Source organism: Salvia miltiorrhiza, chromosome 5 (assembly GCF_028751815.1).
Source record: "Salvia miltiorrhiza cultivar Shanhuang (shh) chromosome 5, IMPLAD_Smil_shh, whole genome shotgun sequence".
Taxonomy (NCBI): Eukaryota; Viridiplantae; Streptophyta; class Magnoliopsida; order Lamiales; family Lamiaceae; genus Salvia; species Salvia miltiorrhiza.
In genome coordinates, this window is record NC_080391.1 from 10,153,510 (window position 1) to 10,296,912 (window position 143,403).

The 143,403-nt window shown below is 36.8% G+C and overlaps 13 protein-coding genes and 3 long non-coding RNA genes across 24 annotated transcripts; 8 read left to right on the forward strand and 8 right to left on the reverse strand.

Annotated features, from left to right (window-relative positions):
* Positions 1-13,315: 13,315 nt before the first annotated feature.
* Positions 13,316-16,107, reverse strand: LOC130985905 (uncharacterized). 3 transcript variants are annotated; one of them, XM_057909079.1, is made up of 3 exons: positions 16,031-16,107; positions 14,563-14,718; positions 13,316-14,433 (listed from the first exon to the last, which is right to left on the reverse strand). In XM_057909079.1, exon 3 carries the CDS (start codon positions 14,010-14,012, stop codon positions 13,545-13,547), a length of 468 nt encoding a protein of 155 aa, XP_057765062.1. In that variant the 5' UTR covers positions 14,013-14,433; positions 14,563-14,718; positions 16,031-16,107; the 3' UTR covers positions 13,316-13,544. The 3 variants fall into 3 exon arrangements, with proteins under 3 accessions (XP_057765062.1, XP_057765064.1, XP_057765061.1); XM_057909081.1 differs by having other exon boundaries at positions 13,316-13,964; positions 14,052-14,718; XM_057909078.1 differs by having other exon boundaries at positions 13,316-14,718.
* A 3,435-nt stretch (positions 16,108-19,542) lies between these two features.
* Positions 19,543-25,115, forward strand: LOC130985906 (protein NAR1). 2 transcript variants are annotated; one of them, XM_057909082.1, is made up of 12 exons: positions 19,543-19,679; positions 20,207-20,321; positions 21,259-21,341; positions 21,522-21,675; positions 21,795-21,981; positions 22,605-22,731; positions 23,177-23,333; positions 23,425-23,474; positions 23,554-23,725; positions 23,955-24,081; positions 24,184-24,275; positions 24,589-25,115. In XM_057909082.1, the coding sequence occupies exons 2-12, from the start codon at positions 20,235-20,237 to the stop codon at positions 24,739-24,741; spliced, it is 1,389 nt and encodes a 462-aa protein (XP_057765065.1). In that variant the 5' UTR covers positions 19,543-19,679; positions 20,207-20,234; the 3' UTR covers positions 24,742-25,115. The 2 variants fall into 2 exon arrangements, with proteins under 2 accessions (XP_057765065.1, XP_057765066.1); XM_057909083.1 differs by lacking the exon at positions 19,543-19,679 and having other exon boundaries at positions 20,306-20,321; positions 21,453-21,675.
* Positions 25,116-26,210: 1,095 nt separating this feature from the next.
* On the forward strand, positions 26,211-27,162 carry LOC130985907 (uncharacterized). The gene is made up of 3 exons (XR_009089115.1): positions 26,211-26,358; positions 26,757-26,904; positions 26,984-27,162. It is a non-coding gene; the product is annotated as an uncharacterized LOC130985907 (long non-coding RNA).
* A 1,673-nt stretch (positions 27,163-28,835) lies between these two features.
* On the reverse strand, positions 28,836-32,230 carry LOC130985908 (uncharacterized). The gene is made up of 5 exons (XM_057909084.1): positions 31,529-32,230; positions 30,210-30,428; positions 29,815-29,913; positions 29,341-29,454; positions 28,836-29,259 (listed from the first exon to the last, which is right to left on the reverse strand). Exons 1-5 carry the CDS (start codon positions 32,024-32,026, stop codon positions 29,059-29,061), a joined length of 1,131 nt encoding a protein of 376 aa, XP_057765067.1. The 5' UTR covers positions 32,027-32,230; the 3' UTR covers positions 28,836-29,058.
* Positions 32,231-35,541: 3,311 nt separating this feature from the next.
* Positions 35,542-48,664, forward strand: LOC130985909 (F-box/kelch-repeat protein At3g06240-like). Of its 3 annotated transcripts, none has more exons than XM_057909086.1 (2): positions 35,542-35,792; positions 47,179-48,664. In XM_057909086.1, exon 2 carries the CDS (start codon positions 47,568-47,570, stop codon positions 48,438-48,440), a length of 873 nt encoding a protein of 290 aa, XP_057765069.1. In that variant the 5' UTR covers positions 35,542-35,792; positions 47,179-47,567; the 3' UTR covers positions 48,441-48,664. The 3 variants fall into 3 exon arrangements, with proteins under 3 accessions (XP_057765069.1, XP_057765068.1, XP_057765070.1); XM_057909085.1 differs by having other exon boundaries at positions 47,217-48,664; XM_057909087.1 differs by having other exon boundaries at positions 47,240-48,664.
* LOC130985911 (uncharacterized) lies at positions 43,889-44,884 on the reverse strand. Its single transcript, XR_009089116.1, has 3 exons — positions 44,378-44,884; positions 44,212-44,305; positions 43,889-44,109 (listed from the first exon to the last, which is right to left on the reverse strand). It is a non-coding gene; the product is annotated as an uncharacterized LOC130985911 (long non-coding RNA).
* A 1,245-nt stretch (positions 48,665-49,909) lies between the features above and the next one.
* Positions 49,910-51,171, reverse strand: LOC130985912 (serine acetyltransferase 1, chloroplastic-like). The gene has a single exon (XM_057909088.1). The coding sequence runs from the start codon at positions 50,960-50,962 to the stop codon at positions 50,099-50,101; it is 864 nt and encodes a 287-aa protein (XP_057765071.1). The 5' UTR covers positions 50,963-51,171; the 3' UTR covers positions 49,910-50,098.
* Positions 51,172-54,440: 3,269 nt separating this feature from the next.
* LOC130985913 (uncharacterized) lies at positions 54,441-59,906 on the reverse strand. 2 transcript variants are annotated; one of them, XM_057909089.1, is made up of 7 exons: positions 58,991-59,906; positions 58,052-58,114; positions 56,515-56,606; positions 56,295-56,405; positions 55,400-56,215; positions 54,997-55,213; positions 54,441-54,850 (listed from the first exon to the last, which is right to left on the reverse strand). In XM_057909089.1, exons 1-7 carry the CDS (start codon positions 59,244-59,246, stop codon positions 54,633-54,635), a joined length of 1,773 nt encoding a protein of 590 aa, XP_057765072.1. In that variant the 5' UTR covers positions 59,247-59,906; the 3' UTR covers positions 54,441-54,632. The 2 variants fall into 2 exon arrangements, with proteins under 2 accessions (XP_057765072.1, XP_057765073.1); XM_057909090.1 differs by lacking the exon at positions 58,991-59,906 and having other exon boundaries at positions 57,990-58,109.
* Positions 59,907-62,365: 2,459 nt separating this feature from the next.
* Positions 62,366-62,818, forward strand: LOC131025504 (uncharacterized). The gene has a single exon (XM_057955298.1). The coding sequence runs from the start codon at positions 62,366-62,368 to the stop codon at positions 62,816-62,818; it is 453 nt and encodes a 150-aa protein (XP_057811281.1).
* A 347-nt stretch (positions 62,819-63,165) lies between these two features.
* On the reverse strand, positions 63,166-65,414 carry LOC130985914 (uncharacterized). Its single transcript, XR_009089117.1, has 3 exons — positions 63,820-65,414; positions 63,457-63,540; positions 63,166-63,362 (listed from the first exon to the last, which is right to left on the reverse strand). It is a non-coding gene; the product is annotated as an uncharacterized LOC130985914 (long non-coding RNA).
* A 2,579-nt stretch (positions 65,415-67,993) lies between these two features.
* LOC130985915 (uncharacterized) lies at positions 67,994-68,805 on the forward strand. Its single transcript, XM_057909092.1, has one exon. The coding sequence runs from the start codon at positions 68,139-68,141 to the stop codon at positions 68,667-68,669; it is 531 nt and encodes a 176-aa protein (XP_057765075.1). The 5' UTR covers positions 67,994-68,138; the 3' UTR covers positions 68,670-68,805.
* Positions 68,806-68,866: 61 nt separating this feature from the next.
* LOC130985916 (TPD1 protein homolog 1-like) lies at positions 68,867-70,246 on the reverse strand. Its single transcript, XM_057909093.1, has 4 exons — positions 70,097-70,246; positions 69,901-69,971; positions 69,415-69,543; positions 68,867-69,329 (listed from the first exon to the last, which is right to left on the reverse strand). Exons 2-4 carry the CDS (start codon positions 69,959-69,961, stop codon positions 68,977-68,979), a joined length of 543 nt encoding a protein of 180 aa, XP_057765076.1. The 5' UTR covers positions 69,962-69,971; positions 70,097-70,246; the 3' UTR covers positions 68,867-68,976.
* Positions 70,247-82,566: 12,320 nt separating this feature from the next.
* LOC130985917 (two-pore potassium channel 1) lies at positions 82,567-84,544 on the forward strand. 2 transcript variants are annotated; one of them, XM_057909095.1, is made up of 3 exons: positions 82,567-82,776; positions 83,194-84,121; positions 84,199-84,544. In XM_057909095.1, the coding sequence occupies exons 2-3, from the start codon at positions 83,253-83,255 to the stop codon at positions 84,341-84,343; spliced, it is 1,014 nt and encodes a 337-aa protein (XP_057765078.1). In that variant the 5' UTR covers positions 82,567-82,776; positions 83,194-83,252; the 3' UTR covers positions 84,344-84,544. The 2 variants fall into 2 exon arrangements, with proteins under 2 accessions (XP_057765078.1, XP_057765077.1); XM_057909094.1 differs by having other exon boundaries at positions 82,568-82,776; positions 83,189-84,121.
* An 11,119-nt stretch (positions 84,545-95,663) lies between these two features.
* On the forward strand, positions 95,664-101,114 carry LOC130985918 (microtubule-associated protein 70-5). Of its 2 annotated transcripts, XM_057909097.1 has the most exons (12): positions 95,664-96,581; positions 96,689-96,814; positions 98,118-98,203; positions 98,518-98,583; positions 98,706-98,876; positions 99,018-99,188; positions 99,262-99,417; positions 99,501-99,647; positions 99,826-99,897; positions 99,990-100,553; positions 100,661-100,803; positions 100,898-101,114. In XM_057909097.1, the coding sequence occupies exons 2-12, from the start codon at positions 96,715-96,717 to the stop codon at positions 100,914-100,916; spliced, it is 1,695 nt and encodes a 564-aa protein (XP_057765080.1). In that variant the 5' UTR covers positions 95,664-96,581; positions 96,689-96,714; the 3' UTR covers positions 100,917-101,114. The 2 variants fall into 2 exon arrangements, with proteins under 2 accessions (XP_057765080.1, XP_057765079.1); XM_057909096.1 differs by having other exon boundaries at positions 95,723-96,814.
* A 2,102-nt stretch (positions 101,115-103,216) lies between these two features.
* LOC130985920 (protein PYRICULARIA ORYZAE RESISTANCE 21-like) lies at positions 103,217-105,047 on the reverse strand. The gene is made up of 3 exons (XM_057909098.1): positions 104,625-105,047; positions 104,362-104,443; positions 103,217-103,940 (listed from the first exon to the last, which is right to left on the reverse strand). The coding sequence occupies exons 1-3, from the start codon at positions 104,634-104,636 to the stop codon at positions 103,420-103,422; spliced, it is 615 nt and encodes a 204-aa protein (XP_057765081.1). The 5' UTR covers positions 104,637-105,047; the 3' UTR covers positions 103,217-103,419.
* A 796-nt stretch (positions 105,048-105,843) lies between these two features.
* Positions 105,844-109,385, forward strand: LOC130985921 (BTB/POZ domain-containing protein At3g19850-like). Its single transcript, XM_057909099.1, has 5 exons — positions 105,844-106,009; positions 106,257-106,624; positions 108,897-108,935; positions 109,017-109,073; positions 109,151-109,385. The coding sequence occupies exons 2-5, from the start codon at positions 106,328-106,330 to the stop codon at positions 109,244-109,246; spliced, it is 489 nt and encodes a 162-aa protein (XP_057765082.1). The 5' UTR covers positions 105,844-106,009; positions 106,257-106,327; the 3' UTR covers positions 109,247-109,385.
* Positions 109,386-143,403: the final 34,018 nt, after the last annotated feature.

Below are 143,403 nucleotides of genomic sequence, written 5' to 3' on the forward strand. Positions count from 1 at the left end.
TGGATAAAGGGTCCCACCACTTTATGAGATGTGTGGTTGAGATTGAATTTGAGGTGTGTTTTTTGTAAATAAAGAGTGTTAGTAAGGATAAAATATTAAAGAGGATGGTGGGACCATTGCCTTAAAAGGAAAGTGACATAATCTTGGCGGACGCCCAATATAATAATTTTTACATAATCTTGGCGGACAGAGGGAGTATTAAATACTACTCTCCGCGTCCCTAAAAAATTTGCCCCAATTTCCTTTTTGTGGTGTCCCCCCAAAAGTTTGTCTCAATCTCTTTATTTTCTATTTTTGTACATGACCCCGCCATCAACTTTACAATTACAATCCTTTAAATATTATTTTTGTACATGATCACACCATCAAACAACTTTTTACCAGCTTTTATTAGAATTCATGTTGTTCTCTTTGGGACAAACTTTTGAGGGACGAAGGGAATAATTTACTAATTATTTTAAAGATCTAACAAACTCAACCAAACACCCTCATAATTAGTTCTAGATCTTTCTTTCCAATGACCTAGTACAGATGTTGATTGGGTCCAGCTAACCTATTGTCCAAGCTCCACCCATTAATACTAGAATACTAATAAGTAGCCCGTTAAAATTCGACGTAAATTATTATTATATAAAATTGTGGAATTATTTAATGCAATTTTTTATTTATGAATTTCATTTCATTAAAAAAAGGGTTAATGGCATGTAAATTACCAAACAATTTCCAAATTCTGGTTTAAATAGCGTAATTCAATGTGTATCATGGAAATTCCTACACTATTAATTTCATCTGATTTAGCTACTTCTCAAATTTTCCGGCAAAAAATTGATGACTTGGACAACGGAAAATCCTATGTGGATTCGCCGGACCTAATCCTAAACACAGTCGTTTTGTTACCTTCAATAAATTCATACATCACTCTTGTTTGACCACACTCTCTCTCCTCTTTACCTCCATTACTCTATCTCTCTCTTCCTTCAACACTCACGCACACCTCTTAGATGCCTCCTTCCTCAACCAATCGCCGCCGCCCCTCAATCTCCGACGAGGTCAGACGGCGTCGGCTCCCCTCCATGTTGCCTCTCTACTATCTCTCTCTCTCTCATTCACACCGCCCACACTTGTCCCTCTCTTCCTTCTCAGCTCCCTTCTCCGGGGACAGCAGCAGCGGCGAACCGCCGACACCAACTCACTTCCCGACTCAACCCCAAGCGTGGGACCCTCATATGAACAGAGTCCGCTCGAATCTCTCCCTCTCTACAGAGTCGCACCCAACACCTGCCAGTCACCACCGCCCGGATATATTGCTGTCGAAAAAACAAAAGGTGTGTAAGTATGTAAATTGGTGGAAAAATTGAGGGTGGGTTTTGATAGGTAGGGATGTTAAGGGCTTGATTTTCGAGGGCTGTATTAGTTTGGAGGTTTGGGATGTTTTGAAGGTTTGGGAGGTTTTGTGTTCGTCTTTGGTTTTGGAGGGTTGTATTAGTTTGGAGGAGGGCTGTATATTGGCAGAAGGTTTGGAATGTTTTGTGTTCGTCTTTGCTTTTGCATTCTGAGTTCCATGAACTAAGATCCTTAGAAAAAGTCGCCCTCATGAAGCAGCGGCGCCGCCTGAACACCCTCTGTCTTGCAACTCTCCGATCTGGGCGAAAGCGCTGCCCCACAAAGTGCCGCCTCTTTTCTCGGCGACGGTGAAGACGCCGCCGCCTCCCTCTACTCACGACACCCCTGATACCCCTATTTCTCTCTGATCTCCAACGACAATGGCTCACCGCCGCCACTGGTCTTTCTCCCCCTCTTTTCCCCAAGTTCTCTCTGTACTCCAGCGAAAGACGACGAGGTCTCCGCCGATAGCAACAATCGCCGTCCGTCGCCCTCAACTTTTCAGAGCCAACACATTCAACATCCCAACACCCACTTCCTGACTCACTTCTCAGACTCGAAGTAAAACAAAAAACAAAAACAAGATCAAGACTCTAGTTTTCTTTCCTTCTTCTTTTTAAACAATCATGCTTTGACTGTTTCTTTGTAGACGGGCGGCGGGGATTTGCTGCTGCCGTTGATCAGCGTGGAGTTGGGAGTTTTGGGCGGTGACGCAGCAGAGTTTGTGCCGAGGCAGCTGCCTATGGTGGGGAGTGGGGTGGAATTAGAGAGACAAAAAGTTGGGTGTTGGGCTGAAATAAACACATGGACGTCATGTGTAACTTTGATCCAGTTGGATGACACATAGACGCCAACATGGTTCCAGCGCAACTTTAAATAGACACGTGTATAGAATACCCAAAATACCCTTGCCGGAAATTGGCCGGAGTAACTAAATCAGACCAAATTAATAGTATAGTAATTTCCATGTTACACATTAAAGTACGATATTTAAACCAGAATTTGGAAATTGTTTGGTAATTTACATGCCATTAACCCTTAAAAAAATAGTACTAAATGAAATAGTTTTAAAATAAAAAACTGTAATATTTATTTGAAATTAACCTAAATTGAATGTCTTATGAAATGTATTTGTAAGCAGAGTACTGACCCACAAAATTTTAAAAAAGAGAAACTACAATATTTATTTAACATTTACCTAAATTAGATGTTTGTAACTACAACCAATCACTGGAAAAAAATAAATTAAATAATACTCACTTCGTCTCAGATGACTCACTTCTTTTCGGCACAGAGATTAAGAAGAATGTGTAAATTGGATAAAAGTGATAAGACATACACCTTTTCAAAATGTAGATATTGTATTTTATAGAAATGAGTCATCTTTAGTTGACCAACCTAAAATGGAAACCGAGCCATCTTTAATGGGACAGAGAGAGTATCAATAATGACTTCAACTTATAAAGTATAAATAAATTATTATTAAATTTGTAATTACCTCATAATCCATCAAAAAGTTCATCATATATCACGTAAGTTGTTGTGTAATGCTTATCACCACTCTAAAATCTTTAGATCTTTTTTTCCAATGACTCTTGAGATTGCCACATAAAGTTATCCATGACTAAACACAGATTTCAGTAGATATAATCCTACATTTGAAAAAGACTATCTCTCACTCTTGTTTATTGTCATAGCAAACCAAATACTCATAGGGAACTGCCTTATTTGGAACCGAACATAAAATTTAGTGACATTCGATAGACTCATAATCATTCAGGCAATGGGAAACTTCTTGCTTGCACTTTTTCCTGAAATGAGTTTGCCTTAAATTACGCGTTCCCCAAGTTTAATTACTATCTGCCTAGTGTCATTGCAAAATTCATTAGATTGATCAATATTTCTGAGAAGCGTGATTATGCATTTCTCTTTCAATTTAATTTCATGACTCGATAATCCTAAACACTTTATCGTGTTGAGATATTCAATTAAGAATACTTCTTCATTAAGGTCAATTTGTCCATCTTCTTTGCAAATGATGTCTGAAATTAGGTAAATCTTTTCTTTGATATACATTAGAGACATGATGTAATCATTAATCGTATCTACCATCTCATTGGTAGGGACCAAGATAACTATATCCTTAATTTTTTTGGATATGCTATTCATCACGTCGCAGGGTATGTTTTTTTTCCACTATAGTTACAATAGAATTTGTTGCATCTCGTATAAGAATATCTTCTAATAATGTCACATCAGATTCTCCATCACTAAGACTTTCATCGGCATTACTATCACCTACTTTAAGTATATATTTTGCAAATTCTTTGGTTTCTTCTCCATTTGAATCAGAACCATTTATCTGATTATTTATGAAAAAGTTAATTATATGTAATATGTATTTTCGAAACCAAAATGTACATTTATCAAATGATTAAATAATTACTTTTATTTAAATATAACATTAAATACAACAATTTTTGTAGTTAACTCTATCAAATTCATCCTACTATTTTCATGGATATAATAATTTCAAAATTCATAAATAAAATAAAATAATAACTCTTAATCCCTACTTATTGCTAAAATTATATTCAGTTAATTGGGTTAAAAATAATACGAATAAATTATGTATGCTAATATAATTTATTAAATTATATATTGAGATTACGAGTAAAATACCTGTAATCTTATGTTCTTAGTTAACTTGAGAACTTGGCACGTATTCCAAAGTTGAGAATTTGAGATGAATTTATGAAGGCATGCACGATGTCATGCCAACTTCCCTTAGGGATCATTAGAAGTATCTTCCGAAAGTCGCCTCCTAAAACAACCACCAAACCTCCAAAAGATTTTTTAGCTCCATCAGAAGATCTCATAACATCTCTAAGGCTTCTATCGAGTGGTTCAAAGCAGTATCTGTGTGTCATTGGTGCCTCATCCCAAATAATAAGCTTTGTCTTCTCGAGAAGTCCAGCTAAATCTTATTTGGGTTGATCTTGCTGCATGTGGAGTTTTCGTGGTTGTCCAATGGTATACCAAATCTATAGTGTGTAATCCTGCCCCTAAGCAGCAATAGCGAAGCAATACCACTTGAGGCTATCAGGAGCACTATGTCTTTCTTATACCATTGTATCCATATAGAAAGAAAAATCATCCCTCGCCACTATCAACAATCATCATTATTTTTTCATAAATCGCCATTTGCTAATATGTCAAATGTGGATGTAGCTAAGCATGCTCTTCTATCATTTCTTCTTTGTTGTAAGACATCTTTTCTAATATCAGTAGATTTTCTGAATCAAATATGACAGTTTCGTTTGGTAACGACATGCCATGATCAATAAGTATTGTTATACTGTAATACTGAGAATGTTGATGACGATGTTGGTGACATCAATGAGAAAGAAATGATGAAAATGTTAACCGGAGGTAAGATGTCTAAGCGGACATCTAAGTTTACTGCATCTACTCTAACATGGAAGTTTGTTGTGTTGTATAAGATTGCGGTGTTCAACTGGATGCCGAGTAAAAACACTACCGTCCTCACCCATGAATAGGCTGAAACACTATTCAAAATTGGTAAGCCATTTTCTTTCAATTTTTGTGAGCTTGTGCTATCAAAGATCTTCCACACAACTTTCAAGTCAGCAAGGTCGATCATATTCCCCTATCCAAACCTCATATACTATGTGTTGGTTCAACAAGGTCTTCAAGAGTGTGCCAATGTCGTGTTAGTTGAATAACACAATGTTCTTGAGTTTTCTAAAATTCTTCTAACACCATATCATATAAAAGACCTTCCATATAGCCTGCTTAAAATTAGCAAAGATGCTCAACTTTCACTTAAAGATGAAAATGACTCTTTTATTGCAACCTCTAAGAGCAAAAGTATTGTTTCCGATGTTACTAACATTCCTCATGTCAAGGCACAGATTGCTAGATCCTCCACTTCCAAGAAGGGAAAAGAGGCTGCTGTTGAAGCTAATATTAGACAACTAGTTAGAATATCGGTTCATGCTTAAATATTAATTTGACTGGTTTTAAGCTATTTAGTGATTTGTCTAAAATATTGTAATGGCCAAAATTCGTATAAGCCTAATAAACAATAACCATGCGGCCCAACGGGCTAGTCCGATAAAACGGTCCATACGACACTCATAGCACAAAGCCCAAAGTCAAGCCTATATGCGGGAGATACATAAATTCACCCAAGAAAACCCTAAACGGGGCAGTTACTTGACGACTAAGTCAGACGAGAGTCGCGGGAGAACGTTTCCTAAAAAGTCGGAACTGCTAGGGTTGTAACGGGTATTCTAGCAAAACCCTAACCCTAGCCGCCTCCCTGCACGTCCGCAACATATATATCTACCAACTCACTAATGAAAAGGGGCATCGACAATCACTCAGATCCACTCTGGCACTCGCACACGATCTCTCACTCTGGTTATCTCTCGCTCTCCCCGCTCTTTCGTTCCGCCTCCACGCTCACAACATTCTAGGGTTCCGATCGCCCCGCTAGCCCCGCTAGCCCGGACGTCCGTCGCCCCTCATTCCACGTCGCTCACTAGCTATAATTCAACCTCCTGAACACCCCGGTCTTCCGGATACATCGCTTACTACTATCTTCTCTTTATCATTTATTTATTTCAGTTACGTTATTTACGTTTATTACTTATATCCGTTCACTGACTTGAGCGTCGGAGGCCCTTCCATCAACACCCCCACCGGTGCTCTTCGGAGGGCTCTAACGTTACTTGTGGTCTCAGGTTGCTAGTGCCCGTCGATCCTGACGTGACTGACGTCACTTCCGTAATTGTCGGATTCACCCCCTACAATTTGGCGCCCACCGTGGGGCCCTATCAATCAAGGAATTCCGATAAGCTGTGCCCAAGTCACACCATGAGTACTTCGAATGATGCTCATGACCTGAACAATGCCTCAAACCAATCGGGTTCAACCCAGTCGGAACTACTTGCCCAAGTGGAGGTGAACGCCCGGATCTCCGCCTTGGCTGACCAAATTGCGCAAGAACGGGAGAGTAGGCTCTTGTTGGAAAAGCAAAATGCGGAGCTACTCGCCCGGTTGAATGCATTTAACCAGATCCAGACGCCTCCTCAAATCCAAACACTCCGTGCTAACCGGTTCCGAGTCCCCGTCAACTCCATGGTGGACATAGAGGATGTCCCGCTCACACCCCATGGAACTGAGATCGACCCGGATGACCCTTCATCATCGGTAAGGAACAATAGATCGGAGACTATCCATCTTAATCTGGGCACCCTTCTTGTGAATGCAGGTGAAACGCGTACCCCAGATCAGACGCCCGGAGCAACCGGGGCAAACGTCACAGGTACCCTCCCCCAGGCCAACCTGACGACCGGGGGAATGGGTCAACCAACCCTGACGGGCCGGACCGATGTCGCCCATGAAGATGACTCCGTGCGTGACGCCCCAACGGGTCAACCAGATGGGCCAAGGCGAGCAGTCCCAACGGGCCAGAATGGCGGAACTTACGATCAACCACCTCCGAGCAATCAGGGCCGACACGGTGTGATTAGCGTCCAACAGAATATGGACCCCGTCTTGGCCAGGAGATTAGCGGACATGGAGGCCATCATCCAACGAATCCCTGGAGTCCCGGCCCCGATCAAGAAGAGTGCAGAGAGTTGCTACGCTGACTCTCCGTTCGTGGATGAGATAGCCTTGGTGGAAATGCCCAGAAAGTTTAGCTTTCCACATATGAAGATGTTTGACGGTGCATCCGATCCAGACGACCATATAGCTCAATACCGCCAGAGAATGTTTACCGTGGCTATCCCTCGTGACATGAGGGAGGCATGCATGTGTAAGGGGTTCGGTTCTAGCCTAATAGGACCGGCCCTCCAGTGGTATACGAACCTTCCTAATAATTCAATTAGATCTTTTGCTCAACTAACGGATGTTTTTGTTCAACAGTATGCAAGCAGCAGGAAACTAGAGAAAATCTCAGAAGACCTGTACGCTATTGTCCAAAGGCATGGTGAACCTCTTCGGGACTACATCAGACGCTTCAACAAAGAGAAAGTGTCAATCACCAACTGCAGCGAACAAACCGCTGTCACGGCCTTCCGTAAGGGCCTTCTACCAGGGTCAGACTTGTACAAGACACTTACCAAGTATCCGTGCAAGACAATGGAAGACGTGCTGATACAGGCTTGGGCTCAAATCAAATGGGAAGAGGACCAGTACAACATGCAAAGAGTCTTCCCGCTAGAGAGACCCGAAAGAGACTACAGGGTTGATAGGAGATCCGGTCGTGACAATCGCGACAGACGAAGTGAGCCTTACACGCCATCTCACAGAGGAAACAAAGGGAGAGGAGACTATGATCGAGCACCAAGTACGCGCCCGCGTGAAAGAGCAAAACTCCCAGAATACCTCCTATCCATTTCACCCGTAGAGGCGGTAACAGCTCTGATGAACCTTGGCGATAAAGTTAGTTGGCCGGAGAAAATGAGAGCCCCACCCGACCAAAGAGATAGGTCAAAGTGGTGTGACTTCCATAGTGACCACGGTCACCGCACGGACGAATGCATCGCGCTCAGACTGGAAGTAGCGAACTTGTTGAAAAAAGGGCACCTCACCAATTACTTGACTGACAAAGGCAAGCAGACCCTGCAGCAGGCGAGGGATAGACAAGAGAAACACAGAGACGACAGCCCGCCAGACCCGCCGCATCATGAGAGAACTGTAAACGTGATATCCGGAGGTTTCGAGGTCAGCGGAGTCACTCACTCAGCCGCAAAGAGGCATACCAGACAGGCTAGATCAAGCAAATCCGGGGTTCCGCCTTCAGGAAAAGCGGGAACAACAGACCCTACTCAACTGATCAGCTTTGCAACATCCGAATCAGACAAGCTTCTACACCCTCATCATGATGCTTTAGTTATTTCCATTTATATTGCTAACTGCTTGACAAAGCGTGTACTAATAGACAATGGTAGCTCTGCCAATATTCTGTTTTACAGTGCGTACAGGGAGATGGGTTTGGACGAATCCAAACTAATCAAGAAGGCCGCCGTACTCGTCGGCTTCAGTGGTGAGAGTACGACTACTGTAGGGGAGATCGATCTTCCTGTCTACGCAGAAGGAGTCAACCTACCCACTAAGTTTCTCGTGGTAGACGCCCCGTCTGCATACAACGTCATCCTGGGCCGTCCATGGATCCACGGAATGGAAGCAGTACCATCCACCTATCATCAAGTCATACGGTTCCCAACCAAGTGGGGAGTCAAGGAGATCAAGGGAGAGCAGAAGGACTCCAGGGCGTGCTACCAAACAACTATGAAAGCGAAAAGCCCGTCCTTATAGCAATTACAGCAAGAAGCTCCGTCCCATTCGAAGGCAAATGATACTCTGCAGTGCACTCAAGACATGAATCAACAGGCGGAGCACTATAATCGAGCTGCACGAACGAAGAGACCACGTAGCCTGATCGAGGAGGAGATGGTGGAGATAGATGAAGTTCAAATTAATGCAAACTTTCCAGACCACAAAGTCCGGATTGGAGCACAACTCGAACCAGAGCTCAGAGAGAAGCTTATCAACTTCCTATCTGATTATTACGATTGTTTCGCTTGGTCCCATGAGGACATGACGGGGATTGACCCTAAGATTATTGTTCACAGGTTGCAGGTTGCCCCAGATTACCCACCGAGGAAGCAGAAACGGAGAAAGTTTGCGCCAGAAAGGAATCAAGTAGTGAATGATGAAGTCACGAAGCTCCTTAAGAATGGACTGATCCGGGAAGTCCACTATCCTGAATGGCTCGCAAATGTGGTGGTAGTCAAGAAAAAGAATAACAAGTGGCGGGTATGCATTGATTTCACTGACCTCAACAAGGCGTGCCCAAAAGACTCGTTCCCACTGCCACACATCGACATGCTAGTGGATGCGATAGCAGGCCATGAACTGATGAGTTTCATGGACGCATATTCGGGATACCATCAGATACGGATGCACCCTGACGACGAGGAGAAGACGGCCTTCATGACCAACGTAGCATTATATTGCTACAAGTATATGCCATTCGGGTTGAAGAACGCGGGAGCAACCTATCAGCGCCTGGTCAATCGGATGTTTGCAAGTTTGTTGGGGCAAACAATGGAAGTCTACATTGACGACATGTTGGTCAAGTCCATCCACGCGAAGGACCACATTGATCACTTGAGGGAGACGTTTGAAATTCTTAGAAAATACAATATGAAGCTAAATCCTACTAAATGCTCTTTTGGTGTCAATGCAGGGAAATTCTTAGGTTACATGGTTACTCAGCGGGGAATAGAGGCAAACCCGGCTCAGATTGAGTCAATCCAGGGAATCCCTTCCCCCACTTGCGTGAAGGACGTTCAGAAATTGACAGGACAGATAGCCGCATTAAGCCGCTTTATCTCAAGATCATCCGAAAAATGCCACCTCTTCTTCAACACCTTGAGGAAGTCAAGAACGTTTGAGTGGACAGAAGAATGTGAGGAAGCGCTAAAGCAGCTCAAGCAATACTTGACTAGCCCACCTTTACTCGCAAAACCGAAAGACCACGAGACCTTGTTGGTCTATCTAGCCGTCTCCGATACAGCCGTCAGTGCCGTGCTGGTCAGAGAGGAAGATGGGAAACAATCACCAATCTACTATGTGAGCAAATCACTACTTGATGCAGAGACCCGATACAGCCAGCTAGAGAAATTGGCCCTCGCATTGGTCCACGCAGCAAGAAAGTTACGTCCGTACTTCCAGTGTCATCCGATCATAGTTGTCACCACGTATCCCTTAAAGGCCATACTACATAAGCCGGAACTATCCGGTCGATTGACAAAGTGGGCGGTGGAGTTGAGTGAATACGACATTACATACAAACCACGGACCGCACTTAAATCTCAGGTATTAGCCGATTTTGTTGTTGACTTTGCACCTAACCTTACTATACAGGCCGACAAAGAGTTATGTTGTCTGACGGAAGAACCCAACCAAGCTGGAACTTGGAAACTATATGTTGATGGATCCAGCAACGTACGAGGGAGTGGACTTGGAGTCGTCCTTTCATCACCACGAGGTGACAACATCGAGAGATCAATTCGATGTGATTTCAAAACAACCAACAATGAAGCTGAGTACGAAGCCATGCTATCCGGACTCGGACTAGCCAAGGAAATTGGGGTAAAATGTATTAACGTATTTAGTGATTCTCAGCTTGTAGTTAACCAAATGCAGGGAACTTTTCAAGCCAAAGATACTAAGATGACGGCTTATCTGGGCAAGACGAAAGAGCTCCAATCTTGCTTTGAGGAGTTCACCATCAACCAAGTGCCGAGGGGGGAGAATGGTCATGCTGATGCTTTGGCCAACCTGGGGTCAGCAATTCAAACCACACAACCTAAAACTATAACGATCACTTGCCTTCGATATCCAGCAATCCAAAAGGATGAGGCCGAAGAACAGGTGACCGAAGTATCAGTCGAACGAACATGGATGACCCCCATAATGGAATATCTTGAGAAAGATATACTCCCGGATGATCGGAATGAAGCACGACGGCTTAAGGCTCAAGCAGCACGGTTCTGCATCATCCGAGGTAAACTGTATAAACGTTCATTTACTGGTCCCTACTTGAAATGCATTAACCCTGCAGAAGCAAGATACGTCTTGTCCGAGTTACACGAAGGGGAATGTGGCAACCACTCAGGAGGAAGAAGCCTCGCGCACCGCGCAATAACCAATGGTTACTACTGGCCCACCATGAAAGCAGACGCGGCTGATTACGCCAGAAAATGCGACAAGTGTCAACGGTTTGCCCAAATATCACATCTGCCCCCAGAGCCGATGACTGCTATCACTTCACCATGGCCATTCATGAAATGGGGAATGGACATTGTAGGCAAACTGCCTACTGCACCCGGTCAGAAGGTATATATGTTAGCGGTGACTGACTATTTTAGCAAATGGATAGAAGCAGACTCCTTTCACCAAGTTCGTGACAAAGAAGTCAAGGGATTCATATGGAAGAACGTGATCTGCCGATATGGAGTGCCCAAAGAGATTGTCACGGATAACGGATCACAATTCATCAGCGCGGACTTCCAGGACTTTTGTAAGTTCTGGAATATAAAGCTGAGCTTCTCAACACCAAGATATCCTCAGGCAAACGGACAAGCGGAGTCTTCCAACAAAACCATCATGAACACCCTGAAGAAACGGCTAGAAAAGGCCAAAGGTAAATGGGCAGATGAGCTACCAGGCGTATTATGGTCCTACCGAACAACTACAAGAACATCGACAGGGGAAACACCGTTTTCCCTTGCCTATGGGATGGAGGCAGTAATCCCAACAGAAAGCGAAGTACCCACCGCCAGATATGAGCTCACGACAGACAACGAGAATCAAGAAGCTATGTGCCACGAGTTAGATCTCCTCGATGAGAAACGGAACACAGCCAATATCCGATTAGCATCGTATCAACAAAGTATCGCCAGGCACTACAATAAGCATATCCGTACCCGCACGTTCAAGCCGGGTGACTGGGTGTTACGAAAGGTGTTCCAGAACACCAAGGAAATAGGTGCGGGCAAATTAGCCCCAAATTGGGAAGGACCATATCTGATCACCAAAGTGGTTGGACATGGAGCATACAAGTTGCAATCGACAGACGGACGTGACATCAACAACAGTTGGAACGCCATCCATCTCAAACAGTATCACGCTTGATCCCTACACTTCTACTTTATTTCAAAAAGTCTTCCGAGACCAACTCAATTTACTACACGATTACTGACCTTTGCATGCAGGTCAGAACTACATTCGGGCTTGATCCCTTAAATGGGTATGTAGGCAGCTCTAAGGAGCGCAGCCCCCCCACCCCCTCCTCACCCGGGGGGAAAAATTTTCAGGTCAAAGGCGCACACCCGTCTTACCCTGAACGTCCCGAATTTAGCCTTAAGTTTAAATAACTAAGTCTAAATGGGGGAGAAAAATTTTCAGGTCAACGGCGCACACCCGTCTTACCCTGAACGTCCCGAATTTAGCCCTAAGTTTAAATAACTAAAGTCTAAATGGGGGGACAAAATTTTCATGAACAAGACGAACGCCCGTCTCACCCGAACATCCTTAATTTAGCCTTAAGTTTAAACAACTAAAGTCTAAATGGGGGGACAAAATTTTCATGAACAAGACGAACGCCCGTCTCACCCGAACATCCTTAATTTAGCCTTAAGTTTAAGCAACTAAAGTCTAAATGGGGGGACAAAATTTTCATGAACAAGACGAACGCCCGTCTCACCCCGAACATCCTTAATTTAGCCTTAAGTTTAAACAACTAAAGTCTAAATGGGGGGACAAAATTTTCATAAACAAGACGAACACCCGTCTTACCCCGAACGTCCCAAATTTAGCCTTAAGTTTAAATAACTAAGTCTAAATGGGGGAGAAAAATTTTCAGGTCAAAGGCGCACACCCGTCTTACCCTGAACGTCCCGAATTTAGCCTTAAGTTGAAATAATTAAGTCTAAATGGGGGAGAAAAATTTTCAGGTCAACAGCGCACACCCGTCTTACCCTGAACGTCCCGAATTTAGCCCTAAGTTTAAATAACTAAGTCTAAACGGGGGAGAAAAAATTTCAGGACAAAGGCGCACACCCGTCTTACCCTGAACGCCCTGAATTTAGCCTTAAGTTTAAATAACTAAGTCTAAATGGGGGAAACATAGGGGAAAAATATTCTTGTCCGGCTCGGCCCTACCCGACAGTGCTCGATTGCCCAACGAAGCCCTGCTCGGAAAGCGTTCAACTGCGCAGCCTTGAGACTCGTATCACATCTACTTGTCTTGGTTCAACAGTTAAGTCCGAATAGGTAAAGAAAAATATACAAACACTCGAATATAAAACAGTCATATATAGCCGATCCAGGGGGCAAACCCCCCGGCGATCCGGACACTCCGGAAAAATCATTCTCGTGAATACAAGAAAAAATTTAAGTCCAGCCCAATGGCGTAGACTTAAACTAGTAAGAATCCAAGGATGCATACACCCTATGCAAAATTAACAAAGTCTGAAGGCACGAATGCCTAAATTACACATAAGATATTAGAGGCACATACGCCCAACCAAAACAGAGTTAAGGAAACGACAACATCACTCGTCGCCACCGACGTCGCCTGAAGTGGCCACCCCGAAAAGCTTGTCTTGATACACCTTCCACTGTCGAATGTTCCCAGCATTGTCCCAAGTCTTGTAAGACCCATCCAAGACCTCCTGACTCATATCAGCCCGGGACTTGAGTACAGCCTCATGGCAAGCATCGAAAAGCTCTAGCTCCCGATTTTTCTCCATATCCGCCAGTTCAGCCTTCAGACGACTGATTTCCTCATCTTTCGAAGCCAATTGAGCCTGAAGAGACGCTTCCAAGGACTCCAGGTCCGCCTGGCCTTGCTTGACCAACTTCTGAGCTTCCACAAGCTCGTTCTCTATCCTAGCCTTAGCAGCACGAACATCCTGTAGTTGTCGTTTGTGCTCAAGCCTAGCCTGCTTCATAAAGATAGCATGCTGATAGTGCTGCAAGAAGATATCAAAATACCACAAGTTAGTCAATAAAAATAACATGTCAAAGGAAAAATGAAAACAAGAGACAAGTTTTATCACCGTGAAGGCCGAAGAGGCGAACACGTCATAGGCTTCATCCTCCCCATAGTTGTTCAAAACAGCTCGGTCCTCTTCAAGTAAGAGCTTTCGAGCTGACCTGACAGCGCGTTGTACTCGGTATGAGCCGAAGCACCAACAGGTAGAACTACGTGAACAGAACCATCGGATAAGCAACCATCATCAGGTGCGGGAGTCCGTTTCCGTGAAGAGCGACCGGAAAGGACGTCAGATCGCGGTGCATCAGTCGCAATAGGCGGCTCTGTTGGCACACTCGAGCTTGATGCCTGCTTCTTCTTCTTCCTCTTCAGTTGTCTCGCCACGAAGGCGTCAGTGTCGACCTCATTCGGATTATAGTGAAACTTCAAATCAGCCATCCAACCGTCTGCATATACTCGTTGCTCCGGGGTCAGTTCAGCCAAATTTTTATAAGCCTGTTTCACCCGCAAAATTTCCAAAGAGCGGAGACCTACCACGACACTAGTTTCAGCAAGAGTTTTAGGGATGAATGTACCTTCCGGAGGAGCAGGGACTTGAGCCCAAATCGACGACTGCTTAATGTTCAAATCGTGAAGAATAACCCTCCAACTCCGATATGGGGGAGGGTATTGAAGAAACCGATTGTTCCGTTCAACCAAATCCAACACTACAGGGATAGTTTTCGAACAACCTGCACACAAAGATAATCAAAGTGTTAGAAAGAATAACATAAAGAGGAGGATGAGAAGCATGAAAGACTCCACCAATTCTAACACTCACTAGGATTAGACCAAACAGAAGGAACTCTCTTCCCTTCCGGAATACACAAAGCACCGTATTCAACGAAAAAATATTTACTCTTCCAAGCCCTTTCACCATCATCCATGTCCGTAATCAAAGGCTCACAACCTTTCTTCCTACATAACTTGTAACGACCTTTGTCCTTTGGAACATTCAGAAGATCATAAGTGCTCTTTACATCGGCGATGGAGATGTCGAAACCATGTAATTCACTGAATACCTGTAAACTCAATAACAACCGCCAAGAGTTTGGCGCAAGTTGCCCGGGCGAGAGGCAATGATAATGGCAAAAATCAATAACCAAGCGGGGTAGAGGAAGCCGCATTCCCTGTTCGAACGGTGCTTGATACAAACACACCCATCCTGGAGCATGGAAATTTGCTCGCATTTGCCTACCCGGAGCATGAAGAGCGACATGATTCGGAATACTGTAGGACTTCCGAAGGACGTGTAGTTGCCGCGTGTCCTTGAAGAATGACTCGGGATTACCGTTAATGAGGAACGACATTACTGGCACCGCCCCTGGAATAAGCCCTTCACTGTGAACTCCAAAACCACTACCACCATCATAACTACCGTGATCACCCTGCCAAACTTCAATCTCTCGATCCGGGATGTCCGCGCTCTCGTCAGCACAATAGTCTATATCATCAGACGGGAGTTGCATCCTACTCGATGAACCAACCGAACCTCCCCGATTACCCAACATAGCACGCAGATATCCTAGAACATGATAAATTCTAAAAGTTCAAGTAAACGTATTACCCCGATCACCCGACGACATAGTTGCAAAAAATAAATAATATGAAGTTCGATAGACCGGTTCGCCCGATCGCAAGCTACCCGCTTAGCTACGTGCGTACTTGAGCAATTTATGTAAAGGATCGGCACCCATAACACCACATACGAAGGAATTGCATAAATATTCAAAGGAACGTCATCTACACATTAAGTGTTCAATCGTATCAACCCGAAGCACCCGCACTAGCGAGCTCTACACTATCAACTATACTTAGAGAAACTTTCTACACGATGCTACAAACATCAAAAAACACGTAAAAAATTGCTCGCATGGATCAAACGCTATTTCTACAAACGCATAATCAAAATCATTCAAAAGCACAATACGACAAAAATGATAGGTATTCATGCTTAGAATATTTGAAGAACATTCGAAGAAAGTAGAGAGAAAAAAAACCAACCTCCAAAGCTCTCCCAAAAATCTTCTCTCTACTCCTCCTTTCTCCAAAACTCCAACTTTCAAATGCTCCAATTTTTTAACTCCTTTGTGTAGGAAATGAGGAGACAAGCTCCCCACTATATAGGCAAGAAAAAAGAAGTACGAACGGACTCCAAATAAATTCAAGCTCAGTTAATAAAAATTTAGGATGAAGCACAACTGTTCAACACTTGACATGCATATTGCATTTGACACTTTTAAATATCTCGAAAAATGCTTCCAGTACACATTTACCTTAAAAGCAAAAGCTTATTTCCATCAACCCTTGTCAGACTACCTATTTTTCCACATGCTAGCTATACAACTTTCCTAAGTCAAACTCTAGCTAGACTATCCACTCTCACTTTTCTCTCTCTATAGCAAAGAGAATAAAACAAGCACGATGCTTCTAACATCCACAACAATGGAAGCCATCTCCATCCTCCTCCTTATCTCTCTCGTCTCCGCCGCAGACGTCGCCACAGGCGCGATAGGCGTCAACTACGGTCGCATGGCTAACAACCTCCCATCCGCGACTCGTGTTGTCCGCTGTCCTCAAAGCCCTCTCCGTCTTCGGCATCAAGCTCATCGTCACCTCCCTGATAACTCGAACTTCATCTTCGAGGAACACGCTCATGTAGTAGTTCCCCCTGAACTGACGAGGTGCGACTCCTTCACTATGCGCAGATAGCATACCATCAACGAAAACTAATAAGAGACGTATCTTCCGAAAGTAAAAACAAAAAAAGAGAAAGAGAGAAAGAACGATGACCCTGTTGTCCCGTATCAGGCGGAAGAAAAGTAAAATATGTAAAACACGGAGAGAAAAAGAAGACCCTGCAGTCCCGTATCGCCCACATTTTCTCTTTCTGAAAATTAATAACAACACACGGCACTCCCGTGTTGCCCGTATCTTCTCTCTCTTTGGAAAATCAACGCCCCACACACTATATTCTCGTATGGGCTTCTCAGTAATTAAAACTTAAATGGCTATTGCGGTCCCACCAATTTCAAACCAAATGCAAGAAGTAAATACATGCATATACGTGTACATGCATAATACATGCATTTATATGCATGACCGCCACGTGTCCTCAAAAAGCTTATATCATTTTGATGCCCACCAAATGAACTTACCCCAATAATCTCGAAAAATCAGGAACTCCAGCATGTGGGGGTGCATTCTTTATAATATATATATATATATATATATATATATATATATATATATTAAAAAAAAAAAAAAATCGAACAGCCTAAAAACCTCTAACACGGAGGAATTTTCACCTCTGGATAAACACATCACAGCAAAGCTGTGATATTTTTTCATCTCATCGAGACGTTTCCGAAAAGATGCTTTAATAGCAAATCTGAGTTCCGAGTCAAAAGTTACGTGCGATTTAAGTTCTACCGACACAAGCACAACACACAAGCCGCATTCGGCTTCGTTCTCCACGACAAGCAATAATTACCTAATTTGAATTATCAAATGTGAGTATTAGACGGTAAGCACACACATACGGTGCGCCGTCATCAAATTAAATTGCACTCTCTAATAGGAAAAACTCCAATTAGAGAGTGGGGGACAAACTGTAATGGCCAAAATTCGTATAAGCCTAATAAACAATAACCATGCGGCCCAACGGGCTAGTTCGATAAAACGGTCCATACGACACTCATAGCACAAAGCCCAAAGTCAAGCCTATATGCGGGAGATACATAAATTCACCCAAGAAAACCCTAAACGGGGCAGTTACTTGACGACTAAGTCAGACGAGAGTCGCGGGAGAACGTTTCCTAAAAAGTCGGAACTGCTAGGGTTGTAACGGGTATTCTAGCAAAACCCTAACCCTAGCCGCCTCCCTGCACGTCCGCAACATATATATCTACCAACTCACTAATGAAAAGGGGCATCGACAATCACTCAGATCCACTCTGGCACTCGCACACGATCTCTCACTCTGGTTATCTCTCGCTCTCCCCGCTCTTTCGTTCCGCCTCCACGCTCACAACATTCTAGGGTTCCGATCGCCTCGCTAGCCCCGCTAGCCCGGACGTCCGTCGCCCCTCATTCCACGTCGCTCACTAGCTATAATTCAACCTCCTGAACACCCCGGTCTTCCGGATACATCGCTTACTACTATCTTCTCTTTATCATTTATTTATTTCAGTTACGTTATTTACGTTTATTACTTATATCCGTTCACTGACTTGAGCGTCGGAGGCCCTTCCATCGACACCCCCACCGGTGCTCTTCGGAGGGCTCTAACGTTACTTGTGGTCTCAGGTTGCTAGTGCCCGTCGATCCTGACGTGACTGACGTCACTTCCGTAATTGTCGGATTCACCCCCTACAAATATCATTTTCAAAATTGAGCCAACCGTCTTTGTAGTTATTTTGGAAGTTATATTTTCGAAATTTTAGCTATTTAGTTTATTTTTTTGTTTCCAAAATTATATTATTGATTTGATTCCACTAATTTAGAGATTTCCTAAAAATAATACTAGATTTGTTTCCACATATTTTATTTGTTTCCAAAATTATATTATTGATTTGTTTCCAGTAATTTAGATATTCTTCTAATATAATCACAGATTTGTTTCCATTAATTTAGATATTCTAACAAAGGAGTTAGCCACGCTCCCCTGTGTTACCGTTCGTCATGTCAAGCGTGATCTTAATGCTATCGCTCATTCTTTAGCGAAAGTGGCGAGGGATATTAGTAGGGGTGTAATCGAACCGAATAGTGGTGTGCTCAAGTTTAGTTTGTTTAGTATCGAATCGAATCCCGAACTTTACTTACCGAATACTTTGAGGCTCGCGAGCGGCTCATGAGCCTATACAAACTTTCTAAATTTATATTTATATTTAAAATATTGATTATTTTATTTTAAAAATAAATTATTTTATTCAAAATAATAAATATATTAATTATTTTCTTATAACAAACAAAATCAATTAGTGATTTAATACAATTATTATTAATTTTAATGGATAAATGTAAGTTGTGTCTACTAATAATTTATATTTTTCAAACTGAATCACTTGACGAACATGTTCACTAGCTAACGAGCCGAATACTACTAAGCTCAAGTTTGGTTTGTTTATTTTACGAGCTTTTCTAAACGAACTTGAACGAGCTTTTTTCGAGCCGAGCTTCGAATAGTTTGCAAGCGGCTTGGTTTGTTTACAGCCCTAGATATTAATACACAACATGTTTGGGATGAATCTCCGGCCTTTGTGGTGGGTCATCTTCATTTACCATGCACTTGTGATTAATAATATTATCCTCTCGTTCCCTCAAAAAAAAAAAAAACAAATTCGTAAGGCTATTTTCCAGAGTAACTTGGCATTACTTTTTTCAAATTCTAGGAAATAAAATATTCTTTAAAAATCCTTAAAACATAAATAACTAAATAGCTTAAAACCGTCTAATTAATATTTAAGCATGAAATCCAAAAATCTTTACCGAAAAAAAAAAAACTTCAACCCATAAGAATACTAATTCTCCTACCTGCTCTGCCGCCACACCCACCCACCTCCAGGCTCCATCCACACGCCCCGCCCCACAGTCCCACACAGCTTCGGCCTCCCCTCCTCGCCGCGACGCCGCCCCTATTGCTGACTGCTGAGTAGTTCGCTTACTCATCAAGCTTTTTCTGATTTTTGTATATACGGTGAATCTGCTTATGAATCTATTAATTTGCGTATGCATCTACGGTATACAGCAGAGCATATTCGTGTAACTCTCAATTATCTACTGAGTTAATTTTTTTGGGAAAAGAAAAAAGATCGGTCGGTTCGGCAAACCGATCCTTTTTTGCCGATTCGGTTTATGTCGGTTTTTCAGTTCGACTCGGTCGGTTCGATTCTTGTTTCTAGCTCATCAGTTTCGGTTTTTTTTTTTAATTGGTGTCGATCGGTTCGGTTTTGAACCGATGCTTAGTCAGCAGGCAAGGCAGAAGTGATTGGAGCGCGTTGTGCACCCGAAACTCAGTTGAATATTAAACCCTCTTCGACCGCCTTCTAATACTCTTTTTTAGAAATCTTTAAATACCTAATTTTCTCGAGTCTCCACTTTTCTCTGTAGTTTGGGAATCACAACTGGAACACAAGATTCAATTTTTGCATCATAAACTATACATCTTTCGATTTTCAGGCAATCGTACACTACACAAACTACGATAATGTCGGAGAGATTTTCTGCTACGCTCAGAATTGGTGACTTGAACGATTACATAGCTCCATCACAAGGTTGCGTCATTAAAACTGAGGTAACTGGTTCTTTTAATCAATAATCATCAGCTAGGTTTATGAAAATTGTGATTGGAATTTCACACTTTTTTGCTCTCTTTTTTTGTTAAAATTGTTGAACAGTTTGAGGTTCTGTTAAAGTTTGGTAAAATATTTCCACCTAGCTTATTTTGACACAATTGGTGAAGTTCAGTGCTTAGTTAAGTTGTTCTCGTTTGAAGTATAATACTCATGTTTGAGACGACTCTTGGAATCATTGGTGTATGATCCCATGTGAAAGTGCATACTCGTTTAGTATGTTTTGTTGAAATAATACAGAGGACAACACTTGCTTTGAATTACAAAATGAAACTGAACAAGAAAACAGAAAAATGAACCTACAAAGTAACTTAAAAATAAAATGAATAAGACAAACATTTATGTCGACTTGAGGTAGCCCTCTATCCGCTAGATGAAATATGCCCCAGCTAGTGTTCATGGAAATAACGTATTGTCCTCAAAGATAAAGCAACTTGTGTCTGTTCGAAATTAGCACCAAAAATCAAGCAACATTGGTGAACTTGATAGAGCTCGTGAATTGAGCATTATGCTCCTACGAATGCATCTAAGATGATGATATGAGATGAAAAGGAGAAGAGAGAAGAGAAGCTTATGCTTGGTGTGTTTTTCTCCCTCAATAAATGAGGCCTTAGATAACCACAACATGGCTAGCCATTAAGCTTTGGCGGCTACAGCAGCTGAAAGGCCAAAGGTCTTGGTAGTTACAACAACTGAAAGGTCTCACGTGTAGTACACAATTTTAACATGACATCATTTCCCTCTCCAAAAAATGATTTCCACAAATTAGTTTAAGTGTAATACATATACAAACCAATTTCCAACATGTTCTTGTGTGTTGCAATTCTTTTCTTTATATGCCATCTTTTCATAGTTATACTATTTGCTTCTCGTGAACAGAATTCTGGTAAATCAAGGATGGTTCCTAAAGCAGCTCAGACGGAGCCTGTGAAGATCTCACTCAAGGACTGCTTAGCATGCAGGTAACTACAACTATGGTTCTAGGTTTTAGGATTTGTTATTTTTTTTTTATCACCGCTGGTAGATATAATCACTTAGGGCCTCTGCACTTGTGTGTGTGTGCATGAGTGCAGGGGAAGAACAGAGGGAGAGGAGAAATCGAAAAGAATAATGGAACACTAATGTTCATGATTCTCATGCAGTGGGTGCATAACTTCCGCAGAAACAGTTATGCTTGAGAAGCAGAGTTTAGATGAGTTTCTTTTGAACCTCAACAAAGGAAAAGCTGTAATTTTCTCCCTTTCTCCCCAGTCTAGGGCTTCTCTTGCTGTTCATTTTGGCCTTTCTCCCCTTCAGGTAAGATTGTATATATAGAAGTCCATGTTGTATATTATTTATTTTTGCTGGACAAATAATTGTTGGGTTGTCTATTTTGGGTATGTGCTCCTGGCACTACTGTTTTTTAATGATTTCAGGTATTTCAGAAACTTACAACATTGTTGAAGTCTTTGGGAGTGAAAGCCATTTTTGATACTAGCAGCAGTCGAGATTTAACACTTATCGAGTCTTGTAATGAATTCATAGCTCGCTATAGAGAAAGCAATTCAGCTAGTGAAGAGAAGTCAAAATCAGCCCTTCCTATGATTTCATCTGCATGTCCAGGTACTAAAATATGACCCACTCTTCGTATGTACTAGGTGGAATTATTTCTTCTCTTCAACCTAAAAAATGATGTCCACGACTAGTTATCTGTGTGCGGGTGTGTGTGGGGTAGGGAATGTTTGGGTGGTAGACTTCGCATATTAGACTTTTAATTTAGGGTTATTAGCCTATAAATACACAAACTTTTTACATTTTCTGAAATTTAACATGTCTTTTATTTTCTGCCTACAAATACATAAACTTAGCATTTTTTCTGATTTTTGACACGGACATGAAAAAAATTCTATTTATTGTTGACATGGAGGTCAGAATACATGACGTGGACTACTAAATATGCACTTGAGTAGAGTAGTTTTATTCATTATTTTGATTGGAGAGTAAATGACATGGTATTCCGACCTTCACGTTAATAGAAAATTAGAGTTTTTTCTTGTCGGTGTCAAAAATCAGAAAAAATGCTAAGTTCATGTATTTGTGGGCAGAAAATAAAAGTCATACTATTAAATTTCAGAAAATATAAAAAGTTTGTGTATTCACAGGCTAATAACCCTTTAATTTATAATGATTGAAATGTCTTCTTGTTTGTAATTTGTAACTGACTTTTCCTTGATATGCAATGTCAGGTTGGATATGCTATGCTGAAAAAACTCTTGGATCGTATATTCTTCCACATATTTCTTCAGTGAAAAGTCCCCAACAAACAATTGGTGCTGCCATTAAGAACCACATATGCCAAGAATTATGTATCAGGTGATTAGCTTTCTAATCATTGTTATGGACACTTTTGGTTCCACATATTTCATTTGCTTTGTTATAATCTGTGAATGGTTATGCATTTGGCCCGATACCTTTGGAAGCACCGGTGCCGTGATACATGGGATCCATGAGTAGTTGCTTGATTGTCCGGTTGTTTTATGAAATTTATTTGCTATTAGTCAGTCTTCATTCATAAATGATTTTTCAAAATATAGGATAAGCCAATTAGAAATCACTTGTGAGGTTCTTATGCCTCCCAAGTAATTTTCAATTGTAGAGAAATGGTTTCTGATATTGGTCAGTTTTCAATCAGAAATGATTTTTCAAATTATAGGTTAAGCCAATTAGAAATCACTTGTGAGGTTCTTATGCCTCCAAGTATTTTTGAATTGTAGAGAAATGGTTTCTGATATTGGGGATACACTGTACATGCAAGCAGGCCAGAGGACATATATCATGTCACCGTGATGCCTTGTTATGACAAAAAGCTTGAAGCTGCTCGAGATGACTTTATGTTCCAGTCGGATTCTGATGCTGAAAGAATTACAGAGGTCGACTCAGTGTTAACAACTGGAGAGGTTTTAGATTTAATTAAGGTATACTTTCGGTGATAGCAGTCTGATCATCAAGTATTTATTGTTTTATTTCCCGTTTCTCTAAAAAGTAAATGACGTACTATTGTTGCAGATGAAATCAATTGATTTTACAACCTTGGAGGATTCTCCTGTGGATAAATTGTAAGGGGTTTCTATTTATAGGCTACCTCAGGCAGGCTATGATGGCCTGGGACTGATCAAGTGATATTTTCATCCGCAGATTGTCCAATGTAGATGAAGGAGGCAATCTCTATGGTGTTAGTGGGAGCTCTGGAGGTTATGCTGACACAATTTTTCGTTATGCTGCAAAGATGCTTTTCAGGAAGGAAATTGAAGGTCCTCTAGAGTATAAGACTGTAAGGAATGCGGATTTTCGTGAACTTACTTTGGAAGTAAGTTTCATCTCCCTTTTACCTTGATATTTCGTATTCCTTGTTCAATGATGCTTCATACTTTGCCCGTGATATCCATTTTAATTATTTCATCTTCCTCTGCGGCAAACATGCAAGAATTCGGATATGTATCTTAGTTGCTCATCATTATAGACATTCATCTCTTTTAAGATAAAGGGTTACCTTGTTCACTTTTTTTTCCTAAGAGAAATCTATCTTTCTAATGCAGGTAGAGGGTAAAGTTGTGTTGCGATTTGCACTGTGTTATGGATTCAGGAACTTGCGGAATATTGTTACAAAAATCAAATCTGGAAAGTGTGAATACCATTTTTTGGAGATTATGGCGTGTCCATCTGGTATTTTGGCTTTTCTACCTTCAAGTGTTAATTTATGAGTGTCAACTGATATATATTCCACTGAAACTATTTTTTTTTTTTTAATGTTTGCACCCATAACAGGATGCCTGAATGGTGGAGGTCAAATCAAACCCAAACCTGGTCAATCTGCAAAAGATTTGATTCAATTGTTGGAAGCAACATATTCTGAAAATGTAAGTCTGATATATGTTGCTGCCCGTCTTGGATTGAGGTTCTATTCTGTCTGCCAGTTATATAAAAAAGAGTGTCTGATAACCTTATAGCTTGTGGGGGACATTGTTGAAAAATGAGGACGGAGTTGGTGGGTTTGGATTTCCTGAATCCTGAACTTCCAGCTTCAGGAAAAGGAAGGAAAATCTCAGTGCCTTGACAACCAAATAATATGTTGACAGCCTTCTGCAGTTCGATAACTTAGCTGCTGGGACAATTTTTCTTAATGAATGTTCTGAATTGTGTGATGGATGCTAATTGCTTAGGCTTTTTCAGGTATTGGTGGCTGATCCTTTTGAAAATCCTGGAATCAAAAGGCTATATAGTGAGTGGCTCGGGCAACCCGGTTCAGAGAAGGCGAAGAGACATCTTCACACTGAATACCACCCTGTTGTGAAAAGCATTTCCTCTCAGTTGCAAAACTGGTAGAAAGAGGGACTTGTTTTGGCTGATAACTTCAATTAATCATACGGTAATAAGGCTGGTTCTCTACCCTCTCAAATCTTCTTGTAGCATTTGTGTGTATGATATGCTTTTCAACTTGTTTTATTTTTGGTAGTCAGGCATAGATGAAAGGCGATCGAGTTTTGCTAGGTTGTTTTAGCATATAGGTAATTCGTTTAGATGGCGTAAATATATTGTCTATGTTGATGTAAAAGCTTCAAGACCCCCCAAGTCCAAGGTCTCAAAACTGTCTTCTTTAAGGGGTTTTGTATTGTGTTGTAGTATTAATTGATGGGAACGTTGGAGTTCTTTACACAGTCTCAATACCTAATAATATTTGGATACGCCACATTTTATCATGAGCTACCAATTTCTTTGTATAATGTGTTGCGTTTCATTTTAACTTGAGAAATGTTGATTTTTTTATTTTGATTAATTATTTTTATAAGCTCCCAGGTTACGTTATACTTTCTCATGTTGCATACCATATCTTGTCTTGTTCTAAAGTTTCCTTTTGATACTGGGGAATTCATATACAATTTTGTATGAATTTGTAGACTAATATAATGGCGATTGGCGACAACACGCCCAAACTTTCAACTTCTGAAAATGGCTATTGCCTTTGTTGCCAACACTATAACCGAATGCATAGTCCCTATCCCAAATTAAAGGAATTAAAATGACACTTCAGTTTTCTGGTGAATATTGATGTAACGAAATATATAGAAAGAAACGGAGAATTTTTCACTACATATTTGACAAAAAGAAATATACGAGTTCTTGATATGTTACTAAAGTTATGCTACCACCAATTGGTTCTCCAACAACGAGATAAGGTACTTCTTTTGGTTCCGAATAAATATCTTAATTGATTAGTTCTTACCTCTTTTGTTTATGAATAAATGTTCTAATTTTTAGAAAAAGTAGTCACCGAGTATTTATATTTCAGAATGAGTGCGACTTTAAAAATATTTAAATTGAAATAAAATAAATAAAAACTATCCACTAATATAAAACAATAACTACACTTATTATTTTAGGAGTACTTACAAAGGGGAAGGAATGCAACTGATCACTTAGAATGCTCCTATTACAATTTATATTCTTCAAAAGTATAATTACGATGATATTGCATGGTAGCTTGGATATTGATTACAATTTCCATGACCATTAAAGTGATATGACACGTTAAAAATCTATTCTTGGAAAGTAAATTCAGAAATGGTTAATTTAACAAAGCGATCCCTTTACTTGACAAGAAAATCTTGAGTATTTTCTGTAACAAAATCACAACGTATCTTCAAAACTTGAAAATATTGTGTAGCCATTAACTTTTATATATTGGCATATATATTTTTTATATTAAGGTTATATGTCAGCATATATTTGTCTCTAAATCTTGTCACATTAATTTCCACTAAGTACAAAAGAACTTTTCATTGATAATTAAAAATAATAATTCTACATAACTGACTGGGGCCCATCTTTGGGTAGAAATAAGTTTTGTACTGAAATCCTAGGTTTTATGTGTGAGAGTCCTAAAGCTATTCTGACAAGGAAAAGGTCTGCTTTGAACATCTCTTACTCAAATTTTGGAACATGGTAATCCTCAATCCCAATTCCATCTGCAATTCTGCGTGTGCGCGTGTGTGTGTGTGTGAAAATCATTGGTTGCAAATTTTCATGGAATTGAAATGATGTTCTTGTGAGTTGTGAGTTGATATCTGATATTCCTGCTTGTTCACAGAAGTTCTTCTCAGACTAAAAAAAAATCTAAATTTTTCTGCAAAAGGAAATACGAAGTTGCCTCTTGTTTTGTAGTTTAGACTTCAAAATCAGCGATCTTCTTCTTCTTCTTCTTCTTCTCTCGAGAATCGGAAGGCTTTTTAGTTTGTGAATGCAGGCGTTGTCTTTTTTTGTTTACAAGAAATGGTGCGTTGGCGAAAGAATAAAGTAGGGTTAGAAATAGAAATGTAGAGATTTGATGATTTGGTGTGCAGACGGTGTCGAAGCGGGTGGCGGAGAAGAAGGTGGCCAAGTTTGAGAAGAATATCAGCAGAAGAGGAGTGGGTCCCATCTCTTCCAACAAGGCCTTGGAGCCTGCTCACATTCTTCTTATTCTCTTCGCCGTCTTGGTCGTCGCCTCCTGTATTATTTACCTTTTCTTTTTCTTCTTATAATTAATTTTTATTATCACAACTCCTAATTACATTTTATTTGTTGGTAGTTCTCTTCCAGGTGGTGAGGATGGCCATGAATGGTGGTATTCCGGAATGAACCCTCTTCTTCTTCTTTCAGCTCCTTAGAATTACAAATTATGCCAATAAAATGCTTCAAATTTTAACAAACCATTTATCCTTGTTGAATTAATTACCAGTTAGCGCTGCTTATTTTCTCAAGGAAGAATTCTTACTTGTACGTTTTCCCAATTAGCTAGGCCATTATAATTCTACTTAAAATCTGTTTCCTTTACTGTTGTTTTGATTACTTAACATCAAGACATTCCATTATCGTTAGCTAGAGACTGATGTTGATGCACAGTTAGATGAAAGAGATCTTGCCAACTTGTTTCAAAAACTCAACATCAGCTTTTCTTAATCCTACTCTCATTTTTCTTTTGATTGGATACTACTCTCACTTAATTCTGCATTCATTTTTTTCAATTTGGTTAAAATCAACATATATAATTTAATTATAGCAAAAATGTGCGAGTACAAAGATCCAAAATCGCGCGCATTATTATACCTTTTTCAATCACTTGCTTTGTTCACTTCATTCTTAGAGGGTTTAGATCCGCTATAAAGCTCATTTTAAGAAGCTGAAAAAGTTATTGCTTTTGTTAAAAAAATTGTAGAGCTTATTACAAGTGTTCACATGATTAGACTTATAAGTTATAACATGGAGTATTTAATAAAGAGAAATTAATTTTGTAATTACGTACAATGACTAGGACCAGCTTGCTTTTCCATTGCAAGATCTTTTATATATTAATTTTGTAATTACAATGATTCTTATTTTATATCTTAAGAATTATACTTATTTTAGCCCTCCCCTATATATATGTGTGTAATCTTTTAATAGAGGGAATTATAAACCATAAAATCTAATATTATGCTACTGTAAGATGAATTTCTTTTAAGGGCTGGTCTTGGGTGCGACCGTCGCACAGTGTGCGACGGGTCCGCCCCGACCCGCGCCCGACCCGGCCCGCATTCCAGACCCGAAATCCTAAATTCTAAATTATTACATTTGTTTATAATAATTATTACTTTTAGTAAGCATGAAATATACATTTGTGCGAACAAATGTATACTTATATAAATATAGGTATTTTCCTTCATTTAATATACAGTATTATATTTTCTAAACCCTAAATTCTATAAACTAAACCCTAAACCCTGTAAACTAAACCCTAAGCGTGAACACTAAACCCTAATAGGTGAAAACTAAACCCTAAGCCTGAACACTAAACCCTAATAGGAAAAAAAAAAAAAAAAAAAAAAAAAAAGATATACATTTGATCGCACAAATGTATACTTATATTAATATAAATATTTACCTTCATTCAATATAAAACATTATACATATCAATATACATTTATATGAACAAATGTATATATTATGTTATTAAAAGTAACAATTGTTATAAACAAATGTACTAATTAGGAGTATGGGTCAAACCCATGCGGGTCAGGGTTCCGAGTCAGGAGGGCGGGTTTGAATCCGGGTCGACCCGTCGCACACCTGTGCGACGGTCGCACCCAAGAATTAGCGTTCTTTTAAATCGTAGCCCATCAATTTGAAAAAAATAACAAACTCTAGAATATTCTATTAGACTTTTTATAGACTCAGCAATACACCCTCTTAATGGAAGTGAGCAATCAATTTAGGCTACGGAACCTCTTTGTTTTGCACCAAATTGGTATAGACAAGCATCCATAACTCAGTTATATAAGGCCTACTTCCAATATCGTATATGTACTATGTATCATTAATTACTAGCACCAATAAATAAAATTATCATACTTTTAAGCATCTTCAACAAACAAGCCAACACAAAACATAGAAGCTGAGCATAATTAGCAGAACTTCAAAAATGCATTAAAAAGCTCGACCAAAATTGGGTTCTTTTTTATGGCTTAGATGAAGAAGCTTGAATATGGACAAATGATACATGAGGCTAGATATATCATAGTGCCTGATATCACATACAAAATGTTCCAACACACTGAGGGTTTCAAGAAACTGTAACAGCAGGTGATATATATAAGAGGTGGAGAGAAATCTCCCAGAGTTGGAAAATCAGAATAGTCTGTGATGCATTTGATTTCCATGTGTGCATCTGGTGTTACCGGAGCAGCTAGCAGCGCCCCCGACCAAACCCTTCCGCCCCTTGGAGGATTGGGAACACTCACAACTTCTCGACAGCTTCGTTCCACATGAGTTATAAACTATTTCAGGAGATGGTCCACCATCAGTGGGGGAACCATAAACATTGAAATCCTACAACAAACATCATGTTATCCATGTTTTGGGTTGACGAGGGAAGTAGTTACAAAGTTAGTTAATTAAACACACAAGTACCTTGGACTTTGTCCTGGAATAGCAAGGTGTGAGGCAGGGATTCAAATCTTTCAGGAACATGTCATCTGGACTCTCCGGGGTCGTGTAATCCCCAGAGCTATATTCCTGATCGAACTATTCAATAAAGTAAATAAGATAGTGTTGCTAACAAGATCTGATATAGAACTATATTGATTAATGTGTTTTGCACACAACATTACAAATCTTAGACTGGATGTTAGAAATAAAGAATTTTGGTTTGTAGGTGAATCCAACTTAATAGTATAATTGAAGAGCCACCACAAATTTCACATTATATGAAACTGGAAGTACCATAATGCATAGCTGAGAGATGATTTAAAATGCATTTCAGATTCACCTTAGTCAATTTCAGTTTTAAAGGCAACAGGGATAAAAACTGAATATAGGTGACTTTTATGAAAACTGCAGTTTTCTTTTTGTATTTTAAAATCCCTTTCAATTTAGCAGCTTTACCAGAAAATTTGATGCATCTTCTTGATCATATGAAGGTGTTCTTGGGGAATTGAAATGGTTGTCACAGAATCCTCTTCCAGAATATTTGTCTGCCTTCACCTGTGACCAAAAGAGACACGAGATTGAGTCACCCACTAGGATGATATGCATGTATAATTACAGGAGTGGGGATGAAGTTGCACACGTGTGGTTGATTGATTAACAGTGATGGCAGTATCAATCCAAAGCAACAAATGCCAACTTTATTGGCAAGTTTTTGACAAGCCAAAATACTGTGTTACTTTATTGGTTAATAGAAAGAAATGCACACAAATATGTCAAGATCAAGCCTACTTTGCAGCTGTGCACATGTGGAAGAGAAAACAAAATTTTCATGCAAAGAGTTTAAATTCTACCTCCGCAAGATCTTCAGCAAGAGATTGTAGTTGTCCGGTAAGAGAAGTAACCTGTCTTTGAAGATTTGGTATGAGTTGCTTAGCCTGTTTTAGCTCTGATCCCTGCTTCTCTAAAAGGTTCTGAACTTGTGAATTCATCACATCCGGGAAGAGAACAGCACTTTTAAGAGACTTTATCTCTTCCCTTTGTTTTAAGCACAAATCTTTTAATTTTTCAACCTAAAAATTGCACAATGATTAGTAACATTCAAGAATAACCTCATCTTAGAACATGTACAGCAGTAACCGATAAGTACTACTCAAAAGACTAAAAGGTTTAGCTGGATCAGATGTGAAATATCATTCCTACAAACTAAAAGGACCCCAGGGAAACCTCTCCTTGTAAAGTAAGAAAAATCAACTGAAATGCTTCACATTACAATCGAACTCTGTAATTATTTTGAGCATTCAGTTTTACAGAACAAATTTCCATCCTGACACATTTTGCAGAAGCTTGTTTAGTTAGCAAGATCACGGGATCAAAGGTAGTGACCCAGGCCGGGGCATAGCACTGTTAATACAAAATAATTTCAGAATAAATTGGGGCTTGATAAAAAATTTGTAAGATGTTTATCCCTCTGAATTACATGACAGAATCAGGCATATCAAATATATTGCAGTACTGGGAAAAAAAAAAGGTCAAGATCAAAACAAAGTTACTAAACCAGTCAAGCAGCAAAAGCTACTATGTACTAATTGGCAATAGAGAACTAGAGCCTATAGTGTAGTAACATTTCAAGGCTCCAATCACTCATCTTCACAAAAGTGAAGATCTAATTTTTGTTTTCCTAAGAAAAAAAGAAATGAACTACTGTCTTAACACATTCAACTCATAGTGTACTAACACTAACACTCCCAGTTCCCAATTACTCATCTCCAAAAGAGCTAATCCAAAATCTGATTTATTTATTTTTTTCTAATAAAATAAGAAAAGATTGTGGCATTCACTGTTTTAAAATGTTTGACCAGGCAATGCCACATTTTTTTTTTCTGGAAACATCAAAACAACATTTGAATCAAATTCAAGTTTTGATACTTCGTTCTCTATAATCAACACAAATTAGCAACCCCTGGTTTTCTAAGTTGCTTTCAAGATTTCTAATGTTTTAGTCACACCCTTTGAAAGATAAAAACATTCACATTCTCTAAATCCTCCTTTTTTTATCAGCGTAGTTAAAGATTAACGCAATCTTCGGTTTCTTTTTATTTTCCAACCAATAACTAAAAACAAAAAATGGATCAAAATCCAATAAAAATGAGTAAACAAAGATTGTGTTTACCTCTGTGTTTTTGTCGTCGAGCAAAGACTTGAGGTGAGCAATCTGGTGGTCCTGCTCCTTATTCAAACTCAAGAGCTCCCGCTCACTCCTCAACACCATCGCCAGCGTCCTCGTGTTAGTCTTAACCTCCGTGAGCGCCTTCTTGGAGCTCTCATCTCCTTTTTTCTCTGACCCTTTAAACAGCTTCTTGTGAAGCCCGCTCAATCCAGCGCTCTTCTTGGCGCCTTTCTTCAAATCCTCCGCCAAGAGATCAGAGGCAATCACAAATGCCTTGGGGCCCTTATCCAGATTTTTGACCTTCTTATTATTCTCCACCAGCTTCTTCACCATGGAGCTGAAATTAATGTGGTTGGCATCGGTTTTCTTGGGAACGAGGGCGCGTGAACTGCAACCACGCGAGGAGGAGTATTCAGCGGAGGAGGAGGGGTCGGATTTTGTGGAGCTGTTTAGGCTGTTGGGTTTGTTGTAGCGAGTTGCAGGCCTGATTGAAGAAGCCATTAATGATTCTTGAGATTTAATTTCGAGGGAGTGATTAAGGTTTGAAATAGGGAATTTAAGGATGGGTGAGGATTTGTAGGGTTGTGTTGGTGCTTGAAAAAGAAGAAGATCCGGGTGTTGTCTGAGTGTGAGTGAGGAATAGGATGATTCAATTCAAATTTTTGGTATGCGACGGCGACGCGAGGCAAATAATTCTCACTGTCAAGACCAAAATGACCTGCCTAAGGGCGGGGTTTTGACATTTTAAATGTTTTGAATTTTTTTTAAAATAAATAAATTTAACAATTAGATTAAGAAACAGTTAACATCCCTTAAATTATTAAATCTTTTTTTTTCCGTCACTCATCAACAATCATTTGTGACTTGTGAGTGAGTGACGTGACAAAAAAAAATCATATTTATGTATGTATATTAATATTTGGGTATACAAATGTGTGAAAGTCAAATTTATGTTCAAGATTGAATAACATGGGATTTTTTTTTTCTGATTTTGCAAGATTCAGTAAATAGTCGTAACTTTGTCATATATCAAAGATAAATCAAGATTTTTTTTTGTTGAAAGTAAAGATAAATCAAGATTGATAGTAGTATATGATTCAATAATCACGGGGCTTAGCTCACCTGGCCACCGGGTCCTCACTTAAATGATGAGATCCGGGTTCGATCTCCTTTGGGAGCGAATTTGGTGATTGGAGTGATAAGGTGGGCTTGGTGAATTCTTGGAGTGTTTGGGGAACTAATTGTTAACATCTAACATAACTAGGGATGGCAATCGGGTACTACGGGTACGGATAGTGACTATCCATACCCATACCCACGAACTAAATGGATAGTGGTTTTTAACCACGAAACTATCCATGGATATCAAATGGTATCCAAACCCGCTACCCGCGGATACCCACTATCCGTCGGGTATCCATGAACCCACTATCCGGCGGGTATCCGTCACCCGCTATTCGACGGATACCCACTATCCGCCGGATACCCGCCACCTACTATCCGCCGGATACTCACGAAACAAAATTTAAATATAAATTTACAACAAATTTAATAGAAAAAAAATCAACACAATTCAAATCCATATGTTGAAATCCACAAAGAACAATGTTTAAATTCAAATTCATCAACTAAAATATAAAATCCAACAAAATTCTATAATTGCTCAACAAAATTCAAATTTGGATTAGACTATTAGAATTTGGGAATTAGTTCAGTTTCTGTTTGGGCCTATTTTAAGATATAATATGCTAGCCCATAATCTCAAAATATATATTCAAAGCCCATATTTTATAGAATTTTTTGTGAATATTGACGGGTAATTGGCGGGTATTTTTCGCGGGTAAACGGGTTTCGTGGGTATGGATAGTAAGTATCCAAACCCATACCCACAAACTAAATGGATAGTGAATTGCAACCACGAAATTATCCGTGGATATCAAATGGTATCCAAACCCACCCTAATAGGTTCGGGTTTTCGCGGATATCCGTTACCCGCGGGTAGATTGTCATCCCTAAACATAACTTTATCCGATAAAAAAAAAAAAAAAACGTTCCGATCAAAAAAAAAACGTGACTGGAATATGAAAAATTCATCGCCATCATTAAAGACTTTTAAAAGTCTATGAAAATTAAAAATTCATCGCCATCATTAAAGACTTTTAAAAGTCTATGAAAATCTGGGTGTAATCGTTCAAGCTTTTAAAACTCTAGGATTTTAACATTGAACTGATTTCCATTGATTTCATTCAAAAAAATCTATTGATTTTGCAAGATTCAGTCAATAGTCGTAACTTTGTCATATATCAAAGATAAATCAAGATTTTTTTTTTGTTGAAAGTAAAGATAAATCAAGATTGATAGTAGTATATGATTCAATGAGTATTTAAAATGCCCCAATTCTTCTTCTTTTTTACCTAAAAAAAGTGACTGGAATATGGAAAATTCATCGCCATCAACTGGGGAGATTACGATTTTAGATAGACTATTTTTATTTTAGATAAATTACACAAATAAATAAAAAAATTTAAAGACCGCGCAAGAATGGACTTGAACCCAAAATCTCAGACATTGGATATTAACCACCTACCGCTAGACCAACACAAACACACAACACACCTCAGACCTTGATAGATTAATTTAGGTAGACTACATTTACTTTGTAGGATTAACCTTGATGGATTGAAACTTTGGATATCCAAAGACTCTTGGCCACTTAATTCTATCATTTAAACTAATTTTACTTGATTTATACTATCACATTGTAAGGGTGGAATTGGAGAAATCTATTCTTGAGGATAAAAATACATGATCATGCATCTTATCAATTAGGCAAAGTAATAAACATCTCTAAAGAGAATAATTATACTTTTAACATGAAATAGTTTTTAGAGTGGAGAATAAACATTTCTCAGAACAAAAATAAAATAAGTTATAAACTTCGCAGCATGGGGTAGAGTTAACAGAAAAACTCTTGTTAAAACTAAAACTAAGAAGTCATATACATGGTTGATTACTTGAAAACAAACGGCCAAGATCTAATCGCACAATTTATGTGGATTAAACGAAATCTGCCATATCTCTGGAGCAAGGATAAAACAAACAATTCTCCATATGCTGTACAATTACCGCAAGCCATTCTACAGTTTCCACTCATTCACGTAAGAAAAACTGAATTCTCATTTGACAAAAGGTTGTGCAACTAAGGTTTTATCATGTTCGTGCATCTAAGCATCTTCTTCCTTGAATTAACAGACGACGAAAATAAGGTAATAAGAGCATTTGAGACCTATTTCTGCAATCGACAACGACAATAAGGGTATAAGACGTCTATTCATTTGAACAGGACATGTGATTCTTTATTGCACATAACATGTATTGGAAAAATGCATAGGACATCTATTCATTTGAACAGAACATGAGATTTTTTATTGCATGACATGTGTTGGAAGTGTACAAAATCATATGTGGATTGATGACTGATGATATATATTTATAACAACTAGCACATAACAATAATACAAACTGCATTGTAGTACAAAGGTACATGCATAGTCTCTGATTCTTTGGTATCCATCCATAGTCCACATGAAATTAATAGTGTCTCATTATAAGTAACAACTTGCAAAATGGATAATGTATATTCTATTCTAGTTCAAATATAAATGCATATAATCTATTGTTATAGGCCATACGAAATTTCAAAAATATAATAATAATACGTAAATATAGATTATTAGAACTAAAAAAAATTAGATGAAATAAGTGGACAAAAAAGAACTAAAAAGAATAATGGAAAAAATTGATACCCAATCACATAATAATCGAACACTATCATATATATAGAAGTAAGAAATATTTGTTATTCTCTTAAGTGCTAAAAAGAAAAAAAAATGGCAAATCACTTATCACTTATAATAATAAATCTTAACCGAATATTAAATAAATGGAAGGACGAGGTTAGTTCTCATTTCTTACAGTAATTTCGATTTTTATTATAATTCCGTGATGTATCAAAATTGTTTTTTAGGAACGAAAAGAACATACAATCGATTCTCAAGCTTTTAAGGGAGGGACACTATAAAATCGGTTTTGGAAAAAGGGAAAGACAATCCCTTCCTCTCACCCACTCCGCCAGCTACCCACATCAGAACTCCTCTCCTTTAAATTTTCAAAATTCGCAACTTCAACTCTCCAACGCCGACGATTGTCGACTGCTTCCGCGGGCTCGCCACCGCCAAGAAGCTGCTGCCTTCACTCGGACCTTTAGGTAAGGTTCTCAGTCAGCTTTGCAATTTTTTACTCTCCCGTCCCACTTATCTCGGCACTTTTACTTTGGGCACGAAAATTAAGAATAAGGAGTTAAAAGAGTAAAGTTAGTGTAGATCACTTGTTTATTTAATACTAGCAGGAAGAACGTGCGATGCACGTTGAACACATTTGATTTATACTATGTACATAAAAAAGGAACGAATGCAACTATTAATGATTAAATTTAAAAGTAATAAAGTAATATTCATACTTCTAAATAAAAATGCAAAAAAATCTATGAAAAACATCCTAAATTATCTAAGTAAGGAGTAAGACGAATTTTAAATCTTTTCTTGTTTGATTTTGATGATTGGGGATCTCTTCTTGTTATTTTTGGTTTGCAACAGAATGCTGTTCCGTCCGGTTATTTGTTCAAGGTCATGTCCTTCATTTTTCGCCATATCTTCCCATAAAGATATCTCTACAAGTTCAGATCTACGAGAAATATTGAGTAAATTCAAATATAGTTATTTTCTAAGGTTATGAACAAATTATAGCATATGCATGAAACATTAAATAAAAATAACATATGCCTATATATATATATGCATTGGAAATTGAAAGATGGATGCAAATAATCTGAAAAGGATATCCTTCATTTTCAGCTGGCGAAAGAGGAATTCTTGGAATGAAGACATGTTTTCCCATATGTTGGCCAAGCATTATCTCTGCGTTTATGACGTTGCCCTTAAAGTCTCTGCACACCATTCTCGTGCCATTACACAGACCATTTGATGGATCTAAATTCCTTAAAAGAATTATTGGACAATTTTTCTTCAAGACCAACTTATGTGGAGGTAATCCATTTGGAGTCAAAGAGTTCAAAAAATCGACGTCATAGTTTATGTTTGTCTGGTCAATAGCTTCATCAAAACTGTTGAAAATTTGTTCTTCTCCAGGAAACATGGATATCAACTTATCATTCAGCTTATCCACATGCTCATTTTTTGGCGTTAATATTGCTCGATTCGTCATGTACTCCGCCGAATATGCATTCCTTGCTAAACTCGGAAAAATGGCTGCGATAAGTCTTTTCAAAGAATTTTCTTCATTGTCATACTCAATTACCATATCATCTGGAATTTTGATATTACCTTCATCATCCATCGGTTCTTCACCATTTCCAACACTTAGTAAGAATTTGCTGAATTGTGGATCATTCTTGGATCTCATATTTATGGACAAAGTGATCTTTTTCATTCTGCCCCATAAATAAGAATTAACCAAACTTGCTAATATAGTCTGGTAGACTGTAGCTTTAGGAACAACCGGCAATACTTGTCTGAAATGTCCTCCAAAAACGATGACTTTTCCACCAAAATCTTTATCATTCCCCATGACATCTTTTAACAACTTATCTACATTTTCAATTGCCCATTTTTTTGCCATCGGTGCTTCATCCCATATAATCAGTTGTGCTCTCCGCAATAACTCGGCAGCTGCACTTTGTTTTGAAATTGAACATTCACTTGTTTCATCAGAATTTATAGGAATTTTAAAGCGTGAATGTGCTGTTCTTCCTCCTGGCATGATCCCTGCAGCAACTCCAGATGTAGCAGTTGCAAGAGCTATGTGTTTTCTTAATCTAAGATGAGCTAATAGTGCACGATATAAGAAAGTCTTTCCAGTTCCACTGGGTCCATCTATGAAAAAAATCCCACCTTCTGCTTTCTGTATGGAACTCAAAATCATAGAAAATGCTTTCCGTTGGTCATCATTCAACTTTAACTCTGCATCTTGATCTTCCTCAGGAATTTGTATCGACATCTCATCTTGTATCTCTCTGGAACAATTATTTTCTATATTAGCATCATAAGAAAGAATTGTGGGAAGATCATATGAATTTATATATTTTCCCATGCTCTCTAACAAAACTCTTAAGCTCAGCAATGTCTTAGAAACACGTTGTCGGATTGAAGTATTGGCATCCCTTTTAAAATCTTCAGACATTGCATCAAAGTAAGTATCCCATAAAACTCTTACATCTGTCGGTGCACAATGTACCAAGATTATTGCAAACAACCTGCATTGTTCATTTGGCATTTGAAATGTTATTGCCTCATTCATGCAATCGAAAATGCTATGATCAGCTTCTAATAAACCCCTTTTTTGTGCCGCTTCTTTGAATGTTGAGCATTCTATACCATTAACCGTCAATAAATGTCGGAAAGAGGTTGGTCCCCTAACATGATTCAACAATAATTTTTCATAGTACCTTTCTCCTTCAATCGGACTAACTGCACTTATACGTCCAATAACGCCAATTTTCTGCCTTTCTGTCCAAATTTTGTCCCTCTTATTCCATACGTAATGCTCTGGAAATTCTCTGTAGAGAAACTGCCTTGCCTTTTCACTTGTAGCACACATAGTAAAATATTCATTTAGCATTTTTTTTGAAACATGATCCCACAATAAAAGCTTCTGCAGATTTTGGGATGCGTGATAGGATACAAACTGTTTGTTAGGAAGGTGAAGCTGTAAGTTGATAACTGCTGGAGAAATATCATTCAGACCAAATTCACAAATTCTCCACATTGCTTCTTGTGCAGATACCCATCGCGCATCTTGAAATTGTTTGATTTCATCAACTTGACGCGGCTCATCATCTTGGGTTATATGAACGGCCACCCTATCATGTCCCTTATAGATATATTTGTACAAATACTTAACAGCTGTGATACCAGAGCATACCTCGACATTAATATGGCAGTTGTATCTGGACAATAGATGTGCATTATATGGCACAACCCATTGGTTGTCTAAGTCTGCATTCCGAACACGTACAATTGATCCATTTTTTCTTCTTCAGTAAATTGGATATCCATCTTTACCTTGTTGTGTGCTTTCACAATATGGTCGTGGATAATGGCATTTGCATTTTTCTTTTACCATACAAGAATTATTTAGATTTTTCTCTCCGCAAGGTCCATGCGTCATATGTTTTTTCACCAATTCAAACAATTCGGAATTGTTTTCTTCATCAGGAAGTTCGGCACTTACAAACTTATCTATTTCACTTGTCGTATTCAACTTATGCCCAGACTTGAAAATTATCAGCATGTGGACATGTGGTAACCCTCTTTTTTGAAATTCAACTACATCAACATGTGCAGCTACATGTCCAAAAATTTTCCTCTTGAATAATTGATATTTCAAGTCTTGCAGTTTTGCTCGAAATACTTGTGTAGTTAAGTCTGGACGTTCTTGAGCTGTTTGACCATCATATAATGCTTGTTGTATTTCTTTCCACTCTGGATTGCAAGTCATTGTAATGAATAGATCTGGTTTTCCAAATCTTTGAACTAATGTCAATGCATCAAGATATCTACGACGCATATATCTTGGTCCTCCTATAAATGTTGCTGGTAGAACAATTCTTTTGCCAACTTCATTTCCTCTTAATTCTCCATTAAAGACACTATCCACAATTCCTTGATACAATTATGCTCTCATACTTGATTGGTTTTGACGATAATAACCAATCTTGTTGTCTCCAATTTTATGTACATATCCACTATATATTGCTGTAATAATCTTCCAGCTAATAAGAGTATGGATTGTCTTGGATTTCTAATCTGTATCTTATAGCAAATATATTCTCGACATGATACATTCTTAACGTTTTCTCTTCTAACACCTAAAAACATAGAAAAATACAATATAAAAATAAAAAAAGTTATATTAAGTGATTAGTAAAATAAAATAAACATAACAATATACAAAATACATATATATGCCAACAATTGCTTAAAATATATTCATTATCACCTAAACACTTTAAATACAAATCAACACTTTATCGATTCAGCTCATTCATAGATAGGATTTATAGATTATGATTAAGTAGGGATTTCATTAAGACATATGCATAATGAGAAAAGTAAATAGCCTTAAGCTAAGGTGGGGCATAAATATTTGCAATTTGTAATTGTAAAATTCTGAAAATACATTTATATTATTGTTTATATGATTAGTATGCTACAGTTAATGGGTGGGAATGAAAAGAATGTTCTCTACTCATAGCGAATTATAATCTGATGATTGAAATAATATAACTTTAGAAGAATAAAATTATCCAAAAGTTTAATACTAAAATTTATCAAATTAGTAAAATCAATTATAAACATTATAAAAATATAAAATATGATACTTAACTAATTTAATCATCAATCAATTTATAAAAACTTAATAGAGATACCTTGTTCTTCATTGGAGATAATATCGCCTGCAGTTATGGTTCTTGCTAATGAAGTAGAAGTAGAAACAGAATTTGTGTTACGAACCAAAGATGCTGGATCAATCTTTCTAATGTTTTGATGCCAACCTGTTTCGCCCATTGGAAAAAGAAGTGGATATTGCAATGGATCATAACATCCATAATAATGCTTTATTCTATGTCTGTCGCCGGAATGAGCATGAACTATAATATCCCGCTCCAATGGAATATTTTCATTATTTCCCTCAACCCATATAGCTGCAACTTGATCTGCATGTGGAGAATTATATACTCGTTGATCTAAGTTGACATCTTTAGAAATATGAAGCTGAACATTGTCCATTGAAGGATAATCTTTCAATCTTCGAAAGAATTTTGCATACGGGTTGATCTCTAAAATTTTCATGAGCATCTGTACAACTGCTTCTGACAAAACTTGATTTTGCATTATGTTAATTTTGTTCTCAAACTCACTTTGTGTGTCATAAAAGTATAGCTGAAAAATTTTTGGAGACGCATATTGTGGGATCAATCCAGGAAGATCATGATAAACCATGCCTTGTGCTCGAAAAGAATAAACTCCCCGTCTTGCAGATGCCAATTCTTTGTCCAATTTTACACCAAACGAAGTAAATGAGAATATACTATTATAAGCACGAATATTCCTTCTGAAATTAATAGCTTCTTCTGACTGGGCTGTAAACAATTCATCCAACTCCGGAGGAACTTCAGAAAATACAAGTTTAACTTTTCCATTATCACAACAAAAAGTAGGAGGTTCATATTCAAATCTTCTTGCACCACAATGAATGCAATCAGGCACATTTTTCAATTCATGTAGCAATGAACCTAAATAGATAAACAATATAATTAAAAAAACATTAATAATTTATCATAATGTATTGAACGTATTTTTATCTTAAAAGAATGTAATACTTACAATTCAAATCACTTGCATTTCGTTTACGTTTCTTTTGTCTTTGTAGATTTTTTCTTTGTCTATATACCTCATTAACTGCAATATATAAATATAAATATATTAATTAAAAAAAGAATTTGATTTGTGCTCATGTTGTGTGATATGTGGTGATTATAACATAGACAATTAATATATATATATATATATATATATATATATATATATCCCTTAATATAAATACTTAGAAGTTTGTGCGCTCATGCTATAGAAAATACCTGAAGATGAGCTTATTTTGCGCAATGTAACTTCCATGTTCATAGTTAGTGTATATAAATTTTAAAATCCTGCAAAAAAATATTTATTCTGTAACACAAAAATAATAAATAATAATAAACAAATAATAACAAAAAGGAATGTTAATAATAATTATAAGTATAACTCTAATCAAATAAATATAAACATATTGATATGGCAGCAAAACAATTACTATATCATTATATTTTATCAAAGCCTAACTTTCACAATTAAATAAAGGTCATTCTACAAACCCATACAAGTTTAACTTTTCCATTATCACAACAAAAAGTAGGAGGTTCATATTCAAATCTTCTTGCACCACAATGAATGCAATCAGGCACATTTTTCAATTCATGTAGCAATGAACCTAAATAGATAAACAATATAATTAAAAAAACATTAATAATTTATCATAATGTATTGAACGTATTTTTATCTTAAAAGAATGTAATACTTACAATTCAAATCACTTGCATTTCGTTTACGTTTCTTTTGTCTTTGTAGATTTTTTCTTTGTCTATATACCTCATTAACTGCAATATATAAATATAAATATATTAATTAAAAAAAGAATTTGATTTGTGCTCATGTTGTATGATATGTGGTGATTATAACATAGACAATTAATATATATATATATATATATATATATATATATATATATATATATATATAGATAGATAGATAGATAGATAGATAGATATATCCCTTAATATAAATACTTAGAAGCTTGTGCGCTCATGCTATAGAAAATACCTGAAGATGAGCTTATTTTGTGCAATGTAACTTCCATGTTCATAGTTAGTATATATAAATTTTAAAATCCTGCAAAAAAATATTTATTCTGTAACACAAAAATAATAAATAATAATAAACAAATAACAACAAAAAGGAATGTTAATAATAATTATAAGTATAACTCTAATCAAATAAATATAAACATATTGATATGGCAGCAAAACAATTACTATATCATTATATTTTATCAAAGCCTAACTTTCACAATTAAATAAAGGTCATTCTACAAACCCAAAAATTTGCATAACTTTTAAATCAGCCTAAATGACCAAAACAAAAATTTGAGGACATAACTGAACATTCAGAACCTTTGGATACATGTGTCCAGCAAATATGGTATAATAAAGTTTATTTTTTTTGGTTTTCTATCATGAAAATGAAATATTTTCTACTTCTTGTCAAATGTAATAACAAATTAGCAATCTATACTAAAAATGTATATTAAAATCAACAAATATTTTAAAAATTAAAAATGCATATTGCTATTTCTAAAAACAACAAAGAGAATTAAAATTATGAAATTTATCAGAGGTGAAATATACTACATGAGATCAATTTTCTTCTACTAATAGAAATTCTTGGTATGAATCTCATTTTTTGATTCCTCATCAAAGCCTAAATCCACCCCACAACCATATACAATAATAGGCACACCAAATTTCATAAATATATAATGCTCGATCATTTGAATGTGTCATATATGTAAGTGTTGATAAAAATGAAATGCAACTGCGATTACAAAACTCAATCATATATATATATATATATATATATATATATATATATGTGTGTGCGTGTGTGCAGTATGAAATAAACAATATATATGCCTCTTGTAATATATATGCCAGTGCTAAGAAATTAGAAAACTCCAAACATGATGATAGGAGGTCTCTTAGGAGCTCAAAGGGGTTAAGCAAAAATGATAAATTAAACCCATAATTAAGTAGATAACAAAAAAAAGACCCCCAAAAAAAACAGCAAAAAAACTAAATGGGCAAGAATTTGAAGTAAACTCTTTCTTCCATCAGCGGCAAAATGAGATGGAAGAATATCAGCAGCCTTCTCGTAACATGACACAAAGACATATATATAAAATAAATATATATACATATATTTATAGAAGCAAATAGAACTATTTCTTAAGTTTCTACTTCTTAGAGCTCGAATTATAGTACTTATTGTTTCATGCAACCTATCAGGTAAAGGTAAAGTGTAAAACCGACTCTTTTGTTCTCTCTTCGTATCAAGACTATACATCAAGAATATGGTAGGTATCCGACGATTACAGAAAAAGGATAGTGATGAATTATACACTAAACAAAAAAATATATATATACCATTGAAATCAACATCCAAAATTATCATCTCAATTGTCTTCCTCAAACTGACAAAGGCCATTCAATATTGCTACTCTCTAGAAAATTGTAACCCAAAATCGTGAGATGTGCTCCTGCCCCTCACATGAATTTTCACCTCTCAACTTTTTATGTTTTCTCGAATATAATTGGAGCACAAAATTTTGAATTAAATTATGCCTTTTTTTCTCTCAAAAAATAAATTAAAATATAACTACGCCTTACTAATTTTATTTTGATAAATTACACAATTAAGCCAAATTCAATAATACGTACTATGTTCTAGCTGCTAGTAAATTTATAAATATATAATTTACTATCGATTTATATTTAGATATCGACCCGTAAAACATCTCATGCATGCATATTTTTTACTTACAAGGTGATAGGACATCCAATTTGGAAACAAATAAATGTTTAAAATTCATGCTGCAAAGTTTATGTTCTTGAGAGAAGTTATGGAGATGTAATTTTGAGAGAGTCTGAATCTATATCTTAGTTTATTATTGGGATTGATAATCTTAGATATTGAGCAATGAGAAATACAAACCATCAAATACCATAAAATCGCAAACTATTTTGTAGCATATTCATACTGAAAACAAAATATAATCTCCTGAAATTTGAATATAATATCATAGGCGTACCCATGTGCGGAGGAAATTATGAAATTCCAGTCGACGGCGGTGACCTGCGGAGCAAATTGGCAAACAAAATATTGCTTCTTTAATCCATAATAATGTCAATCTTATTTGCATATATCCTTCCATGACCAAACCATGGATATCCTTACCTTGATAGATCACCTTCAAGCTTCTCTGCCCGACTAATTAAGCGAGAAATCGAACGGAATGGTTCTCTTCGAAGTGTTTAACTTGTCGGGTGACCTGGACATATTATAACCACAAAAGTATTCAGATAGCAAGTTTATTACAGACGAAGCGAGAATCAAAACTAACCTCAACCGGCCTTCGAAGAGGGGAGGCGGCGACCGGAGAAAAGACTAAGAGCAACGGTGAAGCGCGGCGGACCGGAGGCTCACAGCGGCGGCGAGGTTGTATGCGATGGTGCGGAAGGATGGCTTTGATTAGTTGCGAGGAGATAATTGATTGAGTTGGAGAAGAATTAGAACTTTAATTAATTTTTATTTATATTTAGAGTTTAGTTTAGTTAGTACATAAGATAAAGATTTTGATATATATAAATATATACCGAATTAGAGTGAACTTCTTCCATAGGTAATTATATTATATCCCTTAATTAAGATAATTATGAAGTCAATGGATTGAAAAATCGTGAGTCATTCTCTTTAAAAAGGCAAAAAAGAAAGGAGTCAAAATTAATTGAAAAATCGTGATGTTGATAATTATTAATCTATACTAACAAATTTATATTTTAGGGGTAAAATAGGCAATCCACAAGTTGTCCCTTAAATTGTCATTCGCTCTTTTTCTATTAGTATAGATGGGTACAGAAAATAGGGACCATATGCTATTTTTGGAAAGCATCATTATAAATGAAACAAATTAAAAAGAAAAGTGTGACAAGATAAGTGAGACGGAAATAGGGAAGTCAATCGAGCCAATTCACCGGATTTCGGACTAGCCCCTATCGAGTTACGGGTTATTCGGGTTGAAAAAAATTCGAGTTAAAAACTTTCAACTCTAACCTAAATGTTCGGGTTTCGGGTTAGCTCATTGGGTTAGTTTATTTTTAAAAAAATTAACTAATATATTTCTCTTAACAATATTATATTTGTAATAAATAAATACATGCATCAATAAGTAACATTTTAACATCGACTTACATAATAAAAATATAAAGATGCGACATTTTGGGCAGTGTTTTTGTATGAAATATTAGTTGATCTGATTTATTTACTGGGAGGTCTACCTAACCCTTCACCCTTGGGTGTTTTTTTATTTAGGGTTAATTGCATCAAAATACATTTTTCCAAAATTTGATTTTTTGACAATCTTTTTAATTGTTGCCAAAATTTCCACGAGCTTTCAATTTGTTGCAATGTCCGTCCGGTGTAATTTTTCGGCCAAATTAAATCTTAGTTGGCAGCCGAAATGCCAACATGGGATCTGAAATGTCAAATCACACCCACCTTTCCCCTCCCACGTCACTCTTCCCTCCCACGTCACCCTCTCTCTCTCTCTCTCTCTCTCTCTCTCTCTCTCTCTCTCTCTCTCTCTTCCTCCATCCCCCTTTCCCCGTCGTCTCTCTCTTTCTCTCTTTCCCTAGAAAACGTCGATCCTCTTCCCCCTGCGCAGACCCCTCCCCCTCCTCCACCCTGGCGCCGCCGCATCTTCTCCGACCGGCGAACCCTCCCCCTCCTCCAGCCCTTCGAAGCCGCTGGTGTTGGCTCTAGAAGATGCCACTGGGGCGACATGCAACGGCCAGATATGGTGGAGCTCGCTCGCCGCCTCTGAGCCCTAATTCTTTTCTCAGATCGACTGCCACTCTCTCTCTCTTATCTCTAACTCCGTTGCGGCCTCCCCTTCCCAGCGGCTCAGCGAACACAATAGTATACCAAACGACACTCTAACTCCCACTTTCTCTCCCCATCGGCTCTCCCCCTCTCTCTCACTTCATCCACCGCCGCCACAACCGCCCAGATCTGCCCAGATTCTCGGGTCTCCCCAAATCACCATCTCCGACTCCCCATTTTCCACAGCCTAAATTCTCGGGTCCGCCGACTTGAGGGCCGACGTTTTCTCAAGTCGAAGAGCGGCGAGCGAGCGAATTAGTGCTCACCCCTTTTTCTCAGGCGGCGGCTCTGGTTTTCATTTGGGAGCCACTACCTGTTTCGTTCTCGGAAGAACGAAGACTGATGATTTGAGAAAATAAGGGAGCGGGAGAGACGATGGGAGAATTGTTGTCGCCGAAATTTGGTATTTGAAATTTGGACTACCGGTGTGGGGGGAATTGGGAGGGCAGCGGAAATAGGGAGGGTTGGTGAAGGAGAAACAAGGTGGAGGAAGAGAGAGAGAGAGAGAGAGAGAGAGAGAGAGTGGCGCTGGAGGGGGATGGTGGGTGTGATTTGGCATTTTTGATGCCACGTTGGCATTCCGGCTGCCAACTCAGATTTAATTTGGCCGGAATATTACTCCGGACGGACATTGCAACAAATTGAAAGCTCGTTGAAAATTTTGCAACAATTAAAAAGATTGTCAAAAAATCAAATTTTGGAAAAAGGTCAAGTATTTTGATGCAACTAACCCTTTTATTTAATATATATATATAATAAATATCATTTTTTAATTTTTGTATCTAAATATTTTATGTTAAATATTGTATTAAAAATACAGAGAAGTGAAATGAGGAGACTTTATAATATTTTATTATTTATTAATTTTTATATCAAAATATTTTATGTTAAGTATACGGTTTCGAGCTAGCCCATCGAGTTAATCGGGCCGACCTTATCGGGTGCCGAGCTATTCGAATTGTAATTTTTATTAGGTTGAAAATTTTCAACCCTAATCTTTTCGAATCGGCGGGTTAATCGGGTCAGCCCACAGGTTTTGGGCTGGATTGACATCCCTAAGCGGAGGGAGTAGTATTTTCTTTTCCAAATTGAGCTTCTCTCCACATTTGTAACTTTGTTGAGTCTATTGCATGCAAACACCAGATTTCGGTAATTATCAAACTTGGAAAATTTCTACAGACTTGTCAATTGTATATTAATTTACTCGCAACTACAGATTTCCCCGTATAATAAGTCATATATTAATAGCATTATCTGATTCAGTCATTCTGTTGGAATTTTATGAGCAACTACTATTATAGATGCTACCTCCATTTCGCCTCAGCAACAGCAAAGGAGAGCAAGAAGCAGCCACAAAATCCCCACTGAAATAATTGAGGAAATACTGTTGAATCTTCCTGTAGAATCACTGGTTCGGTTCTCCTCGCCCCTCGGTATCAAAGTGGTGGTATTCCTCGATTTTTGATGCGAGATTCATCAGAAAACATAAAAATCGCACGGCCTTCCTCAGCCGGTGTAGGATAGTCATCAACCCTGATTATGACAACACTAGTTCCTTTATTGCTATCCCTCCCATATCATCACACAAGCCAATTGGGTTAGTCATCCAACCACAGCATGCCGGCAATGCTGCCTTCTGTTCTATCTCTTGTATGTTCCGTCACCAAACTGCTATTGATGCAACGGATTTCGTCCGCCAATTTCAGGGGACACCATGTCTCTATGCCTTGTGCCATGAACTGTTGTGTGTTGAAGTTGACAACTCGTTGTTTCTGTGGAATCCTTCGATGAGGATTTACAGGAAGCTCCCCAATCCATTGTTTCAAGCACGGGATGGAATTGGGATTGATTGGTACGACGGGTATGATTTTGAAGTTGGGATTGGACAGTACAACAGGTATGAGTTTGTTTATGGATTGGGGTATGACTCTGCTGCTGATGACTACAAAATCTTGAAAATCCCGCGCATGAACTCCCGTTGCAGAGAGACTGAGTTGTATTCTCTGAAAAGAAATTGTTGGAGAAAGATTGATTCTTTCTCAGCTAAACCATCATTCTCACAGGAAAGATGTGAATTTGTTGATGGAACATTTCACTGGCTTACTATCTCTGCTACGTACTCACAAGCAATCATTGTTTCTTTCTGTTTATCAACTGAGGAATATGGAGAGGTGGTGCAGCCAGAGTATTTTCCGGTGCCTAACTTGTTCGGGGATGATGTGTTGGAGGTGGTTGCTGTGAGGGGAATGCTGTGTGTGTGTGTGAACTACTGCAGGGAAACTAGGTTTGTGTTGTGGGTGATGGAGGAGTACGGCGTCGAGAGATGTTGGACTAAAAAGTTTGATATTCAATACCGCAGCAGCCGTCCATACTTCCCGTTCCCGACTAGTGCAGAATCACTCTTCACATTGAAACCTTTGTATTTCTATGACAACGGCGACATCCTAATTAAAGTATCTACTGATAAATGTCATCTGGAGATATTCATGTATAAAAACGATATAGCAATACCAAAGGATTGTTAGTTGTGGCATTTGCAATAATACCTCCGATGCTTTCCTCTTCGTCGAAAGCCTCGTTTCTCCGGCTGCCTACGCACCTGTAGTCCGATCCGATGATTGAGTTGGTAAACTTATCTAAGCATATGCTTAGTGCAGTTTGGGACTTCAGCAGTTCTCTTTTGTATGTTTCTTTTAGTATCAGGTTTGACCTGTGCAGTTTTCTTCAAATGAATTGAAATGGTTTGACACAGGGACGGAGCCAGGGGGGGCTAGAGCCCCCCAAATTTTAATTTTTATATTTTTTTTAATTATATATATATATATATATGTATATATATATATAAAACGAAAACTAAAAACGGGGCAGCGTCACAGACTCACAAACCCTGGCCGCGAGAACCCACCCAGCCTGAACCCACCTTGCGCCGCCACCACCTGCCGCTCGCGCCACCGCCGTCGCACCACCGATTCACCACGGCACCACCACTGTGCTGAATCTGCTGATTCCACCACCTTCCATTTTAGAGAGCATTGGTTTTACCTGTAGCTACTGCTTTTGTTGAGAGAGCATTTTCTGCAATGAAGCTTGTCAAAAGTGATTTGCGAAATCGTATGCAAGACGAGTGGATGAATGACAGTTTGATCGTGTACATTAAAAATGATATTTTCTCAACAATTGATAATGAGAAGATATTGCAACGTTTTCAGTTGATGAGTACACGTCGCAATCAATTGTCATCACTTTCTCAAACAGAAACAACTAGTTCACCAAGTATTTATTCTTAGGTTATTTGTAATGTATTGAACTTTTATAGCTATGTTATTTCAAATGTATTAGAACTATATTATCTATGAAAATGTTGTTTATTATTACTGTATTATTATTATTATAAAAATGTCTAAAATGTACTGAATGTCCCCAAAAAATTTTTCGGGGGCGCCCCCGTAAAAGTTCAGCCCCCCCCAAAAAATATCCTGGTTCCGTCCCTGGTTTGACATGTGCAGTTAGTTCTCTTCAAATGAATGGTAATCGTGGTGACTGATTTCTAATTAAGATGTCTAGGTGTTTGGTTATTGATTCTTTCGATTACTTCTTTCGAAAGTCTTGTCTATTCCTCTGTTTCTCTAGTTGGATTTCCTATTGCATCATTGTGCAATATTTTGGTTGCACCTATGGATGATTTTGACATATTAGATGAATTTGATCAAATTTTGTTTCTGGGAATTCACAAATACGGATGAATTTGAATGGATAGGAAAAAGATTAAGAATTTTCATACGTGAAATTTGGCAAATTATATTTTTTTCCAGTACGTAGCAATAATTTGGAAGTGTAATAGGAGATGTTAGGACTAGGGTGCACATATGCAATTGAGGATTCAGCTTCCTCGTTTCTTTGTATTTTTAACACATTTTATGGACTATTGTATTTGTGGGTAGTTGAGGAATACGGGTTCTGTTAAAAAAATTAATTAAACTAAAAAAATATCTAATTGTTGTAATTAAGATTTATTCATCCGTGTGGTACACGACAGAAAAGAGTTTTGGAACCCAAAATTCTCGAGTTTAGGAATTACATACAAAAGTTGACCGTAACAGAACATAACTATACAGTCTGTGTAACTACAAAGGAAAAATGAAAAAACAGGAACGACGGCCTAAACCTAATTAAGCCCTCGAATTCACCTCGATCCAACTATTCTGGCCGGATTTCCGACCGCCGTCGCACCTTCGGGAACTTCCTTCAAAACGACGGCTCCGGCGCCGATCCTGGCATTTCGTCGGACCACAATATTCCCAAGAACTTTAGCTCCAGCACCTATGAGAACTCCATCTCCGATCTTGGGATGGCGGTCGCCCCCAGCCTTCCCCGTCCCTCCCAACGTCACATTATGCAAAATCGTCACGCCGTCTCCGATCACCGCCGTCTCTCCGACGACAACTCCTGTAGCGTGATCAATCACCAGTCCACTCCCTATCTCCGCCCCTGGATGGATGTCCACCGCAAAAACCTCCGAAACCCTACTCTGAATGAGCAGCGCCGCCGCGGTTCTGCCATCGATCCAGAACTTGTGCGCCAGCCTGTAGGCCTGGCACGCTAGAAACCCCTTGAAATTTAGAAAACAGTGAACGTAGCTCAAGCAGGCCGGATCGCGCTCCCGCACCGCCGCCAGATCTTCTCTGACGGCGCGCCCGATCTCGGCGTCTTCCAACAAGGCCTTGTGGAAAGCGGCGGCGAGGGCGTCGCTGGATACGTAGTCGGTGCGGAGCTTGAGAGCGAGGTAATTGGAGAGAGCGCCCTCCAGAGAAGAATGGGAGAGGATTGCGCAGCGATACAGATCTGATAATAATGGATCCTGCTTCATATCGGATTCCGCCTCCTGCCTTATTTGCGACCATATCTCATCTTGAGGGCAGATTTTGGAACAATTCTTGACGTTTTTGGTGTATGGAGTGGATGATCTGCAGCATCTAATGAATTTGCTAAAAGAAGAGGAAAGATGAGGTCCTGAATTATCGGTACATGCTGCTGCCATTGTTAACATATGTAGGAGAAGTTAAAGTGATTAATGGGATGAGTTGTTGTGTTGTGGATTGCGCGAGTGTTGTTGGAGTTATATACGAGTGAGAGTGATGGTCCACTGCAAGTCTGCGGAAATTGCTGCTTCCTCAAATTTCAACTATTTACTTGTACTAATAATTTAGTGTTCTTGGTGAAAGGGACATCAATATATTTACATTGACTGCCGTCCGCCGCCACGACTCGCCTCCAACTTTCAATTAAATCGTACTCCATTTCTTTTCTTTTGGTCGCCAAAATTAAGAAAATACTCCATCCGTTCATTAAAAAAAAAATTACTGTACTTTTCTTTTTGGAATGTTCATAAAAAAAGATTTCTACTTATTTTTGAATTATACTTCACCAATTTCAATTCTAATTAAAATAATTTTTCACCATTCTCAATAAATTCAACAATTTTTTTTTCTTAAAACTCGTGCCAATAGTGTCACTCCCTGCTAATTTTTTTTTTTCATGGATGAAGAGAGTAGTACTGTTTTGTGTGTATGTAAAAAAGTGAAAATGTGAATAAAGAATAAAACTTTTAACAAATAAAAAAGTATCTCAAAATAGGTGGAACACCCAAAACAGAAAGTGTCTCACGATAGGTGGGACAGAAGAAGTGCATAAATAAATAAAAAATTTAAAGACCACACTATGATAAACACGAACACAAAACCTCAAGTCTTGAATATTAATCACCAACCCCTATACCAATATACACACAATCATACCTTATATATATATATATATATATATATATATATATATATATAGGGGCGCGCTCCAGTGAGACCCTCTATTTTTCGTGTAACATGAGTACAATGAATAAGACATATAATACTAATGAACAAAACGTATATCTAACGAACAAGATGTATATACTGATGAAAAATAAAATTTAAAAAATTCGTAATGAATAAGACATATATACTGATGAACAGGGCCGTATATACTGATGAACAATACAGTATATACTGATGAATAACAAAATTTAAAATATTCTGCTCCCTCTAAGATTCGAACCCTGCGAAAAAAAATCACCCTCCAGATACAATATCAGCCATAGGATTGATAAAATAAACGCACAAGATCGTGCCCTATATCTCACTAAAATTAGGGGGTCTCATTGGAGCGGCCCCCTATATATATATATATATATATATATATATATATATATATATATATATATTACATATGCATTAATCTCCTATCACTAGGCCAACGTGTCCCTTTCTTTATAACAAGAAATCTGGTCTTTATGTTATTTTGATCAATCAATGTTACCGTGATAATTTTATTTTAATACATATATTTTTATATTTTCAATTCTATCGACACTTCATATTTATACAAATTTATTTTTCAAATTATTTATTAATCATATAACAAATCAATATTATTTTCTCCCACTTTATGTACATTTTCAGACTATTTATTAAAATTGATAACCTTCAATCCACGCCACACTTTCAAGGTCGCATTACGTAACTCGGACTGTATGGTCAATTAATTAAGTAACTAATTTATTATGTGAAATTAAGTGTGAAGCGATTGGATAAGTTTTCCCAACACAAAATTATTCGAACCCTTAGCTCAAAAAAGGAATAGGACTAGATTTTATTCAAATTGTAGTACTCCATATGTCCCACCATTTTAGTCCCTTATTCCATTTTGAGACGTCTTAAAATGATAGTCCACTTTTCTAATTAATACTATATAAAAATATTATTTTTACTAAATTGACCTTATTTAATGTTTCACTTAAATGTGAAAAGGATGTGTGAAAATAATAAATAAGGGTATAAAAGATAAAAATATAAAAATTAAATGCATTTTCTTAACATGTGTGAAAAGTGGGAGGGGACTAAAATGGTGGGACGGAAGGAGTAATATATAGTACTATGATTTATTTTCTCGTACCTTTAAGCGAAATTATTACTCTCTCCCACCGGACTAATTTGATGCTTTTTTTAAACACAAAATTTAAGGAGTTGGTGTTTAATATTTTGAGTGTGTTGATAATAAAGTGGATAAGTACTAATTCCTCCGTCTAATGAATCTTGACACGTTTCTATTTTGGGTGATAATATTACATTCTCTCTTCCACTTTATCACTTTTATTACTCTCTCTCTCTTACTTTATCACTTTTATTACATTATGTCTCTTACTTTATCACTTTTATATTTTATTAACTACACACTTAAAACACTAATCTACAATTCCTTAATTCCCATGTCGAATCCAAATATTCTTAAAATTTGAGTGCGGATCAATCCGATTATACTTTACGCTCAGTTGTACCCAAATTTTTGTGTGGAAAGAAAGGGAAAAGATACAAGGTCAAAGAAGTTAAATATAGAATGACGTAAGGTGTGACGGTTTTGTTTTGGCATAATGAGGATGATTGTGGGGGCCCCACAATTCAAAGTCAAATGAAAACAAGCTACCTCACTGCTGACATAATTGTAGGTTGTTTCTTGAGTATTACTCTGGGTCGTCCGAGCTTGGAATTTTTATGTACAAATTCTTATAGTAGTTTCCCGCAAATGTTCAGATTATATGGGTTGTCTGCCTCCAGCAACACAGATGAAATTGTACAAACAAAATCCCAACAGATTATAAGAGTGGTATGGGTTGGGTAAGGTTTTTGGAAAAGAGAGAGAGAGAGGTAAGGGTAACTTTGTACGGATTAATCAAATAATTTTAATTCAAAGTATTCAATTCGTTATTTGATATTCAACATAACATAGAACCGGTATTGTATTATATAATTAGATGGAAACGACGTCGTTTCAGGTACAAAATTTGACCGAAAAATATATTATTAAACATATATGGTCGAGTGTTTATTTGGTAAATGTATTGTTAGTGAGCTTCATATTATTTAAAATATCGATTTAAATTATTTTTTTTCTTCAAAATTGTGAATTGAATATATTTGAACCGGATCGACTATTAGGAAATTGTGTGTTTTTTTTTATTAAGAAATTGAATTGAAGAGTAGGAAATTTGGAATCCAATATTTAATTTGTATTGTTTTGAATACAGTTAAAAAAATATAAACGAATATCCGTGTGCAAATCAAATATAAAAAGCAAATAAGATTAGAAAGATATTCAAATGTGTAAATATTTTATGAATGTGAATAGAATACAATAATATTCGCTTCAATTTAATTCATTTACATAAATTTTATGAATGCGAATAAAATACAATAATATTTGCTTCAATTTAATTCAATATATGTTATTTTATGAATGCGAATAAACTACAATGATATTCGCTTCAATTTAATTCATTTACATGAATTGGTAATGGCCCTAAATTTATTTCAAAGAGAAAATGAAAAATGAAAAAGCTACATTAACTTATGACGCCCGACACTTAGCTAGATCGCTATATACTGTCATATGTGTGTGCAGATTTGGGTGTTATATTTTACATAAACGGACTATCAGGATTTGGACATAAACGGTTTCACAATAACAATGAAAGAAATGGAAGAAGAGTAAGTTTCCATAACAATATAGCAAAATTGAAGAGAAAAGATAAGGGAGTTGCAATTTACAAATACAACAACATGTAATGTTATGTACCACTATGTACAACCGCAGCAGCAGCAGTTGTACTGCTTCTGACTAGGCATTTGGCATCATCTTTGAGTCTCAACAATTTCTGTAAGCGCAGCTCTTCCATGGCTTTCTTGCTTGCCGGAACTCTTGGGAAGCGACACTTTTGGCATGGGATTCAGCCATGATGTTAACACTGCAAGTATATCATGCTTTGCCATTATATCCACCCATTTTTTGTCCATCCAATCCTTTGAAGCTCTCACATTCCTCCTCTCCACACTCATGAATTTGTTCTCACCTGCAATATATAATTATAGGTACTGTTTTTGTCATGATCTAATTGGTTCTTGCAGCACTTGAAAATAGGAAAACGATTATTTTGTAGTATTTGATTTTCAGATGCATTAAGTTGATAGAGATCTAATGGATGGAAGTTGATAGTACCTGGGAAGTAAACTTGAAGGCTACTTTTATCAGATGCGCCGAAACCAATCACAACACCTTCCCACCAGCCACGGCACCACCATGCATCTACTGCTGCCCCTACTTCAAACCTTGCATCTGATGAATCCCAGCTAGGCCATGGCCTCACTGTAAGGCGCCCCGCACACCTCACACCCAATCTATCATTAGCTGCTTCTCTGCCTGCCGCCACCCATTCCTACAAATCCCACTCAAATTAGCAAGAGCTTCCTAAAAATAACTTCTTTATGAACAACCAGTAAAATGTATGTCGTATGCTACATTTTGAATCCATGTATTGCAATTTATTCCTTGAAAATGATATAAGGAAAGGAATATCATGCCTATGCATTTACACATATAATATATATATATATATATATACCTCCAGTTTTCCAGGTCCACCACAATCTGTCACATCATAATATTGAACTTTCAGAAGCTTTGTTGATGAGCGTAATATCTTGCACCTTAACCAGCAGCCTCGCATACCACTATCCTGACAAAGAAGCTCAATATTTTCATTAACATTAGGCAACATTTGATTCTGTGGCTGAGTCACAGGCTTATTTTTTACAGGCCCCAAGTTTGCCAATTTGATTTTTGAGCACTGATGAGCAGGTCCACATTTTGCAGATTGATTATCCTTAGCTAAATCGTTCAAACCATCATCACCTCCTGAGACAGTTTGATCCACACTGAGGATCTTAATTCTCTTACAAGTTTTGGTTGCTTCGCTCTGAGGACCACATTCATCTACTTCTTCAGTCGAATTTTCTCTACCATCACTTGGCCCGGGGATGTAATATTTCAGAGAGGTGAGTACAGGTTGCGCAGAGTAGCCACAAAATTCAGTGAAGTTGAATGCGCTGACACTTTTCTTTTTAAATTCTCTATGGCACATAAAATTTTTAAACGACAAACTAAGGGGAAGAACTTCATCACACTTCTTAAAATGACTAGGTGCCAAAACCGAAGCTAGACCATCAATATCTTTTGCACTAAGATGCTCCTCAGTTGAAGTGATGAAAACTTCTCTAGACTCGGAACATAGCTCAGGTATCAGATGCTTGATGTCCTCATGGAAAAGAAATCTTCGCACTCGTACCATTTTTTCCCCCTGAAGGGTCTCATACATGTCTTCTACATAACCAAGGTAGTCTTTTTCCCTTCCACCCAAGATCCATACTACTGAATGTACCTGGACATGCAAGAATAGTGAAAAAGGGTTATGAAGGCCAGTTAAACAATGAAATGAATTCTAACTCCTTGAGACTAACAGGTATCTTAGTTTCATTCCTGCAAAAAGCTGGATAATGCTTCAGCTGCTTGCTGCATATCCAAGCTTCGCCTAACCACAAAATTTCTGATTCTTTTGCCACCAGTTGTATCTGAAAATTAAATCTTCTGTTAATAATCAATTGTTGAGAACTTAAAACTTCTATCTTAGCTTAGCTTAGGCATCACACAATATAAGGACCAGCATAAATAATAAACAACCTCCTCACCCACGGGGCCACTACGCTGGGAGAAACGAGTCATCAGGTATAAAAGATGTTTCAGATGCTGTGTTGTTTCCATTCTCTGCTGATCTGCAGAAAGTTAGGAGAATGAAAAGTCAAAAGTTGTTGATATGTTCACTTTAGAATATAATCCAGAAAAGCTTCTTTATTACACCAATTTTTCTGTTACATATGCATAATCTCATTCCTACTTTACTATTAATTTTCAAAAGTTGGATATGAACTAGCAAGCAATTCAATACAATTATAAACACAGTTCAGGGCATCGATGATTTAGGGGCAGAGCACAATGAAACCTGTTTAAAGTTCCTAGAGAAATTACTGAAAGAAGTTATAATTAATATTTGGGAAAGAGAAAAGGAATCCCTGGTCCCATAACAAGTAAAACTTGAAGAGCTACGTCAAAAGTACAAATGAACCATTTGATCAACAAGAGTTAGAATCATAAGCTGTGAGATAATTTAACATGTAATTCAAAGACCAACCCTACATGCAAATGTCAAGTGTTGGCGTCTTAATAGATGCTTCTATCAAAGATTTGACAAACCATACTATCCCAAACAAAAGTGCAAAGAATGAGACAATAGAGATCTCGATTCTTCTGTAACCTCAAGGGGGAAGAAACTTAAAAGCAATTTGGCTTCAGCAGGATTTTTATGTTAGCTGACGCATTCAACGCATAAGAATAGGCTTTCTCACATAGAAAACAATTGCTATTATATGAAATAAACGGAGGAAGTGAATGCATATTAGTAAAACAAATTAGTTACTCTCCAACATCACCTATAAAATTATATTTGTGAGATTCAACATCAGCACAACCTACCTTAAATGGAAGATTTTTCCTTCATTTAGTATTTATTATAGTATAGGCAGACTTAATTTCAGCAAACCATCAAGGGTGAACACATCACGCATGAGTATGCTCAAATAGTGGCAAGTCTTCCAACAAAGTAGTGATTTAAGGCTTGTTGAGTCACTTATGAATCTCCTAGGGGAAACATTAAGATGATGAAATGAAAGTTCAAGGAATTACAGGTTTTCAAGTTCATTATACCACAACAATATCTGCCTCCATTTTCACCACTAAAGGAGTCTGGGTATGTCATTTCGTAGTAATGGAAATTAAACTAAAAAATCTGCATAACCTTAAGTGATAGTTTTACTAGAGTGACATGATAACAAATTGTTTCAATAGAAACAGCTCTTACAGTAAAAATTCCCTAATTTATCTACATTGTTACCTTGAGCTCAATACAGAATGAGGCGATAACTCCAAAGCTCAAAAGAAGAGGAATTGTTTCAAAAGTGCAGAAGATAAATAAAACCATGTATAGCCACAGAATACCAAATGCATTCTACCTAATGTTGACGTTATGACCTACACGTGCCTGATTTTGATATTTCTCAAAATAATCCTCTCTGCGAAGTTTTAATTTTTTTCCAACTTACAGATTCCCGTAATAAATGTCGCAAGCAAAAACACATTCATAGCTGTCCATCAACAACCTAACCTTTACCCAAGCCAAGCTCACTGAGTAAGCCGACGGAAAACAGGTAGATTTGCAGAATCCAATCTGTCACCACAAAATCAGGTATCAAACTTAAGTAGATCTGAAATATCTATAGCAGCTATATGCACGTTGTTGAAGATTTTTCAATATCTATAGTAATCATATGCATGTCATTGTATGTGAATGCAATTACTTCCTTTTATTTGTGGCACAGCTTGCAATTACCTGAAACATTTTAAGCAATAAGTACATAATCTGGCATAGAGCATCCTCTACCATAAGTAAATCTCATGGCCTTATTCACCTCATATCTTTCTGTTTACATAGTTGATGCTTTTGTAGACATCCATTCAGTGGGTATGGCATTTTATATTTTCCATGTGACCAACTCATCTTTATCATTCTAGAAGCAATGAAGTTTATTGCTAGACCTTATCAGGTACTTCAAGCGAAATACATTCTTGTAAGCAGGAAAATTAATTGGCTGTTGGACCAATATTTTTTTACTAATCAGTTCAATGACCCCTTCCTCCAAAACAAACTGAAAACTCAAAAAGGAAATTAAAACTAGTCATTGCAGCAAAATTGTGTCTAGTCTTCCTACTAACTGTCCTAGAAAGGATACAGTAGCATTCGAGAGGAGCTGAAATTACAGTTGTTTGACCAGAATTTTGAACAAAAGAAAAATGGTGTGATTTTAATGAAGAATGATAGAAAAAAAAAGTTACTCCTACTAATTATCTTTAGCTCTCATGAACAGATGCTGCAGAGTTTCACTTAGAGATGATTATCTAAGGGATGGTTTCTTGGATGTTATGGTCCAAAAACCATGAAAACTGCATATGATATCTCTTGATATTGACATAAGATCCAACAGAACAGCTGAAGTTCTACATTCACCCTACTAAATCACTAATGCGCTAAGGAGCAAGTGCATACTTGAATCTGCAAAGATTGAGCTGCTTCCTGAGGTCACTGATGTGAGAAACTTGATGACACTTTTTCTTGATTTCCACCTTGTTCCAGGCTCGTGGACCCAAAGGCTCGTAAGTAGTCCCCAGTCGGCAAATAGATTATACAATTTGCATTCCTCTCTACCCCGACCACAACAAGGAGGTAACTCCCAGTAGAGTCCCTTAAGGTAAAGTGAACAATGCGGCTGCCCTTTCTCTGAGAAATCACACGCTCTTCCCATCCTCTCACCACATCAAGGAGGCAGTGTAGGAAGCAAAACATTATTTCAACACAAAATCCCAATCAAGAATAACGCAAAGAACAAGAGATCATTTAATAAAGGACATGAATTTCAGTAGTGGTGAAATATGCTTGACCGTTCAGAAATTTAGCTTAATCAGTAGGATGATATTGGTTGAAAAATCCCATAAAACACTAAGAAATTCCTGATTAATAAAATGCAGAGCCAAAAGTAAAAGTAATTAGATAATAAAGCCCACGGCGTCTAAGAAAGGAGCAGCCTTCAATTTTTCTGAACTAACTAAAAAGATGGAGTGTTTGATTAATACCAACAATGGACTTGGCCGTTTATTCCACGAGATGACGAATGAAAACTCAGCGTACCTGAAAGGCGATTGTGCAAAATTCGGGAATAGATGAAGCAAAGAGAAGCTTGACTCAGAATGCAGAATAACACACATAAGATAAGAGTGATCCGGCCTCAAGCTCGGAACAAGAAGAAGACAAAAATAACTAGGATGTTCGGCGGTTAAAATGACACCGGAGAGCGAAGAAGAAGAAGAAAAGAAAAGGTGGCGGGTGGTGTTGGCGGCTTTAATTTTTTGTTATTTCGTCGCTTGCTGGCTTCGTCTTCTTCAGTTTGAAGAATGTTCAGGAGCATAATTTACACAATAAGTAATTATTATATGCTCTCTTTTATTATTGAAAAATAAGAGATGAGAAAAGATGTTTATGTTAAATCGCATCTTAGGAGTAATTTTTTAGGTGAAAAAAAGTTTATCACATCAATTATATACTCACCGCAAAGGATAATTATAAATAAATATAACTTCCTTCATTCATGAAGAAAAATTTTATTCATTTAACCGATTCGATTATTATGTGACGAACATCAATTTTAAAAATAAAACTCACAAAAATTGTTACTTGGAGGATTTGAAGATGAGTCTCCAACATATACAATGCACTATTTATCCTCGACATCGAGACTTTTTCTTGTTCTTTGAATATAATACTCCCTCGATCCATCTCCCAAATAATTATGTAAAAGGATTAGAGACGACACAAGTTTTAAGGAAAAAATATTAATTAAGGGTTCATTTGGTGCTAGGGAATACACCTTATTAGCTAATTTAATCTAGATTGGTGCATGGTTTGGTATTCAATACATGCATCGTGGACGGTCCTGCGATATGTGAAGGCCCTGAACTAAAAATTCGAATTATGCAGGATAATTAATACCGCCTCCCCCCTCGGATTACGCAGGATAATTAATACGGCCCTACAATTGTGTCCATTTTTAAGCTTATCTAACATAGAAATATGGATACCAAACGAAAATCATGATTAATTAACCATAATAGCCAACAACCAACCAATATTAGTAACACATATTTATCCACGCTAATAATCTAGTTTACTAACTATACTGATTAATCCCTTACTGAGCACCAAACGAGCCCTAAGTGTATTAATTAATAGTAGAGAAAATGTGTTATAATTAGTATTGAAAGTGATGAAAAAACCTTACAATTAGTTTCGAGAATGATGAAAAGTTAAAAAGTAAAAATAAATAAAATATTATTACTGGTTGGGTAACGTCCCAAAAATTGGGTATGAAATTATTTGGAAGACGTCCCAAAAAAAAATATGAGAAATTATTTGGGGGACGGAGGGAGTATAATTTTATTTTAACTAACTATCGATTTTTTAAAAAAATAATACTTTTGAGTTTTGATGATGTCAATAAAAACCCGGAAATACCATTGGAGATTTGGAGTCTAGAGATGGTCCAAAGTTTTTCAAGTCTAGCGGCAAAATATCACTCAAGTTGCCCAACAACAACATCAACAAATCAATAGATTATTTTTTTTAATGGGTTGAGTAAAGGATTTGCATGCCCAGTACACGGAAAGAGAGAAGGGCATATATGATGTCTCTCGCATAGGGACGAGCAGAGGGGCGGAGTTAGACTTTCGATTCAGGGGGTTCATTTTTTTTATTTTTTTTTTAAACGTGATTTTGGAAGTGTGGCGAAGTAAATTACTTATTTTTTTTTTAATTTTTGCAATTCCGTCCTTCCAATTTTTTTCGATCGTCGAATTGTTAACTCGAAGTTTGTGTAAATTATTTCTCCATGTAAGAGCATGAGTAACGCTATCCTCGATAGCTTACTCGAACTCGAGTATTGCACTCGAGTAGCCGTTGCAAGTGAGTGCTACTCGAGTTATCGAGTATGCTCGAGTGCAATTTTTTTTTTTTTAATTCTCTTCTCCTCTTTAAAAATTTCTCTCTCCTCTTTAAAAACTAAAAAAATCAAGTAGGCTATCAAGGAACCCCAATGCAGCACTACCTACTCAATAACACAAGTAGGCTATCAAGGAACCCCATTGCGGATGCTCTAATATTCATATTATGATGTATTTTGCAATAAAATTACTATATATTGAAAATTGTGGTTCAAATACAGGATACAATATCTTTCTAATTTAGAATTTTTTTAATTTAAATTGTACAAAACGACGTTGTTTAGGCCTCACAAAAACGACGTCGTCTTTATTAATCCACGTAAGCTGCAATTAACACTCTGACGATCGAAAAAAAAAATAGGGGACCTAATTGAAAAAATTGAAAAAATAGTGATTCAATTCGCCATACTCAAAAGTCACGTTAAAATTACAAATTCGAAATAGTTTGTGATTTTATTTGTCAAAATCCCATAAAACTTTGTAAGGCAAAGTAACTTTCAATATCAAATTAAAAAAAATAAATCTCTAAAATACTCCAATATAAGCATGATATGTATAAATTAATTATGTGTTCACTTCTTCAAAACGCCTTAACTCTAAATATTGCATATCAATTGCAGTATAAAATAGCTCAACATGATAATAATGTAGATAAAATTATATATATATTTTTATTTTTATTTTTATTATAAAATTACAAAAATACCCCTACTATTTTTGAAATTTTTAGGGGGGCCAATGACCCCCCTGCCCCACCCCTAGCTCCACCCCCTGGGGATGAGTATTCGAATTTCAGAACGATTTTTTGCCTAATCCGATCTAAAATTTAAATCACCCCAAGCTAAACTTGTAATACCGTAATTTTCTTTTTATGAAAAGGTGTTGGGAAATCATCAAGGAAGACCTGCTCAAAGTCTTAAAGGAGTTTCACGCTAATGGAAAGCTTACAAGAGGTTGTAACACCGCCTTTGTGGTCTTAATACCGAAGAAAACTGCAGCGTCGGAGCTAAAAGACTACATGCCCATTTCACTTATTAACAGCCTTTACAAGGTGTTGGCTAAAGTTCTTGCTCTTAGAATGAAAAAGGTGATGAATCTCATTATTTCAGAAAGACAGAGCGCTTTTGTTGAAGGCAGATGCATTCTTGATGGAGTTGTCACTTTAAACGAAATTGTTGAGGAGGCCAAGAGGAAGAAGAAAGGTACTATACTTTTCAAAGATGATTTTGCTAAAGCTTATGACACGGTAGATTGGCATTTCCTCGACAAAATGCTTGAAAAGATGAATTTTAGAGAAAAATCACTACAAGAAAAACGCCAATAGACAACGGACAAAAACCGTTGTCTATTAGAAAATCGACTGTTGTAAATGAGAGTATTGTCTATTGGAGGGCGGTCATAGACAACGGTTTTCTGACCGTTGTCTATTCTCTAATAGACAACGGACGGAAACCCGTTGTCTATTCTGTAATAGACAACGGACGGAAACCCGTTGTCTATTCTCTGATAGACAACGGCCGGAAACCGTTGTCTATTCTCTGATAGACAACGTTCAAAAAACCGTTGTCTATTCTAATATAGACAATGGTTTTTAAAATATTTTTTTTTGTAATTTATTTATATTTTCTGATTTTTTAAATATATATTTACCAATACTAAAAACTCATAATAGAAAACTAAAAATACATATATTAATACTAACAATCCATACATTCATTCAAACATTATTAATCCAATATTACATCCAACATCACAAATTTCATCCAACATTTGAATCTTGATACTTTTACTTTTGGGCTGAGATTTGTATTCTGGGAGTCTGGGTCGGGTTCGGCGATGGCGGCAGCGGAACCACGGTGATTTCCGATCTGCCAAAGAGGGAAATGAGAAGAGAATTTCAGTTTTTAAACAAAAAGGGGAACGAAATGAAAGGAATTAGAAACTCCAACTCTTCTCGCCTACCCTTTTCTTCTCTGCTTTTTAGCACCAACTCCACTCTATCCTTACTTCATCAATTTCCTTTTTGGAGTAGCATTCTCCTGCAAACTATAGGGACTCAATTACATCATCTTATTGCACATTAGCATGCTTTAGCTTGAAATTTAACTCATGTTTAACTCATCAACACAAAGCAAGCAAGTTATAACACAATTAATCACCACAACTTCTCCAATCAATACTAAAAGTAGTTCTTCCCTTATTCATAAATCAAAATTGGCTCAACACATAGTAACATACCCAATATCTTCCAATTTCTATCATATATTCACATTCCACGCTCCTAAGTGTTCAATTATATAAGCATCAAACATTTAGCTATTTTACCTCAAGCGTCACACAGGAGTTGCATCCTCTAATCTGAGTATTCTACTTTTATGGACTTAACTAACTGCAAAACAAACAATAACATCATATTTCTTGGGATATCTCAAGTTGAAATCATATTAAAGTCACTTCAAATATGTAATCATATATGAATCTCAACTTTGAAATATCATATAAAATCAACCCCTTCAAAGAAAAATACAAGCTTTATCTTTTTAGAAAGATATTAAAGTCTATATTTATCAGGAATTTACAAAAATACAATGTCTCAAGTGTATAAGAAGTTATATCACCAAAGGCAGAAACTGCCACTGACCTACGCTTCTTCGTGCAGTACATTTCAGAAATTCGTTTGACATATCTAACGGTGTTGGATTTAGCTGAAATTTTGCAGACACGTACCACTCATGCCGAAGTTATTACAGTAAAAATTTCAAGTTATTTAGACTACGATAACACCATCAGAAGCACCTCGAAACATACTGCCCTGTCAAGCCGAAAACTGACAGCAAAGTCCCTTTGTTTCAACTTAACATATAATTCATACTTTTGTCAAATACAACCATAGGGACTCAATTACATCATCTTATTACACATTAGCATGCTTTAGCTTGAAATTTAACTCATGTTTAACTCATCAACACAAAGCAAGCAAGTTATAACACAATTAATTTAACTCATGTTTAACTCATCAACACAAAGCAAGCAAGTTATAACACAATTAATCACCACAACTTCTCCAATCAATACTAAAAGTAGTTCTTCCCTTATTCATAAATCAAAATTGGCTCAACACATAGTAACATACCCAATATCTCCCAATTTCTATCATATATTCACATTCCACGCTCCTAAGTGTTCAATTATATAAGCATCAAACATTTAGCTATTTTACCTCAAGCGTCACACAGGAGTTGCATCCTCTAATCTGAGTATTCTACTTTTATGGACTTAACTATCTGCAAAACAAACAATAACATCATATTTCTTGGGATATCTCAAGTTGAAATCATATTAAAGTCACTTCAAATATGTAATCATATATGAATCTCAACTTTGAAATATCATATAAAATCAACCCCTTCAAAGAAAAATACAAGCTTTATCTTTTTAGAAAGATATTAAAGTCTATATTTATCAGGAATTTACAAAAATACAATGTCTCAAGTGTATAAGAAGTTATATCACCAAAGGCAGAAACTGCCACTGACCTACGCTTCTTCGTGCAGTACATTTCAGAAATTCGTTTGACATATCTAACGGTGTTGGATTTAGCTGAAATTTTGCAGACACGTACCACTCATGCCGAAGTTATTACAGTAAAAATTTCAAGTTATTTAGACTACGATAACACCATCAGAAGCACCTCGAAACATACTGCCCTGTCAAGCCGAAAACTGACAGCAAAGTCCCTTTGTTTCAACTTAACATATAATTCATACTTTTGTCAAATACAACCATAGGGACTCAATTACATCATCTTATTACACATTAGCATGCTTTAGCTTGAAATTTAACTCATGTTTAACTCATCAACACAAAGCAAGCAAGTTATAACACAATTAATCACCACAACTTCTCCAATCAATACTAAAAGTAGTGCGGATCTGGGTGTGTGCGTTGGGTGAGAAGAGAGAAAGTGATAGAAAGAAAAGGGAGAGGAGGGAGAAGATGGCGGTTGGCCGCGATGTTCATAAAAAAAATTAAAGAAAAAAATAGTAAAAAAAATTAGTGAAAGAAGAGAGAGAAAAAAAATTAGGTATTTTCAAAACCGTTGTCTATAGTTATAATAGACAACGGTTTTCAGACTCGTTGTTTATTACCGCCCTAAATAGACAACGTTTTTTCCAAAATCGTTGTCTATAGTTATAATAGACAACGGTTTTCAGACCCGTTGTCTATGACCGCCCTAAATAGACAACAGTTTTTCCAAATACGTTGTCTATAGTTATCATAGACAACGGTTTTCAGACTCGTTGTCTATGACCGCCCTAAATAGACAACGGTTTTTCAAAACCGTTGTCTATAGTTATCATAGACAACAAGTTTAGAAGCTTGTTGTCTATATTATGTTGTCTATGAGCTGAATTCTTGTAGTGAATGGAGAAATTGGATTGACGGATGTCTCAATTCAGCAACAACCAATGTTTTGGTTAATGGAAGTCCCTCGGGCGAGTTCAAGTTGGAAAGAGGCCTCAGACAAGGGGATCCCCTATCTCCGCTTTTGTTTCTTATCGTGGCAGAAGGGCTGAACCTCTTAGTGGAACGAGCAGTCGACAAAGGACTTTTGGAGCCAATCAAAATTGGGAGGGAAGGGATTGAGGTGTCCCACTTACAATATGCGGATGACACTATGTTTGTTTCCTATGGGAAGAAGGAAAACGTGTGGGCAATCAAATGCATACTCAGATTGTTTGAACTCCTATCAGGATTGAAAGTTAATTTCGATAAAAGTTGTTTGGTGGGAGTTGGTCTAGAGGACTCCAAGTGCGAAGAGCTGGCTGCATTGCTCGGCTGCCAAGTGGATGAGCTCCCTGTTAAATATTTGGGAGTCAAGATAGGAGCAAGCTTGAGCAGAACACGAGATTGGCAAGAGTTGGGAAACAAGATCACAAAGAAGATTATTGGGTGGAACCACAGGAAAATTTCCTTCGCAGGAAGGGTAACTTTACTTCGCTCGGTCCTTCTCTCTTTACCAATTTATCAACTGTCATTTGCCAAAGCCCCTAAGGGGGTACTGTCTGAAATTCGTTCCATCTGCTGCAAGTTTCTTTGGGGGGGAGGGACTGAGGTTAGGAAAATCCACTGGGTTAAGTGGGAGGAGTTGTGTAGAGATTTGAGCTCAGGAGGATTGGGAATAAAAAATCTTGAATGGTTTAACAATGCTCTCATTGCTAAATGGATTTGGCGGTTTCTTAATGAAAAAGACCTTCTGTGGGCTAGGGTGATCAGGGCAAGACAGGGGGAGATCGATTGGGATGGCGAGGGGTTTAGAGTTGCAGGGGATAGGGGTACGAGAACGGGATGGTGGAAAAAGGTGTTGAGTTTAAGTAGGGGGGAGAGTGGGCGGTGGTTGAGGGAGAATCTCATGGTGAATGTCGGGGAGGGTGAATCGCTACTGTTTTGGCACCATTGTTGGGCAGGAGAGAAGAGATTGGTGGATAAGTTTCCAAGACTCTTTCATCTTAGTACCAAATAGGAAGGGTTCATTAAAGATTTGGGAGATTGGGTGGATAATGAATGGGTGTGGAAGCTCACCTGGAATCGAGAGCTGTCAGGAAGAGAGTTAGATCAGCTCAATAACCTTTTTTCTTCTATAAAAAATGTTCGTGTGGCTGCAGGCAAAAGAGATGGATGGAGTTGGAAAGCCGCAGACAATGGGATCTTCACCGTTAAATCGGCCTACAAAGCGATGAGCTCAGAAGCTAGATCAGATCAGCCCAGCAAAGAAAAGAATGAGTGGCAGCTCATTTGGAAAGCTCCAGCTCCCTTCAATGCTATCACGACCGCTTGGAAGGTCTTAAAAGGGAGGCTAGCAACATGTGACAATCTCCAAAAAAGACAAGTGGCGATACCAAGTACGGAGGCGATTTGTACCCTTTGTAAGTCGACAGCTGAATCTATCGACCACTTATTTTTTGAATGTGCCAAAACTGAGGAAATTTGGAAGGCGATTTTGTCATGGATTGGACAGCAGGCAGCGCTTCACCACAAGGCTAAGGAACACCTTATAGCTTTTTCCAACCTTGGAAATAAGAAGGATAAAACCTTCCTGTTGGGAGTGTGGATCTGTTGTATTTGGTGTGTGTGGAAAACAAGGAACGAATGCAAATTTAGCCAAGGAATGTGGTGTAGAGAGAAAATGTTAACCGAGATCAAATCCAGATTGTGGGGGTGGAGAATGGCATTCAAGCTGCCGACTGCGGTTAGTGAGTTTCGAAGTTGGATTGCCGTGGCGAGACTTAATGCTTAGGATGCTTCGCTTTTGATCTGCTTCTGAGGATGTGAGCTTTCTGCTCTTTTGTTGTCTTGCTTTCTCTTTGGTTTTGAATTCTCTACTCTTTTGTTGTTCTTTTCTTTAATTGGTTTTCCTTTGTTCCGTACGGTACCTCTAGTACCTTGATTTTATAATGGAATTTTTTCTTTGCCTGATCAAAAAAAAATAAATAAAGGCCCGTCTCAGAGTTAGATAAGGTCGTAAAAAGGCCCATTTTAGATTTAGATAAGGCAAAACATATCCAAGCGCTCCCACCACCACCACCACCCATCTAATTTCAAAAACAATCCTTTGCCGATTCAATCTCAAATTCCCAGAAAAAATGAACACAATCAGAATCGAGGTGCTGCACTTGAATCCCACAAATCTGAGAAACCGTAGCCCAACTAAACCCAGATTCAATCTCATAAACCCCTCTTCAATATCCTGCATTAATTTTGCGAGCAGAAGGCGCGGTGACATCAGCCTAAAAGTATCAGCATGTGAGGAAGGCGAGATACATTCAAGCGGGGGCGGCGCGAAAGAGAATTCTAGAATGGTGATGTTAGCGGCCGTATCTGTGGGAGTGGCGCTGTTTGTGATGGGGTTTGACGATGAGAGGGCGTTGGCGTTGGGGCCGGAGGGGCCGTTGATGGAGGAGTTTTGGGACAACATGAGGAGATATGCACTGTATGCTTTGACGGTGAGCACCGGCGCTCTTTGGGTGCTTTTGGAGCCCATCGTCGAGTTGTTGAAGAACCCCATCTCCGCGCTTCTCCTTGTCATCATTTTTGGAGGTGGCTTTTACATTCTGTCGCAAGTTGTAACGGCTATGATTGGCTTGTCTGATTTTTCCTACGATTATAGCAACTAGCAACACCTACACACTTTTTTTTATAATTCTCTTTGCTCATCTTTGTGTTTTTAATATCTTTCCCATTTCGCTCCTCAATATTATCAATACGTTTTCTGTAATGATTTTAGCAATAATTGCATATCAATTTTCTTTTTACATTGATGCAGCAGCAGTATTAGATTAAAGGGGAAAAAATGTCTCCAAACTCCCACGAATACATACAAACAAATTTATTACTTAATTACCAGTGGTGTTGAGTATAGCATACATGAAATAGTAAATCATGGAGAAAATTATTGAAAGTGGTAGTGAAGTGAAAAGATGATCAGCAAGAAACGGAGGAGACGGAGAGCGGATAGGGGAAGGTGTTAGCATACTGAAAAGAAATGGATTCACCGGGGTTGAGGGGCTGGCCGTCGTTGACAAGGCAATCATCGTAGTTAAGGCGGCGGAAAATAGTGGGGTTGATGGTGCGGGCGGAGCTGAACCAGCCGCAGCTGAGGTGGATGTCGGAGATGCTGCAGCTCTCCGAGAGGCACACATTCTCCACGTTGACGGAGTAGGTCGGAATCCCGCTGGGGAGCGGCGAGGTTGCGCCTTGAAACACCAGGATGCTGTCCTTGGAACACCCCATCTCGCCGCCCATACCGATCCGCTCCGGCCCCACCTCCTGTATTTCTAAATAATACATATATAGTATGTCAGAATTTCTGAAATTTTTATACATATAGAATGAGGGTTTGTTAAAGTATATATGTATTACCAGTAGTAGTAGTAGTGTTGGGAGAGATGAACAAGTTTCTGGGATAATTTTCCTTCTCCTTGGGAAATACTACTACTTCTTCACTGCCGCTTCCATGAACGGGTTTCGATGCACCATCAATACCAACAACTGCACCATGCATCCACCAAATTCCTTAATTAATTACTTTGCTCTTCAAACTTCCAACCGAATTAATTAATTAATTACAACTTAAGCAAAAAATACTTTTCGCGCATATCAGTAAAATGTAACATGCGAATGTATTACAACACAACAGCTTTGTGGTAATTAGGGTTATTATTCTAGTAATACTTATGCATTCGTGTTGAGAGTATATATATGTAGGTGAAATGTAATCTCATTTACAGATCAAATTATAGAGATTGAGAAAGCTGTAAATGATGAAGAATTAATTAAGCAGATTAATTTAGTTGTAGTAGGGAGATTTCCGTGTGCACAAGCAGAGATGGGGCCGGGGTAATATACCGGCGAGAAGGGCCGTAACAAGAAGAGCAAAACCGCAAAGCATTTCACCTCTGCTTCTCATCAGGAAAGTACTGCACATCAAAAGGAGATATATTTAGTGCAAAAATGCAATATTTTTGTTGTCGAAGATATGAAGCAGAGTAAATAGTTAATACAAACCAACTTCAAAAAAAAAAAAAAAAAGGTTAATACAAACCTGAAGAAAAGAAAAAAAATCGTGGTCGCGCGTCTGTGAATCTTATCGGAAGGGTCTGTCCAATTTATAGCAACGGGGAAGCATTACTTATTGCAGTCTGCACGCTTCAATCTTCCTGTCACTATAAATTAATTACATACAATATTATCAAGTTCCTGTGTGTGTTGATTTTGAATGTCGTAATTTATGGGGCAGTATAAAAAAGAAGTAATTGGTTTTTCTTTCTCTTTTTTGGGAGTCAATTAATTGCCATTATTTAGCAATTGTCTTAGTTTAAAAATAAAAAATCAAATAAAGATATACATAATTAAATTTTAAAAAATCTAAATATGTTAATTTAGATTATATATATTGGTTTAATGTTTCTTAATAACTTGTAATGTGCTCTATTACAAAATGAGAGAGTGAAAAAAATTAAAACTTAAAAATTAGTGGTGGTTAGTTGATTTTAAATTTTGCATAAATTATAATATTGATTTCTCCTTAATTTACAAAATTGTTATTGACATTGATTTGAAATCCTTTTAAATATTGTATAGGGTTAATCATGTTTTGTATCTTTAACTTTTAATATATATTTTTTCGTGTGCGTGTATTGGTCAAGCGGTAAATGGTTAATGCTTAAGACGAAAGGTTTTGAGTTCGAATTCACCGTCACACACAGTGACAGATGTACCTTATCCAGTGTGCACATGCCCCCATAATTATTTATTTTTACTAATTATATATATATATATATATATATATATATATATATATATATAATATTAATTTGAAAGGGTATTTTCTGCAATGAATATCGTAAAGAGTCGTCTATGCGATCAAATGATAGATAAACAGATGAATAATAGTTTGATTGTATATATTGAGAAAGAGATTTTTAATAATCGGTGATGCATGCAAATGTTTCATTCAATGAAAACTCCTAATTCGTAAATTTTAATTTTTATATACTTGAATTATTATGTTATACTCCCTCTGTCCCACGAATCTTGAACCATTTTTTCTTTTTTGGCCGTTCCAAGAATCTTGAGTCATTTCCTTATATGCAAAAAAATTCTCCTTTATTCACCTACCACACTTAACACACTAAATACTATTTTCTTAATTCTCGTGCCGAAAAGAATTGACTCAAGATTCGCGGGACGGAGGGAGTATTTTTTTTAAAACGGGAGTAATATATAGTTTGTGCCCGCATAATAAAAAAAATTCTGGATTCGTCCCTGCAGGTCACACAGTCTTTAAATTCATTTATTTAATACTATTAATAGAATGATGAGTCACTTTATTGGATTTCTAAGTGAAATAACGTCGTTTTATTGGGTGAGGTGGAAAAGAAGTTCCACCTAAAAATCCAACAATTAAATGATGTTTTCGTAAAAACACGGAAAATTAAGGGTTTTTGAATAGAAAGGAAAGTTTGAGGATATTTTTTAGAAAATATTAAAAGTTGTGGGTACCAAACATGATTTACCATATAAGTTGTTAAATATTATATACTACTATTTTCTTTACATAAGGAAGGGGAGTTGTAGATTTTGAACTCGAGATTTTGCTGATAACAAACTAAAGTTTGCATTACTTGAATGTTTAATTAGGACACAACGAATATCATCAACAATAAGGACGTTATTTTTCCCAAAGAAAAGAGACATGAACTTTTGCGTATTTTTCTTGAAAGAACGCATATATAGTAGAGATACTAGTGAAGCTCCTTAATTTCAATAATCCAATATGATTAACAATATGGACGTTATTTTCCCCAAAGAAAAGAAACATGAATGTTTACGTATTTTTCTTGAAAGAACTCATATTAGCAGCGGATACTAGTGAATTGAAGCTCCTTAATTTCAATAACAAATATGATTGCGATTTGTAATGCATATTTTAAGGTTGGTGGCTGCTTGTTTTTTATTTTTATTTTTTTTGGACTTGGGAGAGCCAGGGAAGTGGTGGAGTTTGAACCCTAGATCTCACTGTTCGCAGACAGGAGTTCACGCCGCATGCAAGTAATTAAAACCCAAAATAAATTATGTATGTTATTCATTATTGTGGAACTTAGTACGAGACACAATATTAATTAGCATTAGTCCCTGAAGCGTCGCGATCGCGAAATATAAAGACGATCAGAAATTTTTATCACTGCATTTACTCATTATCGAAGGATTCATTCACCCTAGCTAGCTAGGTTTTCCCTGCAGATTTTCATTTATGTTTCTGCTTTCTAAGTCTAGTGTGGAAACACAAGTATTATTTCTATATATAATAATATTTCAAATGCTATATACTGACTGCGGATTTAATTAATGAAAACACACACACACACACACACTACAATAATGCTATTTTTAATAATTCTTTTTAAGTATAAAAATTATAAGAATTAAAAAAAATTACAATGTGGAGACAAAAATAAAACTAACTAAATAGTTTTTAAATTTGAACCAAATTTTTTTAATAAATTGATTTTTAAAAATATACATTTAATTCTTTTTTTATCCAACATATTTTTATCTAAATAGCACTATTCATATATATAAGGATATATCTAAAGGATTGAGTTAATATAGAAATCCTCCTTAAGATAGGAACTAAGAATCAATATCATCCCTTTATTTCTTTAAAATTAACGGCTGTACGTGATTCTTGTATTTATATTGTAAAATTAAAGGTGGTAAATGCATAAATACCTTATGCAATATGCATTTTTAAATTCCATTTAATTTGTGGATTTTTTTTTGGTATGGATTTATGGTTGCTGAAGTGATAGTTGCATACATTGATGCATATTATCTGTTATGCATCTTATTTACGTTTGATGGCTCAAAAAAAAAATTATTGTGTAAAAACTTGTAACAAATTTGTGTTTGCTTACGAGTGTCTGCATATATTGTTGTAGCATAAATAAATTGTATTAGTTGCACAAAAAAAAAAATATGAACAAAATTTAAATTTTGTTCGATTAATTGCATTTATAATTGTTACATTATATAACATACGTAGTTACACGCAAAGAAATTGTAAAATCTTGATATCTATTGTTGCACAGTTTGATTTTTGTTGCTACACAAATACTGTTTGATGCATCCATAATATGCATAGTAATTTTATAACACACAAATGTTAAAGATTAGTTCTCATTCCTCATATTAAATAAGATTTTCATTAGAACTTTCCAATGTCTAGAATGAATACGCGGAGTAGCCAAGAATAGATAACATCTAAATGTTCCGTTTCGAACATTGTGAGCGGATGTGGTAAAATAGAATAAATTAAGGTTGCTAGCTAGGAACTGATCAGGTAAGTGGTTGGAAGAGTTATTAATTACATCATATTTATATCTAACGAAACTAAGCACTTGGGGTGGTGTTTTTTTTTTTTTTTTTTTTTTTTTTTTTTTTTTTTTTTTTTTTTATCGAACAAAGTAATGTTAGAATAACATTTAGTACCCCCAAACACTCCAAGAAATCACCAAGCCCACCTTATCTCTCCAAACACCAAATTCGCTCCCAATGGGGATCGAACCCGAGTCTCATCACTTGGGGTGGTGTTTATGTGTATAGAAATAGGGTAAATATCATATTTTCTCCGTCCTATTTATAGACTTGTTTTTCTTTTACAAATATTCCAAGTATATAGACTTAATTTTATAAAAAAATAATATTTTTTTACTTTTTTATTATTAAATCCTTATTTAAATTTTGAGTAATTGGTGTACAATTAAATATACATGAACTTTTTTTTAGTATTTAACATGAACTTTAAATTATAGTTATATGAGCAAGTTTTTTGGTATTTAATATGAATTTTAAAACTTAGTTATAAATACATAAACTTTAAACTTATTCCATTTCTGACTCATTTTCATTTTTTTCCAAATTAAAGTTGACATGAAATGCCTGAAGATTGACATGGACAATTGAATGCTCTTAAAGAATAAGAGCTTATAAGCTTCCCCCCAAATAAGTTCCTCTACCTGATCAACTTATTTTTTTATGATCTTATATGCAACAATTGTTTTACAAATATTTTTCAACTATAATTTATTATTTTCATTATATATCATTCAAGTTTATTTTTCTTCGATTTTCTCTCTCTAAAAAAATATTTTCTCTTTCTGGCAAAAAAATTCTCTCTCTAATTTATAAGCTCAATTATCCAAACACTTTGACAACTTGCAAGCTCTTAAAAACTACACCTTATAATTAAGTTGTTGGAACTTAGAGCACCCACAGTGGGTGAGTCACCCACTGTATCAGGTCCCCCACTGCAACGCGACACGACTCGAGGTTTCCCCGATTTATCGGGTGAGGCCTGATCTCCTTCAATCAACACGCGACACACACGCGCCTAATTAAAAAAAATCGAATTTTGAATCAAAGGCTTCCAACGGCTTTTTCACCCTTTTTTTTATTTTATTTTTCTCTCAACGGCTTCATAGCCGTTTCTTCAACTTTTTATTATTATTATTATTATTATTATTATTATTATTATTATTATTATTATTATTATTATTATTATTATTATTTATATATTTTCCTTTCTATAAATATCTCTCCCTCATTTCTTCATTCACACATTCAAATAATTTTCTCTTTCAATCTTCCTCTCTTTTCCTTCAAAAAATGGAATGGTTTGATGATACTTTGTCGTCTTCGTCTGACGAGGTAGCGCAGGTGATCATCGATGAGATCCAAGAGCAGAAACAATTGATTGCTCAAATGTACTCGCAACCGGAGCCGGAACGTATTGTTCATCATCGACAATACGTCTACCGTGATCGTGAGGCTGCCTATTTACGTCTTATGCAAGACTACTTCAACGACAATCCGACGTACGGGCTTATATTTTTCCGACGTCGTTTTCGAATGTAGAAGAAGTTGTTCTTGCGCATCGTCGATGCTGTGCAAGGTAAAGATATTTACTTCTAGATGAGCCATGATGCACAAGGTTGCGACTCTCTCATGCTTTTGCAGAAATGACGGTAGCTATCCGCCAATTACCCATCAGCGTCAGTGCGGATACTTTCGACGAGTATCTCAAGGTCGCCGACATGACAGGGCGTCTATGCCTCAAGAAATTCTGCAAGGTTGTCATCCGAGCTTACGGAGCCGAGTATCTTCGACGTCCTATGACGGCGGACATCCAACGCCTTCTTCAGATGCACGAGGCGTGACACGAATTTTTTGGGATGTTCGGGAGTCTTGATTGTATGCATAGGACGTGGAAGAATTGTCCAAAGGCGTGGCATGGCGCATATACACGCGGTGATCAATGGGAGCCCACCTTGATCATGGAGGCTGTTGCATCCCACCTTGATCAAGGATGTCGAACGTGTCTTTGGAGTGCTTCAAGCTCGATGGGGAATCATTCGAAGTCCGGCACGGGGTTGGTACGTCGAGCATCTCAAGGACATCATGTGTTGCATCATTCTCCACAACATGATTGTGGAGAACGAAGATAAAAGAGCTACCCATTGGAGAGATGACGACAAAAGACACGTGGCATCTAGCAGTGACTCAACGGAGAGTGCTCGAGCAACCCCGGTTTGTTTCGAGCAATATGTGCATAGAGATGCACTTCTCCGAGATAGGCAGATGCATGCTCATCCGAGAGGGGTGGAGGGAAGTGAGAAGGAGAAGGGATGGAGCCATCCGACCTGAGAGTTTTCCGGCGAAGCAGCAAAACAACCCAAACCCCAGGTCCAATCACAAACCCCTGCACGCAGGTTTTCAGTCTAAGAACAGGGATCAAGATAAGGAGGCAACTTTTTTCTTCACAAATTTTCCTGAAGGAACCAGGTTCCAAGAGTTGACGAGGATCTTCAACAGAATTGGTAAAGTCACGGATCTATTCTGCCCAAAAAAGAGAGATCACAAAGGCAAGCAATTTGGTTTTGTTCGATTTGAAAGAGTGCATGACATAGATTGGTTTTTGAAAGAAATCAACAACATTTGGATTGGAAGTTTTAAGATGAGAGGCTTCATTCCAAAGTTCGAAAGACCTCCAAAAGAGAACCAGATGGCAGCAAAGGCTGATTCACGAAGGAAACAATCAGAAACCTCATACAGGAAGGTTTTCAGTATACCTATCAAAAAAAGAGAGACAGGGAAGTCGTTCGCGGAAGCTCTGGGAGGAAAAGTCACGAAATTTGAAACGCTGCCAGATGAAGTCTTCAACTTTCAAACGACAGAAGAGGAGACGGCATGGCTTCACAGATCTTGTACAGGGTACGTCAAGGCAGAATTTGCATGGGAAGACTACGGGGAGGAGATCAAAAGCGAATGCCCCATGTCTTTGAAGGTTACTTCTCTAGGTGGAAACTTAGATCTCATTCAAAGTCTTTGCCAAAGTCCAATCCAAACTCTTCTTAAAGAGCTTGATGAATGAGAGAAATTTTGGTTTGAATGGATCCGTCCATGGTCGTATGTGGATGTTAGTTCTCAACGAATTGTTTGGACCAAATGGATCGGGGTCCCACTACAAGCATGGAACTCGAGATTCTTCTATTCCTTGGGATCAAAGATGGGGCTGGTTCTCAAGGAGCACGAACTTACGAAGAATAAAGAGAGACTGGACGCAGCTTTCATTCAAATCTCAACTGGGCTTTCCTCTCTCAACAGAATTACAGAATGTCGGGTGAACGGGGCTCACTTCAAATTCAGAATTGAGGAAGTTCTTGAACCTTTCTTGCCAAGAGAAACTCATGATAAGAGTTGCTCGGAAACACAAGATGAATCTTGTGACGAGGAGGAGGATATCGTTGGATCCCTTGATTTCCCGGCAATCGCGCAGGTGGATGAGGTGGCGGAGGAGGCAGAAACTGAAACTTCCGGTGCACAAACGGTCCAACAGATCCTCTTGGAAACACCAACAAACGCAACAGACGTTTCAGTTCCCAATGGTAGCAGCATGCGGGAGCCGCTAAAATCATTGGAGGTACAGCCTTTAGAAGCAGTCCCTATCTTGGAGTTATCGAGGGGGAGGGCCACACTTAGTGGCGGAAAACCTTTTTTGAGTTCAGGCTTGAGCCCAAATGAAGTGGAAAATACCCCTCCCAGCCCAATAAACTCAATTAGGCCCATCAACTCAGGGAAACAGTTCTTGGATGATTTTTCTCAAGGGCCTAGCGGAAATTCAATACTTTTTTCTCAGACCCAAAGCCAATCCAATCCCCTATCAGAAACAAGGGTACAGCCTTCAGACAACATGCCAACTTTTTCAAGGAACTCAAATCTCAGGAAGAAACCCCCTCTCAAGAAAAAAGCAGGGGCGGAATCTTCTCTCAAACTTGGCCTTCAAAGATTCCTCCAAAAGAAAACAAAGCAACATTTTTCTAAAATCCAGACAAGAAGACTTCCAGGGGATGCCGATCTCCCCCAAGAACAACAAGTTTTCGATGCAAAAGATTATCCTCTTCCTGAAAGTCCCGGAATCCAAATTGAACTAGTTGATGTTGTTCCAGAGATCAATAATTTGGAAGAAGGTTTGTCAATTTGGGCTTTTGGGAAAGAAATTGGGCTCCATAGTCATTTAGAAGACGATGAAATGGCAAAAACTCTGCAGGGGAACCACGACACTAAGAGGGTCCAGGAGATGAAGTCTAGTGATCAATGAAAGTTCTATCCTTCAACGTTAGAGGCCTGGGGAGTAAAGTCAAGAAGAGAGAGGTTCGAGAATTGACCCAGAAAGAAGACATTGACATTTGTTTCATTCAAGAAACAAAAATGGAATCTTTTAGGGATCAAGATCAGAAAGCGATCTGGGCTAAGGAGTTCGGAGGAAGAGCAACCCGAGAAGCTGAAGGTAGATCAGGGGGGATCCTTACAATGTGGAACCCCAAGAAATTTGTTGTCTCGAGTCAGTGGGACATTTCTGGGGCGGTGATTGTGAATGGTAGATGGTCTTCAGATACATGTATTTTAGATTGTTGTTTCATTAATGTTTATGCATCGCAAAATTTGGTAGAAAATGAAGAACTCTGGGACAAAATCGGTTTGGTGGCAGAACAGAACAAGGAGGCTTGTATATGTATAGGAGGAGATTTCAACTCGATTAGAACAAGCACTGAGAGAGCGGGAGCAGGCAGTCAATTCTCAAATAGAGATACTCAAAGTTTTGATAACTTCATCAAAAGCTGTGATTTGTTCGAAGTCCGTCTGCAGGGAAGAAGTTACACGTGGTATCAGCCCCAGGGGAAATGTAAATCCAAATTGGATAGGTTCTTGGTTAATGAGAAATGGATCAAGACTTGGCCTTTTTCGAAAGCAAGAGGTTTACAGAGGTCAGTTTCGGACCACTGCCCTATCGTGATGGACACTAAATCAGTCGATTGGGGCCCGAAGCCCTTTAGGTTTCTTAATGCTTGGACCGACCACCAGGATTTTGAAAGAGTGGTGACTGAATCGTGGCAAAAAGCAGGCATTTCAGGTTGGAAATGCTTTGTTTTTAAGGAAAAACTTAAGAGGCTCAAGGAGGACCTCAAGAGTTGGAACAAAGTTTCTTTTGGTTTTATTGATGATAATATTGCAAGTTTAAAGGCTGCCATCGAGGAGTGGGATTTTAAAGATGATTCAATGGGGCTCGAAGACGGAGAAGTTTGTCAACGAAATGAAGCGGCAGCCAACCTCCTTATTCAATTGAAGAATCGAGACAACTTGCTCTCGCAAAAGGCCAGGGACCGATGGTTGATTGACGGTGATGTGAACAACAACTATTTCCACAGAGTTATCAACGGGAGGAGAGCAAAGAACTTGATCTCGGGTCTCCTGGTTAACGACTCATGGATCGAAGAGTCAGGCGAAGTTAAAAAAGCGATCCACTCCCACTTCGAAAACCAATTCCGACAGAAAATGGGCCCCAAACCGAGTCTCCCAGCGGATTTTGTGCACAAAAGAATTTCAAACGAGGAAAGGAAGAGATTGGAGCTACCTTTTTCTGAAGAAGAGGTTAAGGAGGCGGTTTGGAATTGCGAAGGAGGGAAAAGTCCCGGGCCGGACGATTTCAACTTCCTCTTCATGAGGAAGTGTTGGGCAATCATCAAGGGGGATCTTTTGGAGGTTTTGATTGAATTTCACAAGAACGGAAAGCTTGCTAGAGGATGTAATCCTTCTTTTATCACCTTGATTCCAAAAAAGGAGACAACCTCGACTCTTAAGGATTTCCGCCCAATTTCTCTCATAAATTGTCTCTACAAGGTTATTGCTAAGGTGTTAGCCACAAGACTGAAACAGGTGATGCCTGGTATCATCTCGGACTGCCAAAGTGCGTTTGTTTAGGGAAGATACATACTCGATGGGGTTATTGTTATGAATGAGATCATTGAGGAAGCAAAAAAGAAAAGAAAAGGAATGATGTTGTTTAAGGTGGACTTTGAGAAAGCTTACGATACAGTTGATTGGGAGTTTGTGGATTTGATGCTTCAAAGAATGAATTTCAGTGATAGATGGAGACGGTGGATTAAAGGATGTCTCTCCTCGGCCTCCGCTAATGTGCTGGTAAACGGAAGCCCGTCGGGAGAGTTCAAGCTCGAGAGAGGTCTCCGACAAGGAGACCCTTTATCGCCTTTTCTGTTTCTTATTGTGGCCGAGGGGCTTAATTTGCTTGTCGAAAGAGCCATCAACAAAGGCTTGCTTGAACCAATGATCCTCGGGAATGGGAGTTTGGCTGTCTCTCATTTACAGTACGACGATGATACTTTGTTTGTGGCGCCTGGAAAGATGGAGAATGCTAGGGCGCTCAAGAACATCCTCAAATTGTTCGAAGCTCTCTCGGGTTTAAAGGTAAATTTTGACAAGAGCAGTATTTTTGGCATTGGTCTTCATAGTCCAGTTAAGGACCAATTGGCTGCAATCCTCAATTGTCAAGATGGAAAACTCCCAACAAAATATTTAGGAATCATGATCGGGGCGCGGTTGTCTAGGGCGGATGATTGGAATTATGTTGTTGAAAAGATCAAAAGGAAAATTGCAAGATGGAACAATCGCAAGATGTCGCTGGCGGGAAGGATTACGCTGCTTCGATCGGTTCTCTTCTCCATTCCGATTTTTCAACTCTCCTTCTCAATTTCGCCAAAAAAAGTCCTGGCGGAAATCCGGAGTTTGATGAGTAATTTTCTTTGGAACGGAGAAGGAACAGGAGTGAAAAAGATACACTGGGTCAGTTGGGCAGATGTTTGTAAAGACTTGAATGAAGGGGGTCTCGGAGTTAAGGATATTGAGAGCTTTAATAAAGCTCTTATGGCAAAGTGGTTTTGGAGATTTCTCACAGAGCGAAACTTGTTATGGGTTAGAGTGGTGAGAGCTTGTAGGGGCGAGATGGCGTGGGATGAGGATGGGTTCTGGTTTGGGAGGAATAGGGAAACTTCTATGGGGTGGTGGAAGAAAGTGGTTGTTCTTAGTCAGGGAGAGAAGGGACGTTGGTTACGGCAAAATTTGGGATTGAGAATCGGGGAGGGAGATTACTTCCTATTTTGGCACCACCTTTGGGCGGGGAATTTGAGATTGAGAGATAAGTTTCCGAGAATTTTTCGCCTTAACACTTGTCAGGAGGGTACGTTAAATTCGATGGGGGAGTGGGAGGAGGGAGTTTGGAAATGGCGGCTGGAGTGGTCGCGTGAGCTAAGAGAGCGAGAGGTTGAGCAGGTGGCTGAGCTTTACTCCTTCATCAACTCTTTTTCTTTGAATGCAGGGCAAAGTGATGGATGGACATGGAAAGGATCTAAAGATGGCAAATTCTCGGTCAAATCGACCTATAAAGCTTGTAGAGAGGAGGGGCAAGCCCGACAGAATCCTAGGAAACAAGAGGCTTTTCAAAGAATTTGGGAAGCTCCGGTTCCGTATAAGATGAAGACTTTGGCGTGGAGAGTTATCAAAGGGAGAGTGGCAACTTGCGACAAACTTCAAAGAAGGCAGGTGCAAATTTCTCCCACGGACTCTAAATGTTTTTTCTGCCAAGACAAAAGTGAGGAGCTGAATCACCTCTTCTTTACCTGCCATCTGACGAAGGCTATTTGGAATGAGATCCTCTCTTGGCTTGGGCTCTCTTCAGTTTTGCAGCAAAAGGCGAAAGAACACTTCAACGCATTCACTAATCTTGGTCAAAAATCATCTCAAAAATTCCTCTCAAGTGTTTGGATAGCTACTGTGTGGAGCATCTGGAAAGTTAGGAACGAAGGAGTTTTCAGCGGAGCCAAGTGGAATAAAGGAAAGCAAGTTGCTGAGATTAAGTCACGACTGTGGAGTTGGAAGCAAGTTTATAAGACAGAGGCCCCTCCCATTGATTTTAAAACGTGGATGCAATCCGCTCCTCTTTTTTGTCCCTGAATCATGCTCTTGTCTGTAGTTTGGTAGCTTTGGAGTAGCTTTTGTGCCTTGGTTTCGTTTTGGGCTTCTGTGGTTTTTGCTTCGTGGGTACCTCTGGTGCCTCGCTGTTCTCTTGTCTTAATAAAATTGTCTTTTTCCTGACCAAAAAAAATACGCAAGGCCGCCCTGTAGACACGAGTTCGACTAACAAAAGTATTACTACTAGTAGTTACGATCGAATCTTCCTCCTTGATGTGGCGGCGGAGAGTCGGAAGAGACGGCGGCCGTTCGGAGATGGATGCAGGCTTAATTAGGTTCGGTGTCCTGTAGACTATCACATTCGATTTGCAAAACAAAATATTGTGAAATGAATGTATGAATGATAATTTAATTGTATAAATTGATAATGATATTTTTTCCAATAGTATAATATTGAACAAATCTTGAGCGTTTTCAATACGAGTACGGGGTACATATATATGAATATACCGGTTGTCACCTCTGTCTCAATATGCAACTATAGCCTCACAAATTAAAGCTTCCCAATTTTGATATATTAAATCGCTTTTAATTTATTATAGGGAAGTGTGTGTATATATATATATATATATATATATATATATATTTACATACTCCCTCCGTCCCAACTTTTAGTATTCAATTTTTCTTTTTTGGCCGTCCCACATTTTTGTATCCATTTCTATTTTTAGTAAAAGTAGGTGGGGCCCTTACTCCACTTTAATTATTTTAACTCTCACATAAAATGTGGGACCCTTATTCCACTCACAACACATCAATCACTTTATTAAAACTCGTGCCGTTCTCAACTGGATACCAAAAGCCGAGACGGAGGGAGTATTTTTTTGCTGTTGTAATTTTTCATATGATAATATACCATTATGTTCCCTCAAAAATATATATATATATATACCATTATGTAATACATGCATGGATTTGAGTGCATGCAAATTAAAAGAAACAGTGGAGCCTCAAAATGCGTCTGTCCCCTTTATATATATACTTGCATCTTTGAGATCGAAAATAACATGCAAAACGTACTAGTGAAGCAAGTCATACGTTACCAATTTGAGCGTATTTTTTTTCTGAAATCATAGTTGAGTCAAGCTCGGTTGAAACATGCATTACTCAATCCCTAGTTCCAACTTACTCCGAGATCCAAAAATTTATTATCTCTAGTTTCAAGATTCATACTATAAAATACTTCTATTACTTTTCTCCTTTTCCCTTATTTGATCTCTACTATCTTGTTTATATATATAATTTCCTATTTATAGCCCTTCACCATCATATATTTCGGGTTTGCTTCATCCAAAACAGTGCGGTTTTAATGTTCAAATCAATCTGCGGATCGTTCAGGTACAACATTCGATCCCCATGCAATTTCACAACTGCGCATCTTCTTTATTATTAATGTCTATTTTAATTGTGAAATAATTTTCTATGGATGTGATTTTGATGTTTTTGTTACTTTGAATTGATCTGCGACTGATCAAGAGAATTGGTGCTGATCATTTTTGACGTCTTTGTTTAATTCCTAGTTTTGGGTAAAAAAAGCCATCTTTTATAGGATTGCAGAAATTAAATTCATGTTGTAATATATCTGCTGTTTTTGAATTTGAATTGTAATTAGCTAGCAAGAGATCAAGTGATGCATGTTGATGAAATCGAATCAGTATCATGTTCATATTTTGCGATTCGATTGAAAATGAGCTTTTGGTAACTTTTGGTGAGGCATTTGATTCTCATTGACCTTTTGGTCTTAATGGAGGTGAGGTGCCGGAAGCAAGAAAGTTGGTAATTTCAGTTGCTCAAAATTATAGAAAAACTCTGCAATGGCTAAGAATGAAGCCGAAGATCCATTACTAGAAGAAGCTGTGGGATCTTCGCTCCGTTCTAGTCGGAGCAATGCCTTAATGAAGAGAAGATATCGCCACAGCAAGAGCGTTTCCCCTGCAGAGCAAAACCTGCAGCTTCAGCATCCCGACTCAATCACTGATAACAAGCTCGATCCAAAGCTAGTCCTCTTGATCTTGCTCTCATACATCACTGCAGGAGCCCTATGCTTCTTTCTGGTTAGGTATCAGATCAAGGGCAACAAGACTAATGGGGTCATCGATGCCATCTACCTGTGCGTTGTGACCATGACAACCGTTGGATATGGCGACCTGGTGCCCGACAGCACCATGTCGAAGCTTCTCGCTTGCATCTTTGTGTTCGTGGGGATGGCGCTTGTGGGGCTCCTCCTGAGCAAGGCGGTGGATGACATAGTGGAGAATCAGGAGGTTTTCTTAGTGAGGGTGATGCACTTGCGCGACAAATGTGAGATGCTCAAGGAAGTTGAGACCAACAAGGTCAAGTACAAGTTCTTGACTGTGTTGATTGCGCTTGCGATGTTCATGATCGCGGGAACGCTCTTCTTGTATCAGAAGGAGGGGTTGGATTTCTTCGACGCGGTCTACTGCGTGTGCTCCACCATCACCACTCTCGGCTATGGAGATAAGAGCTTCTCAACCGCGGGGGGCCGCGTGTTTGCTTCATTTTGGATACTGATGAGCACCATTTGTTTGGCTCAGTTTTTCTATTCTTTGGCTGAATTGTATACTGAGCGTCGTAGGAAATTGCTGGTGAGATGGGTGATGTCGAGGAAGCTGACGCCTTCGGATCTGGAGGCAGCGGATTTGGATCATGACAAAGCTGTGAGGCAAGTTAGATCATGCATATGATGAATGTTTATATGATGTGTTTGTTGAATGTGATGATGTTGAATTGTGGTTGCAGCGCGGCGGAGTTTGTGGTGTATAAACTGAAGGAGATGGGGAAGATCTGCGAGGAAGACGTTGCGATGGTGATGGAATGGTTCAAGATTCTTGATGTTGATCATTCTGGAACGCTTACAAAGACTGACATCCCCTCCACTTCTTAGATTCTTCACAAACTATGCTTCTTTGTCTTACCACAATTTTGTATGGTTTTACATGTCCAACAACTATAGAATGAAATGATCGGGGCCGAAACTAGGACAGAGGATCCCATCTGCGAAACTAGCGTTGTTTCAAGGATTTAAGCACTTATATAATTGTCTTCCCTTCATGACAACCTTAAATCCTGTTATATGCAACCGGAATTAACTAAGTTCTAACATATTGGAGTACAATTTAGGAAAAATCATGATTATGCATCAGCTTAATTTGGTAATCGAGAATTTAAAAATGTCCTAATGATTCACAAATACTTCCATACGATACATAGGCGTGTGGGCCACTTTACAAATAACGTTTATGTTATCACCGAGTACACAAACCAGAACTTTTACAACCCAAAGAGCAAACAAAACACTAAAATCTGAACTAAGAAAATAACAAGATTAGAGATAACAAGGAGAAAGCAAATTGAATTACAAAGAAACAAAAAACAAACTAGAAGTGATGCCGAGTCGAGATGAAACTCTTCCTGTAAGAAGAATATCGCATCGGTAGTGCTCTCGGTGTAAGCGATTCTTCCCCAAAGGTAAAACGGTAGCGTCTCGACGGAAGTAGCACCACAAGTCCGGCAAGCTCCGACGAACTAAACAAGGATCGAAATTAAGCTAGCTTTTCAAATATATCATGTTCATCTACTCGAGATGTAGATTAACGTCTAATAATTATTTCAATTGAACAATAAATATTTAATTAAATAATTAATTTTAGATATGGTTCAAAACCATATTTCCAACCGTTTATAATAATACTTTTCATAAAATAATACAAAATACTTTGTAGCTCAATAAATATATAAGGCACTAGTCTATGGGATTATTAGAAATTCACAAAAATAATTTTTTTCATAAAATTAATAAAATTTCTTAAGAGAAAATAAGATTTTAATACTTTTTATTTATAAATGAAACTTTTGCTATTAAATGCAAATCAGACTTGTTCTAAAATCAATAGTTGTAAGACTTTTCATAAAAATAAATAAAACTTTTTTTCTAATCTTAAGTACTATTATTTTTTATACATAAATACTTTTGATGAATTAAATTTATGTTTTTAATATATGTGAGCTGACCCGATCCGTCCTCACCGGCCCACCGCAAGATGCGGCCTGCTGCATGTAAGTCCGCCTCCTAATGATTTTGGCTAAAAAGCCAAATATATCCTAAATTAACGCTATTTTTTTCAATTTAATAGTAAAATATCGAATTTGACCAATTAATACACAGCTAGAATTTACGGAACAAATTTTAAATTTTTATATTTATATAAAATTGATACTAACTTAATTATTATATTTATAAATATAATACAAAAAAATTAAGTTTAATTGAATATATTTGAGTTGAATATTAAATATATATATATATATATATATATATTAATATTAGGAAAAAGAAAAAAAATGAAAATTAGTTTTATTCAAAAAAAGATAGAGAGGAGAGAGATTTTTTTAAAATTTTAATTTTTAATAAATATAACTTTTACATTTTAAATCAAATATTTACATAAAATATATCAAATTAAAACTTCTATCATGATCTTTAATTTGATATGCATATTAAATATTTTATAATTAGTTGAATTTGATAATTTTAGAAAGAAAGAAAAAAAAAAGAAGATAAAGAAAAAGGAAATAAAAAGAAAAAATATAGTTTACAAAATAAGCCTTCAATTTTATTATAACTACAAAATTGTCATTCAATTTTGAAATCAATTTAAAATTAATTTCAAATTGAAATCTTGGCTTTTTAATAAAGTATAGATTTATAAAAAATTATGCACTTTTTTTGGTACCCTGAAATCTTAGTAGGATTGTCGAAAATGTGATATAGCTTGATAAGGATTAAGGAGATGCATGTATAGAAATAAACTATTGTTTAATGCCGCTTGCGTTCATCATTTGAGGCTAACAGTTTCCAAAAACATATTCAAAAAATTGAGCTTACGTAGCATTGAATAAATTCATTTTTATATATGTATTTTCACGTCACGTCCGCGAAGACAGCACTCATCTTTCACATACACAAATATTAATTTATCCCTAGTAAATTTGTATAGTTTCCTATAGTTCATTTATTAAGTAGTGAAAATCAATAATTGTGATGGAATTGAAGAACGGATAACAGTTTGGGTATATTTGAGTATTTGGCTAATGATTTTATACAAAAAGAAAAAGAATTTCGTATCACCAGCTTCAGTGTCGCATAGCCGGTAGGTGAAAGCATTAGAGATTGTGCAACTATTCCACTGAAAAAGCAGCCGATTTAGACGTGGAAATGGATAGCAGTTGAATTAATGTATAAGAATGATTCTTTTTTTTTCCAGACTGTTTCAATCTACTTTTTCAATGATGTAAATAATGTAGGTTCCTTCTTTCAGTTTCGCTTATGCTTAATTTCAATAGCCCAATCAAACTTTTGCTTACATTTTCATTTTCTTTTATTGTCTTTACTCTTGCTTTTATGAAAAGGACTAATTATATAACAATTCATGAATTTTGGGTTAAGTTTCAATCGCAGCATGAACTTTTAATCTCAATATTTAATGTGTATATATAGTAGTGGTTAGTGGACATCTAAATCTTTTAAATTAAAAATATTAATTGATAAAAAGAAATTGATGCAAAGGCTATCTCTTGTTCAATTGCATGCCACCACACAGATGAATATTTCTCCATCTTTTATAAGGATAAACAAAAGGGACAAGCTGTCACAAGCATATATTGGAGATGATAATAGAAAAGAATGTTTTAAAGAGAAAAAAGAAAGATTCTTATGTTGTTTGGCGCGGTATTCCTGTTGAGTTAGATGTTTCGGCTGATATTCTTGTCCATATAAGAATGAAACTCAGGCAGCGTTGCGCCATTTTTTTTTTTTTTTTTTTTTTATTATTTTTTTATTTTTATTTTTTTATTTTTTATTTTTTTTTAAAAGAGAAAAAAAACGAAAATAAACAAAACAAGGGCAAGAAAAATCGGGTTGCCTCCCGATGAGCGCCTTTATTTAACGTCCTTGGCTGGACAGAAAAGAAGTTCAAAAATCCTTAGACAATGGTTGGAGACGTCAGGCTGAGCGCATTGAACGACTCCATCTCGACTCCAGCATAGTATGGCTTGAGTAATTGTCCATTAACCTTAAAACACTTTCGTGTTTCGAGGCTTTGGATTTCCACAGCTCCATGAGGACTCACACTAACAACTTCAAACGGGCCCAACCAACGAGATTTCAATTTTCCTGGCATAATCCTTAAGCGTGCGTTAAACAAGAGAACCTTTTGCCCAACTTCAAAGGATTTCCTTCGAATGTATTTGTCATGTAGAAATTTGGTTCGTTCCTTGTAACGACTTGCATGATCATACGCCTCCAATCGAATCTCCTCTAATTCTTGCAGTTGGAATTGCCTCTCTTTGCCAACGATTTTCTCATCTAAACAGAATTCCTTCACGGCCCAAAAAGCTTTATGCTCCATCTCAACAGGTAGATGACATTGCTTCCCAAAAATCAGCCGGTATGGAGACATACCAATCGGTGACTTGAAAGCAGTGCGGTATGCCCACACTGCATCGTCCAGTCTCAAACTCCAATCCTTTCGTCTCGGGTTGACTGTTTTCTCAAGGATGCTCTTGATTTCTCGGTTAGAAACTTCAGCCTGACCGTTGGATTGGGGATGATATGCCGTGGCAACTCGATGGTGGACTCCATATTTCTTGAAAAGTGCTTCCAAAGTGCGGTTGCAAAAATGAGTTCCTTGATCGCTAATGATGGCACGGGGCACTCCAAATCTGTTAAAAATATTAGCTTTAAGGAACCCTGCAACAACTTTAGAGTCATTAGTGCGGGTGGCCTTCACTTCCACCCACTTCGAAACATAATCAACAGCCAAAAGAATGTAAGAATTTCCAAAAGAACTAGGAAACGGCCCCATAAAATCCATTCCCCAAACGTCAAAGATTTCACAAACCAAAATAGGGACTTGAGGCATTTCATTGCGAGAAGAGATATTACCTGTTCTTTGGCACTTGTCACAATTTTTGCAGAAGTTGTAAGAATCCTTAAAAATAGTTTCCCAATAAAAACCACAATCAAGAATCTTACGTGCCGTTCTTTTGGGACCAAAGTGACCTCCACAAGCATGAGCATGGCAAAAATTCAAAATGGAATGAATCTCCTCATCAGGGATGCAACGTCGTATCACTTGATCCGCACAAGTCTTCCACAAATAAGGATCATCCCATATGAAGTATTTTGCTTGGCTCCTCAACTTATTCTTACGGGCTGTCTCCATTCCCTTAGGAAAAACTCCAGCAGTTAGAAAATTAACCAAATCAGCATACCAAGGAGTGTTACCGTCGATGTGCAGCAGCTGTTCGTCTGGAAAATCGTCTGGTATGGGCATACCATCCGACACAGTCTGCAGTCTGCTCAGATGGTCAGCTACCAAGTTCTCGGCTCCCTTTTTATCTTTAATCTCCAAGTCAAATTCCTGCAAAAGTAGAATCCAACGGATCAAGCGAGGCTTAGATTCTTTCTTAGAGAGCAAATACTTAAGAGCTGCATGGTCAGAGTACACAACAACTTTAGAACCAATCAAATATGATCTAAATTTTTCACAAGCAAAAACGATGGCTAAAAGCTCCTTCTCCGTGGTTGTGTAATTGCATTGAGCCGGGTTGAGAGTTTTGGAAGCATAGTAAATCACATGGCTCTCTTTCCCAACTTTCTGCCCTAGCACTGCTCCAACGGCGTAGTCGCTTGCATCGCACATGATTTCAAAAGGCTCTCCCCAAATTGGTGGCTGAATGATGGGGGCAGAAGTGAGTCTACTCTTCAACAAATCAAAGGCCTCCTTGCACTTGTCATCGAACACAAAAGACACATCTTGATGAAGCAACCTAGTGAGAGGTTGAGCAATCTTTGCGAAGTCTTTAATGAAGCGCCTATAAAAACCTGCATGGCCTAAGAAAGCACGAATCTCTTTCACATTAGAAGGATAAGGTAACTTAACAATCAAATCAATTTTCGCCTTATCAACTTCTACTCCTCTTGCAGAAATCATATGCCCAAGAACAATCCCCTCTCTCACCATGAAATGACATTTCTCAAAGTTCAACACCAAATTAGTGTCGACACATCTTTGCAAAACTTGTTCAAGATTAGTCAAACAATGGTCAAAAGAGTCTCCATGCACAGTAAAATCATCCATGAAAATTTCTATGCAACTCTCAATCATGTCAGAAAATAGACTCATCATACAACGCTGAAAAGTACCAGGAGCATTACATAATCCAAACGGCATACGACGCCATGCAAAAGTGCCAAAAGGACAAGTAAAAGTGGTTTTCTCTTGATCTTCCTGAGCTACAAAAATTTGAAAATATCCAGAGTAGCCATCAAGAAAACAAAAGAATTCCTTACCAGCCAATCGCTCAAGCATCTCATCAATGAAAGGTAATGGAAAATGATCCTTCCTAGTAGCATTATTCAACTTCCTAAAATCAATGCACATACGCCAACCAGTTTGCAACCTCATGGGAATCAACTCATTCTTCTCATTCTTAACCAATTGAAAACCAGATTTCTTAGGAACCACATGAACAGGACTGACCCATGTACTATCAGAAATCGGATAAATAATCCCTAGATCAAGCAATTTAAGAATTTCTTTAATCACAACTTCTTTCATGACAGGGTTCAATTTTCTTTGAGGATCCCTAGACGGCTTACTATTAGGCTCAAGTAAGATTCTATGCATGCAAGTAGAGGGACTAATACCTTTGATATCGGCTATAGTCCATCCAATGGCAGATTTATGCATCTTAAGAAGACTTACCAACCTTACCTCTTGTTCTGCACTGAGTTCATTGCTGATGATCACTGGCAGCGTGTCATCCTCTCCTAAAAACACATATTTCAGATGCTGGGGCAGTACCTTCAAGTCCAGCTTCGGTGGCTTCACAACAGAGGGTAAAATCGGTTCTGTGCTGGTCGGTATGGGCATCCTGCTCGACAGGTGCCGAACTGGAATTTCCTCCGTTGAGTACAGCTGCATGATAATCTCTCTAATGGCTTCATTCTCCTCAGTTTTGGAGTTCTCTTCAGTTAGGGAACTGAAAATAACATGCTCAAGCTCATCCTCCCTGAAATTCTCAACAAATTCCTCAACCAAATGGTCAATAACATCAATCATGAACACAGATTCAGGATCCTCAACATGCTTCATAGCCTCAAAAATATTAAATGTGACAACATCTCCATCAAATTCAAGGCTAAGCATTCCACTATCCACATCAATTTTTGCCTTAGCAGTTTTCATGAATGGTCTCCCTAAAAGAATCAAGGATTGCTTAGCAGAATCATCCATATCAACAATATAAAAATCCACAGGAAAAATCAAATCATTGACCTTGACAAGGACATCCTCAACAACACCTTCGGGATATGCAGTAGACCTATCAGCTAACTGAATGATAACACGAGTGTCTTTCAAAGGTCCTAATTGCAAATCCTTATACACAGAATAAGGCATGACATTTATGGACGCTCCTAAATCTAACATGGCTCTCTCAACAGTCTTATTACCTATAATGCATGGAATAGTGAACATACCAGGATCTCGACACTTTTGGGGCAATTTTCTTTGCAGAACAGCAGAAACATTCTCACTCACTCGAATTCTCGCATCATTCCCAAACTTCATTTTTTTAGAGCATAACTCTTTTAAAAACTTTGCGTACCTGGGAACTTGCTTAATTGCATCAAGCAAGGGCAAGTTTATTTCTACCTTCTTGAAGATTTCCAGAATATCCTTCTCTTCTTCAATTCTCTTGTTCTGAGCCAACCTAGAAGGAAAAGGTGGTGCAGTCAGTGATTGAGGAATTGAAACCTTAGGTTTTCCACTTACCTTAGAAGAGCTAGGCTCGGTGGATTCTGGTGACTTCTCACTAATTGCATTGTCCTTGGCTTCATCGAGCTTTTCTTCTTTGTCCTGCTGCTTAGGTTGTGGCTCAACTAGAATTCTCCCACTTCTTGTAGTTACAGCACTTGCATTTTCCTTGGGATTCATCTCCGTGACAGAAGGAAGTCGGCCTTGATTCGCCTGCAGCTTGTTCACCTGAGTGGCTAACTGCGTGATTTGTGTGCCCATATTACTCAACGCTGCCTGAGTTTCATGCTGGAATGCCTGCTGACTTTGTGTGCCCATTCTTACTCAACGCTGCTGACTTTGTGTGCCCATATAAGAATGTTTTAAAAAGAAAAAAGAAAGATTCTTGTTGAGTTAGATGTTTCGGCTGATATTCCTGAGGCTTTAGATATTAAGTGTGGCGACATTGATTTTACTGTCAAGTTTGGATATGAGAATTTGCCTTATTACTGCTCCGTTTGCAATGTTGTGGGACATATTTCTAACGAATGCAGAAGGAGTAAAACGACCACGACCGAGGAGGGCTTTACGGAACATCAGGGCCGGGAACGTGGTCAGTCCAAGGTAGATGACCACAGGGTTCATCCTCGTCCCTACACCGGAAATCAGGAATCTCCAGCAAGGGCTGGACAAGCTTTAGCTGAGGTTGGACAGAAACTGAACTCTTCAGACTCTCCTACCTCATCCAATCCCTTTGCTGTGTTGGTTTCTCTAGAGTTGCAAGATGAGCAGAGAGATAACATGGACAAGCCGCCTTCTAATGGAGGCCGAGCTTCAGATTCTTGCATCTCTCAGGACAGTCAGGGTAGAAAGGATATGGAACAGCCTGGGTCAGATGACGAAAAGAGCCAAATTGAGATAGTTGAGCAGGAACACGAGAGGACTTCTGCACCTCTGGTTGTTCAGCCGCTTGCTGTTCAGACTGACAACAACGCTGTGCTAACTTTGACTGGGACGACAGGACCCATTTCTCGTAGACGAGGGCGTCCGAAAGGGGCTATCACCAAGAAGGGGAGAGTTTCTGATTCTTCTATCAAGCACAGGCTCCGTCGTATCATAATCAATGGCATGTCTTCGGATTTCTCAGCACGCCGTGATGATATTCAGGGCCCTGTTCTTGACACTTCTTCGCCTGTGGAGTTCCTGAATAAAGTGAAGTATGCTCAGTCTGGAGGACAGATTCTGCAAAACTTTGTGATCAACTCCTCTAACTCTACTGATGCAGCCCATGCTATGTCGGTTGTGGCCTATTCAAAAAATAAGAAAAAATGGGGCGATATGTTGGACGATGAAGATGACTATGTTTTAGACGAGGACGACCCTCTTAATATGTTCTCTTAGTCTTGGTTTCTTTTTTGGTTACCCGGGGTTTCTTGCGGGTGCTTTTGCTTGTTTCCTTATTTCTCTTGTCTCTCTTTTTTTTTCTTTTCTTTTTAATAAAATTTCTATTTCAGTATGTTGTTTGGCGCGGTAAATGTTTTAGATATATGAATTTATGATTTGCGCGCACTGGCAGAAATTCATACAATTGAAATACCAATTGCACTCAGGAAAAAAAATGGAGACAAACTAGAAGCTACTAAATGACATTAACAAATCTCTTTGGAGTATGGCGAATTCAGTTTTAACAATCATAATAATGAAATAACTAAATACTCCCTCCGTCAAACTCCAATAGACTCACTTCTTTTGAGCACGAAGATTAAGATAACTTATTTTTTAGTAGGAAAGTGGTAGTAAAGTGGTGTGGTCCATACCAATTAAGTACAATTTTTTTACCCAAAAAAGAAAATGAACCTATTGGAGTGAGACATTCTAAAAAGGAAAATGAGCCTATTGGAGTGGGACGAAGGGAGTACTAAATAAAACACAACAAAAAAATTAAGTTATACGTATGCTCAATTTATAAATTGTATACAACTTAATATGTGACTCATTAGTCATAGATTGTACTTGTTGGTAAATAAATAAAACAATTAAAAGAAGTAATTAAAGTTTATTATTCCTATTAGAGTTACTTTCTGCTCTTTTTTTAATAGATTAATAATATTAAATAAAAAAATTTATAGGCCACGCCACGATGGACTCGAACCCAAAACATTTGACCTTAGACATTAATCACTCTACCGCTTAACCAATACACGCGCATATTTGTTTTTTTTTCTTTTCATAGAAAGTGTGCTTAGTACAATTCTATTTGATTGTAAGTTTATTGTTAGAAGTATGTGTGTGTTAGCTTAGTGGTAGATGATTAATGTCCAATATCAAATATTATCGCAAGCGGCATTATAGAGAGAGAGAGAGAGAGTATATGATGGAAAAATATTATGAAGATAGAGAGAGAGAAGAAGAAGAAAATATGGAGAGATGAGTTAAATTACTCTCTTCATCCCTCAAAAATTTGTACTAAGGAAACGACATATGTTTTAATAAAAGCTAGTAGGTCATGTACAAAAATAATGTTTATTATAATTATAAAGTTGATGGTGGATCATGTACAGAAATAGAAAGTACGTAGATTGAGGTAATTTTTTTAGAGATAAATGAAGTATGTATTTTAAGGGTAAAATTTAAAAATCATAAAAAATATATAATATGAAAAAAATATTATCACGTTTATAACTTGTGATAATATTATCATGAATTAGATTGAAGTGGTGGAAAAATTGGCTGCTCGAAAAAAAAATTCTAACAGAAAAACATTGCGAAAAAAGTGTTCCACCATTTTCCTTAGAAAGAGATCGCACCTCAGATGTAAATGCTAGTACTCGTGTTTTAGAAAATATGACGTCATTAGTACATCAATACTCCTCAGTTCTCACATGTAATACATCTAATTCATCCACGTAATTATTATTATTATCAACGAAATAATAATCTACTACCATAAAAGCTTGTAAAATTTGGATGTGCTCCATATCAAAATACCTATATTTTTTTTTTATGCTCTTAGTGCTAGGGATGGCAATCTACCCGCGGGTAACGGATATCCGCGAAAACTCGAACCTATTAGGGTGGGTTTGGATACCATTTGATATCCACGGATAGTTTCGTGGTTGCAATTCACTATCCATTTAGTTCGTGGGTATGAGTTTGGATACTTACTATCCATACCCGCGAAACCCGTTTACCCGCAAAAAATACCCGTCAATTATCCGTGAATTACCCGTCAAATATCCACAAAAAATTCCATAAAATATGGGCTTTGAATATATATTTTGAGAACATGGGCTAGCATATTATATCTTAAAATAGGCCCAAACAGAAACTGAACTAAGGCCCAAATTCTAATAGTCTAATTTAAATTTGAATTTTGTTGAGCAATTATAGAATTTTGTTGGATTTTATATTTTAGTTGATGAATTTGAATTTAAACATTGTTCTTTGTGGGTTTCAACATATGGATTTGAACTATGTTATTTATGTTGATTTTTTTTTTCTATTAAATTTGTTGTAAATTTATATTTAAATTTTGTTTCGTGAGTATCCGACGGATAGTAGGTGGCGGGTATCCGACGGATAGTGGGTATCCGGCGAATAGCGGGTGATGGATACCCGTCGGATAGCGGGTTCGTGGATACCCGACGGGTAGCGGGTTTGGATACCATTTGATATCCATGGATAGTTTCGTGGGTAAAAACCACTATCCATTTAGTTCGTGGGTATGGGTATGGATAGTCACTATCCGTACCCGTCGTACCTGATTGCCATCCCTACTTAGTGCTCGTTTGGTTCAAGTAAAGGAATGAAAATGGAATGAAATCAAATAAATGAGTGGAATGGTAACAATAACCATTACTTTTATTGAGTGCTTGGTTTAACAATGGAAATGAAATATTAGTAAGAGATTCTCTGTCTTTTGTTTCCCCTCTATTTTGAGGGGTAACAAATTGAGTGATTGAGTTACCCTCAAGTAAGGGTAATGATTATCTTATTATCCAAACCAAACAACAAGTAATGAATTCAATTACTTGATTCCATTTCCAACCTCTAAAAACATCCAACCAAACGTGGGCTTAGCCTCTTACTGTTTCATGCATTAAACCAATTTTATGCTATATCGATATACCAAACAGGCAAACAAGACGTATTTATACAATAAAATTTACAATATTAAAATGAAGGGTTCAAATTTGTATCAACTACTTCTTACTTGTAAATTTACCAACTAATTCCGCGTTATGCAAACAGCTAATTATCGGCTTGACCCCAAATTCCACCGTCACTTTCCGGAAACCAGATAGTGCAAATTCCATTAAGACCTAATTAAATAATTCAATTTAGGTAAAATACAATTCTTTCTTTATAATCAGTATTTGGTTTGAACATTGAATTTATTCTACTCCACTATCTTTGTCTACTTCTCTATTTATTAAGATTGGATTATCATACTACATTGGTGTAGGTAGAGATGTTATCTTCCCTTTGTCGCCTCACCAAAAACCACTGTTTTTGCCTTAACAATTAATTGCCATATGGCAAGTGTCCTCCACCTGTTTGATTGGATTCCTCTTAAATTTCTACATACTTCCAAGCAAAGATCATCATGATCTTGTGCTAAAGTTTAATACTTTTAAGCCACCTCAAATATAGGGGCTTTATGGTACTAATCCAAAGTTGAATGAATGAGTTGCCACTAAGAACTTAATCAGCATTTTAGGAGGGTTTAACGCTTAAGCAATTGAATTTCGTCCTAAACAACTGCTTTCCATCAACATTAGCATATTGATTAATTTTCTCATCCTTATCCTTAACAATCATCTTTGTGGTGACCCAATTTTCCAAAGTTGACACAAAGATGTGTTTTTTTGTCTCTTACATGTTGATAATTTTTGTTTTTGGCGAAAAATCATTAAGTGGAGTTGGTTTTAATTATCATGGTCTTCAGCAAAATTTAATCTTTCATCCGAATAGATTAAAATATTACATGTACATGTCATCTTATTCTTCGATTTCTTGAAATTAGATGAAAAGGGAAAAACATTTTTTTATGTGTATATGTGTGTGTTTTTTATTTGTTTTGCAAAGCGTGTATATGATGTGTGTTTGTTAAACATGTAACGGTTGATGACTGGAAAGGGAGGGGAAGAAGGGGTGAAAATGCCGGCTGAGCCGGCCTTGCAATTGTTGCTTTCGGGAGTTTGCTTCAGAAGACGGAAAAATCCCATCCCATCCCCTCTCTTTGCGGTCAATTTCTTGCAAGAATGGACTCTCTCTCTTTCTCTCTCTCATTGAGGAGTAGGAAATATTATTAATTTTTGGGTCTGTCTCTCTCCTAAGCATACTAAACCCCTAACAACTCCTCATTATATTACTCCATAAAACCCCTTCCATTTGTGGTGTTACTACAGACATCTTCTTTGTTGCAGTAGAAAGAAAAGCAAGTCCAAGAAACATGGCAGGCATCCAAGTATTCGGCGGTGAAGATGTTTCCCTTCTTTCTCATACGGACCCTGTTGTCTTAGAGCTCAACAGATTGCAGAATCAACTCAAAGGTTCATCATCATCATCTCCCCCCCCTGCATGTTTAAGAACATTACTTGTTGAGTGTGTCATTTCATAAATCATAACAATTTCATTATGTTTAACATGGCGACTCTTTTCATATGTACCTTGACCCTTGTGATGATCCGCCACATGAAAGTTTTGAAATGCTTATGGAATCGTGGGTGTTTTTCTCTTTCTGAATCAAACATCTTTTCCCTTTATTGTTGCTTCTTTGGTGTCATTTTGAATGGTAATAGTCAAGCATTTGGCTTCAGTAAGAAGGGAAGTTGTGCCAGCACAGGGTTGCAAGGGATCAGCCACTCCAAAATTACTTTTTTAATTTGTTATCTATCTGTCTCTTGCTCTGATTGGAGGCGGAGAGATTCTAGTTCTGAAACTTCAAATTTAAGCCATCAAACGCATTCATGAAGATGCTTGCTGTCTCAGAAAACATAGTAATAGTAATGTGGCATTAGATGTTTTTGTGGTGTTTCATGGCCATTCTTGAACATGATAGAATGGAGTGAGCATTCGTCTATGATTATTAAAAGCATTTTAATGATTAGAAAAATGGCAAAGTTGTTGCTACAATTGGCAGTTGTTCATTGTCTTATTCGATTATAGTATTTATTGTGTGAAGCAACGGAGTATAAGACAACATTCTTTTTTAGATTGTAATTATTCTTGCCTTTTTCCAGAGGATCATAGCATATTTGGAGGATTTCTTTTCATGTAAAGTGCCATCTATGTGCTGGTGAGAGTATGATATGATTATCTTAGAAAGTAGACGTTGTCCGGACCCACCAATCTTCAATGTTTTTCCTTGCTCTGTTTTCTCCAGTACCTAGTTTAGAATCTAGGCAGTGCTACCTAATTCAGAAGTATGAGAATAAGGTATCAATCACAAAGTTTTGTTCAGAAACCACAACGTCGTGTTCAGCGACATTTTCTGACCTTCCGAAATAGAATTAAACAAGTCGGAAGGTGCTGCTATATGCTGATTTTACTAGTTTTCTTGCTTGGTTATATGGTTTATTGGCAGCATTAGCTCGATCATGATTGGTCTATATGTTTTACAATCACACTATCAAAATTCTCATCTTAGTCCGTAGAGATCCTCATTAACTATGTCCCATTCTGCAGAAAAACTAATGTTTTGAAAAGAAAAGTAGTTTTCAAGTAGGCCATCTTAACATTGCTATCTTACTGGAGGTCTTTGGCAGTTAATTCTATTCAAATATATCTCATAATTGGCACTGATAATTACGTATGGCACACAGACATAACGAGCTTTATCTTCTGGCATTGCAGAGAAGGAGAGGGGACTGGGGAAAGCTCAAAGTGAAATTCGAGCACTGAGAGCAACTGAAGCGCTGAAGGATAAGGCTTTGGAGGAGGTAAAACTAATCAGTTTCCCCATTGAGAAACTGTGCAGCTGTATTTGGAGAATTCATTCACTAACTCAAAAGCAGCAGTAATTTATCTGTATTTGGTTCTGTATTAAAATAAAATAAAGCTAACTGGCATATTCTATTACTTATCAATTATCATATATAAATATATGAACTGAATAGTAGAATTGCAGTTGATTCTGCAGTACGAGAAATGGAAAGGAAAAATTGAGGACTTGTCTCACCTTGGCTGGATTACGTTAGTACGTTGCTTGTATCTGTCAATTTCTTTCTCATGTGTGTGCTATTCATTTTTCCAGCTTGGAAGTGAAGTCAAAAGGTTGGAAGAGAAGCTAAGATTGAATGGAAACCATCTTGAGCAGAAGGTGTGAATAGATTTATTGACACACCACATACTGCATATTTATTTCTTGTTAAATTTCCCCCCTCTTTAACAATAAAAATTGAAATAGACATGATTAAGTGTTTTGGGGTCTGGTTAATGCAGAATATTGACATCAAGAAGCTCACAGATGAAAAGAAAGAAGCACTAGCTGCACAATATGCAGCTGAAGCAACTCTTAGAAGAGTTTACGCCAATCAAAAAGACGATGATTCTATTCCCATTGAGTTGATCATTGCTCCTCTAGAGGCTGAAATGAAGATGCATAAGAACGAGGTAATACAGATGATTTTAGGGGAAAACTTCTTGTCTGGTTACTCTCTCTCTCTCTTCACACACTATAAAATACATATGTAGTGATATATTGAGATTTACATTTGGTGTGCGCTCTTAACCCATTATTCAAAAACATTTCAGCTTGCAGCATTACAGGAGGATAAGAGGGCGCTTGAACGTCTTACAAAATCCAAAGAAGCAGCGTTGCTTGAAGCTGAGAAAATATTGAGAAGTGCTTTAGAAAGAGCATTGATAGTCGAGGAGGTTCAAAACCAGAACTATGAGCTTAGGAGGCAAATTGAGATATGCCAGGTATAATATAGATCACATCTATGATGCCTATATATAAGTTCCAAATCTCTAACTAGCATGCATATATATGCAGGAGGAGAATAAAATACTTGATAAGACACATAGATATAAGGTTTTGGAGGTTGAAAAGCTTAGCCAAACCATCAGAGAGCTTGAGGAGGCCATACTTGCTGGTGGAGCAGCAGCCAACACCATCCGTGATTACAAGCGACAGATATCTGAACTTAATGTAAGGAAGAATCTTTACTAAGGAAGAATCTCTAGATTGGATATCAACTGATGTTAAATTTCTCAATTCTTGAACTTTGGTAGGACGAGAAGAGGACTCTAGAAAGGGAACTAGCAAGAATAAAGGTTTCAGCAAACCGAGTAGCAACAGTGGTGGCTAATGAATGGAAAGATGAGAACGACAAAGTTATGCCTGTTAAACAATGGCTAGAAGAGAGAAGGCTGCTGCAGGTATGCCCATGAAATATTTGGAATATGAGTGTTTCTCATCTGTATCTTCTCATATACCAGATCATGTCAAGGTTTTCAATCAGCTTAATTGATATATAGCTAAATATTGCTATTTTAGATGGATGCAATGAATTTTTTTTAGCGTTTTTCTTGATTGTGTAAGATTTCTTTGTGGTAGGCAGAGATGCAGAAATTAAAAGACAAATTAGCAATCTCAGAGAGAGCTGCCAAGGCGGAGGCGCAAGTCAAGGTGACACTTCAGATATGATTTCATCTACAAAATGTGTTAATAATGATTTAACTGTTTTCTTGGGACCTAAATATGCAAAAACACTTTTGCAGGAGAAGTTGAAGTTGAGGCTGAAGACACTAGAAGAAGGCTTAAAGAATGCATCCCCCAAGACTGAGAAGTCTGTCAACTTCTTTGGAATCCTATCAAGTAATACCAGAACAAAGAAGAGATCCACGTCACAACCGAGGGGGTCCACCATCACTAAAAGCGCAATGCAGATGGTGGATGAAAAACAGACGGCAGTGAATGCAGAAATGAGGCCTATCAATACCTTGAAGAAGAAAAATCCCACATCTGAAAGTTTGTCAAAAAAGAGTCTGTGGGCTTCTCGAAACAAGGTTATTGACAATAGTGAAAAGGAAAATGCAGAGATGAACAAGAACGCCATGGTCAATGACAAAATACAGAACAAAAATGAAGTTACTGAAATGGGAAACACAACAGGTATAAACGGTAGCAATAAAGAAATGAAAGGTTTGGAGATAGTGGGTATAGACGGTGAAGATATGGTATCAGGAGTTTTGTATGACAGGCTTCAGAAAGAAGTTATACATTTGAGGAAGTCCTCTGGCTTGAAAGACATGACTCTGCATTCTAAAGACGAAGAAATCAAGGTAGGTCTACTAGCAACTCCCCACTCTCACACACACACTATTATAATATCTCTGCTTTCAGATATAGTGTTGAATCATCACACAAGGTGTATCTTTTTTTGTTACAGTTGCTTATGAAAAAGATTGAAACACTGGCTAGAGCCATAGAAGTGGAGTCCAAGAAAATGAAGAGAGAAGCAGCAATAAGAGAGAAGGATTCAGCATTAGCGACGCTGGATGAGAAGATAAGGAGCACAAACTCATCCAAAAGGTTAGCAGTATCATCTTCCCCTTTACTTAGGTGTTTCCCATGAGACGCGCCAAATTTTCTTGATTTGTGACACCTATTTGTTTCGTTTGATTAGGTCCGTGAATGCCTCTTGAAGATACATCTCTGGGAATGAGGAAGTCTCTAGAACAATAGACAGGGTTTGAATATTTGTGATGTAAATAGGCAGCTCCATTTCCATGAATGCTTAGCAACTAGCTCCATGGTTCTTATAATTTATCTGATTTTCCTGTATATGTCTGTACAGAACCATTTTCCCGAGCAGATTATTTAATAAATTATTTGTTTATTTATACAGTCGGCAATAAGCTATAATTTTAAAACAACTGCCCCTTCCTAATTTGTGCATGTCACCTGTTGTGTAAATAGAAATAGAATACACAAGAGAAGGCACACCACCTCTCAGTTTCCGCGGGGGAAAACTGGGGTTGCAAAAGCTAAGAAACACTTGAAAGAAGCAAACTAGTCTATAGTTCTGGAATTGTAGCTAAAGATGGCCTCCATTTCCTGGCCATGGACTGAATGACAACGTTTTCCGATTTGAGCTCCTTCAAGCTTGCGATTAGCAGCTGCAGCTGTTTCTTGTTCACCACTATCTTCATTCTCTGGTAAGTGTCAGCTGTATGTAGCTGCAATGCAGACAGAGGCAACGGACCTGATGAGCTTTGCTTCAGTTCTTGATCGTCTACATCAGGTCTCACTTTCTTGTTGCTGGAAGGCAATGCACATGCTGAACCAATGCAATTCCCCATTTTTGTTATGTGTCGCTCACAATAAGTAAACCATATATATATATATATATATATAGATGTGTGTGTGTGGGAACACATGTATAAATGTGCATATGCCAATATCACGTCTCAGCCACTAAAGCAAACGTGCATCCCACCTTGATGTTATTCGTAGCATTTAGTGCAGAATTGCAAATAATGAAATATAAAAATTTCCAATAATTTTGTTTGAGTATTCTGCAATTAGTAGTTAGTGAGCGTACCTAATTGTGAATTGTTTATTTGTAAGAGGCCAAATTGCTTGTCCGCAGCTCGGCATAATTAGAGGGGGCAATGCACCTTGGAGTTGACTCTGTGAGGCATAATATAGTAATACTACTAATCATTATACAAAGTCAAACTCTTTGAAGATTTTTTATTGAGGAAGCCATTTTTTATGATAATATATAGGTGTTACTCTTAGGGACTGCCAAAACAGGCAACTGAGGGGAAGAATGTCAGAAGGGTAACACCCATTTTATGATAATCTCAACTTAAAACAGCAAATTGTATATGTAAATATCAAAGAGAGTAAAGTTCTCACCAAGATACTCAATATACTACTGAAAATATATATACTTGTTTAAAATAATGTGGATAAAATAAATAAGAAGAGAAATCAAGAGAATAGTGGAAAAAATAAATGAAAATAAAATAAATGAGGAGAAAACTAAAGAGAGTAGATAAAGTAATTTATTTCCTTTTTAGGATTGAAATACAGAAATAGTATAAATGGAACGTCCCACAAAAGAAATTGGAACGTTATGAGATTCACACTTAATTCAATTTCAACTACTTATTTTATACATGATGAGATTGTTTATCTATTAAAAATACATTCATCAATTATTTTATTAAAACTCATTTCTAATTAAATGTTATACTTATGGTGGATAGATGAAATATTAAAAAAGAATTATACTACTCCCTCCGTTCCATTAATAACGTCCCAAAAAATTGGGCACGCAAATTAAAAAATATAGATAGAGTAAGAGAAAGATAAAGAAACGAAGATAGTAGATAAAGAAATGAGGATAGTAGATAAAGTAATTTTTTTAAAAAAATTAAACATTATAAATGAGAAGTCTAAAAACAAAATTTAAGATGTTATTATTGGGACGGAGATTAGTTGTACTATCTAACTTTTTCTTCCGGTTTGGGTCCTACTAAAAGGCCACGTACGAATCTGATTTGATTTAGAAAAATATATCAAAAGCTCTTCTGACTCCCTTCATTGTCGACTAGCGCATTCATTTTTTGAGGTTTGAAAATCCATAATTTAAGTGTTAAATGCAAGATAATAGTTTGATTTTTTGGTTCCCCTATAATTACCATAAAGAATAGGAAGGGCGCCGTTTATTACAATAACGCCATATGAAACTCATTTCACACGATAATATTGTTTGTGTTTGTGTTTGTGGTCGCAAAAACCTAGGACCACTACTATTTGTCGCTCTGTTAAGAAAAAACAATATTGTATGATATTCGATTATAAATTGATCATATATTAGTTAATAGGTCGTTCAATAAAAATGTGTTACAGTATATTATTATGATCGGACATGAAGACCAACGATTCAATACAGTAAACATGTAGTAATTCCGTGCAACTCAGTAAACCGCAAATGGAATTCAATGAAGCCCGTGGCATATATGAGCGTTGAATGCAAGTACTGCAATCCAATAGCAGACAAAGAACAATAACAACCCCCAAAATAATGAGGAATTAAAAAAATAAAAATAAAATAAGACTTATTTGACGTGCGTCGTGCTTCTTCTTCGTATACCCTTTATTATTATACAGTGTAACAACAAAATGAACATATTATCACATGATGGAGCAGGCTTGAGGATTCTCTTCGGTAAAGTAGTAGTCACATCTCGTGACGTGGCAGGGCCTATCATGGTTTCCGTACCAATAGTAACCGTCACAGCATGGCCGCGGCGGCGGCGGTGGCGGGAACCCAGAGTAACATGGCCCCCCACCATAACCTTCCGAGCATTGTCCACAGCACGTCCTCACCGGTGGGCAATCGCATGGGCCCATTGGAGCCGGTTTTGGAGGATGAGGCTTTTCGGGCGGCGGTTTAGGCTTTTCGGGCGGCGGTTTAGGCTTTTCCGGCGGCGGTTTAGGCTTTTCGGGCGGCGGTTTAGGCTTTTCGGGCGGCGGTTTAGGCTTTTCCGGCGGCGGTTTAGGCTTTTCGGGCTCGGGAGGGTCGACGATTTCGATGCTTTTGATGACCTTTGCACCTTTGCAGCATAGTTTGTCTCGAATTTTCTCGGGGTCGCAGCATACCACAGTGATTGTCACCTTGTTTGCCTTCTCATTGTATATCTGGTCTCTTATTTCTCTTGTCCCAAATATTTTTTTCACATGCCCAAAAAAGTTTAACTTAACAATCAAGAAAGAAAATTTGAAATAGTGAACAAATAAAGTAGATATATATGTGGTATGGTAGTTTAACTTAACAATCAAGAAAGAAAATTTGAAATAGTGAACAAATAAAGTAGATATATATGTGGTATGGTTAGTGATGGATAATTGCATTATCTTGTGTGGTGGATTGTAGAAAAAACTATCAATTATTGCCACCACAATAAATAAAATGATAGAGGAACAGAACAATACATATATCTACTGGATTTTTCTTGTATACGGTTACTGTACGCGTATATTAAATGTGGATATTATCGTAAAATTAATGCTGTTTTAAATGTGTAGATACATAGAAATATTGAAAAAAATGTGCAAGGATGGATAGAAACTCACGGGGAAATTTGCAGAGAATTTTCTTGATTTTCTTGTAGCAGCAGGGACACTGGAGATCAACCTTGAGCACCATAATCGTCACCTGTTTCATTTCATATATCAACAATTAAATGGCAAACTGCAATTGGAGATGCTTATTCATCGATTCTTCAATATTAATCCACCAAATTCGAGAACGGCCGTGATCAAACAATAGAAATGATCAATAACCCTATACATGTATATCTGATAAGAGAGTGATCAAGAAGATTTTGACTACGTACCTTCTCAGCCATGGACACAAATATTGAGCTATGGATATCTCGATAGAATTATTGGGAACACAATTATTGAGGGAGAAAGAGAGACTTTTAGGGAGAGAAAAAGTGTTAATTAAGAAGAAGAAGAAGAAGAAGAAGAAGAGGAGGAAGGAAAACAGAAGAAGAAAGTGGGAATCACATAAAAAGAAGAATGATGTGAGGACACGTCTGTTATTGGGAAGGGGTTGAATTTCATGAAATCATCTAAAATTCTCTCTCAAGAGGGGCCTAAATTGCTGACTCTTTACTCTCTGTTTGCATGTGCTGACTTTGATGGAAACTCCTTACCTTCCTATATCTAATTACACTTCATAAACAAGCTAATAACAGCTTTAAATTTAAATTTGTTAATATCAAAAGGTTTGGTGAGATGGAGTTGTATAAGTTGGGGTATGTACCCCACATGGGCAGCCACGAACATTTCAAGGTGCATGATACGCAGCGTTTCTCTAAATTTGTCGGCTTATTTTTTAATTACGTATTAGATTCTTTAAATATGTTTATTACGTATACGAAAAAATTTCGAGATGAGAATTGAGAACTAGCGTCGGTAGCATTAGCTGTTCTCTTAATGGCACAAATTTTTCATTTAATCAGTATATATAGATTGACTATCTAATTGGAGTTTTGGGTGTGCATTTAATTTGGCGTTACTTTAATTAATGTGGATTTAACATCTGTGACTGTAAATAGTCTACTCTAGATTAAATTAAATTTTAATGTATCTAATCTAGCGGCCCTTTCAATTGAAATCCGGCGAGACTTTTAGATTATGCTATTCCATTATTTAGGTTTATCAAGCGTTTAATGACGGTTCATTTCAAGGATGAGATATTTGACATCACTTGAAAAGCGAAAGCCAATTATTGAATTAAGGATATATATATATATATATATATATATATATATATATATATATATAGGGTTGCATTCAATGACAACCACTATATTATGTAGAGAGCAAAGACCACATCTGGTGCATTCATAAAACTTAAATCAACGGACCATGATTTATTCTGAATCAGTTTTATATGAATTAAATTATCTATTTCTCTTAATTGTTAATTACGACAAGGGTATATTTGTCCTATGCATTTCAGAGTTAATTTCCCAGCCGATCGAATCCCGAAAATCTCTCCATTTCCATTCTGAGCTAAACAAATTCGTGTGAATTGATGAAATTACTAGGTTTTCATCCAATATTTTCACAGGCGAATCAATTCCTAAAAACATTTCTCACATTCTTAATTCGTTGTTTTCACATTCATCGGTTCAAAGAGCATTTTTTCTGGGCATTTTCCAGACTCTCGAAATCAACGAAACACGGCAAATCTGATTGCTCATTTTAGGTAAATCTAATTTTACGATTTGGTGAACTGAATTATATAAGTTTGTTTTTGTTTTTTTGTTTTTTTTTGTATTTGATGAACTCATGGAAGATTACTCATTTGGTGAACTAATTGTTCATGATTTTCATACTTGACTGTTGATCGGAAAGAGTGCACGGGGTGTTGAAGCAAAGTTGATTGTTCATGATTTTCATAATTGACGCCGTGCACGGGGTGGTGCTGATGGAAAGAGTGCATTTTCCTGCAGGGGGCTGTTTTGGGTGTTGAAGCTAGTCTCCGGGTTCGGGATTAGCCGGGAGAGAGCGGCTGATCGGAGGGATGCTCGATCAGGCGAAGCTAGACGACTTGCTGGTGTTCGGCGGCGGTGGCGACGGAGGCGGAGGCGGAGTGTATGATGTGAATTTGGTGGTGAGGTTGGTCAGATTGTTCGTGTATGATAACATGTCAATGGAGAGGATGGTGAAAGTAGGGTTTCTGATTGATATGTATTTGGGGGAGATTGGGCCTGATCCTACCCTCAGATTCACTAAGTTTCTTGTTGTTGCTGAGAGTTTGCCTGATTGTGCAAGGGATTCTTTTGATCAAGTTTATAGAGCAATTGATATATATCTTCAGGTAATATTCATCTCTTCATTCTAGCTATTTTTTTGAATGTTGGATAGAGCTATGTAAATGGATTTTGTGGTGTGGAATGGTTGGGGACACAAACAAATGCATAAAATTGATATACAAGACAAATAAGTTACTGAATTTGAATTATTTGACACCAGTTATTTTGAAGCTTATATGGTTGAGTTCCCCAAAAATCTGCCACTTATTTTACTATGAAACATTTCAAGTTGAAGAAACAACTAAGCTGTGATTAAGTTTGAGTGGTATACTAATTATTCTCTTCCAGGATGTATTTTGCATTTTACATGTATTAGTGATGTGAATTAATTTGTCCTTTGTTGTTAGGGGTGGGAATCGGGTCGGGTTCGGGTACCCTACCCGAAAAAATCGGGTACCCGAACCCGAAATTCATCCAAAATCCCTACCCGACCCCGAACCCGATTCTAAAATCGGGTACCCTAATACCCGACTCGGGTACCCGAGTCGGGTATTCGGGTACCCTAAATTACCCGAATAACAAAGAGGAAATGAAGCAGCGGCCATGGCAACAAATTCAAACGCAGCAAATTCAAATCAACAAATTCAGCCGAAATTCAACACTGTTATAGTGAAATTCAAGGACCAAATTCAATTATTCAAAGCAACAAATTCAATTATTCAACATTGACATAGGAAATTTGTATTAAAGAAGAAGAAGAAGAAGAAGAAGACAAAGAAGAAGAAGAAGAAGAAGAAGAAGAAGAAGAACTGGTGTGACGTTGTTGGAGCTCGGAGGCGGCACGACTGCTGCAGGGCGACAAGCTCGGCGGCGGCGGAACGACGGGAACGACAGGGCGATTGGGCGAGGGCGAGGGTCGCGGTGGAACTGCGGGGGCTGGGAGCAAGTGAGCGACTGCGGGCGGGCGGACGAGGCGAGGAGAACGGCGATGGCGGGCGGGCGAGGCGAGCAGAACGGCGACGACGGGCGAGGGTCGCCGGATTTCTGGATTGAGAGGGGCGGCGCGGCGGAGACCTAGGGCTGGGAGTCGAATTCAATTTAAAGTGACTAACAGTACAGCACAGCTCACTTTTAGTTTCATATTTTTATTTAATAATTAATTTAATTAAATAATTTTAAATTTATTAATTAAAAATAATCGGGTAATTCGGGTATACCCGATACCCGATCGGGTATACCCGATACCCGATTATTTTGTCCCCGAACTACCCGAACCCGTACCCGATCCCGAAAAAATCGGGTATAGGGTACCCGATACCCGATTTTTTCGGGTCGGGTATCGGGTACCCGATTACCCGAACCCGAAATTCCCAGCCCTATTTGTTGTTGTGTGGAGTGGTCTATATCTGCTTGTGAATCCTACAATTGTTAGGACAATACTAATTGTCATTATCTACGCTAATTAAACAAAAAGCTTAATATTCCATGAATCATGTTGTCGTCGACTAATTAAAAAAACTACCAGCAGCTTTATTTGTCAGCAATGGATTGCTGGTGTGTGTACAACCAGAACCTATAATTATAGAATCATTGCCTTAGTTATATTCCTCCTATTTTATATGATATACTTTATTTCGCAAAATTAAACAAGTTGTGTATATACTTCATTTTCCGATTTGTTGAAAACGGATTACTTATTTTGCCCAACAATATATTTTGTCTTATTCTGATTTGATGAACTGATTGTTCACGATTCTCCGACCTGACTGCATATATTTCTTCCGTGAAGTTCATTGAGATAATGTTTTTCTGAATTTATATTTTTTAGTATTTTTTCTTGTGAACTGATGACTTAATATTCGAATATCTGTTGTTTCATGAATTGTAAACAAGACATATAATTTTTTTAAATTTTTTTTAAATATACCAATATTTTTATATATTTTGTGAAATTCAGTTTGCAATTTTTTATTTCATATATGAATTATGAATGTATTTTGGGTTTCTTTCGTGAATATATGTTAACTATTGGTTTGTTAGATATTTTCTGTTCTATATCATATTATGAACATATTTGAAGTTATCTTTGTGTTATGTGATGTGTGGTGAGCTTAGTTTATATTAAGTTTGAGCTCAGAAAGAAAAGTTAACACTTGCTTTTGATCATATTATGAACATATTTGAACTTATATTTGAACATATTTGAAAATATTCAGATTGAGTTTCAGCTCATAATGAAACGTTAACACTTGGTTTTTGAAATTTATATATACGTCAACGTCAGTTGTTCGTAGTTTATTTCTGTAAATTAAACTGAATACATATTCTTTGTCTTAGATATTGAATCGTCTCCTGGCAATGAGGTCGTGGTACCAGGTAAATTATCGAATTGTCTTATATATGATTCAATGTTAGTATTAATGAACATGGGTTTCAACATAAAATTAATTGAACCAGGCTACTAAGAAGCGCAACACAGTTAAGGTATCTATGAAGATAAGGCAGTCGGAACGGGTAATGAATAGTGTATACTTGTTTTATTGTGTCACAAGTTTATGTGTATCTTTAACACAAAATAATATTAGTTACAGTTTAGGAATTTGGCAGCTCCTGTGAAGATGGGTGGTTCGAAAGATCAGTCCATCGAGCACGAATTGGTAAAACATAAAACTATTAGGATGGGTTAGCAAGTGTTGATGGTTTCAATGCCAACATGACGTTGATTGGTTATTGAACTACTACGCATTTTATTATTATAGTTATGGATTTTGTCAATATATTTTGACATGTTTGCGTATAAAAGGTTTTTAACCTTTTTATGATGAATGTAACAGGAAACTTATTTGTGATGAACTGTGGGTTGATATGAACATGTTGAACGAACATACCTATAAAATGTTAAATTTTTGAGCTCATATGAAACGAATATTTGTGTTTGTTGAACATAGTGGTGCGTATTTGTGTTAGTTGAACATGTTATAATAAATTTCATAAATTCATCATCCGTTCCTATGCATGTGCGTTTATATGTTCGTTGAACAAAGTAATTCGTATTTGTGTTCGTTTCACATGTTACACGAAGTTTGGACTCTATTTTAAGGACTTGCAAAAATGTGGTATTTTTTGGCCATATTTGGGGTGAATTAAGCAGCTATCGTCCACTTTTTGTGGTCAAAACATGTGGTCCAAAAATCGGAGAAGATAAGAATTGCAATTGCAATTGCAATACATGATCGACGCAGATAAGAATCGCAACGGAAACATACAAATTACCTTGAGAATCCATATCATAACAAATTGCATTTTTTTCATTCTGTATATTATTGTTGGAACTGTCTGATAAAAACCAAACAACTTTTACATAGATTTATCATATCGTTAGTGCCTTAATATTGATATCTATGAAGTAGTACATCAATGTCGTGACTGCAAGTATTTAATTAATGTTCTTTAATTGAATTAAGCAGTATATTCGCACCAGTTTGTAGTAGAAATATAATTTTTTCTTTACTTTGTGAATAGCATAATAAATTTTGAATATATAAATAATAATTTGTTATTTTGGGGCTATCACAAGTATTTGCAAACGTAAGTTCATTCAAAAACTTTAACATGTTCATTAACAAATAAAGTTCTTAAAGTAAAGATATAATGTTCAAATCAAGTTCAAAATAAATAATGTTCATAACAATTTTGTTCAGAGCAAAGTCATGTTCATATATATGTTCGTTAAAATTATGTTCATAACAATTTTAAGAGCAGAGTCATGTTCATGTATATGTTCGTTAAAGTTATGTTCATAACAGAATCATGTTCATAACAATTTTGTTCAGAACAGAGTCATGTTCATGTATATGTATGAACCTTTTTTGTTCTGTGAACATTGTAATGACCATGATAAGTTTTCAAAAGATTACGTGTAAAATTTTATATAATGTGTGACTCAATAAAATAAGCAATATTTAAAGTGATTTTTTTTTTGTAGTGAAACCACATATCTTAATTTATTTTGTATGGGCACTAAATATACCGAAATGATACCTTCAGACGTACCTATTTGTGAACGTTATCCTTGAAATGAACATAAATATGAACATATGTTTTAAAACTAAAAAATACATAAATTCTGCAAATGAACATTAAATAAAAAAAATTGAAGCAGCGCATCTTTTATGGGACCAACCTTACCAAAAACCAATATAAACTAATACCGAACTAAATTCATTATTATTAATATCATATTATTGCATTAGGCAATAATTATATTAACCAAAACAACATCAGAATGAGCAACAATATCAAAATCAATTCGAGCTTTCTGTTTTATTTTCAAATACTTGATTTCTGCAGATGATACTCCATTCTCTCGAACAAGATCATCGATTCTATTTTTAAAATTTCCGTTTTCTACCTCCAATCCATCTCGCTCATTTCGTATCCGTTGGTAAAAACGTTTCTGAAATGTTGGAATGTCTGGATCTAGCCATTCAAAAAACTTGCACCTGGGATCGCAACTGGATCTAACCATTCAAAAAACATTTCGCAGCACATTATTCTATGAATAAGCATCGCAACTGGAAACCAACACTAAGAATTTGAATCGCAATTTCAATACATGATTGACGCAGATAAAAATCGGAGAAGATAAGAATTGCAATTGGAATACATGATCGACGCAGATAAGAATCGCAACGAAAACATACAAATTACCTTGAGAATCCATATCATAAAATCGGAGCTGGAAAGTAGCTGTAAACATTAGTTCTTACGTTCGTTCCCAAGTTCATTCATGCTGTGATGGATTGTGTGACTTATAACCATTTTATAATCCAGTGAACAAAATTTGAATTGGGCAAACTGGGAAGACTAAGTTATATGAAATTTTCCCTTAGGTAATGAGGCATATACGATGAAAACAGATATTGTATGAATCTGTTAAGCAATAAATTTGTTGAAATAATTCTAAATCTAAACATAACTCTAATAAATCTCTCCCTTAGATTTAAAACAAATAATCTTAGAATTATTTTAATGCTGCAGTCTAAAGTTGCTGTAAAAATGAGTTCTTACGTTCATACCAAAGTTCGTTCATGCTGTGATGGATTGTGTGACTTATAATCATTCTATATTCCATTGAGCAAATTTGGATTGGGTAAACTGGCAAAACTAAGTTATATGAACAAGTCCCTTGTGCAATGCTGGATATACGATGAAAACAGATATTGTATGAAACTCCATAAAATAAATTTGTTGAAATCATTCTAACTGTTACTCTAATCGAAACTTCAAATAATTCTCTTCCTAAGATTTCAAACACATAATCAGAAGCGCAAGGAAAAGCGCAATAAAATTACAAGATCGACGTAGCGAAACAAGAAAACTCCAATACTATTAAATCGCCGAAAATATAATTAGTTGAATATAATTACCTTGAGATTCCATGGCATACATTCGAAGCAGAGTATTCTTTCTGAAGTGTTGAGCAGCAATTCACGGTGAAGAAGGAAAGCCACTGCACGTTGGAAAAAAAGCGTTATTGATGTAACTACCATATCCCACTTATTACTCTTCCGTAAATAGCCGATTTGATTGTATCTATTTTATGAAATAAACGGATATGCTGAAATCAAAATTACATATCTATCATCAAATCATAAAATGGACGTAATTTATAGATTGTTGATCAGCGCAATTATTGACCGTTAGATTGCCCAAATTCGACGTACAAGATTTGGTCTTCGTTCTTCGAATCTTTGATGGTCTCCATAGAACTCTATCCTATATATATATATAGGAATGAGATCATATAGATCTCAATGCTTATAATAGATCCCTAGATCCAAATCTTGACCACACATTTATGACATGTGGCGCATCAAGATGGTGGCAAGGAGCTTCCAAGCATTCCAAGGCAAAATCTGGAGGGGTAAAATTGGAATGTAATTTTCGGATTTAATAATTAAAAAAATATATATATTTTTTAGATTTTCTTAAAATAGATATATTTTAGATACATATAGTTTTCACATGAAATGCATAACTTTGAACAGAAAAATGCATTTAATTTTTCCAGTTTTGGTATTTTCACCACCCCACCCCATACCACCCCCAATCCAGCCCACACCACCCCCCAACCCTCCCCATTACCACCCTCCAAAAATAGGCATGTTTCACATGCATATAAAATCAAACAAAAACGCATAAAGTTTTCACATAAAAATGCATTAAATTATACAAAAAATGCATTTCATTTTAATAAATCTGGTAGTTTCGCCACCCCACCCCTGCCCCACCCACCCCCCCACCCCCAAATTTTTTTTTTTTCAAAAACTGATTTTCTGATTGCTGGCCCACCCCCACCCACCCACCCCCCAAAAAAATTTTTTTTTTTTATTTTTTAAAAAACTGATTTTCAAAAAAAAATTTGGGGGGTGGGTGGGGGGGTCAGTGGTCAGAAAATCAGTTTTTGAGAAAATAAAAAATAAATAAAAAAAAAATTGTGGGGGGAGTGGGTGGGTGGGTGGGTGGGGGGTGGGGGTGGGTCAGTGGTCAGAAAATCAGTTTTTAAAAAAAAAAAAAAAAAAAATTGGTGGAGGGGGTGGGGGGTAGGGGGTGGGTGGGGGTGGGGTTCTGGGCTGGGGTGGGGTTCAGGGGTGTGGGGGTTGGGGTTGGGGTGGGGTGAAATCTTATGCATTTTTATATGAAACTTTATGCATTTTTATATGAAAATTCATGCATTCTCGTATGAAACTTTATGCATGTAAAATATACCTATTTTGAGAAAATCTAATTTTTTTTTTTAATTTCGAAAATTACATTCCAATTTTACCCCTCTCCAGATTTTGCCTTGAAATGCCTTGCCACGTGTCACCATCTTGATGCGCCACATGTCATAAATATGTGGTCTAGATTTGGATCTACGGATCTATTATAAGCATAGGGATCAACCGGAACCCAACCCTATATATATATATATATATATATATATATATATATATATATATATATATATATATATATTGTAATATGCCAGTCCACTTCGCTGTATTATTTTTTTATGTTTTATTTTACAATACATGGAAACGACAAATTTTGGTATGTTTTTTATACTATATCGCATCTTAATTATTATATTTTCATTTATTTGTAATCAACAATACCGTTAAAAGTTGAAGATAGGTTTTTTCCTAACAAAAATTATTTTTATGTAGCAAGTTAGCAACTAGCAAATGAGATGGTTCGAATTTGAAATTGAGGTCGTGCATAATGTCCATTTGCCTGTTGAAGAAGGCTTAAAGCCGTAATAATGTTAATAAGGCGCTTCAAGCAGGCAACTGTAGCTCAATAATAATAGCTAGTAAGAATAATAATACTTCCCCTTCATGAATATTACAGTAGTTTGGTTCGGCACAAATTCTAGATTTTAATGCAATATTTGCTTAAATCTATATGTGCATTGACGGATCTAAGAGCACCCACAGTGGGGTGTGGGTGACTCGATTGTCAGCTATCGAGTCACCCACAAATCGTATCACCCACTGTGGCCTGGATGGATTCGAGGCTGGCCTGATAAATCGGGTGAGACCTGATAATATTTAATCTGAGCGAGTGCATTCATGCATGTATTAACATTTAATTTATTTTGCTTTCTTCCGATTTTTGTCATTTGATGCCATTAAATGGAGGCTTTTTCACTTTTTTTTTTTTTTTTCTATTTCTTCACTTGTTTAAATAACTTTAATTTTATTTCCTTTAAATCATCAAATTCTGTTTTGTTCTTTTATTTTTTTTTCTTCCACTGAATAGCTTTTTTTCAGTTGCTTTTTTTTTCTTTCGATTTTTTGCATTAAATTTATTAATTACTTTTCGTTTAATTTTTTTGGTTGGTAAGTATAACTAAAATCAAGTTGATTTTTTATGTAATTTTTAGGATTTTAAAATTAGTGCAATTTTAATTTGAAGTAAATTGTGTTATTTAAATTTATGCAATTAAATTTAAATGAAAAATACAAAAATCAAAACTAAAAAAAATCAAGTCAACTATCAAGTCACCTCACTGTGACCTTCTTACTCAATGTGGTCCCCCTTCTATCAGGTCAGCTATCAAGTCACCCCCACTGTAGATGCTTTAATGTGATATATAGGGTACAATTGTATAAGAATATCCTCAAAAAAATATTATCAATGCATGTAAATATTAGATTTTTTTATTTGTACCTTTTTTTGCATGATTTTAGTTCTCTTTCAATAAAATCCGTTAAAATAAATTGACATATACTCCCTCCGTCCCATGAAGTAAGACCAAGTTTCCTTGTTGGTCTGTCCCACGCGAAGCAAGACCAGTTTCTAAAAATAGCAAAAATTTACTCTTTATTCACCTTTTCACTTTTTCACCTACCACACTTAACATACAAAATATCAATTTCTTAATTCTCGTGCCGAAAAGAACTAGGTCTTACTTCACGGGACGAAGGGAGTATTATTTATTCTCCTCTACTTATGACCAGACTCCCCACCCCACTTCGCTTGATGAGTCAATGACGCACTAAATAAGATGATTTGATTGGTTTGTTGATACATCTTATAATTCATTCACGAATTATGGTCCCCAGCACCGGCAATGGAATCGACTGGTGACAACAACATTGATGATGAAAAGTATGTCTTATCAACATGGTTCATCGGTCACTGAAAGTGAAAACCAATAAAATTTCCTAAATACTTCGATATTCCACAAATAGTGGGAAGAGTCTATGCTACACCCATGCGTACTACGCCTCCTCCTTGAGATTCATACACGTGTCTTTCTCTTTGATACCACCTTTTCCCAAAACCACTTTTCCCGTTTCGTTGTTTTGCTATGCATGGGTTCTAGAACAAACATATTTGCTAACCTCTAATATTTAGACACGTATTAGTTTCTTGGTTTTGTAAATGCCTTTAGTTCATCTGCCTCTTATTCCGTTTTTCCATTACCTTTAAGCTTGTGTCTGTGTTGTATTATTTGCTCTCATGGAAGGGTCACGCATTCCCGGTAATTTTTTTTCAATAAATCTATGCAGCCACATTGTGGCCACCCACACACTAATATAATAAGGATAATTTTGATTATTTTTATTTATTTTTTAAATAAAAATAGGATTTAGTTATTTTATTATATTCTCTATATTGTACTTATTTTTTAAATTTTTTTTTGCATTTTTTATTTTTAATTTATTTTTTAATAAAAATAAAAAAGTTACCAAAAAATTGCAAAAAAATTACTATAATGTAGAGAATATGATAAAATGACTAAATCTTATTTTTATTTTAAAAAATAAGTTAAATAAATTAAATTATTTTCTACTTAAGTAAATTGTGGGCAGCCACAATGTGGCTGTTTAGCATTACTCATTTTTTTTAACGGCACTTTAATAACCAAAGAATTTATGATATTGTTTTCGCACGAAACTTTAGTTTCCATATTTCCGTAATTGTAGACGTTTAATTTGAGGTTTGTCGTATTGAATTTTTGGATTCTTTCTTTTTGAAAAGTATTTGATAATCGTCACATTTAATGCAAATCTTGACGTGGGTTTTTTTTTCACTTCATTAATTATTATTATTATTTATTATTATTATTTAAGTTTTCCACTTCATTAATTATTATTAAATTGTGGGTTTTTTTTTCTATGTTTTAGAAGATGTATGATGTGGAATTTACTTTAATAGTAATTGATGAAGTGGAATATATTTAACGGAAAAAATTAATTGATCAAATGAATCTGTTAAAAAAGGATCTAATAATAGTATAATATAAAGGCATACGGATCAAATAAAACAAAAAAATCTAGAAGGACTCGATGAAATAAAAAATCAAAGTATGAGGACTTTACAATGTGTTTTGCCTTCAAGTTTTAAAGAAGTATGATTTTTTTAACTGTCAATTTTTTTTTAATTATTTTTATCATGAATTTTAATATAATAGGACTGTTGAAATATTTTTATGAAAAAAATATTGTAATATAAAGATGTTATATAGATTATAATAAATGATGCCTAATTTGTTAGCAAATATTTGTCTCGACGGTATTTTTAATGTTTTCGACGGTATTCTCAACTTACTCGGCGATATTCTCATTTTTCTCGACGGTATTCTCAACTTACTCGGCGGTATTCACAATTTTCTCGACGGTATTCTCAACTTACTCGGCGGTATTCTCATTTTTTGTCGACGGTATTCTCAACTTACTCGGCGGTATTCTCATTTTTCTCGACGGTATTCTCAATTTACTCGGCGGTATTCACATTTTTCTCGACGGTATTCTCAACTTACTCGGCGGTATTCTCATTTTTCTCGGCGGTATTCTCAACTTACTCGACGGTATTCTCATTTTTCTCGACGGTATTCTCAACTTACTCGGCGGTATTTACATTTTTCTCGACGGTATATACAAATCTTAATTGATGTTTTACCCACATATAATTACCCACACATATTTTGGAAAATGTGTAGGTGAATCAATTAGAAACTTTTAATTATTTATTGACATTTAAAATGTGTAGTAGAAAATTATTTGTAACATTTGTATGGTGGTAATTTTTTTAAGTTTTATTTTATTTAATGAAATTGATTTTTATATTTGGTGTGACAATCTATTAATTTTTGTTAACCACAAATACTTATCAATTGCATATGTGCGGATAATAATTTTTTATATTTATATTTATTAGTATTATTATTAATCCCTTTATTATTATTATTATTATTATTATTATTATTATTATTATTATTATTATTATTATTATTATAACTCAATTGACGTGAAAAGTGAAAACAATACTATTAATTGTTTCAATTACGTAAAAGGTGAAATATTGAAGAATTAATTTGGAAGAATAATGTTGTCATTTTTTTTTAACTTTTGGATAATGAATTTCGGTAGTTGGCATGATTATCATGAATAATTGAGATAACCGAAAATTACTATATATCAGCTAAATGAAAGCATTTATGAACTCAAATCTGTATTTCTTTTACTCTACTTCTTGCGGTTAATACTCCCACTACTCCACTTCACATCCCCACCAAAACGTCCTCTATGGCTTCCACTACTAATCTCTTTGAATTTCACGCCAGGATCCCATCTCCACTTCCACCTTTTGCAGCTAGGGATCGAAAGCCGCCCGCCACTGAGCACCCTAGCGTCGCCCGCCGCTCTGTACCCTAGCGCCACCGCACGCCACGAATTCCTGCGGATCGATACTATATTACTGGTATATTACTTTGTTCTCCCATATATTACTCTGTTGATTTTCTCAAAATTGTGTTAGGATTTGTGTGGAATGATGATTGTTGATCCTCTCTTCCTATTCTTTTCGCTTATCAGGTATGGAATTTCAGTTCATGTGACATTTGCGAGAGTTCTAGAAATTATATTTATTAATATGATTTTTCATTCAATAGCATTTGCAATTGAGGGCCAACTCAAATATAAAGGCAAATGGTTTTATCACTACGAGATTTGACAAGAAAATTGAAGGTAAGTTTAATTTCTTTCCGGTTAAACTGGCACAATTTTATTTTATTAATTTTGGGTTTGTGTATATAGAATAATATTGTATTTTTATTATCTTAACAGGAATAATATAGTATTATGTAATTTTTTTTGTTATTGTGACATAAATAATGTGTTACTTTGATATTATTGATAAAGTAAAAGTTTGTATATTATCATGTTATATTTTAATGTGTTGTATATACTATATTTAATTTAAGAATTTTTACCTCATTAGGATTATATTAGATTAATTAATATATATAAATATATAATTTATATTTATATATATGAAATACAAATTAAATTTAAATTTTTTTGAAAGTTTTAGCCACACATAAGTTAGGTATTTACCCACACATACAAATTGCCATGTGTACAATGCCACATCAGCATCTGCGTAATTTCCACATCATCATTGTATTATGATAAAAATATATTTATCTACACATAGGAGACACTTTTAGAGACACTTATATGTGTCGGTAGTATTATTAGATTTATCCACACATAAATATATGTGTGGGTAAAAATATTTCTCTACACTTTTATAGTGACACATGTTGACATTTGCATTATGTGTAGGTAAATATTTATACCCACACATAACCTTACTTTTAACCACATTTATGTGTGTGGCTGAAAATCCGAATTCTTGTAGTGATTCACATTTTTCTCGACGGTATTCTCAACTTACTCGGCGGTATTCTCATTTTTCTCGACGGTATTCTCAACTTACTCGGCGGTATTCTCATTTTTCTCGACGGTATTCTCAACTTACTCGGCGGTATTCACATTTTTCTCGACGGTATTCTCATTTTTCTCGGCGGTATTCTCATTTTTCTCGACGGTATTCTCAACTTACTCGGCGGTATTCACATTTTTCTCGACGGTATTCTCATTTTTCCCGACGGTATTCTCAACTTACTCGGCGGTATTTTAAATTACCCGGCGGTATTCTCAATTTCCCGACGGTATTCTCAAATTCCACTTCAATATCCAATTGCACAGGCAAATGGGGTAACCACTACGAAAAAAAATAATAATACAAGCACAACATAAGAGCAGATCACTAAAACCAAGAACGACGTAATTGTTGGCGTCTGGAGATCTTTCGCGTTCACTCCTTCGAGGCATCGATGGCGTTTTGAAAATATCTAACAGTACATTTTCGAGGCCCTCAGTCTTCAATCCCTTCAAAAAAATTAATAAAAATTGTGTATGATTATTAGTATGCTTGCCCAAAAAAAAAAAAAAAAATTACTACCTGCATCACATACTCCATATGTCTGGGATCATAATTGTAAGCCGATGGATTTTGAAGAGAAAAACGTGGCGGATTCTGATGAGAAGTAGATGTGTTGCCATACTCATGCACAGAATGTCGATGTGCCATGGACATTGTCGCTTCAGCAATGTGACGCATCATCGGCCAGTGGACCACCATCGTCGAGTTGGACATCATCACAATCTCTAGTCTCTGGTGCAGGCGTGCGACGAGGGGCAGGAGAATGTACACCCTTACGATGTACAACACTACAACTGAAAAACCCCTTCAAATCATCCAAAAAACCCTTCAATGTCCTCTTCATTCGATTCTCCATATCCTCGTTATGCCTTCTCATTTGAATCTCATGTTCTTCTGCCATCCTTCTCAGTCTGATGTCCTGCTCTTCAACCATCCTTCTCATTCTTATCTCCTGCTCCTCTGACATCCTTCTAATTCGAAGATCATGCTCCTCGCCCATAATTTTGACCACGCATGCTATATAGCCACGGTCTCGTCCTCGGATCACGTGATCGCTACTACTAGATGATGATGTAGTTGGTGGTGGTCGAGTACGCTTTCCCTTATCTCGAGACCTCGCCGGCCTTTCTTCTCGTCTCCTCGGCAATTCATGCTCGTCAACACGTATATCCTGTGCAGGTCGCGGGGAAAACTGTCTACCCTCCCTCAACGGGTTCGCTGGTCGCTCATAGTGAACACCAATTGTTTTTAGGTGTCCGACAACTGTGAAACACAAATTTATAACATAAATTGTTACTTCAATGATTATTTTGTAGAAAAAAAAGGGAATATAATCATGTCACAACTGACTTCCTATAACTACGAATATTTCTTTGAACTGCATAGTATTATTAATCACGTTCAAATAATTTACATTAAATTAAATCAGGTGATGAAATATTTTTCAATCTACATGTACAAATATAAAAAACTTGCAGTTGAATATTATTTAAACAAAATAATCGCATAAATATGATTTAAATATTTATTCAAAGACTATATTAAACTATAGTTATACTATATATAAATAAATAGTTTTGTACATCTTAGAATATTATATGATCCATAATGATACTCATTATCATCTATACTTGCTTTTCATATTTCATAATTTATATAGTTATATACATTATCAATTAAATCAATTAATTGCTATTTCAAAAATTGAAATTTCGAATGTTTTCACATTCATATTTTTATTGAAATCATTTATGTTTGTATTTACTTTTATATAAATATATATATATATATATATATATATATATATATATTATGTTTAATAGTTAAATCTTTTTATAATTTTAATTCTTTTTTCAACATTTTTATATTTATTATATTTTGTTTCTATTTAATATTTAAATTTATTTATTCAAATAGATCATTTAATTTCAACTATAATATTATGGGGTAATTCATTCATTTCGAAATCTACATGTCATCCAAATCAATAAAAAGGTTGAGGCATTATTATATTGTGAAAAATAAAAACAATTGTCACACAAATTGTTTTAACACTTCCATCAGGAAAAGTCATCAAACCCAAAACAATAATTGGGAGAAACCCATAATTAATGCGGCGGTGAGAACCGCTTGGTTATGAGATGACACAACACAATTAATCTCGCAATTTGTAGACACGTAGCCAATATCTCATAAAACCAACTGATTACTAAAAGAGTAGTGCTATTTGGACAAAATTTGTCCGGACAAAAATAAGGTTAAATTTCTTTTAAAATAAATTTATTTATAAATTCCAATTCAAGTTAAAAAGGAATAAGTTAGTTTTATTGTTTTCTCCATATTGTAGTTTTTTCGTAATTTTTTTAACATTTTTTTTATTTTTTATTATTTTATTTGTAGTTTGTGTACTTTAAAACTAATAATAATTAAAAAAGTTATTAAAAAATTACAATATAAAGAAAACAATAAAATTAGCTAAATTCTATTTTATTTTGAACCAAAATTTTTAAATAAATTTATTTTATAAAGTATTTTATCATATTTTGTCCGAACAAATTTTGTCCAAATAGCATTATTGTTACTAAAATTCTAATTTAGTGAATATAAAACACCATTTCTAGGAATTAAAAGAAACAGAACGACCATACTGTGAGATCCGTGCCTACAACAGTTATCAAACCAAAAACAAGAAACTAATACGTGTCTAAATATTAGAGGTTAGCAAATATGTTTGTTCTAGAACCCATGCATAGCAAAACAACGAAACGGGAAAAGTGGTTTTGGGAAAAGGTGGTATCAAAGAGAAAGACACGTGTATGAATCTCAAGGAGGAGGCGTAGTACGCATGGGTGTAGCATAGACTCTTCCCAAATCGTGCTCTCCAATCACATCAAACTCAAATTCTCCAAGCTTTAGCTTCGTCACAAGAGCACAGTCCTTCTCAGAAAAGTGTAGCCTACTCCCATTCATACAAAATCACAACCTATTATCGATCGATTGAATTTGGCAAGAAACGATATGGTGCACAACCATAGCACACTTAGACTCGGGATTACAATCTAATAAGTGACCAAAGCAACCTCCCAAAAACCTATCAACCAACACTTGGTCATCTTTCTCATTCAAAATATGTTTAACCATTTTTAAATATTTTATCGTATAGTATGTTCCAACATCTGAGGAGATATTAATCTTAATCGACCTTAAAAAAAATATTCGCCTAATAAAATAAAAAATTAATTATAATTAATTGCAATGTTAAACGAAACAAAATTACACCATATTCAAAGCTACATTGTCAAGTTCAGTCGAAAACGAAACAAAATGTAAACGAAACAAAATTCCAACATAATTAAAAATAAACAAAATAATATATTAACTTATTCATTTTCTATTATATTACTATTACTATATTCGAAGCTTATAATTGAAAACTATAAATTATCGATGGCGTTATTCAAAACAATGAGCGCGCATAATTGAACATAATGAGCGCATATTAAAATATAACAACCGATTAAAACTCTAACACAATCTACTTCTCCCTTTGTCCCATTATTTATAGCCTATATTTTTTAGGTTGTTCCATATAACATAGCATATTTTTTCTTTGGGCCATAATTAGAGCTTAGTTTAAATTTTTAATCAACTTTGTAATTATCTCACTCTTTTATCTCTCTCTTTTCCTCGTTTCATCCATTGTCGTCTTTCCTCTCTCTGTCCAAATCTCCTCTCCGGTGCCTCCACCGCACCTCCCTCCTCCACCGTCGTCTATGCCTCCCTCTTCCACCGCACCTCCTCCATTGTCCGCGACATTCACGGTTTTCTGTGTCGGCCTCGTCGTCCTCTTCATCTCAATCCCCCTCTCCGACCACCTCACAGTCGAAGAACCCCCTGCCCCTCCAGTCGCCATATATGCCGCCTAATTAAAGTAAAAGATAATCCTTAAAAATTTGATTAAACTTCTTACTTCCCCTAATTTTATTTTTCCTAATCTCTGTGTCCAAAAGGCATGTGCCATGAATAATGAGATAGAGGAAGTATTTTAGAAGATCTAACAATAATTAAACTATATAATTAACGCATAAAATCCATCGCATATTTAGAATTATTTTGGAAGTTCTAACAAATAATTAAAATTACTGAAACCTAGCACATAATCTAACTATATAAAAACAAGCGCACAAATTACCACTCTTAAAACTATGAATGTCAATGAGGCTAATGTAATGCGCTTCGAGTCAATCCTATCAAGTTGTTGAGTTATTTGGATGCAAGTTAATCGATTTGAAAATTTTTGAAATTATAAATTTTCAACTCTAGCTCTAAACGTTTGAATTTCGGGCTAGCTCAGCGGATTAGTCAGACTTAAAAATTTACTAAAAAAAATTAATTAATACTATATTTTTGTTGACAATATTATATTTGTAATATACATATAAATAAATAATATTTCAACATCGACTTACATAATACTTCATCCGTCCCTCAATCATCTTCCTTTCTTTCCATTTTGGTCTGTCCTCAAAATATCTTTCTAACTTATTTTTTAAAACAATTTACTAACAATTACCTTTACAATCTTCACCTTTTGTGGGACCTAATTTCCACTCATCAAATACACAACTAAATTTTATTAAGACGTATTGTGTCACCATTCCTTTATGAAGATGTTTGAAGGACGGAGGGAGTAACTGATATGCAATTCTTAGAGATATAAAGATGCACACATTTTTGTTAAATGATTATAATTTTTGAATTTTTACAGCTAAATGTTTTATGTTAAATATTGGATTAAAAATACCCAGAAGTAAAATGATGAGTATAACTTTCTAATATTGAATCAAAATACATTTCACAAATTTTTGTAAAAAAGTTTTATTATTACTAATTTTCAGAAACAAAATAATGAAATAGAAAATCAAATAACTAGAAGCAATTCAGATAATCAGGCGAACACATTATTTTCATATTAGCCCTATTTGATTCGGGCTATTTTCGGGTCAACCTTATCGGTAGGGATGGCAGTGGATCTTGGACCCGGTCTAGATCCGTGGATCCATATCTGTTTTTACGGATCTGGATCTCAATTTTTTGGACCCGACGGATCTGGATCTGGATCTCAGTTTTGAAAACGGATCTGGATCTGGATCTTGAAATTTTAGATCCGGATCCGGCCCAGATCCGACCCATGGATCCGTTTTGTTTTATATATATATTTTATATTTTATATTTAGTTTACTAATAATATTAACTAAATTAAAAATAATAAATAAATTATATTCGAAAGAATAAAAACTAAAAGTAATTAGATAAAAGTATTTTGTGTTATATTTTTCATGATGGAAATTAGATGTTGTTGATTTTGTGAATTTTTTTAAATTTAATTTAAAAATAGTAGATCCATGGATCTGGACCCGTGGACCCGCGGATCTGACGGATCTGGATCTGGATCCAAAATTTTCCGATCTACGGATCTGGATCTGGTATATGAAAATGGATCTGGATCTGGTATTGGCCAGACCCGGTCCAGATCCGGCCCGTTGCCATCCCTACTTATCGAGTGTCGGGATATTCGATTATAGTCTATTTGGTGAAAATCGAAGAACTCCTCCACACGAAAAATCCAGCCGGAGGGATCGGAGCCATCGAAGCTAGGGACGTCCATCTTCATAGATCTAAAAGGGATGAGATCTCTGGGAGGCAGAGGAGGTGGCGGTACAGGAGGGGATATGGTGAGATCGGCAAAGCGGGACTCAACAACCGACATGAATTTAGTGAGTGTGTTGTTGGTGGCAGCGATTTGATTTTCCAGGTGAGCTTGAAGGGTTTGGATGGCAGAGAGGATGTCGGAGCCTGCCATGGGAGGAGGTGAGAACAATGAAAGCACCAATGATAAGATATTAGACTACTTCGAGTGAGCCAAAACTCCAAATAAGAGAAAGAGAAGGAAATTCAGAAACGACTACTTCATTCATTGATTACCAACGTACATCTCCTCAGCTATTTAAAGAGTACTTGTCAAAAGTGGCACTACACAAACCATGCAGAAAGCATAACAGAAAGATAATCCTAACAGAAAAGTGGTCCCCTAAGCTAGGTGCTCCTTCGTCTGCTCCAAGACAAAGTCTCGAAAGCGCTCTGGTATCTTCTTGTTGCGAATGGGCCTTTGATCAGTAATGGGGCCTTCTCTGGATTGGGCCGCATCTTCCTTTGTGATGTTGGGCTTATCTGAGATCAAACCAGTAGTTGTATCATTCTCCCCCCCTTCGAAAATAACCTTGTCCTCAAGGTTAAAGTTTGGAAATGAATGCTGCAGCTTCTCCCTGGACTCCCACGTTGAACACTCTGGTGGATCGCCAATCCACTGAATTAGCACCTGCCGCTGTGGCCCGGAGGGAGTAAGAACTTCTCTTTCACCGCAGATGGCAAGTGGAGTCGGCATTGGCGCTGACTCAAGTGCTAGCTCGGGCAGTGCACACAGTGGGGTAGAAGTACTCTCCTTGTACAACTTCAACTTAGAGACATGGAACACAGGATGAATGCGGCTCGCCGGCGGGAGGTCCAAGCGATATGCGACGCTACCAATACGTTCCGTAACACGAAAGGGCCCATAATAACGTTGAGTAAGTTTGGGGGTTTGTCGGCCTCTAACCGAAGTTTGGCGGTAAGGTTGCAGCCGAACCAATACCATATCATCAATTCGAAACTCAAGATCGCGTCGGTGACGATCCGCTTGCTGCTTCATGCGGAATTGAGATTGTTGGAGAATCTCTTTCAACTGATTAAGTAAGACATCCCGCTGCTGTATAAGATCATCCAAGGCTTGAATGGACGTCGCGCCGGGTGAATAAGGAGGAATTATCTGCGGTTTGCGGCCATAAAGGGCTTCAAAAGGTGTCATGCGGATACTGCTGCAATAAGAGGTATTATGCGAGTATTCTGCCCATCCCAAGTAGGACGCCCACGACGTCGGCTTCATGAGGGTGAAGGCTCGCAGGTACTGTTCAAGGGTGCGGTTGACCACCTCTGTTTGGCCGTCTGTTTGAGGATGGTAAGCGGTACTATGCCGGAGCGTGGTACCGCTGAGCTTAAAGAGATGCTGCCAGAAGTTGCTTATAAAGACCGGATCGCGGTCGGAGATTAGGGTAGTCGAAAATCCATGTAAGCGCACCACCATATCGGCAAATAAGGCCGCTGTAGTCGCCACCGTGAACGTCGACTGAAGACCCCCGAAATGGGCACTCTTGGTCAAACGATCTACCACAACCAAGATCACTGAATACCCACGGCTTAACGGCAACCCGGTAATGAAGTCCATTGTGACGGTGTTCCAGACACGACCTAGCACCGGTAAGGGTTGGAGAAGACCGGCTGGCGGTTGTGTCGAATACTTGACTTGTTGGCACACCAAGCAAGCAGCCACGAACTCTTTAACTGCCTTGTGCATGTTTGGCCAATAAAAAGTGGTCGCGAGGCGAACGAGAGTACGCTTCACACCGCCATGACCTGCCATCGGTGTTGCATGTGCTTCGAGCAATAAACGGGGCCTGAGGGAAGACGAGTCACTGATGTAATAGCGACGCCGAAAGGTAAGGATGCCGTCAATCACAGCATAGTCAGGGCTCAATTGATGTGCTACGAATTTTTGGTGGAGCTCTGTGAGGTCGGGGCACACCGTGTTCTCTTGCCGGAGCTGTTCCAAAAGCTCTGTTGTTGGGACACTTTCAGCGATATAAACTTGTGCCAGAGCGCCATCAAGCACCACTCCCTCAATCTGCTTGTCGTGGCGTCGAGAGAGAGCATTCGCAGCCAAATTTGAGGCCCCGGGGCGATAATCAATGCGGAAATGAAAGCCGAGTAATTTGCGGACATACTTCTGTTGTTCTGGAGTTTGAATTGTTTGTTGAAGGAGCTCTCGAATGCTCTTTTGGTCTGTTCTAATGGTGAAAAATCTGCCCAATAAGTATTGTCGCCATTTGTGCACCGACTCCACAATGGCGTGGAGTTCCTTAGTGTAGGTAGACGCCGCTTGCATCCTGGCACTCAGCTTGCGACTGAAGTGGGCGATGGGCTGCTCTTGCTGCATCAAGACAGCCCCAATACCCACATCGGAAGCATCTGATTCCACCACGAACTCAGTGTTGAAATCCGACAACCTTAATACCGGCGTGGTTGTCATGGCCAATTTAAGTTTCTCAAAGGCACTCTGTGCTTCCGAACTCCAGCAAAAAGAATCAGTTTTAAGCAAATCGGTAAGGGGCGCGGCGATACCTGCATAGTGGCGGACAAATCTCCGGTAATAGCCCGTGAGTCCCAAGAACCCGCGGAGTTGCTTCACCGTGCGAGGCGTAGGCCACGATTTCATGGCCTCGATCTTCTCCGGATCAGCAAGGACGCCTCCCGTTGACACGATATGGCCCAAATACGCCACTGACGACTGCCCGAAGACGCATTTGGATGCCTTGAGCACAAACTCTTGTTGGCTCAAACAAGTGAAGACACGGTTTAGGTGCTCCAGGTGAGTTTCCATGGTGGGGCTGTAGACCAGGATATCGTCGAAGAAAACCACCACAAAGTCGTGGAGAAACGGCGCGAACAACTGATTCATAGTGGCTTGGAATGTAGAAGGGGCATTACAGAGCCCAAAGGGCATAACCAAGAACTCAAAATGGCTGTTAGTAGTTCGAAATGCCGTCTTTGCGATGTCCCTCTGATGGATGCGGATTTGATGATATCCAGCATGTAAATCGAGTTTAGTAAACACTCTCGCCTTGCCAAGGTCATCGAGAAGTTCATCAATGGTGGGTATTGGGAAATTATCCCTTACCGTGACTGCGTTTAGTGCTCTGTAATCGACGCAGAATCGGAACGTCCCGTCTTTCTTCCTGACGAGCAACACCGGAGATGAGAATGAGGATTGGCTGGGTCGAATGATGCCCTGCGCTAGCATCTCAAAAACTAGTTTCTCCATTTCTTGTTTATGAAATTGGGGATACCGATAGGGACGGACGTTGACTGGGTCGGCATTCTGTTGAAGGTGAATTCGGTGATCAATGTTCCGGTGAGGAGGGAGATCGGTGGGCGGCGAAAAGAGGTGGCGGAATTGTTGGAGCAGTTGGTGTAGGGCGGTAGGAACCGATTCTGGAATAAGGAATTGATTAAAAGAAATAGGCCCAGTTAGAGAAGAATCAAGCCCAATAAAAATGGCCCATGTTGAGTCCACGCCCCCTTTGTGGACTAGGGCCTGCAAACGAGAAAACGTGACCGGCTGTATCTCAATCGCAGAATCCCCAACTAGCGTCGTCGTGACGCCGGCGACGGTGAACATCATAGATTGCGTCGCATAATTGTGAGTGACAGGACCTAATATTTGCAACCACTGAATACCGAGCACGACCGATGGTCCGGCGATTGATAGGAGGTGGAGATCCACCAATGCCGCATACCCCTGCATTTCGATTGGTACCGCCGGACAAATCCGATTACATATAATGTAATCTCCATTGCCCACATACACACGAAATGATGGAACCGGCTGTGTGTCTAATTTCAGTTGCTGGGCGATAGTGGGGTGCAAGAAATTATGAGTGCTCCCACTGTCCACAAGCACTCAGACTGCTTGCCGATGTATCGCCCCTGATAGGTGCAGAGAGCGGGGACGCCCCAACCCTGAGAGAGTGTTAAGAGTCGAGATATCCCCACAGATGGTTGGATCTGGAGGCTCCTCCGATGATGGATTGTCCTCCGAAGAGGGATCGCCCTGGTCTATGTCATCATCAGTTCCCAATAGGCCGTAAAAGCGACTCCGGCAACGATGATTGGGTGCCCACTTTTGGTCACAATTATAGCAGAGACCCTTCTCGCGTTTCTCCCGGAGTTCTTGAGGAGAAAAACGACGGATGGGCAAGGTCGGAGCTGGCAGCAATGGAGTCGTCGCGGGTTTGGCTGGTGGCGGTGGTGGCGGAATAGAGGAGCTGCCAATCGATAAGGACGAAGGAGATGAAGGATGAACAAAGGAAACCGGAGTGGCCTTCACCGGGGGGCGCGACGGCCAGCGGTGCTCCGCACGGGATTCCTCCAGACGCGCCTCATAAGCTCGAGCTAAAGCAAAAGCTTCCATGAGTGTAGCAGGTTTCGAAAAGGATAACTCCCTTCAGATATCTGCCTTTAAGCCAGTGACAAAGAAACTGACAAGAAGGGGCTCAGAGATGCCAACGACCTGGTTCATAAGGACCTTGAACGCTGCTTGAAAATCTGCGACGGTGGATGTTTGAATGAGTTTGGACAGACGGCCCTGCGGGTCATCATAGATGGAGGCGCCAAATCGGTGACGGACACTGTGAAGAAAAACCGGCCAAGTGGAGAGGAGGCGATTAGCTTTCATCCACTGGAACCACGCAGCGGCGGGGCCTTCCATATGGAAGGAAACAATGCGTAGTCGCTGCTCTTCCGGGGTTTGGTGAAAATCGAAGAACTCCTCCACACGGAAAATCCAGTCGGAGGGATCGGAGCCATCGAAGCTAGGGACGTCCATCTTCATAGATCTAAAAGGGATGGGATCTCTGGGAGGCAGAGGAGGTGGCGGTACAGGAGGGGATATGGTGAGATCGACAAAGCGGGACTCAACAACCGACATGAATTTAGTGAGGGTGTTGTTGGTGGCAGCGATTTGATTTTCCAGGTGAGCTTGAAGGGTTTGGATGGCAGAGAGGATGTCGGAGCCTGCCATGAGAGGAGGTGAGAACAATGAAAGCACCAATGATAAGATATTAGACTACTTCGAGTGAGCCAAAACTCCAAATAAGAGAAAGAGAAGGAAATTCAGAAACGACTACTTCATTCATTGATTACCAACGTACATCTCCTCAGCTATTTAAAGAGTACTTGTCAAAAGTGGCACTACACAAACCATGCAGAAAGCATAACAGAAAGATAATCCTAACAGAAAAGTGGTCCCCTAAGCTAGGTGCTCCTTCGTCTGCTCCAAGACAAAGTCTCGAAAGCGCTCTGGTATCTTCTTGTTGCGAATGGGCCTTTGATCAGTAATGGGGCCTTCTCTGGATTGGGCCGCATCTTCCTTTGTGATGTTGGGCTTCTCCGAGATCAAACCAGTAGTTGTATCATATTTATATTTGTAACCTTAGTAATTATCATAATAAATGCATATCTACAACTAATTATTATATTCATACAAGTATTAAATAAGGATAAAATTGAAAAATGTCATAATTATATTCTCAAATTTTGAAATGGGACACTTATTAAGAAACAAAGAAAATAGTAAAATAAGACACTTAATAAAAAACGAAGAGAGTAGAATGCTAGTGCGTCTTCAGCTGTCTCCGGTGTCTCAGGCATCGGCATGAAATGATGTTGTTATTAAGAACAAAATTTGATTGAATTTGAATTGCGCCACATTTAATGCAGTGGTTGAGAGAGTGCACCACTTTAGTTCGATATATTCTCTTCGTCCAGTGAAGCTTTTATATGACAATTTTTTTTTCTTTTTATTTACATTTTTACTTTTTCATTTATCACACTTAACACATAAAATATTAACTCTTTAATAGTTGCGCTGAAAAGAAATTGCTGAAAATTCGCGGGAGCTTGGAGAGTAACTAATATTGTTGGAGTGTTAGGAATTCAATACGCGCATGGAAGAATCTTTGTGCAAGTTAAATTCAGTCAAATTCCCCCCGAAAAGTAGTGTATGAGTCGATATATATTACAAAAACTGAAATATTTCCATGTGCATATCAACAATTGTTTAAATAATGAAATGGAAATATAATGTAGGTATTTGAAAAAATTGATATATTTTGATAGATAATTTGAGATAGTTGGATAATTTTATATATTATCACTTACATGTTAATGTAAAAGTTGTAATATACTACTAGTATATATTTTCGGACTGAATATATCAGATGAGATCCTATGTCCCACAGTTCAGTGTGTACCACGGTGTATCATTCTTAATTTATCTATTTTATAATTGTTTATTATAAAAATAAAAAATATTATTATATTATGAACTCTAATTAATATTTATCATTAAAAATTAGAATTTAAAATTATATATCCTAACTTTGAATTAATTAACCCAAATAATTATAAAAAAATAATTTTAAACCCTAATTGGACGAGTAAATCTTTGTTAATTATATTTTTATTGTATTAAAGCATAATACATTAAAATTAAAAAAATATATATATATATATTTAATTAAAAATCATAAAAAATTAAGAGTGATACATACTAAATTATGGCCCAGAGATCCCATCATCTGGCGAATATATAGTACATCGTCCTAAAAATCCGACAATTTAACCAATGATAGATGTGTTTGAATGAGAAGGAGTAATGATTCCTACACCTAAACTATACCGCACCTTTTCCATCTATCAGTTTCATAGTATTAACAAAATCCGATTGTAAACCAAACATCGTATTTTTTACGTAATAAGTACACATTCTGATTTTATTTTACGACTATTTCATGATTTATAAGAATTTGTGTTGACATCTCGAAATTACGGACAAACTCTCTGTCAGTGCTGGACAAATTTGATACTCGACATAATAAGATAAGATTTAAATAAATTTACTCGGATACTGAAAAGATGCCAGTGATTTTAATTTTTTCATATTATTATCAATAACGGATACAATCTAAATTTTTTAACGATCCAAAATTCTACTCCCTCCGTCCCACGAAGCATGACACAGTTTTCTTTTTGGTCTGTCCCACGAAGCATGACACGTTTCTAAAAATAGCAAAAAATTATCCTTTATTCACATTTTCACATTTTCACCTACCACACTTAACACACAAAATACTAATTTCTTAATTTCCGTGCTGAAAAGAAGTGTGTCATGTTTCATCGGACGGAGGGAGTATTTAAATACTTGGGCAAGAAAATATCCTTTTAGCAAGAGAGCGAATAGAATAAAATAAATATGAGGTCCGAATTATATTTGTCCATCTTTTTTACCTATTGTTTTCAAGGTCTTATTCAACCCATTCGTATGGCTGTAAGGGAAAGCAATTTCCACTTTCTAATCCACTCCGACAAAAAATATAGTATCACCAAATTTACTTTTCAATTATGTTGGGATTAATAAAAATCAAATTGAAATTATTGAAAGTAACAAATGAATAAGATCATAGTCTTATATTGAAACAAAGATTTTTGTTTGATTACAGTAATTGGCAAAGGGTATCCACAAATAATGGGCTGGACATGTGTTGATTAAATTGACGGGCTTTGATACTTTCTCACTTGGCCCACAGCCGACATACTAAAGCCGCTTCAAATTTGAAGAATTTTGGACTTGTGTAATTGAGACTTTAGCCTCGAATACCTAATGGGTTTGGTCAATATGGGTTAAACCGTTGAAGTTTGATAGGTCTCACAATGATGTTGCATGGGGCTCGTTTAATATAAGTGATTAGAGTTTATAATTTAATTATAATATTTTAATATTTTATTTTAGACAAATATATGATTCCAAAATATTATAAATTTGCGTGATTCTTTATACCACCAAAAAGGGTGATACATGTAATACAAATCCTATTTATAACTATTATTAACTTTATATAATTTTAATATATCATATCAAATAATATATTAATTTTACATATATTTGAATGTATTCTACCAGATATAATATTAATATTGACATACGGTAAAAGGCATCACAATAAAACAAATCATACCTTATCACGTGTCACGTACCAAATGAGCCGTATGTTGAAATATCATTTATTTATGTGTGTGTTTGTGTGTATCAACTATAAAATTATCAAGATATAGTTAAAAAATTAATTTAACTAGCTAGCTCAAAATCCAAAAATTTAGGGTTAGAATTGAGAATTTATATCCTGAAAATCTTTCAAACACAAATAACCCACGATAAAATAAAACTAGCCTGAAATCTAGTGAATTGGCCCCACATTCATAATTTTTTCTTTTCTTTTTCGGGTATATGAACCTTGGACTTCACTGTTCACAAACATGAGCTCGCACCACTTAAATGTCCTTTGTTCCATTTTTGGGGAGGGATGGAGTGGTCAACGGCATATAAACCTTGGACTTCACTGTTCACAAACATGAGTTCGCACCGCTTAAATATCCTTGTTCTATTTGAGATTTAAAATAAATAAATAAATAGAATTTACTATTTTTGGATTGCCTGTATCTTGGGAGAAGAGCCAGCCACCTACGTAATTACAAGGTTTCAAGCCCACACAAAGAAACAAAATGTTTTAGCCTTTAGGCTCCTATTCGTCTTTTATAATTGGCTCTCGAATCTTGCTCAGTGTTATACGTTTAAGGAATTTTATCTCAAGTCTCACAAAAACAAAAAACAAAAAATGAAATTACTTTCGAAGGGCCGGGGTGCATAGAATTCATTTGATAAAATTGTTTGAAGCTTTGAGTAAGTGCAAATGAAAGAATAAGCTAACCTAATTAAACACAATTTTGTTCAGTCATAAATCAATCTTTCATATTTCATCTTTCTTTATCCTTTCGATAGGATGAGCTATTGCATGGATTACGAACTTTTTTCTATTAGATACTAATGTCAATTATACATCATCAAATAAATACTACCACATACTTATAATCTACTGATATTTATACTATATTAAAAAAATAAAAATCAAAAGTTCAATTTACAATTAACTTCAAAATTAAGTGGCAAATTTGTAGTTATTGTTAGAGTCAATATTGACTTCGAAAATGTTGGTTGAATGTTGATAACATTCATGTTTTCACTGATGGGTTAAATGTTGATAACATTCATGTTGTCAACATTCTGGGCCTTAACCAACATTTCGAAATCTGCCTTGACTCCATCTGAAATGGAAATTTTATTGAAAAAAACATTGAAAGCACTGGCGCAAACAATGAGATGAGCCTCCAAAAAGAAAGCCCAAGAAAACGAAAAAAAACATCTAAACCCTTGCAAAAAGGGAGCAGACAACGCAAAGGGAAAGCATCAACCAAATCAATGCAGGGAAGAGCAAGCAACGCTTCCGGGCAAGGCTGCGCAGGGCATCGCTTCTCGAGGATCACGTTGATAGCCCAAATGCTTGGTTCGTGGACACCGGAGCTACCGTCCACGTTTGCATCAATCGTGAGTTGTTCCACAATTAGCAGAACCAACTCGGGAGAGCAGAGCATCAAAGCCAGAGCAGACTACACCAGCGCAAAAAAGCCAGACCAGCCAAACACTAGAGTTGCAGAGCTTGAGCAGACAACACCAGAACAGACAACGCCAGAGCAAACATCGCCAGAGCAGCCAACACCAGATCGCCAGAGCCAGAGCAGACCAACATCAGCTCGGCAGATCATCCCCCCATCTCTGCGAAGGGACTCTATCAGAGACGTCAGACATCCGCTGAAAGGCTCCAGAAGATGAGGAATCAATGGTGAAATTCTGAATCACGGCGCCAGCCGACTGAGCCGCAGAAACTTTCTCCAAGAATTCTACTGGCTCAGGGGAACAACCACGTCGTGCCGCCATTAAAGGCTTGGTCCTTTCTTTCTTCCCAGGAGGATCGATATAAACTACGCTTGTCAGGGAAGAGCTCCTGAAAGAGACATAGCTAAACCTGCCAGAGTCCAAGGCCGACGAGGATCGCCCACCCCGCCCACCACGGGTAGAGGGGGCCGAGCAGCCAAGACCTTCTTCGGATGAGGAGAAGGCGGGCCCAAACTGTGCTGAGAACCAGACGCAAGAGTACTAGAAACCGGCTACTGCACAGGGATCGAGTTTTTCTGAGGAAAAGAACGAACCAAAGAGTCCGAACTAGAAAAAACCGCAGCCACCAGCTCAGCATCTAAACTCATGTTCAGGGGACACACATCAACCGAAGAGCTATCCATAGGGACCAGAGCAGAGTCTCTGATAATGCTCATATCGTTCGTGCCCTTCCCTAAATCTGTCTCCGGCCCATCATCGAGGGCCTCAAAGGAATTGAACGTCGAAATGCCCAAGGAAACGGCCACTGGAGTGTGAGGAGTCTCCTCAGAGAGAACCCCAGAAGACGAGGGAGCTTTCGCAGTCTGCCTTGACTCCATACTTTAACTCTCTATTGGTAATTGTATATATTTAATCTTTACCTTCCTTTTATGTTTTATTATTCTTTGGTTGTGAAATAAAGATTTTATGCTTGTTGACCACGTTTCCAATAAGTGAAAAGGCGGTTATCCATGGTCTAAAGTAGTGGGGTGTTAGTTCCTACTTTTAAGGACCCATAATCTTTCAACCAACATTCCAGACTTGTCGACTAGCAGTGTTTGAAAATGGATTGCAGCAGTTATAGGAACGTTCTGGAAGTGGAGAGTGGAGGAAACTAACCACGACATGAAGGCCTATAAAAGCAGCAAGAAGCTTCATTCATTCTTATGTTTTGGAAGTGCAAAATCAGCGATCTAACATTCACTCACAACCAACTCGTCATTTTCCTGCTGCAAACGTGACACCGGTTCTTCAAGGATTGCTTTGATGAAGGAGACTTAGGCAGCCAATCTGTAAAGTCTATCTTTGTATCGATGGGAGGTCGAGAGGTACAAGGTCATTGGAGCGTAGGAGGTTGTTTGTTTTTGTCCGACTAATATTTGGTATTCGGCTGATTTGGTTTCTGTGTTGTATCAACATTCTAGTGCAGAAAGTAGATAGGTTGATTTGTCTTAGGTAGATAATCCGTAAAGATAGATCTTAAAGAGATCCAAATATGTTATTTACTTTGTTGATTCATCATAGTGATTTTTGTCTTGAGTCACTCACGGGTTATTTATATAATCCGTGAAAAAGTATTCTTGTATATTATTCATTTCCGCTGCATGTTGGTTTCAATGTTATTAACATTTTGTTGATAACATTCTTACCAACATTACTCTTTTCTTTGCACAATTATACTTTGTTGGTAATTTGAGGCACTAAACTCTTTCAGTTATAATAAAATTGAAGGTTTATTTGTAAATTATATTTTTCTTTTTAATTCCTTTTTCTTTATCTTTTTTTCTTTCTAAAATTGTGAAATTCAACTAATAATAAAATATTTAATATGCATATCAAGTTAAAGATAACGATAAGAGCTTTAATTTGATATATTTTATGTAAATATTTGATTTAAAATGTAAAATTTATATTTATTTAAAAATTAAATTTTTTAAAAAAATATATATCCTCTCTCATCTTTTTTTAGAATAAATTTATTTTTCAATTTTTTTTTACCTTTCATGATATCAGTTTTTATTATTATGAATTCTTATTTATTTTCTTATTTTTTCAATATTCAATTCAAATATATTCAATTAAAATTAATTTTTCTATTATATTTATAAACATGATAATTGAATTGGTATCAATTTTATATAATATAAAAATATGAAAATATTTCTTGTATATCATATGCGGTGCAAATACTAGTTATGATTCATATGAGAATGAGAGATCGAGATTTCAATTTTCGTACCCCTCGCCTAACTAAAAATTAGGGATATACATAAATAAAGGTCAAATAAAAACTTGTAGGTAAATACTCAGCTTGCTTCTGGAAACGTGTTTGCTGCCGACGAACTACAGATTCTATCATCCGTTAAAAAATAAGGTATATTATATTCCCTCCACATAAATAAAAGAATAAATAAAAGATGGTATAAATTTGTTAATTTTCAATATCATCTAACCAAAAATCTTTGCAGTCGGCAATGATTTAATCTCCTTAATGATTTAATCTTTCCAATACGTGGGCGGCTAGCTGGATCAATTCAATCTGTGGTCCAAGTGTCCAACCAATGAAATCAAAATAAATAAATTACTCTTTTACGATTTTCTTCATACTATATGTATAATCCAAAATAATTGATAGATGAGTTTATGGACATCTCTAGGGGTGAGTAAAACCGGACCAAAACCGACGGACCGGACCGAACCGATCGATTTTTTCGGTCCGGGTCGGTTTTGGTCCATGTATTGGTCCGGTCCGATCCGGTCCTATTTTCTTGGACCGAAAATATTTCGGTTCGGTCCCGGTTCCGGGGAGGCCAAAACCGACGAAAACCGGACCGAACCGAATATATATATTTTAAATATATAATTAATATTTTTATTAATATTATTAATATTTATATTAATTTCTAATATTTTTATTAATTTATAATGTTTTTATTAATATTTTTATTAATATTATTAATATTTTCATTAATTTTTAATATTTTAAAAACGGTCGGTTTTGGACCGAACCGGACCGAGGACCGATGGCGGTTTCGGTCCGGTTTCGGTTCGGTCCTAAGGTTTCAGTTGGTCCGATTCGGTCCAAATTTTTTTGAAAATTCGGTCCTCGGTTTCGTCGATCCGATCCGGTCCGGACCGACTGCTCACCCCTAGACATCTCATCTACAATACATGCTCATTAAGTGGAAGTTTTTCTATTTTCCATGATGTTCTTTGTAACTAATTGAAAATTATGGTACGTTGTTGGAATTTGATAAAATAAAATTTTATTTTAAAACATAAATTATGAGTTATTTTTAGGCTTTCGAAGGTGAAGATTTTTGGTGGATTCACCACTTTGTTAAATGAATTTATAATCTTAAATTTGAATTTATTAACAGGCAAAAATTATATTTTTTTGAATCCATTCTTTTACATAACGAATTCATCGGGTTTCACGAAGAATTCATCATATGTCATAATTTGTAATTTATATTTTAAAATGAATTTGTAGCTTAACCATATTCGATTATGGTTATATGTACATTTTTAATTCTCACTGAAACCATAGAGAAAATGAAAACAAAATATCAAGGGAAGTTTAGTTTGGTGGATATAATAGATTAGATTGATAAGATTAATATGATTGGTTGATAATTATTAATTAAATAATCAATCCAATTTTCAAGTGATAAATAATCATTCAATTGAATGATTAGAGTGCGGGTCGAGTTATTCATCATAGATCGAACCATGCAAATCAAACATTTAACTAAGTTGAATTAATTATTTTATCAATCATGACTTATCACTCAAGTTAAATGGCATCTAAAGAAAACAAAGCTCAAGTATATTATATTTGGGAGTTTTTATTATTATTTTATATACGATATTTGAGTTGGGTATGTGAAGATTCTCTTGCTACAGAAAATTGTGTTATTCTCTACAGTTATAAACCACATAATATGCTTGTATCGGATTGTAAAAACAAGTGGTATAGAGAAAAACTTTCATCTATGTCTACAATTTGTAACCGTAAATATAGATTACGATGAGAAAATTAAATATCACTCCGTACGTCTTTGAATGAGTATTGTTTGCAGTAATAAATCTTTATCTTTTGATAAGTGTCCCATTTTATGATTTCACGATAAAAAGATGACAAATTTTTAAGTTTACCTCTATTCGCAATTTAAATTACAATAATTATGAGTTGTGATGCCAATATGTAAATGAGGCACTCTTTCGTGCAATTGATTTTTTCTGAATGACACTATTTCAACATACAAATGACACTTGAAGATCTTTAAGTGTCATTTGTATGTTGAAGTAGTGTCATTCGGAAATGTTCAAGTGTCATTTCCCGAATAAAATAATGTCATTTTGAAAACCAGTTGCACGGTGCAATCGGTTGCACAAGAATATTTGTTCCCACGTAAAAAGTGCGTAAAGAAATAGTGGGGGAATAATGAATATGGTACTAAAGTTGCTAAAAGTATGACTTTTGTTTCAGAAAAGAAAATTCGGAAATCGATCGGTGTCAGCTCTTCCGATTTTCTACCATTTTCTGGATCGGCTTCCAACCTTTTTATACAGACTGGCCTTCAACAAAAAAACAAAGCCTTTAAGCTTTGCATTTGATTTTATTACATGGACGTGAATGTTCATTTAAAGAAATCATTATGAAGGAACAATACATTTTCGTAAATTAATTAGACGCATGACATTGCCACACTATATATATCTGACGTGGAAGGTTTACAGTTTCACATAACTTCAAGTAATTAATCAGCATAATAATCTCTAAGGTACATGTATGTGACACATTAGAATGCTAATTTCATCATATAATGGTCAAAATATTAGTCGATATGCCCCACGTTGGTAAGCGAAATTTAATTACTTAACGTGCTATCAAATAAATACTTAACGGAAACAATAATTACATAATTCTGAAACACAACAATATGTGCGTATTAGCTTAAGATCAGACTAATTAACGTTTGTCATATTTGAATCTATTGTGACGAAATATTTAAATTTAGTGTAGTAATTATAATAAAAAAAAAATTTACCACAATAACATTATTAATAGGACAGGGTTAGGCTACACATATATTATTAAAATAGCAACTACGAAATATAAAAATATGATGAATTTTTTATATGTAACATGATGAATTCGCTACGAAAGTGATGATTCATAAAAAGAAAAAGGGATTATGGCAAAAAAAAAATACATGAATTTTGAAAAAAATTGCAATTTTTACCTGAACTTTTAAGCCAAAAAATAAATCAATAATATATATTTTTGTTGCAATTTTTCACCTAAGTTTTGACTTTTAATAGAATTAGAGCTTAGTTTACAGTCGAAATTAAGTCAAATATATTAATTAATTTTGCCTTCTTAGACCTCCGAGCTTCTAAATACTCTTCATCATCAGGTGAACTTTCGACTGCCAATTAAGCTCTAATTTCGTCGACAATCAAACTCAGGCAAAAATTGTAAAAAAAATATAAATTCAGTAATTTTTTTGACTTAATTGAAAGTTAATATGAAAATTACAACTTTTCTAAAGTTCGTGTATTTTTTTTTGTCATAATCTCAAAGAAAAAAGTCATACCTTATGAGATTCGAACTCAATTATTCCTAATATATATTTTAAAATGAGATTTTATTTTATCCTACTCTATTACATTCATATATATATATATAGGAGAGTAGTTAGACTACAAACCTACATTAAAATAGGAATTATGAATCCTAAAATTATGATAAATTATACAAGTAACATGATTACATGTGAAAAGTGATGAATTCAAACAAATTAAAAAATTTATCCCATGATTCAAATGCAAAAATATAAATTTATTCAACAAAGTAATAAATTTAACGTAAATATTCGCAATTTAAAAATAAAAAATAATTTATAATTCATATATTATAATAAATTTTTATTTTAACTTAATCCTATATATTTATCTAAAGTATCGACATAAAATTGAAGACTATTAAGTTCGTTTGTCTTTGTCCAATAGGTGCGGTTTACAGAACTCATCTTTACACATGCGTCGTCGCCACATTTGCTACGTGCGGATCGCGGGTCCCACCTTTGGGGCCTTAATCACCGACCCCTCCGTACTCATTTATTACTTGGGCCGGGCTTTCTACCACTTTCCCATTATCCATTTATTTTGTCTACTCAATACAACAGTTCACTATAGCACACCAAATTACCTTAAAACTTCGTCACTTTTAAAATAAGAATTGTGACCCAAAAAAAAAAAAAAGTGGTTGGCAATTCGACACCGATTTTATATATTTTTAATTAGTTCATTAATTTATGATTTGAATATTTGTCAGCATAAATCATGGTCCATTTCAACATAGAAGAAGCTGGAGGAAGACATGTTGAACTCCAACATCTGTAAATCTATATTGAAATTGAAATTGAAATTGTAGGATGTCGAAAAAACATCCACACTAGAAATTGATATAGTAATTAATGCATTCTCTCGTGCGAGGCATAATCGTAATATATTATACTCCCTTCGTTTCAATTTAATAGGTCATATTTTCTTATTTGGACGTCTCATTTCAATAAGTCATCTATTAAAACTCTTGAATATGAGTATAAACTATTCACAAGTTTGAATCAAAGAACTCCATAATATGAGCATAAACTGTTTAATAAATAGAAAATTGTCGAGACTCATTCATTTCCACGACAAGTCGTCTATGAACAAGTTTCGAGGGAGCATTTGTAGGCACATGAATTTTAAAAGAAATAAAGATTTTTTTTATTAATTTTATATCTTTGTTTATTTTGGAATCTTATGAAATTCAATATTAGATATGATATATTATTAATAAAGATATTGCCATATCTCAAAGATAGAGATCAATTTTTTTGACAGCAAGTCAAATCTTAATATATATATATATATATATATACTCCCTCCGTCCCTAAAATAACTTCATCTTTTTCCTTTTTGGAACGTCCCCCAAATAAGTTTCTATTTCTTTTTTTTTCATTTTTGGACAACTTCTCCACCACTAATAATACTTTATTTATTCTTACTTTTCATTTTTTCACCACTATCAATACTAATTATACTCCATCTGTCCCACCATTTTAGTCCCTTATTCCATTTTGAGATGTCCCAAAAAGATAGTCCACTTTTCTAATTAATACTATATAAAAATATTGTTTTTACTAAATTAACCTTATTTAATGCTTCACTTAAATGTGAAAAGGATGTGTGAAAATAATAAATAAGGGTATAAAAGATAAAAATATAAAAATTAAATGCATTTTCTTAATATGTGTGAAAAGTGAGAGGGGACTAAAATGGTGGGACGGAGGGAGTAACATTTTTTCACATTTTCACCACTCTCAATACTAATTATAACACATTTTTCTCTATTATCAATACACTTTACCACTTTTTCTTAAAACTCGTGCCGCCCCCAAAGAGGAACTTATTTCATGGACGAAGGGAGTATATATATATATACATATCAATCTTCAAGAATCAATAAATTTGCGCCACGTCGGCCTTAGGCCCATAATTATGCGGGGTTAGGCCCAAAGTCTGACTCTTCCTACAATTATAAATAAGGGTCTTCATATCAGTTTTAAACACATCAAATCATAATTCAAGAGCTCGAGAATTGGAGGATAATTCATATTTTATCTTTAATTTGATTCAAATGTGTAAATTATACATTGCAAGCAATTAGTCATTTTTTATCATTAATTTGCATTAATGTTGTTTGGTTTGCATGCACAAAATTCTATATTTAAGAAATCTAACAAAAATAAATAAAATTACATTGTCAATTTAATGTTCAACTATATTTACGTTGACACCATCCAAAAATAAAATATATAAATAAATAAGAGAGAGGAAAAAATAAGATTATAATTTATATTGCAATTTTAGATGCATAAATATATATCATATTAAAATTCTTATTGCTGACTTGTTGTCCAAATCCTCATATTTACTCTCTATTTATTTTGAATATTTAATACTTTATGCATAAACAAATTAAAAAAGCACAACACTTTAAGTCATTACCGATATTTTTTTTTCAAAGCTATTACTACCATTTACCGAATAGTTAGAAATATATGCAATGAAAATTTCATGTCTATTGTCCTTTGCCAGACGAAAATCCTTACCATCGTGGTCTCTTTGATCTACAATGGCCGAACAGCCACCGTCGTGCCTTCTTATGCTATCTTACTATGACTCGTTCAACTCTCCCCTTTCTTTGCTTTGGGCCGTCGATCGCTCTGTGCGCCGCCTCCAAAAATTTTCAAAACCCAAAATCTCTTCCTCCTAGAAAACACTTGTCTCTATCTAAAAAATTTGAACACCAACAACAACATCACGGTTGTTGTCTTTGGTCCGACCACGGCAACATCAAAGCCACCACCGTCGACCACATCCACCTTTGCCTATCGTTTTCCCGGCCTGCTTTCACGTAACACAATTTCCTCTAAAATTCATTTTTATAGGTTTGGTAATGATAAACCATGCATGTCGTCTTTCTAATTATGTGGATATTACCATTTAAAAAAAAATAAATTAAAATGCAACCGAACTTCCATGTAGATTAAAACAACCACATTTGAAAGCCGAGATGGAGATCCGACTGTCTACGTCAAATTCAAGGTACCGAAAGTTTTTAAAGAACATAAACATTTGTTTTGGCAAATTAGATATCACATTGTCAATACCTTTATGATAAAATATTTTTGAGAAAATGCTAAACCAATGAGACAATAAGAAACGTTAATCCTTAATAGATTAATGCCACAATAAGTAAGGACAATATACTGCCCAACATAAAAAGTCCTTGAAAGAAGAACATTATATATGCCAAAGTAACAAATAATTATAGAAAAATAAACTTTAATCACGTGACAATTTATATAAATTTATCATAATAATTATTTGATAGGAAAACCAATATTAGTTAGAGGCAACACCCTAATCTATACCTCTATATTTATATAAATTTATCATAATAATTATTTGATAGGAAAACCAATATTAGTTAGAGGCAACACCCTAATCTATACCTCTATACCTATTATAAAAGAGCCTTATTTTACAATATTTGATTTGCCTATTATATCCCTCATATATATACTTAATTTAAAGTTAATTGTGTAATTTAATATATTATACATATAATATATCTATAAATATATTATGCATGGTTTATCCTTTATATTTTAATAGTTATTTCAGTAGTAGTATCCATTAGGACTCTTTATCATATAAGTTACTATTTTTTATTATATA

Excerpts from the sequence above, each read along its gene's own strand:
- LOC130985913 (XM_057909089.1), bottom strand. The coding sequence starts at position 59,246 with ATGGGAAGAGCGTGTGATTTCTCAGAGAAAGGGCAGCCGCATTGTTCA. Across the intron at positions 58,115-58,990 it reads CTCAATCTTTGCAGATTCAA|ATTGGATTCTGCAAATCTAC; the intron begins GTATGCACTTGC and ends TTGTGGTGACAG. Across the intron at positions 56,406-56,514 it reads GTGGCCCCGTGGGTGAGGAG|ATACAACTGGTGGCAAAAGA; the intron begins GTTGTTTATTAT and ends TTTAATTTTCAG.
- LOC130985921 (XM_057909099.1), top strand. The coding sequence starts at position 106,328 with ATGCTCGATCAGGCGAAGCTAGACGACTTGCTGGTGTTCGGCGGCGGT. Across the intron at positions 106,625-108,896 it reads CAATTGATATATATCTTCAG|ATATTGAATCGTCTCCTGGC; the intron begins GTAATATTCATC and ends TCTTTGTCTTAG. Across the intron at positions 108,936-109,016 it reads CAATGAGGTCGTGGTACCAG|GCTACTAAGAAGCGCAACAC; the intron begins GTAAATTATCGA and ends TAATTGAACCAG.
- LOC130985909 (XM_057909086.1), top strand. The coding sequence starts at position 47,568 with ATGTTCCGTCACCAAACTGCTATTGATGCAACGGATTTCGTCCGCCAA.
- LOC130985915 (XM_057909092.1), top strand. The coding sequence starts at position 68,139 with ATGAACACAATCAGAATCGAGGTGCTGCACTTGAATCCCACAAATCTG.
- LOC130985912 (XM_057909088.1), bottom strand. The coding sequence starts at position 50,962 with ATGTTAACAATGGCAGCAGCATGTACCGATAATTCAGGACCTCATCTT.
- LOC130985916 (XM_057909093.1), bottom strand. The coding sequence starts at position 69,961 with ATGAGAAGCAGAGGTGAAATGCTTTGCGGTTTTGCTCTTCTTGTTACG. Across the intron at positions 69,544-69,900 it reads TGTTACGGCCCTTCTCGCCG|TTGTTGGTATTGATGGTGCA; the intron begins GTATATTACCCC and ends TGCATGGTGCAG. Across the intron at positions 69,330-69,414 it reads CAACACTACTACTACTACTG|AAATACAGGAGGTGGGGCCG; the intron begins GTAATACATATA and ends TGTATTATTTAG.
- LOC130985920 (XM_057909098.1), bottom strand. Across the intron at positions 103,941-104,361 it reads AATTCTCTGCAAATTTCCCC|AAATAAGAGACCAGATATAC; the intron begins GTGAGTTTCTAT and ends TTGGGACAAGAG.
- LOC131025504 (XM_057955298.1), top strand. The coding sequence starts at position 62,366 with ATGAAAAGGTGTTGGGAAATCATCAAGGAAGACCTGCTCAAAGTCTTA.
- LOC130985918 (XM_057909097.1), top strand. The coding sequence starts at position 96,715 with ATGGCAGGCATCCAAGTATTCGGCGGTGAAGATGTTTCCCTTCTTTCT. Across the intron at positions 99,418-99,500 it reads GACAGATATCTGAACTTAAT|GACGAGAAGAGGACTCTAGA; the intron begins GTAAGGAAGAAT and ends GAACTTTGGTAG. Across the intron at positions 100,554-100,660 it reads CTAAAGACGAAGAAATCAAG|TTGCTTATGAAAAAGATTGA; the intron begins GTAGGTCTACTA and ends TTTTTGTTACAG.
- LOC130985906 (XM_057909082.1), top strand. The coding sequence starts at position 20,235 with ATGTCGGAGAGATTTTCTGCTACGCTCAGAATTGGTGACTTGAACGAT. Across the intron at positions 20,322-21,258 it reads GTTGCGTCATTAAAACTGAG|AATTCTGGTAAATCAAGGAT; the intron begins GTAACTGGTTCT and ends TCTCGTGAACAG. Across the intron at positions 21,676-21,794 it reads TTGGCCTTTCTCCCCTTCAG|GTATTTCAGAAACTTACAAC; the intron begins GTAAGATTGTAT and ends TAATGATTTCAG.
- LOC130985917 (XM_057909095.1), top strand. The coding sequence starts at position 83,253 with ATGGCTAAGAATGAAGCCGAAGATCCATTACTAGAAGAAGCTGTGGGA. Across the intron at positions 84,122-84,198 it reads GATCATGACAAAGCTGTGAG|CGCGGCGGAGTTTGTGGTGT; the intron begins GCAAGTTAGATC and ends TTGTGGTTGCAG.
- LOC130985908 (XM_057909084.1), bottom strand. The coding sequence starts at position 32,026 with ATGGCTTCTTCAATCAGGCCTGCAACTCGCTACAACAAACCCAACAGC. Across the intron at positions 29,455-29,814 it reads AAGATGCATCAAATTTTCTG|TTCGATCAGGAATATAGCTC; the intron begins GTAAAGCTGCTA and ends TTTATTGAATAG. Across the intron at positions 29,260-29,340 it reads ATTCCAGGACAAAGTCCAAG|GATTTCAATGTTTATGGTTC; the intron begins GTACTTGTGTGT and ends TGTTTGTTGTAG.
- LOC130985905 (XM_057909079.1), bottom strand. The coding sequence starts at position 14,012 with ATGTTATTTTTATTGACTAACTTGTGGTATTTTGATATCTTCTTGCAG.